This window comes from Salvelinus sp. IW2-2015, linkage group LG31 (genome assembly GCF_002910315.2).
Source record: "Salvelinus sp. IW2-2015 linkage group LG31, ASM291031v2, whole genome shotgun sequence".
Classification (NCBI taxonomy): domain Eukaryota; kingdom Metazoa; phylum Chordata; class Actinopteri; order Salmoniformes; family Salmonidae; genus Salvelinus; species Salvelinus sp. IW2-2015.
In genome coordinates, this window is record NC_036870.1 from 14,606,672 (window position 1) to 14,750,850 (window position 144,179).

Here is a 144,179-nt window from a genome sequence, read left to right on the forward strand (position 1 = left end):
TGACCAAACCAAAATAGAGACATAAAAAAGGAACTAAGGTCAGAACGTGACAGTCACGTTGTATAAATGATTGGAGACAGGCGCAGGAATTCGTAGTGGGGGGGTTAATACTCCACCCAAAATATATAACATGCCATGAAACAAACACGTATACAAAAATACAGAGATGTAACCCAAACAAAAGAGCGAGGTTAAACATCTAATAAATACATGGGATGAGCCCTGCAATTCACTACACGGGGCGAGACCCGTAATACCAAATGCACAACAATACACAGGACGAGAACCGTAATAACAAGAGCACAATACACGCAGCACGAAAGCTGAAATAACAACGCACAGGTACTCACAGACCAACAGACATGGGAACAATAACCTACAAACCAATGGTGAACAGAGGGCACATATATACAATTACTAATCAGGGGAAATGGGAACCGGGTGTGCGTAATGAAACAGTTCAGTGACGCCTAGAGGCCGGTGACACTGAATGAGCAGCAGTACCAGGGGAATCCGTGACACATTGAAAGTCTGTCAGAATGAATATGCCGGTCAAGAATGGAATAATTCTTATAGTTGGAGTGATACAGTCCACTGTTTGCAGCCTCCTTTTTTTCGAAGCCATATTATTGTTCCCCTTCACCTGAGTGGTGCTGGATCTTGGTTCTCTCCTTTCCAACGTTTTATTTTATTTATTTTTCATAGTTTTTTTTACAAACACAAAAAAAGACCACTATACAACACATTTCCCAAGATAATCAACGTTGGTTTCCAAATTTGGTCAAACACTTCCGTTTTTTGTTTAACTTTATAATATACACCAAGCCCCATATACTACCCACCACTGCGACCTGTATGCTCTCGTTGGCTGGCCCTCGCATCATATTCATCGCCAAACCAACTGGCACCAGGTCATCTATAAGTCTTTGGTAGGTAAAGCCCCGCCTCAACTCAATAATTAATTCATCATGCTGCTTTGATTATTTGAACCAGCTATAAAGGGCAAAAATCTAACCGTTTACCCCTTGGGGTCCCCAGGACCGAGTTTTGGAAACGCTAAGCTTGTCACGAAACCCGCTTCCTGAGTCTGTTTTTGCCTGTGTTCTGTCCTGGAGTGTTTTTACGGTGTCCTGGAACGTACGCTGTCTGGTTGCCGGGCGAATTAGCTCATTGGGAGATTGATTTCACCCGCACCTGTTTCCCGTCAGTAATCTGCACACCTGTCCTGATCATCATCTCTACCCTTCAAAAGCTCTGACCTGACTTCCATTCCCTGCCGGATCGTTAGCCATGAACAGTATGTTGTGCCTGAGTACCAGACTCCAGTTGGATAGAATTTGTTTTGTTGTTTTCATTTACGTATTGCTTGCCTTGAACTTACCTCCGTTTGTTCTGTCTACAGTCATTCACCCGGAACACTCATCCCATCCCTGCCTGGTCGTCGGTGGCTTCTGTTACTCCCTTGGATCTGCCTATTCACTCCCATCAACTCACCTCCGCTGCCCGCTCCGCCACCTGGAGCGGAGCAGCCTCTACGTTTAAACTTGTAAATAAATACTCACCTTCGTCCTACTCTCCTTGTCCTGGTCTGCTTCTGGGTTCTACTTTAGAAAATCGTGACAAAGCTAGATAATTCAGTCCTCCAGTTTATTGCATCACTTAAACCTAGATTACAAATTGTTCTCTGATATTGATCACCAATATTTACATTTCCAACAGACATAATTGTCAAAATGGATGGATATAAATTCCTAGACACAATGAAATTAAAGCACATACATTATCCCAAAATGGTGTAAGTTTATCACAGGAACACGGCACGTGTTATAAGGTTCCTTTGTGCTTTTTGCATCTCCAACAGAGATGTGACATTTCTGGGTGCATTACTGTACATGCATTCTGGCAGGAGTGTAGTAAGTCCTATGAATTCTTAAATTGCAGTAGTTTGTCTTAAGTTTAAGAAGCAGGTATGAAAATGTTCACGTGTCTGTGAAAAATGGTTCTTCTCAATTTCTTACTTTAGATCTGTTTCCCATTTTTTCCTTATAGGTTCTGAATCATCAGGCAGAGTTTCAATCAACCCTTGATATATCTTGGCAATCAAATTATTTGGCGTATCAGCTTCTTTGAGTATTTTTTCTATGCTACTTGCCTTAGGTTGATCCAGATTCTGTTGAAGTGAGTACATAATATTTCTGAGTTGTAAGAACGTAAAGAAATTGGCATTGGATAATACGAATCTTTCTTGTAATTGATAGAATGACAGAGATCCATCATAGTACTGTTGTGGAAATTCTTACACAGGGACACTCGAAGTCAATCTTAAATGAATCATTGTTTGTCAGCGCGCTGGAGAGGTTCCAACACACTTGATGCACCATAGTGAACGTTAGTCAGAAGCTCTACTGGGGTAGTTCCAGCATTTGTCTTATGTATGGTTATACACAACAAGTTATTTTTATATGATTTAGAAAATGAATTCATCATTACCGTTTTGTTTCAGTCATGTGACCAACCAATACTGGTTTATAACATGTGACATACCATTTCCTCACGAGGTTCTTCTCTCCAAGCTGAGACCTTGAAACTGAGATATCTGTCGTTCTCAAAACAAGGTCTGGGCATACTTCCAAATTGCAGCTACTGATAGTGAGGATTCATTCAGTCAGTCACTTTAATTTAAGACCCTCAACTTAGCACACACCCACACTGGCAGAATATACAGTTGAAGTCGGAAGTTTACATAAACAAGTTTTAATGACTCCAAATTAAGTGTTTCAACTACTCCACAAATGTCTTGTTAACAAACGAAAGTTTTGGCAAGTCGGTTAGGACATCTTCTTTGTGCATGACAAGTCATTTTTCAAAAAATAGTTTACAGACAAAGTTCACTGTATCACACTTCCAGTGGGTCAGACATTCACATACACTAAGTTGACTGTGCCTTTAAACAGCTTGAAAAATTCAAGAAAATTGTCATGGCTTTAGAAGCTTCTGATAGGCTAATTGACGTCATTTGAGTCAATTGGAGGTGTACCTGTGGCTGTATTTTAAGGCCTACTTTCAAACTCAGTGCCTCTTTGCTTGACATCATGGAAAGATCAAAAGAAATCAGCCAAGACCTCAGAAAAAACATTGTAGACCTTCACAAGTCTGGTTCATCCTTGGGAGAAATTTCCAAATGCCTGAAGGTACCACGTTCATCTTTACAAACAATAGTACGCAAGTATAAACACCATGGGACCACGCAGTCGGCATACTGCTCAGGAAGGAGATGTGTTCTGTCTCCTAGAGATGAACGTACTTTGGTGAGAAAAGTGCAAATCAATCCCAGAACAACAGCAAAGGACCTTGTGAAGATGCTGGAGGAAACAGGTACAAAATTATCTATATCCACAGTAAAACGAGTCCTATATCAACATAACCTGAAGGTCGCTCAGCAAGGAAGAAGCCACTGCTCCAAAACCGCCATAAAAAAGCCAGACTACGGTTTGCAACTGCACATGGGGACAAAGATCGTACTTTTTAGAGAAACGTCCTCTGGTCTGATGAAACAAAAATCGAACTGTTTGGCCTCCCGGGCGGCGCAGTGGTCTAAGGCACTGCATCGCAGTGTTAGCTGTGCCACCAGAGACTCTGGGTTCGAGCCAGGCTCTGTCGCAGCCGGCCGCGACCGGGAGGCCCATGGGGTGGCGCACAATTGGCCCAGCGTCGTCCGAGTTAGGGAGGGTTTGGCCGGCAGGGATATCCTAGTCTCATCGTGCACTAGCGACTCCTGTGGCGTGCCGGGCGCAGTGCACGCTAACCAGGTCACTAGGTGTACGGTGTTTCCTCCGACACATTGGTGCGGCTGGCTTCCGGGTTGGATGCGCGCTGTGTTAAGAAGCAATGCTGCTTGGTTGGGTTGTGTTTCGGAGGACGCATGGCTCTCGACCTTCCCCTCTCCTTTGTCCGTGCGGGAGTTGTAGCGATGAGACAAGACAGTAACTACTAACAATTGGATACCACGAAATTGGGGGGTAAAATTATAATTTTTGTTTTTATTTAAATAAATAGAACTGTTTGGCCATAATGACCATCGTTGTGTTAGGAGGAAAAAGAGGGAGGCTTGTAAGCCGAAGAACACCATCCCAACCGTGAAGGACACAGGGGTGGCAGCATCATGTTGTGGGGGTGCTTTGCTGCGGGAGGGACTGGTGCACTTCACAAAATAGATGGCATCATGAGGCAGGAAAATTAAGTGGATATATTCTCAAGACATCAGTCAGGAAGTTAAAGCTTGGTCGCAAATGGGTCTTCCAAATGGACAATGACCCCAAGCATACTTCCAAAATTGTGGCAGAATGGCTTAAGAACAACAAAGTCAAGGTATTGGAGTGGCCATCACAAAGCCCTGACGTCAATCCTATATAGAATTTGTGGGCAGAACTGAAAAAGCTTGTGCGAGCAAGGAGGCCTACAAACCTGACTCAGTTACACCAGCTCTGTCAGGAGGAATGGGCCAAAATTCACCCAACTTATTGTGGGAAGCTTGTGGAAGGCTACCCAAAACATTTGACCCAAGTTAAACAATTTAAAGGCAATGCTACCAAATACTAATTGAGTGTATGTATACTTCTGACCCACTGGGAATGTGATGGGAAAAAAAAGCTGAAATAAATCATTCTCTCTACTATTATTCTGACATTTCACATTCTTCAAATAAAGTGGTGATCCTAACTGACCAAAGACAGGGAATTTTTACTAGAGATAAATGTCAGGAATTGTGAAAAACTGGGTTTAAATGTATTTGGCTAAGGTGTATGTAAATTTCCGACTTCAAATGTACTAGCAAAAGTAGGTAAAACAAAGGCTGGCCAAAAGAAAGTAGTGTTTAGGAATAACAGAACTAGAATATGAGAATGTGAGTCTTGTTGCCACTAGGTGGAGCTATTAGGATATGGGAATGTGAGGCTTTATGCCATACTTATAGAAATGGATCCCAAATCTGGAAATCAATGAAAAACCGTGACTGAATAAAAAAAACATCTGTAAAGGGGCAATCTGCAGTTGCGACATCCACTTTTGGACTTATAAATTAATGATATGTACCCATTGATTCTTGAAGAATATAACTTACAAATGCATCATGAGCTTAGTTCAACTGTTGTACCCCATCTTAACGCCAAATTTAAACTGTATCTACAAAGTAGCTAAACAAACAGTATATAGCCTCAAAACATGGTTAAAGCTATAATTTTAATATAATGGGTGGTCAAATCAAATCAGAAAATCAAATCAAATATATTTATATAGCCCTTCTTACATCAGCTGATATATCAAAGTGCTGTACAGAAACCCAGCCTAAACCCCCAAACAGCAAACAATGCAGGTGTAGAAGCACGGTGGCTAGGAAAAACTCCCTAGAAAGGCTGCTTGTCCTAGGAAGAAGGAAGAAACCTAGAGAGGAACCAGGCTATAAGGGGTGGCCAGTCCTCTTCTGGCTGTGCCGGGTGGAGATTATAACAGAACATGGCCAAGATGTTCAAATGTTCATAAATGACCAGCATGGTCTAATAATAATAATCACAGTAGTTGTCGAGGGTGCAACAGGTCAGCACCTCAGGAGTAAATGTCAGTTGGCTTTTCATAGCCGATCATTAAGAGCATCTTTACCGCTCCTGCTTTCTCTAGAGAGTTGAAAACAGCAGGTCTGGGACAGGTAGCACGTCCAGTGAACAGGTCAGGGATCCATAGCCGCAGCCAGAACAGTTGAAACTGGAGCAGCAGCACAGCCAGGTGGACTGGGGACAGCAAGGAGTCATCATGCCAGGTAGTCCTGAGGCATGGTCCTAATTCTCAGGTCCACCGAGAGAGAGAGAGAGAAAGAAAAAAAGAGAGAATTAGAGAGAGTTTACTTAAATTCACACAGGACACCGGATAAGACAGGAGAAGTACTCCAGATATAACAGACTGACCCTAGCCCCCCGACACATAGCCTCCAGTATTTATGCTGCAGTAGTTTGAGACTGGAGGGGTCAGGAGACACTGTGGCCCCATCCGATGATACCCCCGGACAGGTCCAAACAGGCAGGATATAACCCCACCCACTTTGAAGAACTCAATGACTTTCAACATGTCACGGTCATAGGTTGCCACCTTTCCAAAAAGTCCGTTCGTCAAAATTCTGTCCTGCTCAAGCTGCTCTGTTTATCTGTAAGTGCTGTTACCGTGAAGTGGAAACGTCTAGGAGCAACAACGGCTCAGCCTCGAAGTGGTAGACCAAACAAGCTCACAGAATGGGACTGACTAGTGCTGAAGCGCGTAGTGTCTAAAAATGTTCTGTCCTCTGTTGCAACACTCACTACCAAGGTCCAAACTGCCTCTGGAAGCAATGTCAGCACAATAACTGTTAGTTGGGAGCTTCATGAAATGGGTTTCCATAGCCGAGCAGCCGCACAAGCCTAAGATCACCATGTACAATGCCAAGCATCAGCTGGAGTGGTGTAAAGCTCACCGCCATTCGACTCTGGAGCAGTGGAAATGCATTATCTGGAGTGATGAATCATGCTTCACCATCTGGCAGGCCATCTGACGAATTTGGGTTTGGCGGATGCCAGGAAAACGCTACCTGTCCCAATGCATAGTGCCAACTGTAAAGTTTCGCCCTACATCAGTGCTCGACCTCACTAATGCTCTTTTGGCTGAATGGAAGCAAGTCCCCGCAGCAATGTTCCAACATCTTGTGGGAAGCCTTCCCAGAGAGTGGAGGCTGTTATAGCAGCAAAGTAGAGACCAACTCCATTTTAATTCCCATAATTTTGGAATGATATGTTTGACGAGCAGGTGTCCACATACATTTGGTAATGTAGTGTAGGTGTACAATAGATAAAAAATGGGTGAGACAAAATGCGTCACTCATTTTGTATACAATATTATATAGGGAAAATTGAAAAAGCATCCATTTGTGAGAAGAACACATTTTATAGACAAGGTTTAATGTGTAGTTCCTTGCTTATGCCTCTTGGAGACAGTGTTGAGGAAATGTATCCAAAAGGACTTGTCTCAGTAGGAAACTGCTTCCCATGGCTATGGTAGGAAATTGTCAATATCGCCCCCTCTACGGGGCATTTTCACATGTTCACTTCCCAGGTAGTGGAGAGAGGACAAGTTGTGCTTTCCCCGTGAAAAGTGCACAGCAAGGGGACTTTTGATATCGTTATTCATTATGCAACTCCTGCATTTCGTGATTTCTCCCACGCACGCTAATCCGCATGGACACTTGATCAAATAAATGACGTTTGTGGTGTTGCAGAACATTTTGCCTTTGATTTGTATCTCTTTGCTGGTTTCTGAGTGATAAGAAACCTGCCATTTGTGAGTGAAGTTGTCCTGTGCAATGCCCACGTACATAATTCCCATCGGAAATATCACTGAGAAAGTGTCTAGCTGTGGGCGGGGGTGGGAGGTCCGCATTCATTAACATGTCTCTGAGATTTTGTGACCTCTTATTAAACACCTATCTTGGTGGTCCTTTAAAGATAGTGGAGCATCTGGGGTCTGAACTGATAATATGCCAATGTTTTTTAATTGAGTCTTGTATTACATTTCCCATATGAGAATATTCCACAATACATTGTATTGTATCACTCTTTTTGCGCACTGAGGGTTTCAAGCTATGCAACTGGCTAGTGTCCATGACGCACTCCACAGCTGATTGTAGGCACTCCTCAGAATAACCTCTCTCCCGGAATCTATTCATCAAAACGGTACTTTGTTAGGAGAAAGCAGCATCAGTGCCACAGATTCTATGGACAGGTTTAAACGGACTGATCGGGTGGCTTTACTTTAGAGGAATGGAGTGGAAACTATCGCTTCTTAAAAGTGTTTTATTTAATTAATTTTTTAACCCCTTTTCTCCCCAATTTTCGTGGTATCCAATCGCTAGTAATTACTATCTTGTCTCATCCTACAACTCCCGTACGGGCTCGGGAGAGACGAAGGTCGAAAGCCATGCGTCCTCCGAAGCACAACCCAACCAAGCCGCACTGCTTCTTAACACAGCGCGCCTCCAACCCGGAAGCCAGCCGCACCAATGTTTTGGAGGAAACACCGTGCAACCGGCCCCCTTGGTTAGCACGCACTGTAGAAAATTGTATAAATGTACAAACTGCCTGCATAACTCCCTACTAACCGGAGGACCCGTGGTTGGTAGGCTAGTGTTTGGCGAGTTCACCTTGTTTAAAACTTCTTCCTACCTGACACTTGCAAGTACGTGTCGCCTTGCGCACTGGCACAGACCTTGCGCACTGGCACAGACCTAATTCTGCATTCATTACAAGTAGGAAACTCAAAATTAGTACTTGCAATGAGTTGTGTGCATTCACGTGCTTTGACCTCGTTGAGAATGCCGACTGGTTTTTTATTATTTTAACCCCCTTTTTCGTGGTATCCAATTGTTAGTAGTTACTATCTTGTCTCATCGCTACAGCTCAGGAGAGATGAAGGTCGAAAGCCATGCGTCCTCCGAAACACAACCCAACCAAGCCGCACTGCTTCTTAACACAGCGTGCATCCAACCCGGAAGCCAGCCGCACCAATGTGTCGGAGGAAACACCGTGCGACCTTGGTTAGCGCGCACTGCACCCGGCCCGCCACAGGAGTCGCTGGTACGCGATGAGACAAGGATATCCCTACCGGCCAAACCCTCCCTAACCCGGACGACGCTAGGCCAATTGTGCATCGCACCACGGACCTCCCGGTCGCGGCCGGCTATCGGCTGCGACAGAGCCTGGGCGCGAACCCAGAGTCTCTGGTGGCACAGCTAGCGCTGCGATGCAGTGCCCTAGACCACTGCGCCACCCGGGAGGCCCGAGAATGCCGACTGGTTAATGGCAAACAAACTGCGTCGACCATAAACTAAAAGTAGAGCTATCATTATCTTAAACAAATTATGTTAAAAAACGATTATATATATTTTCTGATATAAATAATGTTATATTGTTGCGTCTACATGCCAAAAATGCTGTTATCGAGGTCATTTATCTTAGTATGTGACCACACAGTTCAGCATGTGGGAGAAGTCTGAGCTCAGAGATGAGAGACGAGTATCCAACTAGTAATTACCAGTGGGAGGGGCGTCCAAGTGATTTATGCTGGTATGCTGGTATTTACAAATTTACGAGAAGGGGGGGTGGGCCGGTTTTGACACCTTAACACTCAGGCATAAATTAGACATGAGGGGAATCTCTCCCTTTGCTCCTCCGTATTGGGAAAGGAATGTCTTTGTTACAGAGACATTTTGCCGCCCAAAAACTATAACACCCAAAGAGTGAACTTTGGAACAATATTTATAAGATAGGAATGTTAAGAATGGTCCGTGATTCATTTTATCGCTATTTCTGACTTTTGTAATTCCTTTACCTGGTTGTATGCTTTTGTAAGCGGGGCGCTATCCTCAGATAATTGCATGGTATGTTTTCGCCGTAAAGCCTTTTTGAAATCTGACAAAGCGGCTGGATTAACAAGAAGTTATTCTTTAAGCCGATGTATAACACTTGTATAACACTTTTTTATGAATGTTTATTAATGAATGACTATTTCTGTATTTTGAATTTGGCGCTCTGCAATTTCACTGGATGTTGTCGTGGTGGGTCGCTAGTGGAACGCCTGCGCCAGAAAGGTTCAAATCAATTTTCAAATGTTCCGAGCCACTGTATCCCTCCTGATGTTGTTGACCCCACATGGACTATGACAGTGTCAGCTCCCGGAATCTGTGGTAGAACAGTCGGAAGCAGCCTTGTTATGTCCTGTACTCGTGTTCCTGGGTAGCACAGGGTTTTTGCCTTGTGGACCGAGACGTTTCTCACCATAGAGCTGCCTATGATGACAGCTGGTGATGTTGAAAGGGCCGGTCTCTCAGAGCTCCGAGGATCTGAACCCGAGGTAGAAGCCACCGGAGAGGGAGACAGAACCGAGGATGAAGACGCAGGTACCTCTGGATCCGATCTTGATTGGGAAGCCACCAAGGCAGGATCTAGGGAGACAAAGCTGTTTCTGTGTCAGCTCCGGGCTCAACATCTCCATGGAGACCCCCGTTGCCAGAGGACGCCTTCTTCGACTCCACGGCGAGTAACGTACCTCCATGGCTGGTTGGTTGGGTCGAGAACAGCTCCGTTTTCCAGGGAAGAGGGAGACACCTTCGGGGATGGAACCCTACCGATCACCAGCCAGAAACGGCGTAACTTCCATCAGACCAGAGCGGCGTCGGCTACTGGTATGGCAACTGCTCGGCCTCCATCCGCAATGCACGACAAGATAGAATTGCCAAAGAGGGCGGAGTTGCAATCTGCTGCAGTTATAGCCTGCAGAGTTCTGTCTTACTATCCAGGTCAGTACCCAAACAATTCGAGCTTCTACTTTTAATAATCTACCTTTCCAGAAACAAGTCTCTCACCGTTGCCGCATGCTATAGACCACCCTCTGCCCCCAGCTGTGCCCTGGACACCATATGTGAATTGATTGCCCCCCATCTATCTTCAGAGCTCGTGCTGCTAGGTGACCTAAACTGGGACATGCTTAACACCCCGGCCGTCCTTCAATCTAAGCTTGATGCCCTCAATCTCACACAAATTATCAATGAACCTACCAGGTACAACCACAAATCCGTAAACACGGGCACCCTCTTAGATATCATCCTAACCAACTTGCCCTTCAAATACACCTCTGCTGTTTTCAACAAAGATCTCCGCAAACACTGCCTCATTGCCTGCGTCCGTAACGGGTCTGCAGTCAAATGACCACTCCTCATCGACCTGGCCCGGGTATCCTGGAAGGATATTGACCTCATCCGGTCAGTAGAGGATGCCTGTTAGTTCTATAAAAGTGCCTTTCTCACCATCTTCAATAAACATGCCCCATTCAAAAAAAAATTMAACCAGGAACAGATATAGCCCTTGGTTCACTCCAGACCTGACTGCCCTTGACCAGCACAAAAACATCCTGTGGCGTACTGCATTAGCATCGAATAGCCCCCGTGATATGTAACTTTTCAGGGAAGTTAGGAACCAATATACATGGGCAGTTAGGAAAGCGAAGGCTAGCTTTTTCAAACAGAAATTTGCATCCTGTAGCACAAACTCCAAAAAGTTCTGGGACACTATAAAGTCCATGGAGAATAAGAGCACCTCCTCCCAATTGCCCACTGCACTGAGGCTAGGAAACACTGTCACCACCGATAAATCCACGATAATTGAGAATTTCAATAAGCATTTTTCTACGGCTTGCCATGCTTTCTACCTGGCTACCCCGGTAAACCCTCCTGCCCCCACCGCCCCCTCCCCCCCCACCCCCCACCCCGGCAAACCGCCCTCCCCCCCCCCCCCCCCCCCCCCCACAGCAACTGAACCAAGCCTTCCCAATTTCTCCTTCACCCAAATCCAGACAGCTGATGCTCTGAAAGAGCTGCAAAATCTGGACCCCTACAAATCAGCCGGGCTAGACAATCTGGACCCTCTCTTTCTGAATTTATCAGCCGAAAATGTTGCAACCCCTATTACTAGCCTGTTCAACCTTTCTTTCATATCGTCTGAGATTCCCAAAGATTGGAACGCTGCCACGATCATCCCCCTCTTCAAAGGGGGAGACACTCTAGACCCAAACTGCTACAGACCTATATCTATCCTATCCTGCCTTTCTAAGGTCTTCGAAAGCCAAGTTAACAAACAGATTACCGACCATTTCGAATCCCACCGTACCTTCTCCACTATGCAATCTGGTTTCAGAGCTGGTCATGGGTGCACCTCAGCCAAGCTCAAGTTCCTATATGATATCATAACCGCCATCTATAAGAGACATTACTGTGCAGCCATCTTCATCGACCTGGCCAAGGCTTTCGACTCTGTCAATCACCACATTCTTATCGGCAGACTCAACAGCCTTGGTTTCTCAAATGACTACCTCGCCTGGTTCACCAACTACTTCTCTGATAGAGTTCAGTTTGTCAAATCGGAGGGCCTGTCGTCCGGATTTCTGGCAGTCTCTATGGGGGTGCCACAGGGTTAAATTCTTGGGCCGACTCTCTTCTCTGTATACATCAATGATGTCGCTCTTGCTGCTGGTGATTCTCTGATCCACCTCTACGCAGACGACACCATTCTGTATACTTCTGGCCCTTCTTTGGACAGTGTGTTAACTACCTCCAGACGAGCTTCAATACCAGACAACTCTCCTTCTGTGGCCTCCAACTGCTCTTAAATGCAAGTAACACTAAATGCATGCTCTTCAACCGATCGCTGCCCGCACCTGCCCGCCCATCCAGCATCACTACTCTGGACGGTTCTGACTTAGAATATGTGGACAACTACAAATATCTAGGTGTCTGGCTAGACTGTAAACTCTTCTTCCAGACTCACATTAAGCATCTCCATTCCAAAATAAAATCTAGAATTGGCTTCCTATTTCGCAACAAAGCATCTCTCACTCATGCTGCCAAACATACCCTCGACAAACTGACCATCCTACCGATACTTAACTTCGGCGATGTCATTTACAAAATAGCCTCCAACACTCTACTCAACAAATTGGATGCAGTCTATCACAGTGCCATCCGTTTTGTCACCAAAGCCCCATATACTAACCACCACTGCGACCTGTACGCTCTCGTTGGCTGGCCCTCGCTTCATACTCGTCGCCAAACCCACTGGCTCCAGGTCATCTACAAGTCTTTGCTAGGTAAAGCCCCACCTTATCTCAGCTCACTGGTCATCATAGCAGCACCCATCCGTAGCACGTGTTCCAGCAGGTATATTTCACTGGTCACCCCCAAAGCCAATTCCTCCTTTGGCCGCCTTTCCATCCAGTTCTCTGCTGCCAATGACTGGAACGAACTGCAAAAATCACTGAAGCTGGAGACACATATCTCCCTCACTAGCTTTAAGCACCAGCTGTCAGAGCAGCTCACAGATCACTGCACCTGTACATAGCCCATCTGTAAATAGCCCATCCAACTACCTCATCCCCATACTGTATTTATTTATTTATCTTGCTCCTTTGCACCCCAGTATCTTTATTTGCACATCCATTTTCTGCACATCTATCACGCCAGTTTTTAATTGGTATATTGTAATTACTTCGCCACCATGGCCTATTTATTGCCTATTCCCTTATCGTACCTCATTTGCACACACTGTATATAGACTTTTTCTACTGTATTATTGACTGTATGTTTGTTTATTCCATGTGTAACTCTGTGTTGTTGTATGTGTCCAACTGCTTTGCTTTATCTTGGCCAGGTAGCAGTTGTAAATGAGAACTTGTTCTCAACTAGCCTACCTGGTTAAATAAAGGTGAAATTAAAAAATATTAAATAAATCTACAGAGGGTAGTGCGTACGGCCCAGGACATCACTGGGGCAAAACTTCCTGCCATCCAAGACCTCTATACCAGGCGGTGTCAGAGGAAAGCCCTAAAAATTGTCAAAGACTCCAGCCACCCTTGTCATAGACTGTTCTCTCTGCTACCGCACGGCAAGCGGTACCGGAGCGCCAAGTCTAGGTCCTTTGCCCCCCCTCTTTTACGTTGCTGCTACTTTCTGTTATTATCTATGCATAAGTCACTTTAATAACTCTACCCACATGTATATATTACCTCAATTACCTCAACTAACCGGTGCCCCCGCACATTGACTCTGTACCCGCACCCCCTGTATATAGCCTCGCTATTGTTATTTTACTGCTGCTCTTTAGTTATTTGTTACTTTTATTTATTATTATTGTTTAGGTATTTTTCTTAAAACTGCATTGTTGGTTAAGGGCTTGTAAGTAAGCATTTCACTGTAAGGTCTACCTACACCTGTTGTATTCCGCGCATATGACAAATACAATTTGATTTGATGTGCTCAAACAAAGCTTCGGACATCATTGATCACATTATAAAGTTTCTTTGAAACGAGCATCAGTACATTTTGTCGGATCTGTAGTGCTTTGAAAACTACACCGGAACTTCAGAGCTCTGGTATCAATCGTCCCATCACAAGGTTTGGATGAAATGTAAGTCTCACTTTGTTAAATGATTAAATAAAACAATACATTGGTTTATTGTGAAGTTGTTCAAATATCTTGCAATGTTAATCGTTGTACAAACTATAGCCTGCATGCACTCATAAGCAAGTGCTACACAAAGTTGATAAATCTGTTGACAGACTGTTAGTTCCATTTGTGCTTGGTGCAATGGAGAAAGATTGGGTGCGCCCGATTCAACATGAGGATGTGCCACAGAGTTCACACCAAGGATCCCCAAACTTTTATACTCAGGCCTCCCTTCCAGCATTGGGAAACATCCATGCTACAAATATTGTCCTGAATGTACCTCTCAGTATAACTTTTTGATGAGTCAAAACAAAACAAGGAATATAACTTATAAATGTATAGCACTTTGTGACATCGCTGAATTTGATTGATTGATTGTGAGCTTAGTTCAACGTCATACCCCATCAGAACCCAAAATATGAGCTTGTTTTATAATGTAGTAAACAAGACAATATAGCCTCAAAACATGTTTAAAACTATACTTTTGATGTGCTGAAGTTTAATCCACAGCTCTGTCTCGAATTTGAGACTGGTTACATTTATCCAGCCCATCCATAAGCTTTTTACTGAAATAGGGCGGGATTCGCTTAGTTATTGTTTCAACTGCTGATTGCCGCTTGAAATTATCAAAGACTCAAAGAAAATATAGCGAAAAATATGATTATAGTCTATATTATAGTATCCTATAAATGGACACTATCCCGCCCACCTCTCGTGCACTATTTTTAAATGGTGGTAGTGTGTGTGTGTGCAACGTGTATGAGCGTGCGCCTACGAGAACGCGGAAAAGAGTTTCATTCAATGGGACTAAATTCAATGGGCATAGAATTTGACCTTATCATAATTGGGCAGACAACGATTAAGATAGCCTATACGTGCACTTGGTAGCCTAATACATTGCACACGCAAGCGCTCAAACGCTCCACCTCTTCTTGCCTCCCTCTCACACTCACTTCGGCTTGTGTGATATACCCATATTTCTATGTAGACAACAATTTACATGCATTTATYTTTATGTCCTTTACTCTATCGTCGAAAATGGCCTCCAACGGAGATGGACTGAGTCATTTTTATACATTGCCGTTGTATTTTCTCAGTTAACGGTTCCTAGGATTTGCCCAATCATTATGTAGCCGTTTTATTAATGGAATTTCTACTGACGAGATTGAAAGTGCTGAGAGCTTGCTCTGGGTGACTCCGATGTCTTTAGACCATGTCCTATGTCTCTTCGCAAGGTAAGATAGCCAGATATTTAACATCTCTAACCATCTCCCTCCCTCTGGTTGCCTCATCACCCACAAAGAGTGAGGAAGTGGCACAGTGCAGGTTGTGAGATTGTGTCGGCTGTATAATTTTGGAAGGTATGAAATCGTGTTGCTTTGTCAACTGGACTATTGGATTTGCTGTTAACAGTGGTGGCCAAATGTTGCGTGTTTATGCACTGTATATGAAGTGTTACTGTAGTATGTTTTTTTAAAGGACGTCTTCTTGACTATTTCAGTTGACGGAAACACTGAACGCGTGACTAGTTGGTCCTGAAATACTCTGAGATCATTATACAGCATTAAAAGTACTTGATGTTCTAATAGTGTGTATAGTTCAGTCACTATTCAATTATTGATACGACATTTATTTTTTATTATCAATGCACAACCTGACCCTTTCTACTTTCTACAGTGCACTTCTCATTTGTAGGGGGAGGTGTTAGCCTCAGGGTATCTTACTAAAGCCTACGCCAGCCACTGCACTGCACACACAGTGTATTTTTAGATTTCGAAATAGCCCAACGGTGAAGAGTTGTGGAATTGAGGTGAGAATATTTGGAGCAGAGGGTCATGGGAGTTGGAGTATTACACCAATGAGTTGAAGTCATGAGAGTTTGTGTTGTGCATAGCCCCAAAACATGAAATCATTTATTATTWCTTAAATATGGATATACACAGGATCAAGCTGAAAAAGGTTTGTGTTATAGCTTTGAKATTTGGAAGTCTCAATGTTGAACTGTTAATCGGAACTGTGTATCTGCCTTGGATTAATRTCCTGTTGTAAATATATTGAGATCTTATTGTCACTAGACTAATTGGTTAATSACCCTATTAAGCAAATATATAATTAACAGACCTTGTATATATAATGTTAAGGCTCATGCTAATACTGTGATGCGGTCAGGGACCGTGACCGTGAATATACACTGAGGGTACAAAACATTATGAACACCTGCTCTTTCCATGACATAGCCTGACCAGCTGAATCCAGATGAAAGCTATACGACCCCTTATTGATGTCACTTGTTAAATCCACTTCAATCAGAGTAGATGAAGGGGAGCAGACAGGTTAAAGAAGTATTTTTAAGCCTTGAGACAATTGAGACATGGATTGTGCATGTGTGCCATTCAGAGGGGGAATGGGCAAGACAAAATATTTATGTGCCTTTGAACGGGGCATGGTACTGTAGCAGGTGCCAGGTGCACCGGATTGATTGTGTCAAGAACTGCAAAGCTGTTTGGTTTCCCTTGTGTATCAAGAACGTTCCACCACCCAAAGGACATCCAGCCGACTTGACAAAACTGTGGGAAGCATTGGAGTCAACATGGGCAAGCATCCCTGTGGAACCCTTTCAACATCTTGTAGAGACAAATTGAGGCTGTTCTGAGGGCCAAAGGTGAGGGGGGGGGGGTACAAATCAATATTACAATGGTGTTCTTAATCTTTTCTACACTCAGTGTATGTTTGAAGCAACTTAGGCTGCCTTTACACTGGCAGCCCAATTCTGATTTGTTTCACTAATTGGTCTCTTGACCAATCAGATCCGATTTTTTGGTAACGTTTTTGCAAAATATCAGAATTGGGCTGCCTGTGTAAATACATTGTTAAGGCTTATGTTAAAAAAAAAACTTTCATTCATAACACAATAAGGAAATCAAAAGGCCTTGCTCAGTCAGAACTCATTTGTTTAGTTCATAACAAATATAACATTAATAATCTCAAAGTCCATCTCAATCTTAAAGTCTGAGTACTCCCCTCCACAAAATAAAGCACGAAACATTTACCAGCTTAGCTTTACTGAGAACGGAGAACATTTGTTATTTGTAAACTGAAAAATAATAGTTTTGTTTCCTTAACATTTCAAATAGCAAACATGCAACTTCACACACATGTTTTGACATTTTGTAGACATTCATCTGAATATATAATGATCTCAGTTTATCAACCGAATTGTCAAAAAAGCATTTTGATATTTTCTGGATTTATAGATGACTGGAGACATTAACATTACTGTATGTGCTGTAACTCAATCATTGAGCTTGTTGCTGTAATGCACAGGTACTTCCTTGCGAGTTTGCTAAGCTTTGAGAAGTTCCCTTCGACCCTTAGTGTCTCATAAAGTGTATCAGAAAATATCAGAATTATGGTATGTGTTTTTAGGGTTTTCGTCCTAAAACCACTCCTAACTCAGAGACGGGTGTTGAAATATGTTATGAAACTGTTTGACAGTTCATTAGGTGTTACATTTTGATTTTGGGTAAGACTTTATTTGAAGGGTACTTAATAATATAAGGACATCTTAAAGCAGTGGTATTCAAACTTTTTCAGCAGGGATGCCATTTTTTCAGCAAGAGTTTCTGGGGACCACATTTAGTCCCCAATAATTTCTTGTGACCCCACCCCAAATCTAATGTGCCAACCTTAAAATCGTTAACCTTCGATTTTTACCTTTTTACACTAACCTTATCAAAATGAAAAGAAACCAAAAAATACTCAATAAAATTGTATTTTTTTCTTTGAAGTCTCGGGCTGGCAGTCTGTGCCAATGTATCCTACAAACACCGCTTTGAGGGCATTTTCAATTTTATGCAACGGATTACCAACATATTCAAACAATGATAGACATATTTTCATTAAAAACGTTATTTGATGAATTTATTCATACTATTTAACCCTTCCACAAGATATAGCCCCAAAACAAATCTAGGGTTGCTACCCAAGCCAGCTGGTCGTTCCTTCTATCGGTTCGTTTGCCAGAGACACGACTCAGTCGTTCAGTCTTTTTGTTCTGAATCTATGGACGCGCCCCAGTCATTCGTGGCTGGCAACATTCTTATCCCTTGCTTGCTAGCTTGCCAACTACGGCTAACTTACAGTCATTTCAAAAAGTGCAGCCAGAATAACAGCAAAGTAGCTGCATTTGAATTTGTTTAAGCTGTTTTCTAGTGACATTTATTTGGATGCATCCATAACAATGAGCTAATGACATGCGTTTTTGCCTGGTGTAGAAAATGTGCTCACTCGTCAGGACACTGTTGTTCATAGGAGCTAGCCAACACAATCACTTCAAACTGAAGCTGGAAAGACTGCAAACTAGTTGCACTTTGTTTCAATTTAACTTTTTTCAATTGACATTTCTTTGTAATGTATATGTCCATAAAAATTATGCCAGCTAATTCATGATTTCGACTGGCTGTGAAACACTGCCTGTCTGTCTGTTTTGTCCCGACACATTCATTACTAAAGGACAGCTGGAGATCGAATTTGAATCTTGAAACAATGTTGCAAATGTTGGAGAGGCAGACAGCAAAGTTTATACAAATCTCTGCTGTTGAAAACTAAATGTTAGTCTATGAGAATGTGACATAATGTCTAGATGCTTTTTATAGTGGAGATCAAGTTTATAAATTGCTTGGCTGGGCTGGTGAGACAGTGGATTGTGCAGTCAGATGGAACAGAGTAAATAGGCATTTTAACGTCATAGATTCAGCCGTTGGTGACTTGTGGATTATAAACTGGTTGCTCGAGCCCTGAATGCTGATTGGCTGACAGCGGTGGTATATCAGACCGTATACCACAGGTATGACCCACATTTTTTTTACTGCTTTAATTACGTTGGTAACCAGATTTTAATAGCAATAAGGCACTTCGGGGGTTTGTGGTATATGGCCAATATACCACGGCTAAGGGCTGTATCCAGGCACTCTGTGTTGTGTCGTGTGTAAGAACAGCCCTTAGCTGTGGTATATTGGCCATATACCACACCCCTTTGTGCCTTATTGCTTAAATAGACACCAGCTGGAATGCGGTTTTAACCATTTAGCATTCAGGATTAGACCTACCTCTGGATAAGAGCGTCTGCTAAATGACTTAAATGTAAATGTAAATGTACCCGTTGTATAAAAATGAATAGAGGACGTGTACAGGAAGCCGCGTTGGTTGGCCATTTTTGGGAGGGAATTTTGACTGTGGACTCAGAGCCTCGTAGCTATGTCACAATGGGATACCGGACTATCAACTCTCAGCATCTGTGGACTCTGAATTATTCTAAGACAATTAGTTACTCACCCTGTGAAACAAACCCAGTGTGTTCCATTTCAACTAGAGAGAAATGGAAATGTAGTTTGGTCCTGTGAGTTGCAGAATATAGTAATCTGTCCTCGATTCATAGATCAATCAAGTTTATTTTATATAGCCCTTCGTACATCAGCTAATATCTCGAAGTGCTGTACAGAAACCCAGCCTAAAACCCCAAACAGATAGGCTGAAAGGAATGTAATAGCCCTGAGGAAATGCATCATCACTTCCCTGGCAAACAGCCCAACACACCCACCCTTTTACTGATACAGCAGCATGCACACAAAAAGAAACAGTTTCATGCATACACTCAGAGTAAGTAGAAGGTTGCCAGTGTAAATCCAGGGCTGACTGAAGGAATCTGGCAGGTGTGAGGCYGACGGTTACTAGTGTTACTGAGTGAGTTCAGACACGGGTACCCATCTAGGGTGACCACATTTAAAATACCCATCTGGAACAACAGTATGATTTTGTGGGACATTCGCAGGACAGTGTCGCCTACTCATACCAGTCATTTGATCTCAATCAMTTTCATGGGAATATGCATTTAMATCTTCTTGAATTACTGTTTASTGAACAAATTAGAGCAGGATGTTAACAAACTATACCCTAGCCTTCAGCCTTCCTGTATTTTGTTTCAATCCAAGTACATTTTGCCTAGTTGCCGCATGAGAAGAAAAACATCCTAAGATCTAATGAGAAATTAGGTGGTGGTGTTGATGTAACGTTATACTAAGCTATTATATTTGTTTATGTTATGTAGAATACCAATTCATCATTATGTGATCTTCCAAGACACTGATTCAGATTTGATCTAACTACTAAAAGAGCACCATTGAGAGAAGTGGCGGAGCGACACTCTGGTGTCCTCCAGCAGCCCTACAATCCCTGCTCCCACTGCACCAAACAAGCTAATTGAAGTGCACCTATCCTATTTCTTTGCCTCGCTCAAAATTTTGTGATGAAAATAAGACACCACGTGTGAATGTTTTCTCAAAATCTGGGAATATTTGGCAAAGGATTATTACTGGATGATAAAACATTTAGGAAGGGTGACTTTTTTTAAAAGGGGATTGAGAGAAGTAGCATTATGTTGAAAGAGCAACTATTGAGAATGGAGAGACCCACAAGTTTGACAGAATTACAATATTTCTTTCAGTCTAATACAGCTATTTACTTATGCCTACTTCTGTAGGTCTTCATCCAAAGCACGTTTTTTGTAAGTAGTTAGTTCTAACTGTCCTGTTGAAGTTTAACTGGAATTTAACCTAAACAGATTTGAGAAACGTGATTAGTTGACAATAGGCCTATGATATTGGCCGACCTCTCATCTTGCGCTGCACAGAATATCAAATTTCAACAACCCTCTGAGAAAGAAGTGTTTAACATAACCAGTACCACATCCTTAAGATATATACAGTATCTTGTCATAAGCCAACATGACTCCAAGAGACAGGTTGGAATGTCTGACTCAAATATGGGACAAATCCACTTTTTTTTTCTAAATTAGTGGTGTTTGATTTTGTTGATCAAATGTGGGACATGATTGTTTGGTTGAGGGAACAAAGGGACAAAATGCATGGGACTGTCCTGCACAAACTGGGACATGTGCTTACCCTAGCCACATGTGGTGTGTTTTGTTGTTGGTTGAGAGTGATATGTGGTATGCGTTGTAAATAAATAATTGTGCAATAAAACAAATAAAAAATAAGTTAGTTAATTATCATTCTTGATACAAAAAAAAGACATTAAAAAAAGAACCGGGTCCCCTGTTTTACCACAAGACTGTGAGTCAGCTGAACCAATGCCAAGGCATACACTTGTTGGGCTAATGCAAGTCTTTAAGTGCTAATGCAAGTCTTCTAAGAGCTCAGACACACCGGTAGGATTGTCAAACCTTTGCCTGCCGACAGTACTTAGCATCTTTGAACAGTGTCGGCAGTCAATCTCTTTTGTGTTCACATAGCAAAGACCTTGAAGTCGGCAGCCACTCAGCCTTGTTAAAATACTCCAAACCAGAAGGTGGAAGTAGCGTTGTTTGGCATTGCATGGCCGTGTGTGTTGCTTTATGGTCTAGTCAATTCTAGCTAGCTAACTAGCTCCGCTGATGTTGCTATAGTTCTAAAAATCCCTTGTTGATATTAGCCAAATAGCCACAGCTATATAACTAGCTAGCAAGATGACAAATAAACAATTTAATACAGCGCATGTTTAACTAGCTGGCTAACCTTAGTGTTGCCCAGGCCCTCTACTGCTACCAATTAATGCCAGGGAAGATGGCACAAACGGGGCAGTTGTCACGTTCCTGACCTGTTTTCTGTTATTTTTGTATGTGTTAGTCGGTCAGGGCGTGAGTTTGGGTGGGCAGTCTATGTTATGTGTTTCTATGTTGGTTTATGGGTGACCTGATATGGTTCTCAATTAGAGGCAGGTGGTTTACGTTTCCTCTGATTGAGAGCCATATTAAGGTAGGTGGTTTCACATTGTTTGTTGTGGGTGGTTGTCTCCTGTGTCTGTGTATGTTGCGCCACACGGGACTGTTTCGGTTTGTTTGTTTGTTTGTTTGTTTGTTTGTTTGTTTGTTTGTTTGTTTGTTTGTTTGTTTGTTCGTTTGTGTAGTCATTTTTCCTGTTCGTGCGTTCTTCGTTGTATTGTAAGTTCTTACGTCCAGGTCTGTCTACATCGTTTTGTTATTTTGTTTATTATCAAGTATAGTTCGTTTTTCGTCTTGTTTAAATAAATATCATGTCATTTCACAACGCTGCGTTTTGGTCAAATCCCTGCTCCTCCTCACACCCGTTACAGCAGTTACATTGGGCAGAGCAAGAGCTCATTCCGTTTCCACCAATAGCAAGCGCGATGGGACTGGTCTGGTTTTGAAGTTACAGCAGGCAACTGTGTGTTTCTGAGATTACTTTAATCCCCGGTGAATGGCGGACAGTTGCTGGACTGTAAATAACGAGTGTGTGTAGAGTATAAACTGTGTGAGTGGCTAAGAAGAGTTGATCATCAAGTGACGAGACCAGATAACGACATCTATACAAGCAATTCTAGAGTTACTGTGTGTTCAGAGTAGCTATTGAGACAGTTGTATTGTGTGTCAGAGTAGTTTTGGGCTCGTGACGAAACGTCATCTGGCTTGCGTCTGTTTCCTACCACTGCACTGATACGGACGCGTCTTGCATGCATTTGTTACTCCCGCTCCAGAACTCACACACACCCACCACACAGACACAGAGAAGCACAAGGACTGCACTTGCTCTTGTTCATCTAGTCCCGTTGAGGGACGAAGCCCTGCAACGTAGTAAGATAATTGTTACATTTCAGAGCTTTGAATAATAATGAGTGGTACTCCAGGTTTTTAAAGGTTGCAACCAGGTTATACTTTATTGAACGTTTATATTTTTTCTGATGTTGGATTACTGAGTTAACTATGAGTTAATGAATTCTAGTTCTCGTGCATGATGCCATACTGATTGGTTTTGTTTCTGAATTGTATTGCACCATACTATTTGTGTTTATTCTGAGTTATATGCCTTACATTTGATTCCAGTCTAAAGAGTTATATTTCTGTATATTACTGAATTAAGCCCAAAGGTAATTTGTACTGTAAAATATAAATACATTTTCCAATAACAAATATGACAATTGCCTTCCTTTGGTTATTTTTGAGTATTTTGGTCACCCCTTTTTTACATGCTACAAAGCTCAGTTACTGTAGGGACACAGTAGGGGGGTTACATTAGCTAAATGATTCGCATGATTCGCTAACTAGCTGTTGTGCTAGCTAAGTAAAGTAAAGACACTGCTTTGCTCTCGGCAGCCAGCTACAGGCAGCTGCTTCATGGGAAGCCATTGTGATTTAATTATAATGTTACTAGCTACAGTGGCCAGATAGCTGGCTTGGTAAAGCATTTAGTGGTGTGCATTGTGCTGCACTTACTACCACATCCGTTTTATATGAAGTCTGTGTGACTGTCTTGCTCAGTTAGCAAGCTAACGTTAGCCAGCTAGCTAGCTAACTAATACGTCAAGAAAACTTGCTCAAGAACAAAGATGTAGGCCCTATTATGCAGCTCTATTGTTTTAGTTAGAACAATTCTGATGAAAAGAAGGTGGATTTGACTGGAAAAAGTGCCCTATTTTTTCATTTTTCTTGTCACTCCTGTCGGTTCTCCACATGTAGGTTTGTGCCATCTGATTGGCTCAAAGTCAAGTTGTCGGCCACTGCCGACTATTGTGATTGTACAAGTAGAAACAACAAGTTCGTCGTTACCATGTCAGTGCACAGGAGGTACGTATTTTGTTCTAGTAAGAGAAGGAATGGCCTCCTACTGTGATCTATCGGCAGTCAAATTCTCGGTGTGTTTAATACTTAAGGAGCCATCATGACCTGCATTAAAATAGTTTGAAATCTTTCAAATATTTGAAAGAAAACAATTACTATTTGAATTCAAGTCTGGTGCCAGACATCCACTACTGCCATTGTGGCCTTGAGCAAGGCATTTAACCCCTAACTACTACAAGGGTAGTGCTCGGAGACTGATCCCAGCCTGTTGTGTGTTGTGTGTCAGGAGGTTGGATAGATTGACATTTTCCGTTGTAGAAAATATTCTACAAAACGTATATTTTGAAAACTGCTTTTCACTGATAAATGTGTTATGAATGTTGTTATGAAAGATACTGCAATACTCATAAAGGTATCATGCCTGGTCATGAAGGTGTTATGAATTCCTTATGTACAGTGCCTTCAGAAAGTATTCATACCCTTGACTTATTCCACATTTTGTTTTGTTACAGCCTGAATTTAAAATTGTTAATTTTTTTAACCTTTTTTTACAAATGTATTGAAAATGCCTTAGTCAATACATGTTAGAATCACCTTTAGCAGTGATTACAGTTTTGAGTCTTTATGGGTAAGTCTCTAAGAGCTTTGCACACCTGGATTATACAATATTTTCACATTATTCTTCAAGCTCTGTCAAGTATTTTGTGGATTGTTGCTATACATTTTGATGTCTTGCCATAGATTTTCAAGCCAATTTATGTAAAAACTGTAACTAAGCCACTCAGGAACATTCAATATCATCTTGGTAAGCAACTCCAGCAAATATTTGGCCTTGTGTTTTAGGTTATTGTCCTGCTGAAAGGTTAACGTGTCTCCCAGTGTCTGTTGGAAAGCAGACTGAACCAGATTTTCCTCTGGGATGCTTAGCTCTATTCTATGATGCTGAGCTCTATTCCATATGTGTTTCCATATATGTTTATTCTAGAAAACTCTCTAGTCCTTGAATATGACAAGCATACCCATAACATGATGCAGCCACCGCCATGCTTGAAAATATGAAGAGTGGTAGTCAGTGATGTATTGTGTTGGATTTGCCCCAAACCTAATGCTTTGTATTCAGGACTTAAAGTTAATTTCTTTGCCACATTTTGTGCAGTATTACTTTAGTGCCCTATTGAAAAACAATGTTTTATTCTGTACAGGCTTCCTTCTTTCACTCTGTCATTTAGGTTAGTATTGTGGAGTAACTACAGTACAATTTAGTTTTCTCCTATCACAGCCATTAAACTCTAACTATTTTAAAGTCACCATTTATCACGACTCAGGATATGACCCAGATGCAGACACAGGAGGCGGATAGTACAGTTCTCAATAATTTATTATAACACGGGACAAAGGGCAGGTCGAGGACAGGCAGGGGTTCGTAATCAGGTCAGAGTCAGGCAGGTACATGACGGCAGGCAGGCTCGGGGTCAGGGCAGGCAGAATGGTCAGAACCGGGAAAACTAGGAAACAAACACTTGAGAAACAGGAAAACAGGAACGCACACTGGTAAGACCTGACAAGACAAGACGAACTGGCAACAGACAAACAGAGAACACAGGTATAAATGCTCAGGGGATAATGGGGAAGATGGGCAACACCTGGAAGGGGGTGGAGACAAGCACAAAGACAGGTGAAACCGATCAGGGTGTGACACCATTGGCAACTTGCAGGGGCATGTATTCATGGATGCCAAGGGAAGCCAGGCTTGCCCCCAAAAATGACCAAGAAAAAAATGAATAAAACATACAAAATCTTTTTTCTTTTGTCTATCGGTCTTTCATAAATGTCCTTCAATTCGCAAGAGGCTGAATGTATCTCACCGGCGAAAGCATCCAAGCGAACAAACAGCGCCCCTCTGTCTCTGTATGTGTATGCCCATCTATGTTGTCTGGTCAAAAAGAGTATGACATTGTTGCCAAATGCTGCCCTTGGCGAGCATTTGGCCTCCCTTGATAAAAAATGAATTAAAATAATAGCCAAACAGCGTTGAGCTGGTACTGGCACACAAAAAATGACGTTTTAAGGGAAGACAGTTTGATTTGGCTTCAGACCAATCAAATCACATTAGAAGCCAAATGTCATTGACATAACTTGAATTGTTGCATCCTGTTGTGTCATTGTCTTCCGGTGGCTAGCTAGCTAAAATTGGGTGACTAGCTTTCCGAAATTAGCCATTGATGGAGATAGGGATTTGGACTTGTGGTTTTACTCAATTCTCCGTACATGCCAATGATTATAACGGCGATTCTGATCCAACCATGAATTCATACATTGTGCCCCTGGCCTGAGAGGATGGCAATTCAACATGTAGCTAGATGTAGTAATGTTAGGCTAATGTTAACTAGCTGGCCTGGCGCATTGTTGCCCATGAAAGGAATTTAGGCTAGCGAGCCAGCATTTTAGCCAGGAAGCCTAGGACAACAAAAACTAAACGTGTGTATGACAGAGCCATAGACCGTTTAGGCAACATGAGATGAAGATGGCATTGGTGTTCCTCTACAAGTAGGATGAGTCAACATGTTTTTTCTACTTACACACACACACACACACACACACATAAATCAGTACCATGGACAGCCATCATATTTAGATTACATTGATTGGACTAAATCGTTTTTGGTATCTTTTAGTTGTCACTGCATTAGACTAAGCATGCGGGATTAGATTATGTTGAAATATTGCTGGAATAGTGGAGGCATCGTCTGTTTTCTTTGCGACTTGCAGTAACTCCCTGTGGTTCTAAATCTATAGTGTTTAGTAGTCTGAAAATCTCAGAAACATTAACTATCTTGACCATGCTGTAGGTCATGTAACTGTTTGTTACATGCAATATGTTGGTCTCCGGTTTTGTGATGAAACAATGGTGTGGTTGAATTTATTCTGCCACTGTGTCTTCTTATTGTCTCTGCCTTTGACCTATATATCATGGTGTCAAGGCATATGAACTTACAAGTTATAGAGCAAATTACACAATTATCACAACACATAGGTTGTAATATGTATATATTTTTGGGTCTTGGCTTCCCTGGTGATTTTACCCACATACCGATACTGGCCTCATGGTGAAATCTCTGAGCGGTTTCCTCTCCGGCAACTGCGTTAGGAGAGACACATGTATCTTTGTAGTGAATGGGTGTATTGATACACCATCTACAAAATAGGTGCCCTTTTTTACGAGGCATTCAAATACCTCCCTATAATCTGTGTTTGAAATCCACTGCTCGAATGAGGGACCTTACAGATAATTGTCAGTATGGGGTACAGAGATGAGGTAGTTACTCTAAAATCATGTGAAACACTATTATTGCACATATATTGAGTCCATGCAACCTATTATGTGACTTGTTAAACAAATTTTTACTCCTGAACTAATTTAGGCTTGCCATAACAAAGGGCTTAAATGACTCAAGACATTTCAGATGTTCTTTTTTAATTAATTTGTAAACATTTCTAACAACATAATTCCACTTTGGCATTATGGGGTATTGTGTGTAGGCCAGTGACACACGTTTTTAAAATTCAGGCTGTAACACAACAAAATGTGTAAAAAGTCAAGTGGTTGAATACTTTCTGAAGGGCTGTATTTTTTTTTTCAGTTTGCGGAAGTTTATATCTGTAAATAATAACCATGTTAAACTATATAAAAACATCTTTACATTGTAAGGGCTGTCGCTCTCCTCATCCTCAGACGAGGAGAGGAGAGAAGGATCATCAGACCAAAATGCAGCTTCAGGGAAATAAGCCATCTTTTATTTTATAACAGGGAAATAAACTGATGATGATGGCGACACGAAAACAAACACTTTAACAAACTTACAAAATAACAAAACGACGTAGAACGAAACCTGAACATAAACTCACATACTAAAACGTAAACTCACGGACAGGAACGTTACATCAAAACACACGAACAGCCAAACAGTCCCGAATGTGAAAATACATCGACAACACGAAGACATCACAGGAGACAATCACCCACAAACAAACAGTGAGAACACCCTACCTAAATATGACTCTTAATTAGAGGAGAACGCAAAACACCTGCCTCTAATTAAGAGCCATACCAGGCAACCACAACCAACATAGAAACAGATAACATAGACTGCCCACCCAAAACACATGCCCTGACCTAAACACATACAAAAACAACATAAAACAGGTCAGGACCGTTACATACATTCGTACACTACCAACCCATTTTGACATGTTTAGTGTTGGAGTGATAGTTTACACTGGACCACATGACTATAATGTCACCTGTAGTTGTTTTTAATCATTTTTTATAACATATTTTTTTATTAATGCATTTTTAATTTTTAATATATTTCTTCAAGATTCTTCAAGGTAGCTACCCAAATTAGCCAGTTCTAATGTATCCACAATATTCGCAATCTCTTTAAGTGCTGAGGGTGATAGTTACCACCAAAGCTCACACAGTCATTCATCCCACATACAAACAGTATGCAGTAAAGGTCTTCACGGGTCCCTCAGAACCTGTATTCTGACCCTACCGGGGTTCCAAACAGGTCTGGGTCCAAAATTCAAACGTGTCCCTCCAGTCCAGGTTGGTTCCTGTTTGACTTTCTCTGGTCTATGTAACTACAGTTGATATACCCAACTGAACCTGACCATGGCTCTCCATAGCCTATATCCTATTTATTTTTTAAGGCAAAGTTTTTGACAACAGAAAAGACTAGTGTCTGCCAGAACTGATTTTAGGGAAATAATCTATATACATGCATCAGTTGACACTGCACCTGTTGGACACTTTGTATCATGGCATGTTGAGACTTGATGCCCCTCACACATACAGTACGGGTCAAAAGTTTGGACACACCTACTCATTCAATGTTTTTTCTTTATTTTTTACTATTTTCTATATTGTATAATAATAGTTAAGACATCAACACAATGAAATAACACATGGAATCATGAAGTAACCAAAAAAGTGTTAAACAAATTAAAGTATATTTATATTTGAGATTCTGCCTTGATGGCAGCTTTGCACACTCTTGGCATTCTCTCAACCAGCTTCACCTGGAATGCTTTTACAACAGTCTTGAAGGAGTTCCCACATATGCTGAGCACTTGTTGGCTGCTTTTCCTTCACTCTGCGGTCCAACTCATCCCAAACCATCTCAACTGAGTTGAGGTCGGGTGATTGTGGAGGCCAGGCCATCTGATGCAGCACTCTCACTCTTCTTCTTGGTCAAATAGCCCTTACATAGCCTGGAGGTGTGTTGTGTCATTGTCCTGTTGAAAAACAAATGTTTGTCCCACTAAGTGCAAACCAGATGGGATGGTGTATTGCTGCAGAATGCTGTGGTTTATTTGCAGCAATTCGAGCACGAAGGCCTGATTCACTCAGTGAACTTAGCTGTCATCAAGGCTGTCATCAAGGCAAAGGGTGGCTACTTTGATGAATCTCAAATATAAAATATATTTTGATTTGTTTAACACATTTTTGGTTCCTACATGATTCCATATGTGTTATTTCATAGTTTTGATGTCTTCACTATTATTCCACAATGTAGAAAATAGTAAAAATGGAAGAAAACCCCTTGAATGAGTAGGTGTGTCCAGACTTTTGACTGGTACTGTATATATAACTGGTAAATGTACCTCTGTTCCTTGACCCAGACCAGCCATGGTTCTTATAACCTCAGATCATCCCAACTACACAGTAAATCAAGGATAGTTGAAATGTTAATGTTAAAGAAATTTGGCTTAAATTTGGCTTAAATTGACTCTACTGGGAGTTATATTAACCCTCAAGAGACCCTGAAGTTAGTGTTGACCACTGGAGTTGATTGGGACAGAGTACTTTTAACTCCATTAAGAGTAACCAGAGACAGGGAGTTAAATCAGATGTGATTTTTTAAATTGTTTGTTTCATTATCTGTTTTTTGCATGTACTTTGATTGTTTTTGATTTTATGCTAAAAAAAAAATCTAAACTAATCCAATCTTTAAGTGGTTGGATTTATAGCAACATTTCCCCAAATTTGGGGAAATGTAAAAGGGCTGGATAACTTCCTGCAAGTTGGATTCCAATAGAGATTGGATATTACATTGCAAACCACTATAATGTTACAAATTAAGAAATATTTAAATATAGCTTTACACCCTTATAACTCAAAGGACGTCAACTGAAAGAGAAATGTACTCGGCTGGAGTTGATTGTTAATGCAAAAATTTTAAAAAATGTAAAAGATTAAAAATGACACTTAAAATAGAATTTGGAGTTCAATTTAAGCAACTCTCGGAGAGTTGGATAATTCCTCCAGTTATTGTCGTTTGAATACCAAAAATATCAACACCTTGACCAGAGTAGTTTTAATGCAAAATGCGGGTGGGACGCTATAAACTTCCCAATAGTGTTACATTTGACTCCATAAAGTTGAACGAACTCTTGCGATTTTACTGTGTAAGTTAAGTTGCTATACCAGGTGCCAAGGGCCAGACCACAGAACTTGGTACAACAGCTTTTAGTTTTCACATTTTCTTGGTCTTGGCATAATCTCCAGAATTTGTTTGATTTAGAGTACTTTATCCAGATAGAGGAGTTCAAGGCTAAAGCTACCCTTTTCAGGTCTGGATGACAAAGCCTTCATGTTTTACAATGATGGTGGGCATTTATTGATATTTCTGTTTTTATGCAGCACTGTAGTTGTTTTAAATGGATCAAATATGCCTCCCTTTGGAAAGAAGTATTCAAACATCAATGGAACATTCCGGTTAAATAAAATATATTCCATAGTAGTCCATTGTGTGCAGTGGCTTTTGTCTTGGCCTTGTATTGTTTTACACAAGCTCTTTCCTGTTGCTAATCTGGCCACTTTCTTATAACCTTTTGTGAGTATGTCAGATCGCTACTTTTAAACATTACTCTGTCCCAGTCTGTTCCACCCTAGCAGTCATGTAGTAGAGCAATGGATGTATTCAGATGTACGCAGGTCTTTTGAGGCTAATGTATTGACGAAAGTCTATACTTAGCTGCAGATGACCTCTTGATTTAAACTCCCTCAACTCATTAACAACTAAGTGAACACAATCAAGTGCTGTGGTTCCCAATGCTGCCAATAAAACCTGATTCATGTGGCCTGGCCATTGGTCTTGGTTACTATATAAAGACCATACAACTATTACCAGGTAGACTCCACTCACAGGTATGCTATCATTGTTCAGAATAAGAAGTGTGTGTGCACGAGGTGAAGTGGTGAAGTTTGTGAACAAACACATTAATATATATTGCTATGGGGGGGGGGGGGTTGATAGAATTCCAGCCTTGGACGGTTGATATGTTTTGGCACGATTTTCCATTAATGACTTCAATGGAGCATTTCTACTTCATACCCCGTTAGCGTTAGCATGGATTTGACCATGGTTGTGATGTGAATTAGATCAATTGTTTACAGGTGTGGGGGTGTGAGGCTGTGAGAGCAGTGTGGACAATGCTGTGGTGCTGAAATGGTTTGAACTCCCTAGACACTGGGGAGCACTTAAGGACAGCGGCATGGTGCTGAAGTGGGTCAATCCACTAGGCGGCATAGGTATACAGTACCAGTCAAAAATCTGGACACACCTACTCATTCAAGGTTTTTTCTTTATTTTCTGTATGTCGGACAGACACGACATACATGCATTCAAAAGTGTGAAGTGGAATCTGAATTCCTGATATCACTTTATATTAAGTTACTCTATAAACAATGCTGAAGCTACTACAGTAACAACATTGCACAACATAATAAAACAATTTACATAATTAAAAGAATCCCCATCAATCCACTGCATCCGGCCATAACGCACATCCACAGCTGCGCTGAAAGGTGGCAGAGCCAGAGCAGTGTTTATCAGACCATGAGCCTTCCCGAAAATCGGTCTTCTCACGAAAACGTCTGTAGCGTCCGAACAGTTTGGCCTAAACTATCATGGCCACTCCATTGAAAGATGAGACTAACAAACACGATGGTGTTCTCCGTTTTGCTCAAGGACATGCACAAGCCTTTCAAGCCTCGTCTGAAGGTCCCGGTACCAGTTTAAAAAATTTATGGAAGTATATATGGAGATAGTTTACTGCCTAAAATAATAGGATAATTACATGAAAAAAAAATCTGGGGAAAAAATGGATTCTTTCTTATATCTCTCAGATATAGGACAGACACGTCACAACAAACTTCTTTAGAATCTGTTATTCACTGTGTTTCTATTGGCTAATAGCAGTAATGCCAAATTCAATGTTTTATCCCCCCCCCAAAAAAATGTTTTTGATACCTTAAGGGGTCTTAAAATTCAAACTCAAATAGCTAAGTGATCCTTGTTATAACCAGCTGAAAACAAATCCATATGTTAGTTTAAAAAAATTGAGAGAGTGGGAGAGAGTGAAATGCAGGGAGTGAAGGGGAGGAAAGGGAAGGAAATAGGGACAGATGGGTAAAAAGAGAGGGGGAGGGGTAAGCCATAAGGAAAAAATATGATTGTTTCATAGTCACAGAATAATGTTCCCAGTGTGTAGTGGTCAAGGTTATCACAAGCCCACACAAAACTACAGTGGTGGAATATCTACTTTCTACTTTTGGAATCTGCAGGGCCTCCTACATACTACATGCGATATTGTACATTTAAAGACTATAGAGGGAGGAGACTAGTCACTTGTTCACGTTTATCAGGGTTGCCATGGAGACAGTGTGGGCTTCACTTAAAAAATAGTGCCCTTCTTTCCTTTAGTTCCTCCCCCTTCTACTGTCTCTCTCTTCCACCTTTTCCACTGTCAATGGTTCACAAACCTCAATTTCCCCTTTAGGTAGCTAGTTCTATCAGATGTTCTCTTCTCTTCCTCTCCTTTGGAACGCTAGCCCTATCCTCTCTCGAACCCATTTTCCTCTTTCCAGTTCTCTCTTCATCCTGCTTGGAATCTCTCGCTCTATCCTTTGCAGATCATCTTTACCTCCAGCAGTCCCTTACAGTCTATTCTTTTCTCAGTTGCCATGGCGACGGGCTGGGGGTGTGTGTGTGAGTGAGAACAAGCGAGCGCGCGAGTGAAGGAGTGGGTGTTGCGGAAGTGACATCGCCAGAGCAAAATTTTTGCTTCCTGTGCACTCCTTCTCTATTTCTGGATGTGCAACTTTAACAGTGCACAAAATATGACACACAGTCAAATTGTATATACAGTATTGCATTCTTGTATGAAAATCACCATACCTCCAAGTAGGTGGATAATAATTGTGTTGCTTGGCTATCCTCCCAGCACAATGAATGGGCAAATTACAGAAATGGTTCTCTATTATTATTTTTATCATTGTCATTGCACCAATGGAGAATTAACACAGAATTGAAATGTCACATACCTTTCCATAAACATCATTAGGTTTGCTATATTGCCAAATACAATACACAAGAGTATGTCCGTTTTATTAATGTCAATGTTGTAGTTTTTGTCGTGCATCCCTGTCTCCTAGATTTGAGCACACTGCTGTGGTACGTATAGTCTTATTGCGTAACATTAAAGGTGCACTATTCAGCCTTTTAAAAAATTATTTATCTGTAGTATTTGAAGAATGCTGCTTAGTCTACTACTTCTGTACTTTATTATAACACCCCAAAATAAATGGTGCAGGGATGCGTGGTGGTGTTCAATTGTTTGTTTTCATCTACTGAGAAAGACAACTAATCGTGAAAGAGGATTAGCTGTTTGTATCTCCAACTTGCCAGTAAACAAGCAACTTATTATATATAAAATGATATATTATGAGTAAGCCTTGTCCGAGCCAGAACAGCCCACTTGGTCAGGAGCCAGTTTCTGTATCATGAGGCAGCACAGATATATATCAGGTCTCTTACTTTTTTGTCAAAAGACACCGCTGTCTTTCTATCTCATGGAAGTTTCTGAATTGAGGACAGGTCTATTTTATTTTCAGGACAATCAGTAGACCTGATTGCCAACTCTATTTATAACAAGTAAAAAAATGGAAGCTCTGCTGCTACCTCCTGGAGAAAAAATAAAGTATTATTTTTCTGGCATTGTCAATTGTGCTATTGATCCTAGCTGCTGTGCTGTTCTTTTCCTATATAAAAAAGTTAATTCACTAATTCATATTTATCTCATTCTAAGATGGAAGGTGTGCCTCCCCGTTGTCCTCGCGGCCCCAGACCCCTTCCAATGGGCTGGCTTATGATTCCCCCGGTTGGAACCTACGCCGCTCGATGAGAACCGGGAGTCAGCGCTACATGTTTGACCAGGAGGAGGTAGGATGAATACCTACATCTTGTTCACCAGAGACAAACACATGCAGGACATGGCAGACAACCACAGTCCTGCTGATTTTCATTTCTCCCTAGCTCTTAATTGGTCAGTGAATGTATTTGATTGACTAGAGAGTCTACCTGATGGGTTGAGAGTCCACATTGATCACTGATTTATTTACCTACAGGTACAGTATATTTGGAAAGTATTCAGACCCCTTCAATATTTCCACATTTTGTTATTGTTACAGCCTTATTCTAAAATGGATAAAATAAATGTTTTTCCTCATAAATCTACACACAATACCCAATAATGACAAAGCGAAAACAGGATTTTAGAAACATTTTCAAATTTATAATTTTTTAATAACAAAAATACCTTATTTACATAAGTATTCAAATACTTTGCTATGATACTCGAAATTGAGCTCAGGTGCATCCTGTTACCATTGATCATCCTTGAGATGTTTCTAGAACTTGATTGGAGTTCACCTGTGTGGACATGATTTGGAAAGGTACACACCTGTCTATATAAGGTCCCACAGTTGACAGTGCATGTCATGAGGTCGAAGGAATTGTCTGTAGAGCTCCGAGATAGGATTGTATCGAGGCATAGATCTGGGAACCAAGACGGTCCCCAAGAACAAAGTGGCCTCCATCAATCTTAAATGGACAAAGTTTTGAACCACCAAGACTCTTCATAGAGCTGGTCGCCCAGCCAAACTGAGCAGTTTGGGGAGAAGGGCCTTGGTCAGGGAGGTGACCAAGAACCCGATGGTCACTCTGACAGGGCTCCAGAGTTGCTCTGTGGAGATGGGAGGAACTTTCCTGAAGGACAACCATCTCTGCAGCACTCCACCAATCAGGCCTTTATGGTAGAGTGGCCAGACGGAAGCCACTCCTCAGTAAAAGGGTCATGACAGCCCGCTTGGAGTTTGCCAAAAGGCACCTAAAGGACTCTCAGACCATGAGAAAAAAGATTCTCTGATCTGATGAAACCAAGATTGAACTCTTTGGCCTGAAGGCCAAGCGTCACATCTGGAGGAAACCGGGCACCATCCCTACGGTGAAGCGTGGTAGTAGCAGCATCATGCTGTGGGGATGTTTTTCAGCGGCAGGGACTGGGAGAATAGTCAGGGTCGAGGGAAAGATGAACAGAGTATAGTAAAGATAGATCCTTGATGAAAGCCTGCTCCAGAGCACTCAGGACCTCAGATGGGGGCAAAGGTTCACCTTCCAATAGGACAACGACAAAAAGCACACAGCCAAGACAACGCAGGAGTTGCTTCGGGACAAGTCTCTGAATGTCCTTGAGTGGCCCAGCCAGTGCCCGGACTTGAACCCAATCGAACATCTCTTGAGAGACCTGAAAATAGCTCTGCAGCAACGCTCCCCATGCAATCTGACAGAGATTGAGACGATCTGAAGAGAAGAATGGAAGAAACTCCCCAACGAGGTGTGCCGAGCTTGTAGCGTCATACCCAAGATGACTCAAGGCTGTAATCACTGCCAAAGGTGATTCAACAAAGTACTGGGTAAAGAGTCTGAATACTTATGTAAATGTGATATCAGTTTTTTTTGTAATAAATTTGCAAACATTTGTAAAAACCTGTTTTTGCTTTGTCATTATGGGGTATTGTGTGTTGATTGATGAGGAAAAACACGAATTCATCAATTTTAGAATAAGGAATAACAAAAGGTCAAAGGGTCTGAATACTTTCCGAATGCACTGTATATGGGTATGGTGCACTAGGTTAACACACCTAACCCCTGTTTGGATTGGAGTGTTGTCCCTAACCAATAAAGATACCATTTAGATCATTTGAGTAACCAGGCTAGGTCCTACTTTTTTCTGTTACTGAACTTTCAGGGCCAAACCGTATTAAAGGTGATGTGTTTAAACTTTATAACGCTACTAGAGAGTCCATACACCAGGCTACCTAGGTCTTTATCAGTCTCCGATTGAGAGACAGGGGCGAAAAACGAGGTTCCGCAGTGGGCAGCTAATACAGGTTGTATTGAATGTGGTGTCGAATGGGCAGCCAAATTCTGATATTTTTACAGCACTAATTGTCTTTCATCTTTTCACCTATCACARCAGAGCTCATGCAGAGCTGGTCTGATTGATCAAAATACKTTTGAGTGAAAAAAAGATCAGAATTGGCTGCCTGTGTAAACGCAGCCATAAGAGCTGTACATCCACATTATATCCCTAGCGCAATTATTTATTTTAAGTTCTGTGTTTCCATTAGGTCCAAGTGGGGGTATTGAATTATTTGGTTATTATGAGGTGTCTCATCAAGTGGGTAAGAGCAGATTTAAGGAATAGCTAGTATAAAGAACAGCAAGCATGTTATTGTTTGATACCATTTTGTTGTATTTTTTTCTTTATTTTCTTTACCCCACTTGAATACTCCTATTTTACAACCCTTATATGGACTGATGCTGGAAATTAGCYCAAGCTAATGCATTGATGATGCAATGCAATGTATCAGTGTTTTGTTAGTTCCGAGTAGGAAAGTAGAATTGGGCAGATTTGTGGAATACGTCACYGGCCCATCAATAACAGGGAAGCCCAGATGTGAGAGATGAAGTCCCAAAACTAGCCATTGGAGGGAGACATTATTCAACTTTACAATGTGGTATCCCAAAATAATCGTTCCTCTTCTTAATTGATATGGCAGGTACTCTTACAAAGACCCCCCAGTCAGGGAGACACTTTTTTATTGTAAATTGAACCTGATCGTAATCATACACAGGTGATTCATATGAATTGTTTGAGGGTTAGGGTTTTCTATGAAAATGAGAGGAATTCCTCTACGTATGTAACCTTTTCCTTTAGTGTGTATCTGGATGGGATATGGGATTACATTAATCTATTGATCTGAGAACATACTGTACAAGCATTTAATATAGTTCATTATTAATTATAGTCATACAAAACATCCCCAATATGTTTTTTACTCCCTGCACATACTGGGGTAGTGCACTTAAAAAGATGTGCAGTACTGTACCTCTGAATAAAGGAAAAAAGCTATTCAACTTACATTCAACTGAGTAGATCTTAAGTCAATTGGAATGGCAATTTGTCATTGCTAACGTTACCTGAGCTCAATTGTTTTGTGTTTTCTGCTATTTACTATGGTACAGTATCACAATGTGAATATCATTTCTCTCTCTAAACTTCAGCACTTTCTGGTGATGCAGTTACCAGTGCTGGCTCATGTCACCTGGCTGGGGAAATACCTGTGGGAGAAGCTATTTCAGACCACACACTCTTGTCGTTTCACTGTCCATTAGCCAAGGGCTCTTTGCCCCAGCTAACAGCAGAACCCACTAAACATAATGTACAGCAGCTCTCCAAGTTCATTGAGGTTGTGCTGAGACATCTACTTTTCTCTCTGTGGTATGTCAAACAACTGTATATAGTCAAATGAACTCAATGAAATATGTGGGATGGAATAATTTAATTCAGTGCAATATTTGGGAAAATGTTACAATTTCAACGAATAAGAGAAGCAACAAAGCTAGCATTTACAGAGAGCATAGGGGACATAAGAATGGCTCACAAATGATGTAATATGACACTTAATACAGTATGTGCGGCATGGTTTTGGAGGTCACAGTAACCTACAGTATATGATAAATTCATATTTTCAGAGACAAGGTCAACAAGCCTGATTTTGAAGAGATATTGGCAGCTCTGAAGTTTACATAGTTAAAGTGACTTGAGTTTCCTCCGGTCTCACGATTTCACAATTGGAAATGATACATCGCTGATGGTTAGTAATATGATGAAATACAACACAAACATTAAAGGTATAGTCTGGGATTTTGAAATCTTTACAATGGTAATTTAAATGAATGGATATTTATTTACCAATTGATTCCTAAAGAATATAACTTCTAAATGCATCATGAGCTTAGCACAACATCCGTTCTATATAATAATCCAAATAAGGTGACATTGTTTACAAGCAACACACATATAAACAATCAATGTATATTTTCTAAATGTGTAAAACGATAATGTGGATATCAGTCTGTGCTGTTTAAGAATTTGAGAGGGTTTACATTTCCCTATCCCCATCCCTCAGCTGTATACCAATGCAAGTGGCAGTTTATTGTTTTATTAAACACCAAAATGTAGCTGTAATGCCAACCTATTCACTTTGTTAACTATTTGTTTCACATAGAGACAAAGTGCTTCTGGGTAAGGCTTTGCGTGTTGAAAAGCAATTTGACCTCTCACCTCTGTAAACCACATTGGGACTGTGTTGTGCTAGCCTTTATTTTAAGTGTGGGTGGAAAATGCCCCTGGTCCTTGAGATGCTCAACTCTCAACGATCTGGATTTCAGTAGGGGAGGTTTTCAGTTTATTGCTTTATTATGTTAAATACACAAATATCAAGTAATATGAAGCTAACTCTGAAACATTTACACCAGTGAAATTGACGTAAATAAATACAAATAAAAAACATGTAGCTTTGTTACACAACTTGTCACGTTCCTGACCTTATTTTCCCTTATTTTGTATGTATTTAGTATGGTCAGGGCGTGAGTTGGGGTGGGTTGTCTATGTGTGTTTTCTATGTTGGGTTTTTTGTGTTCGGCCTGGTATGATTCTCAATCAGAGGTAGCTGTCTATCGTTGTCCCTGATTGAGAATCATACTTAGGCAGCCGGGGTTTCACGTGTGGTTTGTGGGTGTTTGTTCCTTGTTAGTGTTTCGCCACACGGGACTGTCATGGTAGTTTCATTTGTTATTTTGTATCGCATATTGTTTTCGTGTCTATTAAATTACCATGGAAACTAACCACTCTGCATATTGGTCTGATCCTTCTCGCCTCTCCTCGTCCGATGAGGAGGACGACATAGACTATCGTTACACAACTAACTTTTTCTTATACATGATATGCTCTGGTTTGATATGATCATTTAGCATAAATGAAATGATCCATAGTTTAAGATCCTGTGCAATCACTTTTTTCTTACAGGACAACAGCTAAACAAAGTGAGGCTTTAGTGCCCAACACAAGTGATTTATACAGTATGTAGGAAAAGTGCTAGGAGGAGCGATGGTCAGGCGTGGAGTGACCAAGGCACAATCTTTAGAGATGGGTTTTCAGCCGGACCTTGACCTATCTGACCTCCTGTTCTTACCTTAGGTTCACCCTTTACTGATGCATGAGCGTCGCTCAGGCTCTCAGCGCAGTGAGCGCACCAAGCTGCTCCGAAGGACAGTCAGTGTGCCGGTGGAGGGGAGAAATCAGCACCCCGAGATAGGTATGTAGAACCCATACCGAAAAGATTTGTACTGGATTGCAAAGTGCAAACTATGTAAGTGCATTGCAGTTCAATAGCACCAATTCAAATACATAGTTTTTTTTTTTTCTGGATATCTGCAAGCTCTGGTTTGGTACATGCATCCTTGCATTTCCCAAGCCATTGTATTTGTTGGAGACAAATGAAATACAGCGCTATGAAAGCATACTGTTGGTTACCATTCTTTTTTGCACTCCTTCTCTGTGCCTTTTTATGTGTCAGTGAAATCAAATTATATATTATAAACCCTCAGTAGCACACATTCAAGGTCACATCTCGAATACAGTAAATAAGAAGTGCCCACTTGCAGTTTAAGTACTGTAGTCTTTTGTTTTGTAAGTGATGCATTGATGTGATGCGCTATGTCAAACAACACTTTGACGGTATTGGTATTTGTCAGCTTCAAAATATTATACTATTATAAATATTATACTTCAAAGTATTTTTCATTATACTACTATACTACTACCACAAAACACCAGAAAACTGCCAAAAAAGAGTAGAACCAGCTCACCTGCTTTTACGCTATGATTTACCTATGAGATGTTCAATATTTCTGTTGAAAAAAATAATTCAAAAGGAATAGTTTCACCATATTAAAATGAGAGTTCAGTTCACATAACAGGGTTGACCTTAAAATGAGGGACAGACGTAAATGAATCACTAATCACATGAAATAAATAATAATCTTCAGAAATTACTTGGTCAAAGCAATAAAATAAGTAGGGCTTTACAATGATGGTGAAAACTTGGAGAAATGTCAGGATTAAGCATGTTAAATCTTCCTGGCAGTCACAGAGGGTGCATGGAGGCACATTTCAAAATGCTAAACTTTTGCACTTAAGCAAATCTGATTTATTGAATTATCCATGTGGTCTATATTAAAAGGGCACTTCATTGAATATAAAGGCTTTTAAAATGCAATATTGGTGCACAATTTCTACTTAAAATATCAAAGGGACACAAAAGGCACTCATTTCATGGAACGACACTGGTACATTTGGATATTCTGAATTGGAGATATTTGTAAAAAAGTTTTCAGATTTGTCTATAGTGCCCCATGGAATTGGCTGATGGTGTGTAATGTGCAATTATGATCATTAACACTTTTTCTAATTCAACAGTACTTTCGAGTGGATTTCACAGTGGGACTGCAATATGTAATCATATAATTACTGATGAAGGGAATAAGTCATTTTCCCACATCAACATTTAATGCTGGCTACTTAATTAGTGGTTCACAAATTGGTTCACAAATTCTTCACTTTTAATTGTCCTATTATTCTATGTCGATGAAATGTGTACATTTTGCATTATGATGTTGACAGTGAGAGGACGTTTCTTTTTATGATGTTGTGACACCATGGTCAGGTGGTACAGTATGTTACCTTTTAAGTTTTGTAAATGCCAATTTAGCAATACATGTATTTATCTGGTTGTAATTTGGTTAAATAATCTGGTTAATAATAATAATAATAATCAATAATAATCTGACCAGATAACTGAAATAAGAAGTCTTTCCAAAGATGTCTTGATGTTATAAAGAAAAAAAAAATCTTTGTCTCCTGGGTGGCGCAGTGGTCTAGGGCACTGCATCGCAGTGCTAGCTGCGCCACCAGAGTCTCTGGGTTCGCGCCCAGGCTGGGCTGGGTTCGCGCCCAGGCTCTGTCGCAGCCGGCCGCAACCGGGAGATCCGTGGGGCGACGCACAATTGGCATAGCGTCGTACGGGTTAGGGAGGGTTTGGCCGGTAGGGAGGGTTTGGCCGGTAGGGATATCCTTGTCTCAGTATGTAAAAAAAAAAAAAAAAAAAAAAAAAAAAAAATGTATGCACTCTACTGTAAGTCGCTCTGGATAAGAGCATCTGCTAAATGACTAAAATGTAAAAATGTAAATGTTATGATCACCAGAATATAAGTTTACAACAATTATGACATCAAATGCCACATTTTGCCAACTGGGTACTGACTTCTAACTGCTAGCTTGATGCTGCAGGTATATAGTGGATGAAGCCATAACCACCCATTTAATATCAAGAGTGTGGTTATTATTTGAAGTTGTTGCTTCAGGCCTTTGAACATTTGGTCCCCTGATAAACTCAGCAAAAAAAGAAACGTCCTCTCACTGTCAACTGCGTTTTATTTTCAGAAAACTTAACATGTGTAATATTTGTATGAACATAACAAGATTCAACAACTGAGAAATAAACTGAACAAGTTCCACAGACATGTGACTAACAGAAGTGGAATAATGTGTCCCTGAACAAAGGGGGAACAAAAGTAACAGTCATTATCTGGTGTGGCCACCAGCTGCATTAAGTACTGCAGTGCATCTCCTCCTCATTGACTGCACCAGATTTGCCTGTTCTTGCTGTGAGATGTTACCCCACTCTTCCACCAAGGCAACTGCAAGTTCCCGGACATATCTGGGGGGAATGGCACTAGCCCTCACCCCCCGATTCTACAGGTCCCAGATCCAACAGGTCCCAGATGTGCTCAATGGGATTGAGATCCGGGCTCTTCGCTGGCCATGTCAGAACACTGACATTCCTGTCTTGCAGGAAATCACGCACAGAACGAGTAGTATGACTGGTGGCATTGTCATGCTGGAGGGTCATGTCAGGATGAGCCTGCAGGAAGGGTACCACATGAGGGAGGAGGATGTCTTCCCTGTAACGCACAGAAATGAGATTGCCTGCAATGACAACAAGCTCAGTCCGATGATGCTGTGACACACTGCCCCAGACCATGACGGACCCTCCACCTCCAAATCGATCCCGCTCCTGAGTACAGGCCTCGGTGTAACGCTCATTCCTTCGATGATAAACGCGAATCCGACCATCATCCCTGGTGAGACAAAACCGCGACTCATTAGTGAAGAGCACTTTTTGCCAGTTCTGTCTGGTCCAACGACGGTTTGTTTGTACCCGTAGGCAACGTTTTTGCCGGGGATGTCTGGTGAGGACCTGCCTTACAACAGGCCTACAAGCCCTCAGTCCAGCCTCTCTCAGCCTATTGAGGACAGTCTGAGCACTGGTGGAGTGATTTTGCATTCCTGGTGTAACTCGGGCAGTTGTTGTTGCCATCCTGTACCTGTCCCGCAGGTTTGATGTACAGATGTACCGATCATGTGCAGGTGTTTTTACACGTGGTCTGCCACTGCGAGGACGATCAGCTGTCCGTCCTGTCTCCCTGTAGCACTGTCTTAAACGTCTCACAGTACAGACATTGCAATTTATTGCCCGGACCACATTTTCAGTCCTCATGCCTCCTTGCAGCATGCCTAAGGCACATTCACGGAGATGAGCAGGGACCCTGGGCATCTTTCTTTTCGTGTTTTTCAGAGTCAGTAGAAAGGCCTCTTTTAGTGCCCTGAGTTTTCATAACTGTGACCTTAATTGCCTACTGTCTGTAAGCTGTTAGTGTCTTAACGACCGTTCCACAGGTGCATGTTCATTAATTGTTTATTGTTCATTGCACAAGCATGGGAAACAGTGTTTAAACCCTTTACAATGAAGATCTTTGAAGTTATTTTGGATTTTTAAAAATCCAAATAGAAAGACAGGTTCCTGAAAAAGGGACGTTTCTTTTTTTGCTGAGTGAAAGACCAAAAGGATAAACAATAAAGACATTGTCTTCACAGACAGTTTTGCTCATATTTAACAAGGGTGCCAATATTAGTGGAGGGCACTGTAAGGTCCCACAGTTGACAGCGCATGTCAGGAGCAAAAACCAAGCCATGATGTCGAAGGAATTGTCCGTAGAGCTCCGAGACAGGATTGTGTCGGCACAGATCTGGGGAAGGGTAACAAAACATTTCTGCAGCACTGAAGGTCCCCAAGACTACAGTGGCTGCCATAATTCTTAAATGGAAGAAGTTTGAATCACCAAGACTCTTACTAGAGCTGAACACCCAGCCAAACTGAGCAATCGGGGGAGAATGGCCTTGGTCAGGGAGGTGACCAATAACTTGATGGTCATTCTGACAGAGCTTCAGAGTTCCTCTGTGGAGATGGGAAAACCTTTCAGAAGGACAACCATCTCTGCAGCACTCCACCAACAACGCTTTTATGGTCGAGTGGCCAGACTGAAGCTACTTCTCAGTCAAAGCCCGCTTGGAGTTTGCCAAAAGGCACCTAAAGGACTCTCAGACCATGAGAAAAAGATTCTCTGGTCTGATGAAACCATGATTGGACTGGGAGACTAGTCAGGTTTGAGGGAAAGATGAATGGAGCAAAGTACAGAGAGATGAATGAAAACCTGCTCCAGAGCATTTAGGTCCTCTGACTGGGGAGAAGGTTCACCTTCCCATAGGACAACGACCCTAAGCACACAGCCAAGACAATGCAGGATTGGCTTTCGGACAAGTCTCAGAAGGTCCTTGAGTGCCCCAGCCAGAGCCCGGACTTAAACTCAAGCGTCGCTCCCCATCCAACCTGAAAGAGCTTGAGAGGATCTGCAGAGAAGAATGGGAGAGACTCCCCAAATACAGGTGTGCCAAGCTTGTAGCGTCATACCCAAGAACATTCAAGGCTGTAATCGCTGCCAAAGGTCTGAATACTTATACTGGCAGCTTCATTAAATATTACCCGCAAAACACCAGTCTCAACGTCAATAGTGAAGAGGCGACTCCGGGATGCTGGCCTTCTAGGCAGAGTTGCAATGAAATAGACATATCTCAGACTTGCCAATAAAAAGAAAAGATTAAGATGGGCAAAATATATAATATAATAATTTTAGCTGAAATGCACAAAGTCTTGAATCTTGCATTGTTTTATATATCAACTCATACACCCTGTACGATGGAATCGGTACATCAAAAATCTCTTCCCAACTATTTTGCGATCTGTATGGCACAGTTGTCAACATCCTGGTCCTCAAATGAAACTGGTATACTTTCCTATTTATGGTATTTTTATTCCTCCGCCAGTTTTGATCCTTTATATTGGGCAGACAGACCAGTTCCCTACCTCCTCCCGCTGCCACCCGCCTCCTCCATTTTTGGGGCAATGCTGTAATCAATTGGTTGTACTCTTGGATTGAGCAGACCTTCCCGTACAATTCTGATAACTCCATGAAGGACATAACTCTACCATTACAATTTACAATATCATTTAAGAACAAAATACCCTTTTCAAACATCTTTCCCATAAATACAGGTATTTTGTCAACCAGCACATTTGAGTTCAGCCATAATATTTGTTCTATCTTTTCAGGGCGATGAAATTGAAATTGTAGCCAGCTCTGCAATGCTTGTTTGAAAAAGACAGATACTCAGAAAAAAAGTATAATTTTCAAATAATCGAAAATGAGACATGGCAATCTGCACAAAGGCAAAAAGGCAATTTTTAAACAATGGATGAGGTTTTCTTATTAATCTACTGAACCTTTTAGGGTTCAAATAAAACTTTTGAATGAGTGAAGCTTTTAGAGATAGGTTTAGTGCTTTTATATTTAATCATCTCAACCCACCCAATTCATATTCATTATATAGATTGGCTCGTTTTATTTTGTCTGGTTTAGCGTCCCAGATAAAGCAAAATATTTTTTCTCATATGATTTCAAAAACAAATCATCAGGACTAGCAGCGCCATAAGTAAGTGAGTAAACTGAGATATGATAAGGAGTTAATCAGGGCAATTTTTCCATGAATAGATGGGTATTACCTCTCCATGGTGCAGAGTCTTGTCTATTTTTTTCAAGTTTCTATTGAAATTTCATTGTGGAGAGTTTATTTATATATTTGTGATATGAATATCTGAGTATGTTTACTTCACCATCAGCCCCATTTTATAGGTAAGCTGCAGGGTAATGTAAAAGTTGTATTCTTAAGGATCCAATACGTAATATTGTACACTTATCATAATTCAGGTTTTAGTCCAGAGTATAGAAAAGTTATCTCGATCTTTAATGAGACATTGCAGGGATCTAGCTTGCGGACTTAACATAAAACTTGAGTCATCGGCATAAATGGACACCTTTGTTTGTAAGCCTTGGATCTGATTTTAATAGCTAGCATTTCGATGGCCATAATGAATAGATATGGTGACAGCGGACACCCTTGTTTAACTCCTCTTGACAATTCAAAACTCTGAGAAGTAGCCGTTATTTACTATTTTACACCTGGGGTTGCAATACATTATTTTTACCCATTTTATAAGAGAATTACCGAAATTTAAGAAATCCAGGCATTTATAAATATAATCCAGTCTTACTTTATTAAATGCCTTTTCAATATCCGCTATAAATACCATTCATGGCTTCTTATATGTTTCATGATGTTCTATTATTTCTAGTAGATTTCATATATTATCTCCAATGTATCGTCCATGTAAAAAACCTGTCTGATCAGGATGAACAATACCTGGTTAAAACCCTTTTAATTCTGAGTGCTATGCATTTTGCTAGTATTTTTGCATCACAACATTGAAGTGTAAGGGGCCTCCAGTTTTTTAGATAGACAGGGTCTTTATATTTGCCATCTAAGTTTTGTTTTAATAATAGAGAAATCAGACCTTCCTGCTGAGTACCTGACAGACTACCATTTCTATAGGAGTAGTTAAAACAATCAAACAATGGAGCTTTTAGTATATCAAAAAATACTTGATACACCTCTACCGGTATGCCATCAAGCCCTGGGGTTTTTCCAGACTGAAAGGACTTAATAGCCTCAAACAGTTATTCCTCTGTAATTTGGCCTTCGCAGTGGTCTTTCTGTACATTTGTTAATTTTCAATGTTTTATATTATTTGGAAATAATTCCTTACCGTAATCTTCATTCAGTGGGAGAGGATGAGACGGAAAAGAGAACATCAGGAAGAATTTTGTGCATTTTTCTCCATATTCCATCCAGTTTGCTTTATTTTTGTAATAGATTACATTAGATCGTTCTTGAATAAGTTCCTCAAGTTCTTTTTGTTTTTCCTCTAACTTATTTTGCATCTCTGTAGTATCGTTTTCATTGCTATCTACCTGTACTATTAGTTCATGGATTTCCCTTGTTAGTCTTGTTTCTTTAGCCAGAAACTGCTTTTTTATTATTGAGGAATATTGAATTGAATGACCCCTGAAGGTACATTTAAAGGTATCCCAAACAATAAGGGGATTTGCTGAACCTATATTATACTGGAAAAATTCTGTTATAAATTATTTTGTCTTAGTTAAAAATAAGTTGTCCTCCAGTAAACTTTGATTACATTTCCAATATCCCCATCCACATGGAAAATCTATAAGAGTTTTGTGAATGCCAATTAGATGATGATCCGATCGCATTCTGTCTCCTATTAAAACATTTTTAACCTTTGATGCAAAAGAGAAAGAGACAAGAAAGTAGTCAAGACGACTAGCTTGATTAAGTCTCCTCCATGTATATCGCACTAGGTCAGGGTTTTTTAGTCTCCAAATAGCCACTATTTCTAATGTGTCCATAATATTTGTGATTTCCTTAAGGGCACGGTGATGATAGTTTGTAGAGTGATTACCTTTATGGTCCATTGACACTGTGTTATAGTCCCCTACCATAATGATAGACCATTTGTTGCCTGTAAGTTCAATATATTGGTATAAATGTTTTCGAAGAAGTGTGGATGTGGATGTAAACTTCTGACCCACTGGAATTGTGATACAGTGAAATAATCTGTCTTTAAACAATTGTTGGAAAAATTACTTGTGTCATGCACAAAGTAGATGTCCTAACCGACTTGCCAAACTATAGTTTGTTAAAACTTCTTATGGCTGCAATCCCGTTAACAGGATGATATGACAACAGCCCGTGAAAGTGCAGGGCGCCAAATTCAAACAACAGAAATCTCATAATTAAAATTCCTCAAACATACATGTATCTTATACCATTTTAAAGGTAATCTTGTTGTTAATCCCACCAAGTGTCCGATTTCAAATAGGCTTTACAGCGAAAGTACCAGAAACGATTATGTTAGGTCACCGCAAAATCACAGAAAAACGCAGTCATTTTTCCAGCCAAAGACAGGAGTCACAAAAAGCAGAAATAGAGATAAAATGAATCACTGACCTTTGATGATCTTCATCAGATGACACTCATAGGACTTCATGTTACACAATACATATATGTTTTGTTCGATAAAGCTCATATTTATATCCAAAAACCTCAGTTTACATTGGCGCTATGTTAAGAAATGCCTCCAAAATATCCGGAGAAATTGCAGAGAGCCCGCGTCAAATAACATAAATACTCATCATAAACTTTGATGAAAGATACATGTTTTACATAGAATTAAAGATACACTTGTTCTTAATGCAACCACTGTGTCAGATTTTCAAAAAGCTTTACGGCAAAAGCACAATATTCAATAATCTGAGAACAGCATTCAGCCACAAAAGGAAGCCATACAGTTACCCGCCAAATTGTGCAGTCAACAAAACTCATAAAAAGCATTATAAATCTTCACTTACCTTTGCTGATCTTCATCGGAATGCACTCCCAGGACTCCCACTTCCACAATAKATWTTDGTTTTGTTCGGTAATGTCCATCATTTATGTCCAAATAGCTATTTTTGTTAGCGTGTTTGGTAAACAAATCCAAAGTCAGAAAGCGTGTTCACTAAAAGGTGACGAAATATCAAAAAGTTCCGTAACAGTCAGTAGAAATATCTCAAACGATGTATTGAATCAATCTTTAGAATGTTTTTAACATAAATCTTCATTAACGTTCCAACCGGAGAATTACATTGACTTCAGATGTGCGATGGAACAGAGCTCCCTCTCATGTGAACGCGCATGGTCAGAGCATGGCCAGGTCATGGTAGACCTGACTATTTCCTGTTTCCTTCGGCCCCACTTCGCAGTAGAGGCATCAGACAAGGCTCTACAGACTGTTGACATCTAGTGGATGCCGTAGGAAGTGCAAACTCATCCATATCCCACTGTGTGTTCAATAGGGGCTGTGTTGAAAATCGACCAACCTCAGAATTCCCACTTCCTGTTTGGATTTTTTCTCAGGTTTTTGCCTGCCATATGAGTTCTGTTATACTCACAGACATCATTCAAACAGTTTTAGAAACTTCAGAGTGTTTTCTATCCAATACGAATAATAATATGCATATATTAGCAACTGGGACTGAGGAGCAGGCAGTTTACTATGGGCGCCTCTGTGCACCTTTCATCCAACCTACTCAATACTGTCCCTGCAGCCATAAGAAGTTAACAAGAAATTTGTGGAGTGGTTGAAAATGTTGATTTAATGACTCCAACCTATGTGTATGTAAACTTCCGAATTCAACTGTATATACAGTACCAGTCAAAAGTTTGTACTCACCATTTCATTCAAGGGTTTTTCTTTATTTTTACAATTTTTTACATAGTAAAGTAATAGTGAAGACATCAAACTATGAAATAACACATGTGGAATCATGTAGTAAACAAAAAAGTGTTAAACAAATCAAAATATATTTTATATTTGAGATTTTTCAAAGTAGCCACCCTTTGCATTGATGACAGTTTTGCACACTCTAGGCATTCTCTCAACCACCTTCATGAGGTAGTCACCTGGAATGTATTTTAATTAACAGGTGTGCCTTGTTAAACATAAATTTGCAGAATTTCATTCCTTCTTAATGTGTTTGAGCCAATCAGTTGTGTTGTGACAAGGTAGGGGTGGTGTACAGAATATAGCCCTATTTGGTAAAAGACCAAGTCCATATTATGGCAAGAATAGCTCAAATAAGCAAAGAGAAAGGACAGTCTTCATTACTTTAAGACATGAAGGTCTGTGAATCCGAAAAATTTCAAGAACTTTTAAAGTTAAAGTATTGTCTCAAAAACCATCAAGCACTATGATGAAACTGGCTCTCAAGTAACAGACACATCTCAACATCAACTGTTCAGAGGACACTGCGTGAATCAGGCCTTCATGGTCGAATTGCTGCAAAGAACCACTACTAAAGGACACCAATAAGAAGAAGAGACTTGCTTGGGCCAAGAAACACAAGCAATGGACATTAGACCGGTGGAAATATGTCCTTTGGTCTGATGAGTCCAAATTTTAGATTTTTGGTTCCAACCGCCTTGTCTTTGTGAGACGCAGAATAGGTGAACTGATGATCTCCGCATGTGTGGTTCCCACCGTGAAGCATGGAGGAGGTGTGATGGTATGGAGGTGCTTTGCTGATGACACTTTCAGTGATTTATTTAGAATTTAAGGCACACTTAAGCAGCATGGCTATCACAGCATTCTGCAGCGATACTCCATCCCATCTGGTTTGTGCTTAGCGGGACTATCATCTGTTTTTCAACAGGACAATGACTCAACACACCTCCAGGCTGTGTAAGGACTATTTCAACAAGAAGGAGAGTGATGGAGTGCAGCATCAGATGACCTGGCCTCCACGATCACCCGACCTCAAACCAATTGAGATGGTTGGGATGAGTTGGACCGCAGAGTGAAGGAAAAGCAGCCAACAAGTTCTCAGCATATGTATGTGGGAACTCCTTGAAGACTGTTGGAAAAGCATTCCAGGTGATGCTGGTTGAGAGAATGCCAAGAGTTTGCAAAGCTGTCAAAAAGGCAAAGGGTGGCTACTTTGAATAATCCTTTTTGGGTTATTTCATAGTTTTGATGTCTTCACTATTATTCTACAATGTAGAAAATAGTAAAAATAAAGAAAAACCCTTGAATGAGTAGGTGTGTCCAAACTTTTGACTGGTACTGTATATATACAGTGCCCTCAAAGTATTCACTTACAAAACGTGGGTGATACAATTGGTGCTCTTGCAGTCGCAGCGCAACGAGGGAAGAACACCATCAGATGTTTTACACATCAGCAGTGTCCTGTGATTGGTTTGAATCTGTACTTTAACGATATCCTACAATACATTGGGCCCCATTTGGTCTATGTAAAAAAAGCAGCACTTGTGCCAAATGAGGTCCTACACTGCCCGTATGAAACTATAGGTTGTATGAAATTCATACAAATCAAACCTGAACTGTACATCAGTTCAAACATGTATCTTTCGTAATGCATGAATGCTTTTACACTGAACAATTTGATACTTTTCTAGATATTCCTAGTAACCAGTTTTGATGAAATAGGGTAATGCCCAATTCAAATGTGATTTTCTTTTTGTCTTGACATCAGCTGACAAGTGTCTTTTTGTGCCATTTTTTTAACATTTATTTGACCTTTATTTAACTAGACAAGAGTTTAGAACAAGTTCTTATTTTCAATGACAGCCTAGGAACAGTGGGTTAACCCTCCTTGATCAGGGGCAGAACAACAGAGTTTTACCTTGTCAGCTTGGGGATCGATCTTGCAACCTTTTGATTACAAGTCCAACGCTCTAACCAATAGGCTACTTTTCGCCCCAAACTAGCCAGTTTTAGTAGCAATTACGTATCAGGCATTTTAATAGTCCAGGAGCTGAGCACAGATAAACCTTGATATGATAATAGGCATTTTCCGTGTATGTTTAAAATAAAGGAATTATAATAATATAGTGGGGGGAAATAAACTGATACTGCAACATTACCGAGGTCAAAGTACATCTCTCTCCTAATGGTAACCATGGTAATAACCAGGCTGAAGTCTGTTAAATAGTAACCCGTTCAGTTTATTTTTACGCCACCATTGCTTTGACGTCTCTCTCTTCTCACTCCATGTTCCTCTATTTTCCTCCTCTTCAAGTAAAAATCTCCTTTTGTGCTGCCTGCAGTTAAAAGGAGAATATTCATAGTCATACAGTACAGTTGTCATGGAAACTGGGAATACTGATTTATCCCCCACATGTCTGGCTTGGTTGGATCCAGGAACCATGATTGGCTAACACCGTCCCATCTGGACTAAACTACTGTAGAACATGGAACAGGTTGTCAGAATACAATTTTTGCAGTTATGTGTTCATTCAAAGATGTGTGTAATAAGAATCCTTCAGTTTAGTGAGGGTGTTTTGTTTAACAAAAGCCATCTGCATCAGTGGTTGAATTAAGTGTTATACGTTTAGACCTACTCTATCCATTGTTGATCAACAACAAACTAGAATGGTCCAAACACACCAAGACAGTCGTGAAGAGGACACGACAAAGCCTATTCCCCCCCAGGAAACTAAAAAGATTTGGCATGGGTCCTGAGATCCTCAAAAGGTTCTACAGCTGCAACATCGAGAGCATTCTGACTGGTTGCATCACTGCCTGGTAAGGCAACTGCTCGGCTTCTGACCGCAAGGCACTACATAGGGTAGTGCGTACGGCCCAGTACATCACTGGGGGTAAGCTGCCTGCCATCCAGGACCTCTACACCAGGCGGTGTCAGAGGAAGGCCCAAAAAAGAGTCAAAGACCCCAGCCACCCCAGTCATAGACTTGGCCACTCAGGAACATTCACTGTCTTCTTGGTAAGCAACTCCAGTGTAGATTTGACCTTGTGTTGTAGGTTATTGTCCTACTGAAAGGTGAATTCATCTCCCAATGTGTGGTGGAAAGCAGACTGAACTAGGATTTCCTCTGGGATTTTGCCTGTTCTTAACGCCATTCTGTTTCTTTTTTATCCTGAAAAACTGAGTCCATAACGATTGCAAGCATACCCATAACATGATCAAATCAAATCAATGCTTGAAAATATGGAGAGTGGTACTCAGTAATGTGTTGTATTGAATTTGCCCAAAACATAATACTTTGTATTCAGGAGAAAAATAGAATTGCTTTGCCAAATTTTTTACAGTATTACTTTAGTGCCTTGCTGCAAACAGGATGCATGTTTTGGAAGATTGTATTCTGTACAGACTTCCTTCTTTTCACTCTGTCAATTAGGTTAGTGTTGTGGAGTAACTACAATGTTGTTGATCCATCCTCAGTTTTCTCCTATCATGGCCATTAAACTCTGTATCTACTTTAAAGTCACCATTGGCCTCATGGTGAAATCCTTGAGCGGTTTCCTTCCTTTCCGGCAACTGAGCTAGGAACGACGCCTGTATCTTTGTAGTGACTGGGTGTATTGATACACCATTCAAAGTGTAATTAATAACTTCACCATGCTCAAATGGATAGCCAATGTCTGTTTTTTAACTTCCAATGCCCTTCTTTGTGAGGCATTGGCAAACCTCACTGGTCTTTGTGGTTAAATCTGTGTTTGAAATTCATTGCTCGACTGAGGAACCTTACAGATAATTGCATGTATGGGGTACAGAGATGAGGTAGTCATTCAAAAATCATGTTAAACACTATTATTGCACAGTGAGTCCATGCAACTTAATATGTGACTTAAGCAATTCTTTAGGCTTGAATATATTTAGGCTTGCCATAACAGAGGTCGAATACTTATTGACTCAAGACATTTCAGCTTTTCATATTTAATTAATTTGGAAACATTTGGAAAAACATAATTCAACTTTGACATTATGGGGTAAAGGTCAGTGATAAAAAATCTAAATTTAAAATCCATTTTAAAATCAGGCTGTAACACATCAAAATGTGAAAAAAAGTCAAGGGGTGTGAATACTACACTAATTATTTTGAGTGCTGTGCTAACAAAGCAGAGGGAAACCATCAGATGGATTCCAGATGTTAGACAGACCATCACAAAATATCATGCATGAAATAACATAACTTGGTTTTAAATTGATTTATCCAGGGAACAAGGACATGGCTATTATTAAATAATATAATTACAGTGCATTCAGAAAGTATTCAGACCGCTTCCCGTTTTCCACATTTTGTTACGTTATAGCCTTGTTCTAAAATTGATGAACACATTTTTTCCCTCATCATTCGACACACAATATCCCATAATGACAAAGGGAAAACAGGTTTTTAGAAATGTTGGCAAATTTGTAAAATGTTTTAAACAGAAATACCTTATTTACATAAGCTCAAGTGCATCCTGTTTCCACTGATCATCATTGACATGTTCCTACAGCTCGATTGGAGTCCACCTGTGGTAAATTCAATTGATTGGACATGATTTTGAAAGGCACACACCTTTCTACATAAGGTCCCACAGTTGACAGTGCAAAAACCAAGCCATGATGTCAAAGGAATAAACATGTTGCATAAACATTTGCAGCATTAAATGTCCCCAAGAACACAGTGGCCTCCATTAATCTTAAATGGAAGAAGTGTGTAACCACCAAGACTCTTCCTAGAACTGGCCACCCGGCCAAACTAAGCAATCGGGGAGAACAGCTTTGGTCAGGGAGGTGACCAAAAACCCGATGGTCACTCTGACAGAGCTCCAGAGTTCCTCTGTGGAGATTGGAGAACCTTCCAGAAGGACAACCATCTCTGCAGCAGGGAACATGACAGCCGCTTGGAGTTTGCCAAAAGGCACCTAAAGTATTCTCAGACCATAATGAAACCAAGACTGAACTCTTTGGCCTGAATGCCAAGTGTCATGTCTGGAGGAAACGTGGCACCATCCCTACGGTGAAGCATGATGGTGGCAGCATCATGCTGTGGGGATGTTTTTCAGTTGCAGGGACTGGGAGACTAGTCAGGATCGAGGGAAAGATGTACGGAGAAAAGTACAGAGAGATCCTTGATGAAACCTGCTCCAGAGCGCTCAGGACCTCAGGCTGGGGTAAAGGTTCACGTTACAAAAGAACAACGACCATAAGCACACAGCCATGAAAATGCAGGAGTGGGTTCGGGACAAGTCTCTGAATGTCCTTGAGTGGCCCAGACAGAGGCTGGACTTGAACCCGATCGAACATCTCTGAAGAGACCTGAAAATGGCTGTACAGCGACGTTCCCCATCGAGCCTAACAGCACTTGAGAGGATCTGGAGAGAAGAATGTGTGACACTCCCCAAATACAGGTGTGCCAAGCTTATAGCCTTATAACCAAGAAGACTCGAGGCCGCAATCGCTGCCAAAGGTGCTTAGACAAAGTACTGAGAAAAGGGTCTGAATACTTATGTAATTGTGATATTTTTTAAATAAATTTGTAAAGAATTTAAAAAACTGTTTTTGCTTCGTCATGATGGGGTATTGTGTGTAGATTGATGAGGGGGGAAAACAAGGTGATCAATTTTAGAATAAGGCTGTAACATAACAAAATGTGGAAGAAGTCAAGGGGTCTGAATATAGCCAACTGTTATATGCTACACTATGGATTGTAGCCTTATAATAATACCAGCAATGAGGTGCATAATTGTTTTTCTCTCAGATGTGGGCACTTTTCAGACACAATTGAATGTTTTAGTCTTGGGAGAGCTGTTTTCTTTACCCAAAAATGAATGTGTAGTTGGTTGGCTGTTGTCTGATTCGTTTGTGACCATTTAGTCTACCGTGCATCCTGTAAACCTATACCGTTATTGAGCACAACCTTCCCACACACTTTCCCCTCTCTCGTAACCTCATCTTGTTACGCTGCGTGTTTGTGTGTGCGCGAGAGCGAGAGAGATAATCGAGAGAGATTTCACCAATCACTTTACAACACCCCCTTCGCCTCTTTCTGACTATTTGCGTCTCAATCATCTCGTTGCAAGTGACGGAGCTAGGGGAACAGCGACAAGAGAGATGGGCGACAATGTATACAAGATCACCATCCTGTGCGACGCCATCGATCAATCCATCTTTCCAAGCTACCGATAAAGTCTGACGCAGCACCATTGGGAAATATATTTGACGATAGAACAGAGGGAGCATCAAAGCTACAACTCTTTTGAATTAATTAGCCAGTTACTTTGGAATGTGATGCATTTACAATACATGTCGGTTTATTTTACTTCAATGAAGGATGGCAGACTACGGACGCGTCCTCATCTTCCCCGCTGCTATCAGCAAACAGAATGTAGTCTACGAATTGTAAAATAGTCAATTTTTTACGTATCTTCTGGATTTTGGGCATATGCGCGCATTGGAAAGGTATACGTCTATGGGCTATATTTTCTTTATTGATGGACAGACGTGGTGTGTAAGTGCAGATAACCTAGCTGTTGGCGTACACCCTAAATCTCTACACACGTTTCTTTATGTATGATAACCCCGACCTTGTCATATCGATGAAAGTAGGGGTGATTTATGTTACGCATTTCACCTATTTCAATACTGACACATCGTTCTGTGAATTTCAAACACATTTCTGATGGCTTGCAATAATCAGCAGTTTATTTCACAGAAATACTGAATGCATTTGACAAACAATTGACAGATTAGCCTACTTGTTTATTGATCATTATATTGATCATTAGGCTATCAGAGAGTGTTTTTAAAAAGAACGCCAGTTACGGTATTGAAAGAGTAATACGCTGCAAAAATAAACACAACAAAAAGATGAAAAAGATCAGCCTCAGAAGAGATTCTGTAGGTTACCGAGAAAACGGCAAAGGGGTCACATTTCAGCGTTGGGGTTGTGAGACAGTCGGAAGAGAAGGAACCGGGGTAAGAGACCAAGGAGACGCTGCGGCCAAGGAGCCTTCTGTGGGACTGCACGACAAGGAGCTACCGCTGCCAGCGTTGAAAAGCATGGCTTGGGGTTGGTGGAAGAAAGAATCGAATAATCTTGAGACATCATAACGATCATTATAACAATATACATCACGATATCTTTTGAGTAATAGGCCAACCACATTCTTGATTGTGTTAGAGGTGTGGCAAGTAGCCATTTAATACATATATATATTGGTCATTATTAGCATATTTTAACAAAGGCTATTTATAATGTGTAGTATTTACTAATATGTATAATCTAAAGTCTGTGTGCAAGTATATTTGAATAATAGCCTACTTGTATTCTTAGTTGCACTGACCATATAGCATTGTAATAATGGGATGTTTAGAAAGACATTAACACAGACACAAGCTAAATCCATGTCACAAGCGACACAAACTCATTTGAAAACAGTATCCTGTTAATGTGTTTCTCCAAAATCTGCACACTGATGAGAACTGCCAGCAAGATGAACAGCCTTATCACTCATTGTCCTCAAAAATGCACAACACTTTGGCAAAGGACATGTGCTTACTTCACGGAGAGCTATCTTCATTTATTGAATGTGTATTATCATAAATGCAATTGCACACACTTAAAGAACATCTACAGTAAAGGTGAACATTTTCAGATGCATACTAATTTAGCTTAAACTAATGAGATGCACACACTCCTATTCCTGTCCATTGTGATGTGAAGAGTACCAATTTGGTAGTGATAAAGGGGTATGGATATCAGGCAACTTTAAGTGTCTCAAATGTGGTCACAGAGAATACTGTTAAGCACAAGCTAATTTAAAAAGGAGAGGACCCTATACCCTATTACTGGACACATCTCAGCCTACACATCTCAGCCTGTGTTGTGGACAAACAAAACCTGGAACCTTTCTACTAACCCCCCTGCTTAAGCAACTTGGAAACCAACCTTGACTCTGTTGACTCCCTGATATAACTCAGTTGTCGAGCTGCAGTACTTGGAAATCAACAACTCACAACCTGACTTTTGGGTAAGGCCTGTAAATCTATCAGCGTCTTTGATGATTTGTCCATGTAATCCTCTCCAATGTTGAATGTTAGAAGTGTCTAACTGAGACTGAATTGTAACTTTAAACTGCAATTACACTGAAGTTCCAATATATAGCCGCCTCGACAAGGGCCCTGTCCAGAAACAACCCCTATGGCCATGTGAATCTGAATTAATGTCATAGGTATAAGTGATATGGTAGTAGCTCTTTCGCCCTCTGTTATGCTAGATGGAGCTGCTACCATATGGTTGTAACCTGTCCAAATCATGAAGTGCCCAGGGACTTCAACATGAAGTGCCCAGGGATTGTTTTTGGACCGGGCCGTGGGCTGTTGTGGAAAGAGAAGGATACAGAATTGAAATGTGGATAAACACAAGCCAATAAGGGGCAAGGGATGGGACTGGTCGGCTTGTATGTTACTGATTGCTCAAAAGTGTTATTGTAACATTAGTTTTGGCCTTGGCCATGCATGCCATGTACTGTTCAGAGGCTACCTGAACAGTCACATCACATCTTGATTTGTTGATGGAGGACCTGAGGCTCACAGTGTTGTTTTAACCAGTATTTCTTCCTGGTTAATGTATTGTAACCAATAATGTAGTGGAGTCTTTTTATATTTGGTGACTACCCTTATGCACCTATTATTCTAAATTAGCATTGTTAGTGTTAGCATTAGTGTTAGCGTTTGGTACTCTGCACCCTTTATATACCCCAACGTCTATGTCCGCCTTTTTACCCCTACATCCCTGCTTGTAACACTACAGTATACTTAGGTCCTTAGTTTGTTCCTGTTAAAACACTAGTCTTCCCATTTCCACATTTTAGCCAGAATTAAATAATTACAGATGGTGGATTCTCCACAACTGGTTTTCAGAAGTTATTGACGTGCACATTCTTGGTGTGTCCCGGATTGGAGAGAGTCGACACTTGATTTAGCAATAAGCAGTCTCATTCCATGAGCTGGATGATATTCCATCCAGGTTTGACACCTGCACTAAATGGGTCACACCATCGGACAGACAATTTCTAAACTCACTAGACCCAGGATGTGCTGCTATGCAAATCCAAGGCACTGCTGATAGCATAGTTGTGGAAAAAACTCCATACTCAATGATAGCGTTCCAGCCCTTGTTCTGTGCTCAGTCTACCTGGCAAATACATGAGTTCCACATCTTATTGGATGCTTGTCAAAAAACAGCTCTGAACTTTTGCCATCAAGATGTCTATTGATGACGTGCTTCCAAATGTAAAGCTCCTGTTTTCTGACTCAGTTTAGTACGGTGCCCTTATATAGCATTAGCTTTGTACTGTACCTAACAGATTGGAAACTGAAGTTAGTGTGTGCAGTGAGAACTTCAAATGGATAGTTGTCATGGTAACAATAGATAAAGGGGAGCATTGGGAAAAGCATTGAAGCAGATATTAACCTACAGTAGATGCTGTGGCAAACTCTTGCAATATCATTCCTGTTGTTCACACACATCAAATTGTTCAGCCAACACTAATCAAGTGTGTTTGAGTGTAGTTAGCTACAGATTATGTTAATTAATCCCAGAGTGTAATCCTCTGGCGATATCTATTAAACTACTAATATTTAGCATTTTTTAAGATGGTCATAAGATGGACCATTGCTATTTGATTTGGAATTGTAGGACACTTGTAGTTATTCAAAATAAATATTTAAAAAAATATTTGATAAAACATTGAATTTGGCTTTACTGCTATTAGCCCATAGAAACACATTGAATAATACATTCTATACAGGGCAAAAAAATGGTACAAAAATTAATTAAAAGGAAGTATGATTTTAAATGTCTGAAATGCATCTAAGAGATATCAGAAAGCATCCGGGACGGAAAAAAAGGTTACATGTGCAACCCTGGTTTCAAAATAAGCCTATTCACCTGTGAAGTTTGTGGGCGTCGTAGAGCAAAACGGACGACGCGTTCGTTCCAAATAATGGGCTCAAACCCTTGAGACTTTACAGACGTTTTCATGAGAAGACCTGTGCTGAGTTGGCAAGTCGACGGGACCGACTTTAGATGAGTCCTGTAACTCTTGTGGGCGTCGTTGAACAGAATGGACGACATGTTCCTATTCGTTCTGACTTTACAGATGTTTTCATATAACATTTTTCTTTTATTAAAATATGTTTTATTGTCACAGGCCGGATAGGTGCAGTGAAATGTGTTGTTTTACAGGGTCAGCCATAGTAGTACGGTGCCCCTGTAGCATATTAGGGTCAAGAGCACAGTGACAGATTTTTCACCTTGTAGGCTCGGGTATTCAAACCAGCAACCTTTCAGTTACTGGCCCTCCGCTGGTCAACAAAGCCGGAACTATTTTTGAATAGGCCATGTATTACTATTACTTCTTAAAAATGTAGATATGTAGGCCGATGAAGTTTTAGTCCACAAAAATATCTCAAACTCATGAACAAAGAAACATGTGGTAAGCTTAGGGCTAATGTGTACTTCTCAAACACCCACTCTCAATCTTCCTTGCTCTCCCTATCTCTCTTTTTCTCTGTCTGTCTGTCTCTGTATCAGTTATCTGGAAGCTGTTACCACCCACACACACTCTGGCCTGATATCAAATTTACATTTAGAATATAAACACACACACACAAATAGAGATTTTCACAACGATTTCATCACACACAGACAATAATGTTATTTCAATGTTTAAATATTTTGTGGTGTGAAATGTAATAATGTCACAGCAAGAGACATAAGGCATGTGTTTGCAATAGGATACCAGTTGTGCGTCTTATTACTGTTCCATGCCTCTGGTACCAGGCCCTATGCAAAATGATTTGATTTGTTCCTCACACATGATTGTGAAAAATTCACTCTGATTTGCACATTGTGTGGGTGGTGTGTGTGTGTGTGTGTGTGTGTGTGTGTGTGTGTGTGTGTGTGTGTGTGTGTGTGTGTGTGTGTGGTACTGTATGTTGGTGTGAATTGACTGGTTTTGGCTTGGATGATTAACTCTCAAGTCTCTTGCTGCAAATTATTAGTTGTGCCAATATCTTATGGTTCAAGTGGAAGCTTTTAGAGTTGTTACCATGGATGCAATACAATGAGCTAGAATCCAGAATAGAACATAGAGAGAGAGATAGAGAAAGAATGAGAGAGAGAACGTGACTCACTGCTCAACGTCAGAATGCCTCACCATCCCATTCTGACATGTGAACACTTATACGATAATGTACACCTTGATCAGGACAGTGTCATAACCTTTGCTAAGGACCTAAAGGATGCAACACTTAGCAGGGACCCACACACCCATCACCCCAGCAGCAGCGGCCCCCCGCTCCACTATCTGAAACAACAGCACCCTCACCATCCCCAGGACAGAAGAGCCAGACACGGCTTGTTACAGCACAGCTCTACAAGACCCGGCCCACCACAAGACAGCTCTACTAGAGCCAGCCCATCATAACACAGCTCCAATAGACCCAGCCCATCACAACACAGCTCTACTAGACCCGGCCCATCACAACACAGCTCTATTAGACCCGACCCACCACAACACAGCTCTACTAGACCCGGCCCACCACAACACAGCACTGACAACTACTGTAAGGTTGGGCAGAGTACTTTCCTTCAGAGAAGTGGACCACATGATACAGTCTACACCATGTGTAATTTGCCAGCAGCATACCACCCTGAATCCCACTGCTGGCTTGTTTCTAAAGCTAAGCAGGGTTGGTCCTGGATGGGAGACCAGATGCTGCTGGAAGTGGTTTTGGAGGGCCAGTAGGAGGCACCTTTTCTGTGGTCTAAAATAAAAAGACCCCAGGGCAGTGATTCGGGACATTGCCCTGTGTAGGGTGCCGTCTTTTGGATGGGACGTTAAACGGGTGTCCTGACTCTGTGGTCACTAAAGATCCCATGGCACTTATCGTAAAAGTAGGGGTGTTAACCCCGGCGTCCTGGCTAAATTCCCAATCTGTCCCTCATACCATCATGGCCACCTAATCATCCCCAGTTTACAATTGGCTCATTCATCCCCCCTCCTCTCCCCTGTAACTATTCCCCAGATTGTTGCTGTAAATTTGGATGTGTTCTCAGACAGATTTCTTACCTGGTAAAATAAGGGTTAAATAAAAAATAAATAATAATAACATCATTCTGATCATCAGCCGACATATAGTGAGGTAACCTCTGACAAAAGACACCTAGAACTATCAGATTGGAGAGGTGCGCCAACTACTGCATTTATTATGCAGACTACTGGACTAGACAGACCTTTTAATTCACTCACACACACACTCACACTCTCACACACACACAAGAAACACATACGTACAAAGGGTTGCAGATTGCATGGCATTGTACCAATTTTTTGTGCATTCTTCTTCCATTCTTATTGATTTGTTTATACAGTTGAAGTCGGAAGTTTACATACACCTTAGCCAAGTACATTTAAACTCAGTTTGTCACAATTCCTGACATTTAATCCTTGTAAAAATGTCCTGTCTTAGGTCAGTTAGGATCCCCACTTTATTTTAAGAATGCGAAATCTCAGAATAATAGTATAATTATTTATTTCAGCTTTTATTTTTTTCAGCACATTCCTAGTAGGTCAGAAGTTTACATACACTCAATTAGTATTTGGTAGCATTGCCTTTAAATTGTTTAACTTGGGTCAAATGTTTTGGGTAGCCTTCCACAAGCTTCCCACAATAAGTTGGGTGAATTTTGGCCCCCAATTTTGGCCCAGTTACACCAGCTCCTTACAGAGCTGGTGTAACTGAGTCAGGTTTGTAGGCCTCCTTGCTCGCACACGCTTTGTGATGGCCACTCCAATACCTTGACGTTGTTGTCCTTAAGCCATTTGCCACAACTTTGGAAGTATGCTTGGGGTCATTGTCCATTTGGAAGACCCATTTGCGACCAAGCTTTAACTTCCTGACTGATGTCTTGAGATGTTGCTTCAATATATCCACATAATTCCCCTCCTCATGATGCCAAGTGCACCAGTCCCTCCTGCAGAAAAGCACCCCCACAACGTGATGCTGCCACCCCCGTGCTTCACGGTTGCGATGGTGTTCTTCGGCTTGCAAGTGTCCCCCTCTTTCCTCCAAGCATAATGATGGTCATTATGGCCAAACAGTTACATTTTTGTTTCATCAGACCAGAGGACATTTCTCCAATCTTTGTCCCCATGTGCAGTTGCAAACTATAGTCTGGCTTTTTTATGGTGGTTTTGGAGCAGTGGCTTCTTCCTTGCTGAGTGGCTTTTCAGGTTATGTCGATATAAGACTCGTTTTACTGTGGATATAGATACTTTTGTACCTGTTTCCTCCAGCATCTTCACAAGGTCCTTTGCTGTTGTTCTGGGATTGATTTGCAATTTTTGCACCAAAGTACATTCATATCTAGGAGACAGAACGCATCTCCTTCCTGAGCGGTATGACGGCTGCATTGTCCCATGGTATTTATACTTGCGTACTATTGTTTGTACAGATGAATGAGGTACCTTCAGGCATTTGGAAATTGTTCCCAAGGATGAACCAGACTTCCACAATTAGGTCTACAATTATTTTTCAGAGGTCTTGGGTGATTTCTTTTGATTTTCCCATGATGTTAAGCAAAGAGGCACTGAGATTGAAGGTAGGCCTTTAAATACATCCACAGGTAGACCTCCAATTGACTCAAATGATGTCAATTAGCCTATCAGAAGACGTAATTTTCTGGAATTTTCCAAGCTGTTTAAAGGCACAGTCAACTTAGTGTATGTAAACTTCTGACCCACTGGAATTGTGATACAGTGAATGATAAGTGAAATAATCTGTCTGTAAACAATTGTTGGAAAAATTACTTGTGTCATGCACAAAGTAGATGTCCGAACCGACTTGCCAAAACTATAGTTTGTTAACAAGAAACTGAGCTCAGGTGCATCCTGTTTCCATTGATCATCCTTGAGATTTTTCTACAATATGATTGGAGTCCACCTGTGGTAAGTTCAATTGATTAGAAATGATTTGGAAAGGTACACACCTGTCTATATAAGGTTGACAGTGCATGTCAGAGAAAAACCAAGCCATGAGGTCGAAGGAATTGTCTGTAGTGCTCAGAGTCAGGATTGTGTCGAGGCATAGATCTGGGGAAGGGTGCCAAAACATTTCCTGGAGCTGGCCGCCCGGCCAAACTGAGTATTCAGGGGAGAAGGGTCTTGGTCAGGGAGGTGACCAAGAACCCGATGGTCACTCTGACAGAGCTCTAGAGTTCCTCTGTGGAGATGGGAGAATTTTCCAGAAGTACAACCATCTCTGCAGCACTCCACCAATCAGGCCTTTGTGGTACAGTGACCTGACAGAAAACACTCCTAAGTAAAGGGTCATGACAGCCTACTTGGAGTTTGCCAAAAGGCACCTAAAGACTCTCAGACCATCAGAAACAAGATTCTCTGGTCTGAAGAAACCATGATTGAACTCTTTGGCCTGAACGCCAAACGTAACGTCTGGAGGAAACCTGGCACCATCCCTATGGTGAAACATGGTGGTGGCAGCATCATGCTGTGGGGATGTTTTTCAGCGGCAAGGACTGGGAAACTAGTCAGTATCGAGGAAAAGATTAATGGAGCAAAGTACAGAGAGATCCTTGATGAAAACCTTCTCCAGAGCGCTCAGGCTGGGGTGAAGATTCACCTTCCAACAGGACCATGACCCTAAGCACACAGCCAAGACAACGCAGGAGTGGCTTCGGGACAATTCTCTGAATGTCCCTGAGGGACTCAGCCAGAGTCCTTACTTGAACCCGATCGAACATCTCTGGAGAGACCTGAAAATAGCTGTGCAGCAATTCTCCCTATGCAATCTGACAGAGCTTGAGAGGATCTGCAGAGAAGAACAGGAGAAACTCCCCAAATACAGGTGTGCCAAGCTTGTAGAGTCATACACAAGAAGACTCGAGGCTGTAATCGCTGCCAAAGGTGCTTCAACAAAGTACTGAGTAAAAGGTCTGAATACTTATTTAAATATAATATTCCTGTTTTTTCTACATTTCTAAAAACCTGTTTTTGCTTTGTCATTATGGGGTGTTGTGTATTGATTGATGAGTGTAAAAAAGAATAAGGCTGTAACCTAACAAATTTTGGAAAAAGTGTAAAGGCACTGTATATGTGTCTATACAGTCCCAGTCAAAAGTTTGGACACACCTACTCGTTGTTTATTTTTACTATTTTCTATATTGTATAATAATAGTTAAGACATCAAACCTATGAAATAACACATATGGAATCATGTAGTAACCAAAAAAGTGTTAAAGAAATCAAAATATATTTTAGATTCTTCAAAATATCCACCCTTTGCCTTGATGACATCTTTGCACACTCTTGGCATTCCCTCAACCAGCTTCACCTGGCATGCTTTTCCAACAGTATTGTAGGAGTTCCCACGTATGCTGAGCACTTGTTGGTTGTTTTTCCTTCACTCTGCGGTCCGACTCATCCCAAACCATCTCAATTGGGTTGAGGTCGGGTGATTGTGGAGGCCAGGTCATCTGATGCAGCACTCCTTCACTATCCTTCACTATCCTTCACTATCCACTATCCCTTACACAGCCCGGAGATGGGTTAGGTCATTGTCCTGTTGATAAACAAATGATAGTACCACTAAGCTCAAACCATGTGGGATGGCGTATCGCTGCCGAATGCTGTTGTAGCCATGCTGGTTAAGTGTGCCTTGAATCGTAAATAAATCACTGACAGTGTCACCAACAAAGCACCCCCACACATCACACCTCCTCCTCCATATTTCGAAGTAGGAACCACACATGCAGAGATCATCAGTTCAACTACTCTGCATCTCACAAAGACACGGCGGTTGGACCCAAAAATCTCAAATTTGGACTCATCAGACCAAAGGACAGATTTCCACCGGTCTAATGTCCATTGCTCGTGTTTCTTGGCCCAAACTTCTTCTTATTGGTGTCCTTTAGTAGTGGTTTATTTGCCGCAATTCGACAATGAAGGCCTGATTCACGCGGTCTCCTCTGAGCAGTTGATGTTGAGATTTGAACTCTGTGAAGCATTTCTTTGGGCTTCAATTTCTGAGGATGGTAACTGTAATGAACTTATCCTCTGCTGCAGAGGTAACTGTGTCTTTCTTTCCTCCGGCGATCCTCATGAGAGACAGTTTCATCATAGCTCTTGTTGGTTTTTGCAACTGCACTTGAAGAAACGTTCAAAGTTCTTGAAATTTTCCGCATTGATTGACCTTCATGTCTTAAAGTAATGATGGACTGTTGTTTCTCTTTGCTTATTTGAGCTGTTCTTGCCATAATATGGACTTGGTCTTTTACCAAATAGGGCTATCTTCTGTATACCGCCCCTACCTTGTCACAACACAACTGATTGGCTCAAACGCATTAAGAAGAAAATAAATTCCACACATTAACTTTTAACAAGACACACCTGTTAATTTAAATGCATTCCAGGTGACTACCTCATGAAGCTGGTTGAGAGAATGCCAAGAGTGTACAACGCTGTCAAGGCAAAGGGTGGCTTCTTTGAAGAATCTAAAATATATTTTGTGTTGTTTAACTCTTTTTTTGATTCCATACGTGTTATTTCATAGTTTTGACGTCTTCACTATTATTCTACAATGTAGAAGAAAAAAATAAAGAAAAACCCTTGAATGAGTAGCTGTGTCCAGGTACTGTATGTTTATACACTGCTCAAAAAAATAAAGGGAACACTTAAACAACACAATGTAACTCCTGTCTCTTATACACATCTAGATGTGTATAAGAGACAGCTATTATTCTACAATGTAGAAGAAAAAAATAAAGAAAAACCCTTGAATGAGTAGCTGTGTCCAGGTACTGTATGTTTATACACTGCTCAAAAAAATAAAGGGAACACTTAAACAACACAATGTAACTCCAAGTCAATCACACTTCTGTGAAATCAAACTGTCCACTTAGGAAGCAACACTGATTGACAATAAATTTCACATGCTGTTGTGCAAATGGAATAGACAAAAGGTGGAAATTATAGGCAATTAGCAAGACACCCCCAATAAAGGAGTGGTTTTGCAGGTGGTGACCACAGACCACTTCTCAGTTCCTATGCTTCCTGGCTGATGTTTTGGTCACTTTTGAATGCTGGCGGTGCTTTCACTCTAGTGGTAGCATGAGACGGAGTCTACAACCCACACAAGTGGCTCAGGTAGTGCAGCTCATCCAGGATGGCACATCAATGCGAGCTGTGGCAAGAAGGTTTGCTGTGTCTGTCAGCGTAGTGTCCAGAGCATGGAGGCGCTACCAGGAGACAGGCCAGTACATCAGGAGACGTGGAGGAGGCCGTAGGAGGGCAACAACCCAGCAGCAGGACCGCTACCTCCGCCTTTGTGCAAGAAGGAGCACTGCCAGCGTCCTGCAAAATGACCTCCAGCAGGCCACAAATGAACAATACAATACAATACAAGCACAGAAATGTGCAACTCAGATGTACTGTTTTTCAGAATATAATTTCTGATGTTATCTAGACAACAGGCCTTCTTTGGTTTTATATATTTTATCTTTTCATTTCGTTTTTGTTGGGTTATTGGGTAATCTAATGATTTTTGGTTGTTTTTAATGACTGATTCAAGCATGTTAAATGTTACTTGAATGTCTAATTGGCTATGTTGTAAGTCTTTTTGTGGGATGTTTCTGTGTAGATGACCAAAATAAGTTTTCATAATTCCTTCATCTTGTATGGCTAAGCTGTCATCAAGGCAAAGGGTGTCTAATTTGAAGAGTCTCAACTATAAAATATATTTTTATTTGTTTGACACTTTTTTGGTTACTCTTCAACTGTAAAACATCCCCACAGCATGATGCTGCCACCACCATACTTCGCTGTAGGGATGGTATTGGCCGGGTAATAAGCGGTGTCTGGTTTCACCAGACCAGAGAATCTTGTTTCTCATGATCTAAGAGTCCTTTGGGTGCTTTTGGCAAACTCCAAGTGGGTTGTCATGTGCCTTTCACCGAGGAGTGGCTTCCGTCTGGCCGCTCTACCATCAGGGCCTGATTGGTGGAGTGCTGCAGAGATGTTTGTCCTTGTAGAAGGTTCTCCCATCTCTACAGAGGAACTCTGGTGCTCTGTCAGAGTGACTATCAGGTTCTTGGTCACCTCCATGACCAAGGCCCTTCTCCCCGATTGCTCAGTTTGGCCGGACGGCCAGCTCTAGGAAGATTCTTGGTGGTTCCAAAATTCTTCCATTTAAGAATTATGGAGGCCACTGTGTTCTTGAGGACCTGTGCTGCAGACATTTTTTGGTACCCTTCCCCAGATCTGTACCTCGACACAATCCTGTCTCAGAGATCTATGGACAATTACTTTGACTTCATGGCTTGGTTTTTGCTCTGACATGCACTGTCAACTGTGGGACCTTATATAGACAGCTGTGTGCCTTTCCAAATCTTGTCCAATCAATTTACCACAGGTGGACTCCAATCAATTTGTAGAAACATCTCAAGGATGATCGAAACAGGATGCATCTGAGCTCAATTTTGAGTCTCATAGAAAAGGGTCTGAATAATTATGTAAATAAGGTATTTCATTTTTTTATTATATAAATTTGCTATCATTTCTAAAAACCTGTTTTTATTTGTCATTATGTGGTTGATTGAGGGAAACAATTAATTCAATACATTTTAGAGATAAGGCTGTAACGTAACAAAATGTGGAAAAAGTGAAGGCGTCTGAATACTTTCTCAATGCACTGTATAATCAACTTTTAAGATCTTGTAAGAACCTAAAGCTTGAAATAATAGGTTGTTCTGAATGCCACATGTGGCCTTCTTTTGGAAAGATGCTATTTTTGTCAAGATATGCTACTCAGGACAATGTTGCATTTAGGAGAGCCAAGTGACACTAAATAAATATAAAATGTTACTCTGAAATAACTGATATTATCCAATATAAATCCGTATGTGAATCGACTGTATGTGACTCAGTCCTTTCCTATGTGAGTCATTAGGACACATATAGACATAAAGAATGTGTTATGAAATAGAGGGTATTCTATCCAGGACATTTCTGACACTAGGTGAGGGAGTTTACAAAGAATCTTCACTGTATAAATATGTTCACCTAAAGACTTGGCTGTTAGAAAATATAATTTCCACCATTTCAGCTGTATGAATGAGATTGAGGAAAAAGCCCAGCATTTTTAGATACAAGTTTATAGGAAACAAGGTGGATCTTTGGTGATACTGGTTTTATCTGATATAAATATGGAAATCATGGTCTATGGTTGTCAGGCTGTTGTCTGCTTTGATTCACACTGTGGCAGGGATGTTCAAGGTTATTCTAAATGGGGCCTGTGCAGTTTGATGCATTCTCACCAATGTACTCAGTAGCACGACCTTGGATTGCTTTAAAGTTGACCTCATCTTTTTTCATACATAGTTTTTCAACATTGCCACAAAAACCTGCAAACCAATGTGAACGTTCTAGTTTAACCCTTTTCTAGGATGATGTCGTGATTTTATTTTCTGCTCCCTCATAGAATGTGCTCATGAATGCATTTTGTATTACCAACTCATATTGAAGTACACAAGTCCATATAATTGTTTATTATTTTAGGCACTTATTTCAGGGTTTTCACAGTTCACGACATCTGATTGCCCCCAGCAAGATTAATTATGCATGTTCAATGAGAGTGAGCAAACTAACTTTCTTAATGCCATCGCATTGATCAAAGCTTGCATTCCATTGGGACATATTTCACTCTTGTTCCATCTTTCAAAATCAAATGTGATTTCCTTGTGTATCAGCATATTTAAGCTGGAAAAGGCTGGCTGAATATTGATGTTGAGAGCCGAATCCAGTAAAACATTGCCAGCACATAGATTAATAAAAATCTATGTTGATTCCCTTTTCAGGTCCATGGTAGATCAGTACTGTTTTAAAGCTGTTTACACATCAATGACTGGGGCAGTTATATTTTGGTGATAATCTACGGTACCTCAGATTGTACATCTTTCCAATGAGCCTGGAATAATGGAATAATATACATTAAACTCTTCCTATTTGTTCTATCTGGAGAACCCACATTACTTATTACCTCATGATGTAAAATACATGGAATCTATTGAATTCTATCATCCATTACATACAATACAGCATAGGTCTAAGACGAAATGCACTTCAACAGCTATTCTAAACGGCTTTTTTTTTAATGAAAATTAGTCAAGACTTTCATAAAGATTTGTGTGGGTGGTTGTGTGCATGCCTGTTGTCACACCCTGGCCTTAGTTATCTTTGTTTTCATTAGTATTTTAGTTAGGTCAGGGTGTGACATGGGTTAGTATGTGTTTTTGTATTGTCTAGTGTGGTTTGTATGGTTGAGGGGGTTTCATAGAGTAGATMGGGTTGTGTTCAGTGTAGGTGTTTAGAATTGTCTATGGTTGAGTGTAGTTGTTTAGGAAAGTCTATGGTTGCCTGATTTGGTTCTCAATCAGAGACAGCTGGTTATTGTTGTCTCTGATTGGGAGCCATATTTAAGGTAGCCATAGGCTTTAGGTGTTTGTGGGTAATTGTCTATGTCAATGTTCTATGTTGCATGTTGCATGTGTGCACTAGTTCATTATAGCTTCATGATCTTTTGTTGTTTTTGTTAGTTTGTTAAAGTGTTTCGTGTCGTGTTCTTTCATCTTCTTTAATAAAGAGAAGATGTATCATTATCACGCTGCGCCTTGGTCCGTCTCTCCACACGATCGTGACACCTGTACTGTATGTATGTATGTATGTATGTATGTATGTATGTATGTATACAACCTAAATAAGGGTCAGCTTTTAGGGTCTGTTATTTTTTACTTCACTAATTGATATGTATCAACTCACATTAAAATATGTTGCCCTTCTAAGAGAAATGACTAGGAGGGGAAATTTGTTAGACAGCAGGATAGAATGAAAAACGAGAGAGAAGATAGGGTGCAGAGGAGAGGGGAGGATGACAGATAGAAAGAGACGAGAGGGGGAGTACACCACTGGAATTATGTAAAAGAGTGCGTGGGAGAGAAGAACAGATAGAAAGAAGGAGAGTGAGTATTTATGGTGCCTTAAGTATCCACTGGGAAACTGAGGAAAATGTAGCCAGGAGTGTCAGATATTTAGGGAAAAATAAAAGGGGTTTGGGTCAATGTTCCCTCATTTGTTTTGGCACTAAGCAAATTTCAGGTCTGCTGAGCGCAAACTTGAAAGTTGTGAAAATTCTGTGCAACTTCCAACATGTGTTCACTGTACCCGCTTTAAGTTATAGTTTAAACATTGGCCATGTAGACTACTGTGGCTATTTGTTAATAATGTAAGTCTACCAGAGTGGCCTACCATCAAAAACAATGCAGAAAATGCATCCTATAACATTTGAACATGGAAATAGCTCATATATCATTAGCCTACAGTAGCAGCCAATGTGTGTTGTTCAATGTAGGCCTACATTCCATGAGACTTTTGAGAAGAAAAAAAATGCAAAAAGAAAACATGCAGGGCTTGACATTAGCCTGTTTATCCACCTCAGACAAGGAGATGACTGAAAATGTTGTGTTGTTTGATGCAAGAAACCACTTTACAAAATAAAATGAATTATTATTCCCATACCATTATTAAAGAGAATCAGACATATTATGCTACCCTCTGCCTATTGGCTACTTAGGTTATTCAAGCCTGTCTCAAAATACTACTCCTTTAAGACAAAAAAAGCGATTTACCTGACTTTTCTAAGATGTCTAGAAATGTACACATTTTGTGCTCTTGTATGAAGCAATCACTCCCATATTGCTGACTACAAATGATCTATAACTGGTCTAATAACTCAACTAGCAAAGGATATGAACAAAATGTGCACAAGTGGCTACATGCAGTTCTCGCTTTGATCTCAAAACAAGTGAATCTACTCATGACCGCTCATGCTGTACAGACAGTCCAGTTGAATGTAAATGACACAGATCCATATATGGCAATGGTCTATTTGCATATAGGACTACTGCAACTCTGATTGTTTATGCTGCATGGGTCTGGGTAGACTACGGGCTGAGTAGTGCGTGTCAAAGCAATAGAATTCTACTCCGATGTGTTCTGCCTACAACAAAATATCTTGCATAGTTTGTTTTGTTTTGGTATGTTGCATACCGAAACAAGTGGATAATATTGAAAGTGGATAATATTGTGTTGATTCGATCACAGTTGCCACTAAAGGAAAAGGTTGATAGTGTTAACAGGGAAAACTCTACAACAGTGGTCACCAACCTTTTCTGAGTCAAGATCACTGAGTCAAAATGCAAGCCGAGATCTACCGGTCCAATTTTTTTAACATGACTTTAAAAAAATGTAAGCCTATGTAACATTAATTAATTCAAAACAGTACTGTAGCAGTGAGGTTTATACAGTAAGCTACAATATAGGCCCAGTACATTATCACTGCATATTGACTTTCTTGAATTGCCCAGCCAATGTATTGTTGTTTGGGCCATTTTTTTAACATTATATTTCTACATGATCACACCGCTGATAGATCCGTTGTTGTATTACTTGTGAAGCACAGCTGAGTGAGCATACATTTAAATCATTTGCTTTTCATTTGTATTTTACTGTGCTGATGGTCAGTCTCAGTGGAGGGACTGAGGGTCTGCCTCAACCCTCTGCTCTCCCTTTCCTCCGCTGACACTGACTGATGGTGAAACTCGAGTCGCACCGCATTATTTCTGCCTCATGCACAAATTCATGTTAAATATTCCTCGCTATTAAAAAATACCTAAACTGCTAATAACGCAAACCTATAGATACACTTTACTACTCATTTATTACTGCTGCAGTGCTTGTTGTAGCGCTGAGAGGAAATAGGAAGAACGCGCATTTTACAGTTTAAATAAGTGTTGAACACAAAGTGTTGACAGTGCTGAGTAAGAACTTGAACTCACTCCTAAAAACAGCATATATTTGCTGTATTCGTTGACAGTCTCTCTCTGGTCATGGTTTTAAACGTTTTGAAATCTCACAGTATCAACTGTGCTGTGCCTTATCTTATTCCTTCTACGTTACTGCAGACACGGTCATCTGAGCCATCGCTTGGCCAGCGGTAAGTTTATAGTGCACATGGTTTGCTTTCTGGGCCCGCCGGGAAGGAAGAGTTTGTACCTTCAGGCACATGAAATGGTACATGGCAAAAGTTAGCCTACCCGGAGCGCAGGGCAGCTGAATCACGTGCATCTACCGGCAACAGCCCAATACTTATAAAAACAACAATAGAAACACAAGGCTTTATCGTTGGGGGTTTTACAGAAATTAATGCCTTGGAGATCGACCAGTGGATCGCGATCAACTGTTGGTGACCACCGTTCTAGAAAGTTTTGTGAAATTCAGTCTCGTTCTCTCTGTTGGCTTCCGGGGGGAGCTGCGCAGCAGTCTCTGGGCTACGCACGCATGCAGCTTAGTGAACATTGGTGTAACCATAGAAATAGAATTTGTAGAAAATAGCTGAACATAAGAGCAGCTCTTGTTTACAGTCTGGCAACCATCTTGGTGTTGTGGTTTAAGATATTCAAGTTACCATTACTTTAACGAACAAAGTCGATGACCTTGTGTTATAGGTTGTGTAAAAGTAGAGTAGAGGCAGTCCCATTCTTATACAATTGGCTAGCCAACTGAAGCTCCCTCAGCCACTTGGCGAGATGTCGGAGGAACAGAAGTGTTGACGCAGATTCTAATTCTCATCTGCCCTTATTCTAAGGACTATTTTAATTTAGTCTGTGTTACGCACGCCTCTAGGAAGAGGGAACGCAACACCCTGCTACAATTTAACTCCCTGTGAAGTGGGAGGTATGGAACTGTAGGTGCGAGTAAGGATGACAAAGGCAGAGAGTGTGGTACCGTTTACAATAAATGTATTCCGTCACACGGTAATTTTGGGGAAAAGGGGCGAACCAAAGGAAAGAAAGTAAATATCAGAGCCCCCTCTCCTACCTTACCTGCCTACCCACTACTTACCTAATTTAGCACCACCTGGTGCCCTAACCAAAATACAGGGGTGGTCCGCCCAGGTCTTACCTAGTGTGCCTAGACAGTGAATATACTACGGGTATATGTATGCCCGCAGGCGTCTTGCCTAAGCACTCCCTAGGTGCCTTCCCATTCCCCCTGGGAACAAACAAAACATAATTTTACAAACAATTTCAATAATCAAAACACTGCATCCTATTGACACACAGACATAACCAATCAGCTCTCTCACTCAACCAATACAGGACACACTAATCATCTCCCTCTGAGAACAACCAACACAGTATATCACCCTCACAGTCATCAGCCTCCTCTCTCAGCAATCATCTCTCAGTTATGATCTCTTTTTCTGAGCAACAGAACACTGGTTTTTATAGCTGGAGAAGGAGTCTAATGGGATACAGCTGTAACTTGACGAGGGGGCGGAGTCAGCTCCAATCATCAATGGGGCTGACTAATCAGCTGCTTGACCGATTTCAGGAAGCCATCTCCTGAAACACACACTCAAATACAAACTACAACACAGAAACTGGGGAACGTAACAGTCTGCCTGCCAGTTGGTGGTTATTTTCCATGGTCACGTAATTTTGCTGGTGGCCTACTTTTTGATCTGCTTCTGAATGTACACACACATGACGTGGACATATGGCTGACATTTATTTATTGTATAGCTGACAAACTGTACTTGTGATTTCTTCATCCTTTATCTCGACTTCGTCTCGGGCCTAACAAAACCCGTGCCAAAACATGCTCCAAACAGCGGCTTCTCTGGCATTATCACTTAAATAGAACAAACACGCCTCTCTGACATTTAGAACTTCTCAGAACAAAAGTTTAGCTTGTGTTTATATTTTTTTGTTAGAATTTGGACTAATCTTGTACTCTTTCCCATGGTTACAGTTTCAGGTTGCACTTCTTAAGGTTCTAGTGTTCCTTATCTCTTTTCTCTCTTTGACCCTCTCTCTGCCCCCCCCCCCCTCTTTCTCTCAATTTCAATTTAAGGGGCTTTAGAGGCATGGGAAACATATCTTTACATTGCCAAAGCAAGTGAAATAGATAATAAACAAAAGTGAAATAAACAATAACAAATTAACAGTAAACATTACACTCACAAAAATTCCCAATGTCACATTCCTGACCTGTTTTCTGTTAGTTTTTGTATGTGTTAGTTGGTCAGGACGTGAGTTTGGGTGGGCAGTCTATGTTTTCTGTTTCTATGTTGGTTAATGGGTACCTAATATGGTTCTCAATTAGAGGCAGGTGGTTTTCATCTCCTCTGATTGAGAATCATATTAAGGTAGGTGTTGTCACATTGTTTGTCGTGGGTGGTTGTCTCCTGTGTCTGTGTCTATGTTGCACCATACGGGACTGTTTCGTTCGTTTGTCATTTTGTGTAGTCATTTTCCTGTTTGTGAGTTCTTCGTGTTTCATGTAAGTTCGTCGTCCAGGTCTGTCTACTCCGTTGTTTTGTTAGTTTCAAGTGAAGTTCGTGTTTTCTTTAATAAATATGTCATATCAAGACGCTGCATTTTGGTTCAATCCCTGCTCCTCCTCTTCGGATGAAGAGGAGGAGGAACGCCGTTACACCCAAAGAATAAAGATATTTCAAATGTCATATTACATCTATATACAGTGTTGTAATTGTGTGCAAATAGTTAAATTACAAAAGGGAAAATAAATAAACATAAATATAGGTTGTATTTACAATGGTGTTTGTTCTTCACTGGTTGCCCCTTTTCAATGTTCATACATTGGGCAGGAGGTTAGGAAGTGCAGCTCAGTTTCCACCTCATTTTGTGGGCAGTGTGCACATAGCCTGTCTTCTCTTGAGAGCCAGGTCTGCCTTCGGCGGCCTTTCTCAATAGCAAGGCTTTGCTTGCTGAGTCTGTACATGGTCAAAGATTTCCTTAATTTTGGGTCAGTCACAGTGGTCAGGTATTCTGCCACCGTGTACTCTTTGTTTGGGGCCAAATAGCATTCTAGTTTGCTCTGTTTTTATGTAAATTCTTTCCAACGTCTCAAGTAATTATCTTTTTGTTTTCTCATGATTTGGTTGGGTCTAACTGTGTTGCTGTCCTGTGGCTCTGTAGGGTCTGTTTGTGTTTGTGAACAGAGCCCCAGGACCAGCTTGCTTAGGGGGCCCTTCTCCAGGTTAATTTCTCTGTAGGTGATGGGTTTGGGAATCGCTTCCTTTTAGGTGGTTGTAGAACTTAACGTCTCTTTTCTGGATGTTGATCATTAGCGGTATCGGCCTAATTCTGCTCTGCATGCATTATTTTGTGTTTTACGTTGTACATGGAGGATATTTTTGCAGAATTCTGCATTAAGAGTCTCAATTTGGGCTTTGTCCCATTTTGTGAATTCTTTGGATGGTGAGCGGACCTCAGAACTCACAATCATAAAGGGCAATGGGTTCTATAACTGATTCAAGTATTTTTAGCCAGATCCTAAATGGTATGTCGAATTTTACATACAGTTGAAGTCGGAAGTTTACATACACTTAGGTTGGAGTCATTAAAACGTGTTTTTCAGCCACTCCACAAATTACTTGTTAACAAACTATAGTTTTGGCAAGTCGGTTCGGACATCGACTTTGTGCATGACACAAGTCATTTTTCCAAAAATTGTTTAGAGACAAATTATTTCACTTATAACTTACTGTATCACAATTCCAGTGGGTCAGAAGTTTACATACACTAAGTTGACTGTTCCTTTAAACAGCTTGAAAAATTGCATTAAAAGATGTCATGGCTTTAGAAGCTTCTGGTAGGCTAATTGACATAATTTGAGACAATTGGAGGTGTACCTGTGGATGTATTTCAAGGCCTACCTTCAAACTCCTTTTTGCTTGACATCATGGGAAAATCTAAAGAAATCAGCCAAGACCTCCACAAGTCTGGTTCATCCTTGGGAGCAATTTCCAAATGCTTGAAGGTACCACGTTCATCTGTAGAAACAATAGTACGCAAGTATAAACACCATGGGACCACGCAGCCGTCATACCGCTCAGGAAGGAGATGCATTCTGTCTCCTAGAGATGAACGTACTTTAGTGCGAAAAGTGCAAATCAATCCCTAAACAGCAAAGGACCTTGTGAAGATGCTGGAGGAAACAGGTACAAAAGTATCTATATCCACAGTAAAACGAGTCCTATATCGACATGACCTGAAAGGCCACTCAGCAAGGAAGAAGCCACTGCTCCAAAACCGCCATAAAAAGGCCAGACTACGGTTTGCAACTGCACATGGGGACAAAGATCGTACTTTTTGGAGAAATGTCCTATGGTCTTATGAAACAAAAATTGAACTGTTTGGCCATAATGACCATCGTTATGTTTTGAGGAAAAAGGGGGAGGCTTGCAAGCCCAAAAACACCATCCCAACCATGAAGCACGTGGATGGCTGCATCATGTTGTGTGCTTTGCTACAGGAGGGACTGGTGCACTTCACAAAATCGATGGCATCATGAGGAGGGGAATTATGTGGATATATTGAAGGAACATCTCAAGACATCAGTCAGGAAGTCAAAGCTTGGTCGCAAATGGGTCTTCCAAATGGACAATGACCCCAAGCATACTTCCAAAGTTGTGGCAAATGGCTAAAGGACAACAAAGTCAAGGTATTAGAGTGGCCATCACAAAGCCCTAACCTCAATCCTATAGAAAATGTGTGGGTAGAACTGAAAAAGTGTGTGCGAGCAAGGAGGACTACAAACCTGACTCAGTTACACCAGCTCTGTCAGGAGGAATGGGCCAAAATTCACCCAATTTATTGTGGGAAGGTTGTGGAAGGCTACCTGAAACATTTGACCCAAGTTAAACAATTTAAAGGCAATGCTACCAAATACTATTTGAGTGTATGTAAACTTCTGACCCACTGGGAATGTGATGAAAGAAATAAAAGCTGAAATAAATCATTATCTGCTATTATTCTAACCCTAACCCATTCTTCAAATAAAGTGGTGATCCGAACTGACCTAAGACTATAATTTTTACTAGGATTAAATGTCACGAATTGTGAAAAACTGAGTTTAAATGTATTTGGCTAAGATGTATGTAAACTTCTGACTTCAACTGTATATTCCTTTTGATGGCATAGAAGGCCCTTCTTGCCTTGTCTCTCAGATCATTCACATCTTTGTGAAAGTTACCTGTGGCGCTGATGTTTAGGCCGAGGTATGTATCGTTTTTTGTGTGCTCTATGGCAACGGTGTCTAGATGGAATTTGTATTCGTGGTCCTGGCAACTGGACCTTTTTTGGAACACCATCATTTTTGTCTTACTGAGATTTACTCTCTCTCACAGAGCACGCTCGCGCTCGCAGGAAGAGCATTGCCACTGCGAGACAGCCAAGCATGGAAATCCCTCCCACTGCCCCCCAACAACCCTTCAGACAACAAGTAAGTACTCGAAAATGCTATATTACCTCTTTCCATTATTATCGTGTCATTTCCACTTATTCTGGGCCATACAGTAAAGTGCTACCCACTATTAGCTTCACTTCCTGCTCTCTATCATTATTCTCCCTCATCACCCAGTTCTCTTTTGTCCAGAGCAGAGTTGATAATAGTCATTATTTTATTTTTTATTTAACCTTTATTTAACTAGGGAAGTCAGTTAAGAACAAATTCTTATTTACAATGACGGCCTACCCCCCCAGGCCAAACACACCCCTAACCCGGACAACGCTGTGCCAATTGTGCACCGCCCTATGGGACTCCCGATCACTGCCGGTTGTGACACAGCCTGGGAACAAACCAGGGTCTGTAGTGATGCCTCTAGCCTTGCAATGCAGTGCCTTAGACTGCTGCGCCACTCAGGAGGCTAGTAATAGATAGTAGGCTAACTGTAATGCTACTAATTTACAGATTCCAAATTAAAAGTATATTATAGCAGTATGGGATACACCTGTACATTTCACCAGCTCAACCTCAGAAGAGTACTCATGCCAGTTGAGTTTAAGTCTTCAAATAGGCTTACACCATCCATCTTAGTGACTGAATTCGCATAGCCCACTGAAAGAACATTATTGAATTAGCCATTGTTGCTTCATCTGTAGCCCAATAGCCTCCTCCAGTGGTCATCTGAAGGAAGCAAAACACAAACACTTCAAAAGTGGGTTCCTCTCCTCAACCTCCATCAGTACCACAACCATCACCACCACCAATAACATGGATTCATGCTAACACTGATTTCGAAGATAGCGTCTATTTTGAAAGAAGGGTTTAATGCACTGATTGTAAGTCGGTCTGGAGCGTCTTACAAGAGCTTCTGCTAAATTACAGATTTTTTTATGAAATGGACATCCCCACCTGTGTGATGGTCTCCTCTCTTGTCCCCAACAGAGCTTCCTCAGTCGAAAGTTGAAGGGCTCCATCAAAAGGGCAAAGAGCCAGCCCAAGCTGGATCGAACCAGCAGCTTCCGCCACATGATTCTACCCCGTTTCCGTAGTGCTGATCAGGAGAGGTAGGTAACGCTTTCCCAAACGATTGCATGTGTGGCGTACACTTGTGTTTCCTGTTATACACTCTATAAAGCTTTATTTTACACTCCTTTTTTTGTGTATTTACCTGGTGTTTTCCAATATGTACAGTTTGTTAACAATGGTTACTTTTTGGTACTTATTGCAAGAATTTAACACAATTTTTAACACTACCTGGTACCAGATTATGTTTAGTAGTGCTTGTTTCAATGCACTGTTTCCCTTAACATTGTAATGGGACCACAGAGTATCTTAACCACTCTCTCTCTCTCTCTCTCTCTCTCTCTCTCTCTCTCTCTCTCTCTGTCTCTCTCTCTCTCAAGGACACGTCTAATGCAGAGCTTCAAGGAGTCCCACTCTCATGAGTCCCTGCTTTCCCCTAGCAGTGCAGCGGAGGCTCTGGACCTCACGCTGGATGAAGATGCTGTCATCAAACCTGTCCACTCCAGCATATTGGGCCAGGAGTACTGCTTTGAGGTGAGTGCCCTGCTGCCAGAAGAATACTGTATAGTATCTCTCCTAATATTACATCTAAAACAGTTATTACAGCTCAGTCTTCCAAGTTGATGTGTCATGGTGATAGTAATTGATCAACTGTTACACACTAACAAGCAACAAACTATTGATTGAATTCACTTCTGTGTCTGTTTGACTGTAGGTGACCACCATTTCAGGGACAAAATGCTTTGCCTGCCGCTCGGCTGCAGAGAGAGACAAATGGATTGAGAATCTACAGAGAGCTGTCAAGCCCAACAAGGTGAAAAAATAGAGAGGAACAAGGACCCTGCTTGCAGTCCACACTCAAAATGCCTTTCATCTCCATTAGTTTCAGCAATCTTCACCTCTCTCTCCAATGCTCCCATTTTAGGACAATAGTCGAAGGGTGGACAATGTGCTTAAGCTATGGATCATTGAGGCCAGGGACCTTCCTCCTAAGAAGCGGTACTATTGTGAGCTGTGTCTGGATGACATGCTGTATGCGCGCACCACCAGCAAGCCCCGCACGGACACTGTCTTCTGGGGCGAGCACTTTGAGTTCAACAACTTGCCTGCCATTCGTAGCCTACGCCTGCACCTTTACAAGGAGACAGACAAAAAGCGACGCAAGGTGTGTGTCTGTCTATGGTGGTTGTATTTTTCCTTGTGTATCTTTTGTGTTTGCAGAGTTACTCAAATATTTACTTCTATTCTATTCTCCATTCTGTTCTCTAACCTAGGAGAAGAGCACGTACCTCGGCCTGGTCACTATCCCCATATCGAGCATCACAGGCAGGCAGTTTGTGGAGCAGTGGTACCCGGTGATCCAGCCCAGTGCTTTGGCTAAGGGTGGCGGTGTAGGCGGTGGCAAGGTCATCAATGCCTCAATCCGCCTCAAGTCCCGCTACCAGACCATGAGTATCCTGCCCATGGAGCTGTACAAGGAGTTCGCTGAGTACATCACCAATAACTACCGTACGCTGTGTGCCGTGCTGGAGCCTCTGCTCAGTGTCAAAAGCAAAGAGGAGGTGGCGTTCGCGCTGGTGCACATTCTCCAGAGCACGGGCAAGGCCAAGGTAGGAAGGAAGGCACTAAAGCAGGGGTGGCCAAGCACTCCTGTTGGAGAGTAACATTTTTTACATTTACATTTTAGTCAGCTATGCCAATTGTCCGTCGCCCCACGGACCTCTTTCTGAGGTTATTGTAAATGAGGCCTGTAGCATCTTTCCTGGCCCCTGTGTCTGCTGTACAATGTGTTTGTGGTGTTTGTTTGAGGAGCATGTTCTTTTTTCAGGACTTCCTGTCAGACATGGCAATGTGCGAGGTGGATAGATTCATGGAACGAGAGCATCTGATCTTTCGAGAGAACACCCTTGCTACTAAAGCCATAGAGGAGTACCTCAAATTGATAGGGCACCGGTACCTCAAGGATGCCATAGGTAAAACTCCAAATTATTTTATTTTAATCCAATACCAGTGTAAAATGACCAAATCCAGACCTGGGTTCAAATACTATTTGAAATCGGTCAAATACTTTGAGTGTTTGCTTTAGCCTGCCTGGAATGCCAGCTGAGCGAGCTTCTCACTTCTAGGACTTTTTTATTAAACAGGCAAGCTCAATCAAGCACAGCTAAAGTATTTGAAATGATGAGTGACAAGGATGTTGATGAGAAGACTATGATGGTGATGATACTGATGAGGATTAATTGGACGGTTGTGTCGTTGACAGGAGAGTTCATTCGAGCTTTATACGAGTCAGAGGAGAATTGTGAAGTGGATCCCATGCGTACTCCACCGTCTGTCCTGGCCGACCACCAAGCCAATCTTCGCATGTGCTGCGAACTGGCACTCTGCAAGATTGTCAACTCTCATTGGTCAGAAATTATTCCACATGACTACGCCATTGTACAAATGTGTCAGTAACACAGTGTCCTTTCTAGTATGATGGGCTGTTTGCCCCCCCCCCCAAAAAAAGAAGTTTGCAATGAAAAATAAAGTACTATTCTATCCTTCTGTCCTACCCTTTTATTCTAGTGTGTTTCCGCGGGAGCTGAAGGATGTCTTTGCCTCCTGGAGGGTCCGGTGTGCCGAGCGGGGAAGGGAGGACATCGCAGACCGCCTCATCAGCTCCTCCCTCTTTCTACGCTTCCTGTGTCCCGCCATCATGTCGCCCTCTCTCTTCAACCTCACCCAGGAGTACCCCGGAGAGCGGACATCCCGCACACTTACCCTCATCGCCAAGGTGGTGCAGAACCTGGCCAGCTTCTCCAAGTCAGTCACTACCTTCCCTCTCATGTAGCCTTCCCTTTCTTTTACCATTAACTTTCTTTTTAGCCTTTCCTCCTATGTACCATTTCCTCCCATGTAGCCTTCCCTTTCTTTTACCATTAACTTTTCTTTTAGCCTTTCCTCCTATGTACCATTTCTCCCATGTAGCCTTCCTTTCTTTTACCATTAACTTTCTTTTTAGCCTTTCCTCCTATGTAGATTTCCTCCCATGTAGCCTTCCCTTTCTTTTACCATTAACTTTCTTTTTAGCCTTTCTCCTATGTACCATTTCTCCCTGTAGCCTTCCCTTTCTTTTACCATTAACTTTTCTTTTTAGCCTTCTCCTCCTATGTACCATTTCCTCCCATGTAGCCTTCCCTTTCTTTTACCATTAACTTTCTTTTTAGCCTTTCCTCCTATGTACCATTTCCTCCCATGCAGCCTTCCCTTTTTTTAGCATGACCTTTCTTTTAGACTTCCCTCACATTTAGCCTCCCCTCACCTGTCCTGTAACAATTAACCTGCCTTTCCCAAACTTATTCAGTATGTCCACTACCAACCAAGCCTTGTTAAGTCATTATCTATGTCCTCAACCAGTTCCTCTTTCAGCAACCAATAATTATTTCCACGACATTGCGATTGGGTCATACATGCGTAAGACTTGCTTTAGTCTAACTATGCATTATAACTGTATCATAATACATTATCAGTCAGCGTGAAGTAAACTATTCCTCAATAAGTTTGTCCTTTGGTGACAGTGAATGAAGAATTCATCCAACATGATTGTCCACAAACAAGATGATTGTGCACAAAAGTGACCGTAACAGGTCTCAATGGCACAAATGTTCAGAGGGTGGAGAAGTCTGTGTGCACAGAAACTATTTGCTTTAGCGATGTTCTTGTCACATTGCAGACAAGGTTACAGTACGAATAATTCAATCCTCCCCCTCACCATCACCTGTTTTTCATACTGTATCCTTCCATCTTCCTCACCTGCTCTTTCATTCTTTGCATTCTCACACTGTCTGTCTCCCCTCTTGTTTTCTCTCCGTACGCCCTTATCACTATTTCTCTGTACTTCTCCATGCTATGTATCTTGTACCTTTCTCCCTCAATATTTCACTGTCTGTGGGAACTTCTTTCTCTCTTTCCTCCCACTCTCTATGCTCCCCCCACACTGCTGTCTTTTCTGCCCTCAGGTTTAGTGGCAAAGAGGACCACATGTGTTTCATGAACGAGTTTTTGGAGATGGAGTGGGGCTCCATGCAGCAGTTCCTGTACGAGATCTCCAACATGGACACGGGGAGCAACGCCGGGGGCTTTGAGGGCTACATCGACCTGGGCAGGGAGCTGTCAGTGCTCCACAGCCTGCTGTGGGAAGTCATGGCCCAACTGAGCAAGGTAATGAGGAATGTAACCTCTCCAGGCTGTTGTGCACAGTGCATATAAGCTTAGGACATCAACGATTCAAAGTTGGCCTTTTTGGGAGTGACCATAGAATTCTATGGGAGTGAACTTACTGAGTAAAATATTTGTCATTTAATTTGAGCAAATCACACGACTGAGGCGAGGCTCCAAATGGAGGCAGGACCAGGCACAAGACACCACAAGACACCCAGGCACAAGACACCTACACCTTTCTGTATAATTGGCTAACAAAGGCCAAGTTTGACATGTTGGTCCACCAGACTCTTCGGGCATTTGGGCGGAATTGTCTGGGAACGAGATTATGAGAATTGTGACCGTCTAGGTTCAAACCCTGGTCTTCTGAACACCACACACATGCGTAAACCCGCAGAATCTAAAGCCTGGTCATAGTCTTCAGGTCTCAGGTAAGGTTAGTCATCACCCATGAAGAAAATACTGTCGCTCCCTCACTTTTCATGAACCGAAAAGCAAATCTTGGAGGACAAAGGAAGTTAAAAATACTTATTTATTATTAAAACCAACATGTTTTTGCATATACTGTACCCTTCCTTGAGATATCGCATCCTAAATGCCTTAGTTTTGATAATAAGAGTCTTTGAGGACAAATTCCATTGTCCTCCAAGAGTTGCTGAATATTTTGCCATCTCCAGCTGAGCAAGGTAACAGCAATGCTACACCTGCCGCATTTTTCTTCACGGCTTGAGCCATGACTGATTACACTCCTGCTGTTGTCAATGCTGCCCGCAACACTGGCCGCATGAGGAGGAGCATGTTAGTGAAGCAGCCAGGCATTAGACATGCCTTTTATCGTACTAAATTAACGTTTTCTATATGCTACGTTTGCATGCGTGTCTTTGAAGTGTAACAAGAAATCTAAAGTGACTGTAATACAGGTGTAATACACTTTTCTTCTGCTGATATACCTCCTGCTACTGGTTATCCTCCCCCACCCCTTTATGCCTCTTCTCTCACCACCTCTTGGCTAAAATCCATTTGTATTTTCACTCCCTCCACTCCCGCTGTTCACTTGGCTGAATTCCATTTCTATTTTGGCTCCCTCCACTCTGTTCACTTTAAAATGACAAAATCCATTTTATAAGGGAGCATGCAAATGTTTTGGAGGACTGGTAAATATCAGTTAAGTGAAACTGAAAGGGGAGTGAACAAGGGGAAGGGAAATCACTTTTTATTGTCTGAGATCAAAATAGGCAAGCCTTTTCTAAATTCATAACAATAGGGTAAAATGACACAACATCTGCAAAATCTACACCTCAACTGAAATATTGGACACCTCCAACTCTAGGGATTCCCCATGTAATCAATGAGTGGAGTGAGCGACTGAACACGTTTGTTTTAATTGAGCCCGTGGCTACATCTCAATAGTCTAGAGTGGCTTCCTCTCTTCGTCTCCCTTCCTCCATGTGCACTGTTCGTGAGAACACAAAACAGGTGATAACAATATGGTTGACATCTGCTTTCACCTGCTCCTTCACCTCAGTGTAGATGAATGAGAGGAAAAGAAGCCACTCTAGACTATTGATCCAAAGTCTCTCCATGATCCCTGTATCCCAATTCCCTGTCCTTTCTCCAGAAGTGTACACTTATGCACTCCTCCCCACTCATTTATAAGCATGGAGGCATGGGAGTGATCAGGGGTGTTCAAGTCCGGTTTTGAAGGGCCGAAACACTTCTCGTTTCGGTTTTTAACTGGTAGTTAATTTCACTCATCTCCTATCCCAGGTCTGATTCAGTCACTGGTTAGAAGGAAAGGATGAAAACCAGAAGTGTTTTGGCACTCCAGGACCGGAAATGAACAGCCCTGCGCTAAATATAGGTTCCAACACATTTCTTATAACAGTATTTTCCTTTTGAATCCATGAATGGAAGTGAACGAGTGCACACTTTGGGAGAAAGGACAGAATTTGGGATAAACAGTCACATCTTTTCATTACGCCTTGTCTCCCAGGACGCTATTCTGAAGCTTGGTCCCTTGCCACGTCTGCTGAATGACATCAGTGTAGCCTTGAGGAACCCCCAGCTCCACCGGCAGGCCAGCCACCAGCCAGACAGGCAGCAGGACAGGCTCATCACACGGCCCTCCTTCAACCGCCTGGTATCATCCGATTTCCAGAGCCTCATGATGCGGGACCTCAACAGGTAACTGCTCCGGGCTTAAACGCACCATCTGTGTAAGATTTCTTGAGGTTCAATAGTCATTTAAATTGATATGCATTGATTATTGAAGAGCATAAGTTATAAATGCCTTGTTTCACCTTTAACATAATCCAACAGCTAGGGTTGTACAATTTCATTGTTGATGCTTTTGGTTGTCGTTTAAGTCTTTGTAAACAAATAATGTTGATGCAAAGAGGGGTGAGGTGTAAGCCTTGAGGGTCACCTACAATATATACTGTAGTATAGCTTTAAAATACGGCCCCTGACAATGGTAATAATGATAGATAATGATGATGATCATCTCCAGCTCAATAGACATCTCCCGTCTCCCTTCCCCAACCGCGGGATTATCTGGGGGTGGTGTCCTCTCGTCTCATGTAAGCATGGGAAGCTTTGCGGAACGAGACCCCCACGGCTCAAAGGACGTTTTCTACGTGACCCGCCCCCCCCTGGCTCGGTCCAGCCCTGCATACTGCACCAGCAGTTCTGATATCACTGACCCAGACCCAAAGGTAAACTTTGATGCATCGATTTATCGCCGCTAGCAGACATCAGTGAATTGACTAACGAAAACTTTGAGTTGGACACATACACTGAGTATACAAAACATTAAGAACACCATGACAAACTGACCAGGTGAATCCAGGTGAAAGCTATAATCCCTTATTGATGTCACCTGTTAAATCTACTTCAATCAGTGTAGATGAAGGGAGGCGACAGGTTAAAGAAGAAGCTTTAAGCCTTGAGACAATTGACATGTGGATTGTGTATGTGTGCCATTCAGAGGGTGAATGGGCAAGGCAAAACATGTAAGTGCCTTTGAACGGGGTATGGTAGTAGGTGCCAGGTGCATCGGTTTGTGTTAAGAACTGCAATGCTGCTTGGTTTTTCATGCTGAACAGTTTTCCGTGTGTATCAAGAATGGTCGACCACCCAAAAGACATCCAGCCAACTTGACACAACTGTGGGAAGCATTGGAGTCAACATGGGCCGGCATCCCTGTGGAAGGCTTACCCTGTGGAAGTCCATGCCCCGACGGATTGAAGCTCTTCTGAAGGCAAAAGGGGGAGGGGAGGGTGCAACTCAAAATTAGGAAGATGTTCCTAATGTTTGGTATACTCAGTGTATATTACAACTTGAAGTATACCTCAAAATGTAGTTATGAATTTCCCTAATAACTAAATAGTGAACATTATTATTTGTGACATAATAGGTTATTCCAGTTGACAGGTTATGTTCTGTCTCTCTCCTAGGTCCTCAGTGTTAACAAAAGCGTGTCCATGATGGACCTGCAGGACTCACGCATGAATAGCATCTCCAACCTCCATTCAGTGGGCGATATGCTCAACTCCTCCCAGGCCTCTATAGCAGGCTTGGGCCACAGTTTCGGGAACCTGGGCGGCCCGCTTCGCATGGGAGGCCATATGTCCGCCGGGGGCTCTGGGAGCTCCGGCTTGAGGCTAAGCCAGATGGGGGGACCCCTTCACCACATGGGGGGTCCCACTGACTCTCTCTCCCAGCAGCAGCAACATGCGGCAGCCGCCATGCACTTCCCCCTCTCCTTCCAGAATCCCCTCTTCCATCTGGCTGCCGACGGCCCTCGGGGTCAGCCCCACAGTCGTCCTCAGGCCCAGCCACCTCCCCCTCCACTCTTGTTGGCCCCAGAGCTTGACAATGCCCACCACCAACAGGGCTACATGCGGGCATTCGGCCACGGCGGCTTCTCGCGTAGCGAGGACCTTTCGGCCCTGCGGCCACAGAGCAGTCTGGTGCAGCCCAGTGTTGTCCACTCACACAGCTACAGTGACGACTACACACGGCAAAACCAGAACGCTGAATACGCCCGGCGCCAGCTTTCGCTGCAAGTGCAGGTAGGTATTCTAGGAAAATATCACTAATTAAATTTCAATTAAATTCAACTTTATTCATTCCGGTAGCAGCATTTAAGATGACATTGACAGAGCCTAAGTACACGTTAACAAGAATACATCTCTTCATACTAAACATACACCACACAGTGCATGTAACACCTTATGTAGACATTACATTTAGCAATCAGGCTGTTGCAGACTGTTGTTGCGGTCTGTTGCATTGATAAACCCCATCATAGATTTAGATAGATATTTCATATCATTTTAAAATAAATTTACAAGAATTAATTCACCCAGCAGTCACTTTTTAGAAGCATTGATAGTGAAATGTACAGTATCTGCATATTGTTTGTATGACTACTGTAGATGCTTGAAAAACAAGTTAGACAGGGATTGTCCAATTAAATTGACTTCACAACCATTCTTCATCTCCTTCCTTGTCTCTCCTCTTACACTCTCTCCCTCTCTCTCCCTCTCCTATAGTATTTGATCTCAAATACTGTATCTTCTTTTTCTAAATATTTCCTGCCCCCCCTCCCTCCGTCTCCCTCTCTTCCTTTTCCCACCCACCCTCTCTCAGGAGAATCTTCAGCAGCAGATTCTTATGGGCATGACCCCTCAGACGGCCACAGGCACGGGCACTCCCACCTCCTTGGCCACTCCCCCCTCCACCGTGCACCCTGTCCGTCATGGCTCCATAGCACCGCCTCCCCCGCAGCGCCTCAAATCCCAGCTGTCCATCAGCCCCGGGGCCACCTCCACCCCTCCCAAGGCCCGCCCCCAGAGCAGGAACCTCCTTCTCCAGTCGCCCGACTCCAGCTTTGGCGGCAGGCAGCCCTCACAACAGCAACAACAGCAGCAGTTGTCCGTCAAACAGTCTGACAGCCCAGCCCCTGGGCTCCCGCACCAGTCAAGCTCTGCCAGAGACGGCCAGGGGGCGCCACAAGGGGGGAACGGAGAGACCACAGACACCCCGACTAAGAGCACAAAGCAGCCTCAGACCACAGACACCCCAACTAAGAGCACCAAGCAGCCTCAGCCGCAGTCCCAGCAGCAGCATCCACAGCAGCACCTGCTCAAGCCTACAGTCAATAAACAGGTCTATTGCTCGAACGCCATGGGCTCTGTGTTGGAATGCCTGGGTATCCAGCTGGAGCAATCCAGGAGACTTGAGATCGTGTTAGTCCACTGAGCTAAAGCCTTGGCATTAGCTCTGGGAGCTAAAACGAGTCTAAAGTTCTCAGGCAAGGTTACTTGTCACAAACCACCTCGGCTACATGTACAATCAAACCTGTTAATAACCAGTGCCAATATTAATCACACTTCTGTGATTCTCAGAATCTCAGCTGATTTAGGAGGGATGGATTACTGAGATAGCTTAGCCTGTGTCACAACTTCAGTGTTATGAACATGTAATTTCTGTTCGATTTTAAACAAATGTATATATGTTTCCCATAATGTAAAAATTATGTATTGTAAATGTAACATCAAAGAAAATCGATTATGTATTGAAGGCTATTGTTTGAACATTACAGGCATATTGTAAAAATCGAAGTACTTGTAAGTCCAAAGAGATACATGTAGAAGATGGATAGCCAACCAAAAAGCACAGAAAGGTGTTGCTGGTTTAGCTAGTAATTTAAGGCATCTGTCTTAACAGTTTAGACAACATCACAAGCTTTCCTAAATACTTTCTGAGATAGGAGTACCTTTTAGTCTTAATAATCTTGATAGCATGATCATGCGATTTCTGAGCCTCTTCCTGTATCATCTTGCCTCTTTGCTTTCAGGGTTCTCAGTCCCCCTCCACCCTGACCCCCAACGAGCGCACTGTGGCTTGGGTGTCCAACATGCCACACCTCTCTGCTGACATCGAAATATTGCGTAGCTCATCAAACCTTGAGGACCTCAAGCTGAAGGAGTACTCTAAGAGCATGGACGAGTCACACATGGATAGGGTGAGTCTATTTTGGTGGTGATGACAGCCTCTCTGGTAAATTAAAGAAGGTTCCTAGATTATAAGGGAATGTCTTTATCTGATTTCCATTTTGTTGTATAGCAACATTTGACCTCCAGCATGATATTCCAAGAAGGTTATGGCAGGGTCAAAGGAAAACCTTCACTCTGTCATAATTTGATGTACCAGGATTGGGACCTGAGAATATTGCTAGACTGTTCCTTGAATTAACAACTGTTCCTTGAAGAAAGGAATGCTTTAATTAATGTCATTCCTCACCTACCAGATGGTACATAAATTTTTTCATACATGTTTTTCACACTGTGAAAAAGTCGGGAATACAGTGCTACAGGTGTGGAATAAAGTGTAGTGTAGAAGCTCTGAAACATTGGGGTCAGCCCTAATACCGTACCCATCTCCAAGAGTGGGCTAGCTTTAGTTTTATGACCTTAAATAAAAAATATAAAAAAAGTTCAAATGATTGAGATAGCTACGAATAATTTACATAATGCAAAATATTAGTTTTAGGTAATTTTTGCCTGTTAAACTATCCGGTTAGATACATTTACGATTCTCATATCTAGCTGATAATTATGAAGTAAATGTTTGCTTTATGAACGTTTGCTTTGTGAACAATTGAGGATTTTCTGAGGGTTCAACTCAATATCAGGAAGGTGTTCTTAATGTTTTGTTAACTCAGTGAATTTGTAAATATCACCATCATCTTTGAAACACCAGCYCTTAATGGTTATTGTGGTATATAAAATAAAAAATTAAATAAACTTGATTGTATAGCGTGATATAAGCAGAATTCAATATAATTCCCCCCGATTTCAACTGCCCCCTTAGTCACTTTATCCTGGCGCCGGGTATGTCTAATGCATTTGAAGTCAGAAGTTTACATACACCTTAGCCAAATACATTTAAACTCAGTTTGTCACAATTTATGACATTTAATCCTAGTAAAAATTCCCTGTCTTAGGTCAGTTAGGATCACCACTTTATTTAAGAATGTGAAATGTCAGAATAATAGTAGAGAGAATTATTTCTTTCAGCTTTTATTTCTTTCATCACATTCCCAGTGGGTCAGAAGTTTACATACACTCAATTAGTATTTGGTAGCATTGCCTTTAAATTGTTTAACTTGGGTCAAATGTTTCGGTTAGCCTTACACAAGCTTCTCACAATAAGTTGGGTGAATTTTGGCCCATTCCTCCTGACAGAGCTGGTGTAACTGAGTCAGGTTTGTAGGCCTCCTTGCTCGCACACGCTTTTTCAGTTCTGCCCACACATTTTCTATAGGATTGAGGTCAGGGCTTTGTGATGGCCACTCCAATACTTTGACTTTGTTGTCCTTTAGCCATTTGCCACAACCTTGGAAGTATGCTTGGGGTCATTGTCCCTTTGGAAGACCCATTTGCGACCAAGCTTTGACTTCCTGATTGATGTCTTGAGATGTTGCTTCAATATATCCACATAATTCCCCTCCTCATGAAGCCATCTATTTTGTGAAGTGCACCAGTCCCTCCTGCAGCAAAGCACCCCCACAACATGATGCTACAACCCCCGTGCTTCATGGTTGGGATGGTGTTCTTCGGCGTGCAAGCCTCCTCCCTTTTCCTCAAAACATAACGATGGTCATTATGGCCAAACAGTTCTATTTTTGTTTCATCAGACCAGAGGACATTTCTCCAAAAAGTACGATCTTTGTCCCCATGTGCAGTTGCAAACCATAGTCTGTCTTTTTTATGGCTGTTTTGGAGCAGTGGCTTCTTCCTTGCTGAGTGGCCTTTCAGGTTATGTCGATATAGGACTCGTTTTACTGTGGATATAGATACTTTTGTACCTGTTTCCTCCAGCATCTTCACAAGGTCCTTTGCTGTTGTTCTGGGATTGATTTTCACTTTTCGCACCAAAGTACGTTCATCTCTAGGAGACAGAATGGGTCTCCTTCCTGAGCGGTATGACGGCTGCGTGGTCCCATGGTGTTTATACTTCCCCACTATTGTTTGTACAGATGAACATGGTACCTTCAGGCATTTGGAAATTGCTCCCAAGGATGAACCAGACTTGTGGAGGTCTACAATTTATTTTCTGAGATCTTGGCTGATTTCTTTTGATGTTCCCATGATGTCAAGCAAAGAGGCACTGAGTTTGAAGGTAGGCCTTGAAATACATCCACAGGTACACCTCCAATTGACTCAAATGATGTCAATTATCCTATCAGAAGCTTGTAAAGCCATGACATCATTTTTTGGAATTATCCAAGCTGTTTAAAGGCACAGTCAACTGTATGTAAACTTCTGACCCACTGGAATTGTGATACAGTTAATTCTAAGGGAAATATTCTGTCTGTTAACAATTGTTGGAAAAATTACTTGCACAAAGTAGTTGTCCTAACCGACTTGCCAAAACTATAGTTTGTTAACAAGACATTTTTGGAGTGGTTGAAAAACGAGTTTTAATGACTCCAACCTAAGTTTATGTAAACTTCCGACTTCAACTGTATATGATAATGCATTCAGAATTCCAGAGCATTGATCTTCCTCTCCTGTGGTCTCTCTGCCAGGTAAAGGAATATGAGGAGGAGATCCATTCCCTGAAGGAGCGTCTGATAATGTCCCATCGGAAGCTGGAGGAGTATGAGCGCAGAATGCTTTCACAGGAGCAGCAGACCAGCAAGATCCTATCACAGTACCAGAGCCGGCTGGACGACAGCGAGCGCATGCTGAGGCAGCAGCAGCTGGAGAAGGACAGTCAAATCAAAGGCATTATCAACAGGTGAGCGCAACCAAAACAAGACAAGAAAGAAGGTTCATGTCTGCTTGCTCACTTGCCTAGATAGCATTTACTTTTAATGCATTTACTTTAGAGAGAATTTCAATTCCCTGAACATCATATCTGTTTAAAAAAACGGAAAGGCTAATGTTGGGAGACAAAATAGTAGAAATAAACGAAATCATGGCTCTGTAGCTTTCTCTAAAATAAACATTGTCTCCTTCTTTTCCAGGCTCATGGCTGTGGAGGATGAGTTGAGAGTGAGTGCCATTCCTGAAATCAAGCCCAGAATGTTCAGAGAGCAGGTCTGTCCGTTTGTCTGTATGGCTGAGAGTGTCTTCTTGTCTCTGAGTCTATGGCGTGTACGTCGACATGGTTTATTATGGATTCACTGGTCTGTCATACGTGCCATTTTTACATTAGTAGTGGCAGCATTTAGCTAGTGGATTGCTTTTGGAAACCTTCTACTCTGCAACATGCTTACCCAGAAATGACTGGGTTACCCAGATATGCCGTAACTGTGGCAAAAAAGACTGTAACATACACTACCGTTCAAAAGTTTGGGGTCACTTATTAATGTCCTTGTTTTTGAAAGAAAAGCAACTTTTGTCAATTAAAATGACATCAAATTGACCAGAAATAAAGTGTAGACATTGTTAGTGTTGTAAATTACTATTGTAGCTGGAAACGGCTGATTTTTTAAATGGAATATCTACATAGGCGTACAGAGGCCCATTATCAGCAACCATCACTCCTATGTTCCAATGGCAAGTTGTGTTGGCTAATCCACGATTATCATTTTAAAAAGGCTAATTGATCGTTAGAAAACTATTTTGCAATTATGTTAGCACAGCTGAAAACTGTTGTGCTGATTAAAGAAGCAATAAAACTGGCCTTCTTTAGAATCGTTGAGTATCTGGAGCATCAGCATTTGTGGGTTCGATTACAGGCTCAAAATGGCCAGAAACAAAGTACTTTCTTCTAAAACTCGTCAGTCTATTCTTGTTCTGAGAAATGAAGGCTATTCCAATGCAAGAAATTGGAAAGAAACTGAAGATCTCGTACAACGCTGTGTACTACTCCCTTCACAGAAAAGCGCAAACTGGCTCTAACCAGAATAGAAAGAGGAGTGGGAGGCACCGGTGCGCAACTGAGCAAGAGGACAAGTACATTAGAGTGTCTAGTTTGAGAAACAGATGCCTCACAAGTCCTCAACTGGCAGCTTCATGAAATAGTACCCGCAAAACACCAGTTTCAACGTCGACAGTGAAGAGGCAGCTCCGGGATGCTGGCCTTCTAGGCAGGGTTCCTATGTATGTGTCTGTGTTCTTTTGCCCATCTTAATCTTTTCTTTTTATTGGCCAGTCTGAGATGTCTTTTTCTTTGCAACTCTGCCTTTCTAAGTGCCCCAAACTTGTGAACGGCCGTGTCCTTAACCCCATAAAGGGCCTTGATAACTCATGGACCCAATTCAGTTTCTCAACATCAGTTTCCCTTGAAAAAACCCATGCCGAAACATCTACAATGGTGTTCACTTTACATTGATGAATTACTTTACTTGACAACATACTATATATAAATATATATATGTGCACCATGTCTGTTCCGTTGTATGTAAGCTGTTGAATGTCTGTCTAGGCACAATGTCACTACATTCTTCCATTTTTACCACCACTGAGAAAAGACAAAAGTTTCATATTGAGGCATGTCTAACTCAAAGTTGGTGTGAATGGCATCTACTGTATGATGGAGTAGACCGGATTATTTTTTTTATTTTTTATTTCACCTTTATTTAACCAGGTAGGAAGGTTGAGAACAAGTTCTCATTTACAAATGCGACCTGGCCAAGATAAAGCAAAGCAGTGCGACAAAAACAACAACACAGAGTTACACATAAACAAACGTACAGTCAATAACACAATAGAAAAATCTATGTACAGTGTGTGCAAATGTAGAAGAATAGGGAGGTAGGCAAATAATAGGCCATAGAGGTGAAATAATTACAATTTAGCATTAACACTGGAGTGAAAGATGTGCAGATGATGATGTGCAAGTAGAGATACTGGGGTGCAAAAGAGCAAGAGGGTAAGTGATGATATGGGGATGTTGGGTGTGCTATTTACAGATTTGCTGTGTACAGGTACAGTGATCGGTAAGCTGCTCTGACAGCTGATGCTTAAAGTTAGAGGGAGATATAAGACTCCAGCTTCAGTGATTTTTGCAATTCGTTCCAGTCATTAGCAGCAGAGAACTGGAAGGAAAGGCGGCCAAAGGAAGTGTTGGCATTGGGGATGACCAGTGAAATATACCTGCTGGAGCGCGTGCTACGGGTGGGTGTTGCTATGATGACCAGTGAGCTGAGATAAGGCTGGGCTTTACCTAGCGAAGACTTGACCTGGAGCCAGTGGGTTTGGCGACGAATATGTAGTGAGGGCCAGGAAACGAGAGCATACAGGTCTCAGTGGTGGGTAGCATATGGGGCTTTGGTGACTAAATGGATGGCACTGTGATGGACTACATCCAGTTTTCTGAGTAGAGTGTTGGAGGCTATTTTGTAAATGACAAAGCCAAAGTCAAGGATGGGTAGGATAGTCAGTTTTACGAGGGTATGTTTGGCAGCATGAGTGAAGGAGGCTTTGTTGCGAAATAGGAAGCCGGTTTTAGATTTAATTTTAGATTGGAGATGCTTGATGTGAGTCTGGAAGGAGAGTTTACAGTCAAACCAGACACCTAGGTATTTGTAGTTGTCCACATAATCTAGGTCAGAACCGTCCAGAGTAGTGATGCTAGTCAGGCGGGAGGGTGCGGACAGCAATCAGTTGAAGAGAATGCACTCTATCTAAGAAGTAGTTGGTGAAGCAGGCGAGGCAGTCATTTGAGAAGCCAGGGCCAATGAGTCTGCCAATAAGAATGCGGTGATTGACAGAGTCGAAAGCCTTGGCCAGGTCGATGAAGACGGCTGCACAGTACTGTCTTTTATCGATGGCGGTTATGATATCGTTTAGGACCTTGAGCGTGGCTGAGGTGCACCCATGACCATCTCGGAAACCAGATTGCATAGTGGAGAAGGTACGGTGGGATTCGAAATGGTCAGTGATCTGTTTGTTAACTTGGCTTTCAAAGATTTTAGAAAGACAGGGCAGGACGCATATAGGTCTATAACAGTTTGGGTCTAGAGTGTCTCCCCCTTTGAAGAGGGGGATGACCGCGGCAGCTTTCCAATCTTTGGGGATCTCAGACGATACAAAAGAGAGGTTGAATAGGCTAGTAATAGGGGTTGCAACAATTTCTGCGGATAATTTCAGAAAGAGAGGGTCCGGATTGTCTAGCCCAGCTGATTTGTAGGGATCCAGATTTTGCAGCTCTTTCAGAACATCAGCTGTCTGGATTTGGGTGAAGGAGAAGCGGGGGGAGGCTTGGGCAAGTTGGTGCTGAGATGTTGGCCGGGGTAGGGGTAGCCAGGTGGAAAGCATGGCCAGCCGTAGAGAAATGCATATTGAAATGATCGATTATCGTAGATTTATCGGTGGTGACAGTGTTTCCTATCGTCAGTGCAGTGGGTAGGTGGGAGGAGGTGCTCTTATTCTCCTTGGACTTTACAGTGTCCCAAAACTTTTTGGAATTAGTGCTACAGGAAACAAATTTCTGTTTGAAAAAGCTAACCTTAGCTTTCCTAACTGACTGAGTATATTGGTTCCTGAAAAGTTGCATATCGCGGGGGCTATTCGATGCTAATGCAGAACACCACAGGATGTTTTTGTGGGTCCAGTGAGTAGCTAGGCAAGCTGGAGACACAGCGATTCAGATGGATTGGCGGAGCTCCGTGTCGGCAGCAAAGGGTCCAGGCCAATTGGCAAAATAGGTATTGAAGCCCAGGAATTGTCTGATGGATCTCTTTGGCTACCCGGGAGATGGGCCTAGCTCGAGGCTAGCTCCAGGCTAACTGGTGCTTGCTTCGGGACAGAGACGTTAGCCAGGAGTAGCCACTCGGATAACAGGTAACAAGCTGCGATGGTCCAGTGTAAAGGTTCAGAGCTTGCGGTAGGAATCCGGAGATGTGGTAGAGAAAAAGCAGTCCGATATGCTCTGGGTTGATATCACGCTGTGCAGACTGTCAGAAATTGACCGGGCTGATGCTGGCTGATGTCCTAGTTAACGGTGATTACCGCTAGCAGTGGCTAACTGACTTCTAGCTAGTAGCTAGTTAGCTGGCTAGCTCCTCATGGGGGTTCCGGTTCTAAAGTATAAAAAATAGCAGATCCATACCACATTGGGTGAGGCGGGTTGCAGGAGAGTATGTTGAAATTGAGATTAAAAATATATATACGAAATTTATACGAAGAAAACAATATATACACGGGACAAGACAAGACAGGACAAAGACGTCTGACTGCTACGCCATCTTGGTATAAGGTTGAATGGTGTAGTAAATATTTGGGGTGTTGCTATGCATTGCAGTATATTCTACTGAATCCTAGAGAATGGAGTTTTATCAACTGGACAACATTTGATTGGTTGAAGGCGATCCAATCACTGACCAATTTGTTTTGCAAAATTCCCTCATTACAGATGTAGGCACAAACAGTTTACTCCCTATATTTCTGAAAACAAAATGCCTTAAGTAGCTTACCATGGTACAACTGTATTAACTTCTATTTAATAATTTGAAATATTCGTGTAAAAAAAAAAAGTAGATTTCGGTAAAAAATATAAATAAAGAAATCATTTAAATAAGGGGATTTAGAAATGATGCAAACAATGACATTGATAAAACTCACAATATCTGCTATATTAATTAAAGCTTCAAACAGCAATGGTTCTATGTAGCACTTTTTGTACTCAAACAACCCTTTTCTTTGAGAGGGTACTTCACTAGATTCTTCGCTGTCTGAATAGTTGCAAAGAGGGTTTTCTTCTTGCTAGAGGGTTGTGGGTAATATGAATTTCTGTTTTCATGTAGCATGATTTCACATACCGTGGTACCTGTGATTTTGGTTGTTGGTTTATTCAAACTGTGTTGCCTCTGTGTTTATGTTCATCAGTTATTTTGGGGTGGTTTTTGATGATCCGAACAGAGGTTAAACATGAGACTTTTCTTTTATTATTTGAGAAAGGAGCAGAAGCAGGGAGACAGTATAAATGGAGTACAAATGTGTAGGGCTCATGATCGAACCGGGATCCCCGCCATGGGGGAACTTATATGGATCCAAAGGCGAGAGCATTACCCACTCAACCATTTTTTGTAACTTGGCCATATCTAGCTTTACTTGTTCATTGTGTGTATAAGGCCACAGTCTGCAGTGAATTAAGGCAGCCAACACTGTTAGGGTGTCACTGATATGAAGCCCATTGACAACTACATTTTCTCAAATTTTTATGACAAACACTGACTTTTATCAATCCCATTACGTGAAGGGAAAGGTTTCTACTGCCAGCTAGGCATACAACAACAACAAAAATGTTTTGCAACGCAAAATGAAAAATTGCTTTTCTTATTGGATAAGTCCAGGTATATCAGTCCGTCTTCTTCTTTTGGGTTCCTAATGAAGCCTAAACCGACCCCSMGCCCCCCCCCCCCCCCGTCTCCCCCCCCCGTCTCTGTCCTGTGCTTTCTTGTGGGGTCTTTCTTTCTTTTCTTTCTTTCTTTTCTTTCATCTCTGTTGGAATTTATCATTCCTCTACTTTATAACCCATTTTTCTTCTCTCCCTCTCTGCAAAACTCCCCCCATCCCCCTCCTCTATCCCCTCCTGTGTGACGTTCTCTCCCCATGCGTTCTCTTCTGATTCCTTCCCACCCACCATTCCGCCTTTTCTCCTCCCTCCCTCCCTCTATCTTGCTATCGATAGGAAGAGGACTCTTCCTCTCTGGGTTCAGCAGACCCCCATGGTCTCCCCGGAGGGGGGGGGGGGACAGCCACCACCACTGCCAGGCCCGGGGTCTCCTTTTCGGGTGTTTCCTGTGCCAACTCCCCTTGGAAAGGAGCCCTCCCTCCCCTCCCACCTCCCCGCCTACACGTCAGCCACAATGGGGAACTCCATGGCAACCGAGCCTACCCCTCGACTACTACCATGGRTACGCCAGCCAGGAGCACGGCATCTTGGACCTCGGCAACAGCAGCATCAGATCTGAGTTTAACCGGGGGGAGAGCAGTCTAATAACAAAATGTGATTACTGAAACGAGTCAAGTGGAGAGACGAGTTTTCACTCCCAGAACATCCTCTTGGCTATGTTTCACCTTTTGGTCTTTTTTCAAAATAATAGTAGATTTACTTGATAGGGACAGATTTAATGACATTGACACATTGATTTACCAGATGGCAGATGCATTGCACCGTCTTGCTTTAGTTTGCGCTAATTTCCAGCATCAGTCACTAGATGGGCTTTGAAATAATGAGAATTGGTTCTCAGTTAACAAACCTTGTTGAATAAAGGAATAATAATAAAATGACATATTAGTTTTAAAGACTAAAGGAGCCATGCTCTGATATTTGACGGCTGATCCAATAATGGTGGTTATGTCGTTTTTAATCCAATGGTCAAATGGGCTTCTATCAGTTTTGAGTTTGACAATTAGTAAATCATAGTTAATAACGTGTGGATTGGGAAGGCTTTTTGTACCTTTTTATTTGCCTCTTTTTTTATTTCCCTACTAGGGGTTTCATGCTGTGTGTGTGTGTGTGTGTGTGTGTGTGTGTGTGTGTGTGTGGTGTGTGTGTGTGTGTGTGTGTGTGTGTGTGTGTGTGTGTGTGTGTGTGTGTGTGTGTGTGTGTGTGTGTGTGTGTGTGTGTGTGTGTGTGTGTTGAGAGAGACAGATGGAGAGGGTATTTTGTTTTACCACATAGTTCTATTGCAGTGGTTGCTAAATGTTTAACTGTATTGCAGTCTAGAATAAATTGCAGTCTAGAATAACTCAAAGATTCGTATTGTTATTTCATCCATTGCCCTTTCACCATTTTCTTCTTTCCCTCCCTCCCTTCCTGCAGCCAATCCAACCGTTTTACGGAGGACACCCTGGAACCTGACTGGCAGAGCTGATATTGGTCCCGGCATAATCCTATTGGCTGGCAAAACATGGAAGAGGTCTGCAGTACATGGCTGCTCCAGATCTGTTGATTTCCCACAACAAGTTGAACTTTGGAAAATTCAAGGGGGGGGGGGTTGGGGGTCTTCACATGCTACACACACACACACACACACTCCTTCATGTGTTTGCTCTTTCTCTCCCTCTCTCTGCAATACCACTGTAAGTTTTGACCCTGGTGACAATCAGCTCAATATGAGTGGTGATGTTTACATTGTTTGTGTGTTGCAGTGGCCCATTCACGAGTGATGAAACATGGCAATATGAACCTGTTGTTTCTGTTTTAATAGGTATGACAAAGCACAATACTGAGAAAGAGAGAGAAAGAGACTTTGGGGTACCCCAAGATTCCTCCCCCTACCTCAAATATTCACTTCACTTTATTAATTCCCCTGTGACAAACCTACTACACCCAGGCCTTCGCGAAAGCAGTAGGTTTTTTAACTGCTATGCTGACCGCGTAACCCGGGGCCAGCGGGTAGAATTCTTGAAAACAGAACCAGCACCCGGGGGCCTGTCGGAGAAACACGCTGCTTACGCTCATGTTTCATTAAAAACAATGGGAGCATCTGATACCCAGTAAAAGTAACTCGTCCAGTTATGCTGTCAACCACTATGGCTCTAATTTATGTTTTTATATGTTCTTAGTATTAAACTGAGTAGTTTAATACTTAGTATTACAGACGGTGAATGAAATGAAAGCCTAATGCTTGTTCTCAGACTATATATCTCTGTAATGCCGTGAACATATCTATCTTTCCGGCCTAATTGTTTCCTCCTTTTCTTTTGTATTGCTCTTCTCTATCTCTACCCGAGAGTAAACAAACTAAATATGCACAGCCCTATGTTTCACAACAGAAGGACAAAAGGTTTCGATTTCTATGTCACCTGGATACAATTTCAACCTAAGGAGCTGGGACATATGGACAATGTTTTACATTTCCTGCATATGTGTTTTAATTATATGAATTACTCACCTGGACATGTCTGGTGTTTGTTTCTTTAAATTGATATCCCAGTAAGGTTTCTTTACATTGTGGACGATTCCTCTGGACCACTTCGCTTTTGTATGTATGGGTTCTCTTTGAGATGGAAAAGAGGTGGATTTGACCTGCTCTGCCTCCATCAAAGTCTGGGACACACTGCCCTCTTGTGACCAGAGTATCAATCTGCACTAGATAGCGGAGGAAGGACGCTTCCTCAAGTGGTGCTCAGCTACGGAGCTCGTGTTTGGCTGGGGATCAGGGATGCTACAATTGTCACGAGTGCCCTGCCCCAGTTGAATTGACGCCACTCTTTCACCTTGGACTCGTGCAGATGCCTGGACTCCAACCTTCAGGTCGTACTCACCTCCCCTTATCATCACAGAGGGGTGTGGCAAAACAATCATCAGATGGAATTACTTAATGTCTCAACCTTTGAATGGGTGTAACTGTTCCTTGCATATATATATATATATATATATATATATATATATATATACACACACAAGTACCAGTCAAAAGTTTGGACACACCTACTCATTCAAGTGTTTTTCTTTATTTTTACAATTTTATACATTGTAGAATAATAGTGAAGACATCAAAACTATGAAATAACACATATGGGATCATGTAGTAACCAAAACTGTGTTAAACAAATCAAAATTTATTTTATATTTCCAACAGTCTTGAAGGAGTTCCCACATATGCTGAGCACTTGTTGGCTGCTTTTTCTTCACTCTGCGGTCCAACTCATCCCAAACCATCTTAATTGGGTTGAGGTCGGGGGATTGTGGAGGCCAGGTCATCTGATGCAGCACTCCATCACTCTCCTTCATGGTCAAATAGCCCTTACACAGCCTGGAGGTGTGTTGGGTCATTGTCCTGTTGAAAAACAAGTGATATTCCCACTAAGCGCAATGGGATGTGGGATGGCGTATCGCTGCAGAATGCTGTGGTAGCCATGGTGGTTAAGTGTGCCTTGAATTGTAAATAAATCACTGACAGTGTCACCAGCAAAGCACCCCCACACCATCACCCCTCCTCCATGCTTCTCAGTGGGAACCACACATGCGGAGATCATCCATTCAACTACTCTGCGTCTCACAAAGACACAGCAGTTGGAACCTAAGATCTCAAATTTGAACTAATCAGACCAAAGGACAGATTTCCACCGGTCTAATGTCCATTGCTCGTGTTTCTTGGCCCAAGCAAGTCTCTTCATCTTATTGGTGTCCTTTAGTAGTGGTTTCTTTGCAGCAATTCGACAATGGAGGCCAGATTCACGCAGTCTCCTCTGAACAGTTAATGTTGATGTGTCTGTTACTTGAACTCTGAAGCATTTTTTTGGGCTGCAATTTCTGGTAAGTCTAATGAGCTTATCCTCTGCTGCAGAGGTATCTCTGGGTCTTCCTTTCCTGTGGCGGTCCTCATGAGAGCCAGTTTCATCATAGCGCTTGATGGTTTTTGTGACTGCACTTGGCAGAACATGTCTTAAAGTAATGATGGACTTTCGTTTCTTTTTGCTTATTTGAGCTGTTCTTGCCATAATATGGCCTTGGTCTTATACCAAATAGGGCTATCTTCTGTATACCACCCCTACCTTGTCACAAGGCAAAGGGTTGCTACTTTGAAGAATCTCAATTATAAAATATATTTTGATTTGCTTAAAACCTTTTTGTCTACAACATGATTCCAACATGATGATGATTGATTGACAACATGATTGTGTTATTTCATAGTTTTGATGTCTTCCCTATTATTCTACAATGTAGAAAAAATAAAGAATGAGAAGGTGTGTCCAAACTTTGACTGGTACATATATATATATGAGTTGAATATACAAGAAAAAGGTTCCATGTACACTGAGTATACCAAAAAATAGGAACACCTTCCTGATATTGAGTTGCCCCCCTGCTTTTTGCCTTCAGAACAGCCTCAATTCATCGGGGCACAGGGATGCTGCCCCGTGTTGACTCCAATGCTTCCCACAGTTGTGTCAAATTGGCTGGATGTCCTTTGGGTGGTGGACCATTCTTGATACACACAGGAAACTGTTGTGCATGAAAAATCAACAGTGTTGCAGTTTTTGACACAAACCAGTGCACCTGGCATCTACTACCATTCCCCGTTCAAAGCTGTTCAAATATTTGGTCACCCTCTGAATGGCCCGCATACACAATCCATGTCTCAATTGTCTCAAGGCTTAAAAATCCTTATTTAACCTGTCTCCTCCCTTTCATCTATGCTGATTGAGGTGGATTTAACAAGTGACATCAATACGGGATCAAAGCTTTTACCTGGATTCAGCTGGTCAGTCTATGTCATGGAAAGACCAGGTGTCCTTAATGTTTTGTACACTCAGTGTATATGGTTGGTTTGTACAGTATGTGTGAATATGCAGTGTGTGTGTGAAGAATTGTTCCCTACGACAAAAAATCTATAACAATACACCACAAGCATGGCTACACACAGGAGCAGATCCCATGTCTTCTCATTTGAGTTGTGTATTGTTCTCTCTTGGTTCTCCCCACTCGAGTAAAAACAAAACATCAATATTTTGTTTTCCACCCATGCATATACACACCACCCTGTTCTGCACACGCATACTCAAAAATAACCATTTCAATCCTCACACACACAAAAGAACACCCTTTCACACAGACTCACATACCAACTCTAACAAAATGAATCCCACAGAGATTTATGTAAATGTTTTATCTTTCCCTTCTAGTCAAACTGTATGGAACTTTGACATTATTTTATGTGTTCGTAATTTCTGTATATAAATTGGGGCAGTGGATATTACAAATTCCTGCTTGAAACTATTTCATTCATTTGATCACTTTTCTTTTTAATATTTTATTTTCTCATAGTTCTATTAAGGTATATATATTTACATACAGATCTTTGTTGGTTTTATGAGTAGACCTTATGGTAAGTTGATTTTGTAGTGTTTGAGATAGTTAAGGATTTAGATATACTTAAGCTCATGCTTTTCATAGATACAGGTGCACTATATTTAAATGATATACTGTGCCTCTGTTCAAATATCAGTTTTTTTTAAACAATGCCACAACCCCTTTGGGGTCATTTTTCTTTTCATCTACAAAGGCCTCAGATCAACATCTTCTCACGTCAATAACCGACTGGCCAAAATACAAGTGAATAACATAGAAATGTTTGCTGTAGCCACAAGGAATGAATTGCCATATATTGATTTAGCCAATATAGGCATTTTTTCAAGTTTCAAATGTAAATCATTCTCAGCTGCTTTGCTATAACATTTCATGCATATTACTCCTAGACACATGAGTAGATTGTCATACAAATCAACTGAACCCTTAATCTATCATATTGAAACGACCTATTTAGTCATTACATTGAGTGACGTGATATAATGCCTTTTCTCTTAGCCTTCCCTTTGATGCTACCCTTATGATGTGGCCTTCCCTTAAAGTTAGCTATGCCCCTTGACAAGCCATAACCCCTGAACACCCCCTCCTATTGTCAAACTTTTAACGGACATTAGGGAATGTCACAGACATTTGTATGCAGACATTGTTTTGTGTGTATACTGTAGATCAATGAAAAACATATTTAACGAAATGTTATGGAGATTTCATATGAATGTTAATAGTCTCATGGTGGTAATGGTTATTGTAATTAATATGATGATTATTGTAATTATTATTGCTATTACAATGATTTTATTGATATTTACTTAATTATTCAACAGAAATTGCTTTTATGTGAATAAGGGTGAAGTTTATATTTCTGGAGATTTAAATAAGCAAACAAATGAATAAATCGATATATCCCTATCCTCCCACATGCTTTGTGTGCTCTGTCAATTACGGTGCTCTATCTAATCTAACTACAGTGTTGTGCTTTTGCCATTGAGGGCTTCCACTATTTCAAATTAATCAACAGGATGGGGATTCCTATTGGTTGGGAGTGATCAGCCAACAATCAGAGAATTGTATTCAAATTGGGTTGAGTATAATTTGTAAATGGCTTTAAGCTATATTACCGCCCTCTAGTGACCATAACAAATGAATGATACGATTTGGTTCAGGACTGTCTGTAAATCACCAATATTAGCTTTACGTTTTATTCAAACACAAAATAAGAAAATTCACTACTTTAAAATGGTGATAGCCTCAATGGCACTGCCTGTCAGAGATGCCATAATGGCACAGATGCAAAGATGAGTCCTCTATCTATCTCTATGGGAAACACATATGTACATGTATAATTAGCATGAACTATCCCTTTAAAATAGGTCTGGAAGAGAATCCTGGGTATAATAAATGAATGGGGAATAATTGTTGCTGACACAAGCACACTAACTACCCTTTTTGTAAGCAATGAAAATTGTTTAACTGATATTTCAGCTATTGTGAAATATCAAAGACATTAAACAGATAAAATCTCCTGAAGACAAAATGGCAAACACCTAAATCTGCCCCTACACCCTACCCAAATTACGTGTCTAATTATTGTCTTTAGGGCCAATACTGGCTTGGTAGGTTATGTCAGTGAACAATTTCGAAATGTGAGTTGGTCCATACTGGAAGCAAAACATGTTGACTGGAACTTGCATTTGGCCCCATTTTAATTATTGTTTATTGAGATATGTTAAATACATCACAAAAACATTTAGTTGTTTCTAAGTCTAATTTCCTGCAATTCTACATAGTGTAACATGACTCATTACCTCTTTCGGATAGGCTATTTCATAAAAATATGGATAGGGGGGAAAAAGAAGTCTTGAACCAATTTTACCAAATGTTATTCAGCTAAGAAAAATATTATTTATGTAAAGGGGGGGACATGTCCCCCCCATTCTGAAATTGCATTTTTGTCCCCCACAGTTTTGTCATTGGAATGTGATACAAAAGGGCAACGGTGTGCTTCAGGACAATGCGGACACCTCCGGGCGGTTGGGTAGGCTGTTTGGAGTGTTTATCCGACTGGATTTAAAAAAAATTGTCCCCTTCACTTCTAAAACCAAAGTTGTGTCCCTTATTTGACCCATCAAGTATCACTTTAATTGAAATTGAATCCTGTAGCTCAATTGATGGCAACAGAGTCACACATTCTGTTAGATTACTTCCCAAGCAAAGTCCAAGTTTGTTTGTCCTCAACTTTAGAGAGTTGTAGCTCAGCCACTGAATGTCATAGAAATTAACCAAAGATACCATTAAGTGTATGAGAGCCAAGATTATTTTTCACCTTCAAAAAACAGCCAGCAAATCAGAAAATGTTTATCTCTTTAATGCAACACACTTTGAAAGGCGGTGACCGACGATGGTTGCAACTAAGCAAAACCAATCTGCTAGAAAACGCCCTAGTATTATGGCTAAACCCACTGGGCAAAAAAAAAATCGATGTGATGCTGTTGAATCATCTTGGAAAACTGATTGGGTTTGCAAAAAGTCATCAACGTAAGGGCATTTCATATCCAATGACATGGTGACCTTTTTTGTTGATTTCACGTTGAATTCACGTTAGATAAAAACTCAACCAAATGTAATTCAAAACTAGAAGTTTAACTGCTGTCTGTGCCGAGGGGAAGTCAACCGCATTGAAATAGCCGAAAGACAATCTATTAGCCGGACATATCAATGCATGCCACAACATCAATAACAAGTGCCTCTTGGGTATGCTTATTTAACAAGTGGCTCTTCAGTAATCAACTTAATGCCTCTGGCTTGAAAAATAAATAAATGAACATATGGGTGTGTAGGTCATCCCTTCATCCCTTCATTTAAATAATTAAATAATTTATTTCATTTAAATTCAAACAGTTGTTTATTTGATATGTAAGTAAATCTGGGTTCTAAATCGTGCGGAACTTCTTTTGGGAACTTCTGTCCACTATGCTGTTTTTTGTTTGTAGGGTCTCAAAGTCGGGATGTTCTAATAGAGATATTGTTTGCTTCAGAAACTCCATGTCGGGATGTTCTAATAGAGATATTGTTTGGTTCAGAAACTCCATGTCGGGATTTCTAATAGAGATATTGGTTGGTTAGAAACTCCCATGTCGGGATGTTCTAATAGAGATATTGTTTGGTTCAGAAACTCCATGTCGGGATGTTCTAATAGAGATATTGTTTGGTTCAGAAACTCCATGTCGGGATGTTTGTCCACAATATCTTTATGTTTCAGGATCTCGACGTCAGGACATTTGCCCTTGATATTGTTTTGTTGACTGCATGCAACTCCAGTATGTTACTGGTGGGAACATGGAGATAGGCATGTGCTTCCATGCTGGTTGAGCTTCCATTAAAGAAGCCCACGCTCATCCCGGCCTTCTGACCTATTAGCAAGATATAGCTTGCTGAGATTAGATTGACTTTATGTCATTCACAATTTTCCGAAAGGTGGCTTGTATGGCCTTGTGTAGCCAGAATTTAATAAACTGTCATTTGAATTTACTCTACCGGTTGTCCACTTGGTTGGTCCTTTTAGATACATTTTAGATAAAATATCCAATATCCAAAATGATGGTACTGCCGTTGAGATTTCTATCACCTGGTACATGTGCAAAACCACGTAAGCATGGGCTTGGATAGTATGCATGCATCGCGTGCATGTACTGTACAGTGAGGTCCAAAAGTATTTGGACAGTGACACATTTTTGGTGGGATGTTTTTTTTTAACCCTTATTTTACCAGGTAAGAGAATATATTAATATTACAGCATCAACCTGGGGTATAGTTACAGGGGAGAGGAATTGTCACGACTTCCGCCGGAGTCGGTCCCTCTCCTTGTTTGAGCGCCGTTCGGCGGTCGACGTCACTGGCCTTCTAGCCATCACCGATCCACTTTTCATTTTCCATTTGTTTTGTCTTAGTTTTTTACACACCTGGTTTCAATTCCCCCATTACATGTTCATTATTTAACCCTCTGGTTTCCCCCATGTTTGTGTGCGTGTTTGTTTTATTGTAAGGCTGTATCTGACGGCTGGTTTATTGTTACCGGGTTTTGTTATTATGCCCGTTTATTTTGTGGTACCGGTATTTTTCCAGCACCATAGTATTGTGTTTATACTGGTGTTTTTCTTGAATTAAATACCTTGTCCACGCATCTCAGCTCTCCTGCGCCTGACTCCGTTCACCAGTTACCCACAGCCTTGACAGGAATGAGCCAATTGGAAGTTAGGGATGATTAGGTGGCCATGATAGTATGAAGGCCAGACTGGAGATTTTGCCAGGACACCAGGGTTAACACCCCTACTCTTATGATAAGTGCCATGGAATCTTTAGGGACCACAGAGAGGTATGACACCTGTTTAACGTCCCATCTGAAAGACAATGTCCTCTAGCAGTCTCTCCAGGCTAGGAGAGCGCGCTAGTGTAGAGAAGCCTATAGTGCGTCTTCATCCCACAGAGATTGTAGGCTAATAAAGAAGAAGCCTTTGGACCTAGACTTGGCGCTCCGGTACCGCTTGCCGTGCTGTAGCAGAGAGAACAGTCTATGACTAGGGTGGCTGGAGTCTTTGACAAGTTTTAGGGCCTTTCTCTGACACTGCCTGCTATAGAGGTCCTGGATGGCAGGAAGCTTGGCCCCAGTGATGTATTGGCCGTACGCACTACCCTCTGTAGTGCCTTGCAGTCGTAGGCCGAGCAGTTCCCATAGCAGGCAGTGATGCAACCAGTCAGGTTGCTCTCGATGGTGTAGCTGTATACATTTTTGAGGATCTGAGGGTGAATAGGCTTTGTCGTGCCCTCTTCACGACTGTCTTGGTGTGTTTGGACCATGATAGTTTGTTGGTGATGTGGACACCAAGGAACTTGAAGCTCTCAACCTGCTCCACTACAGCCCATTTGATGGAAATGAGGGGGTGCTCAGTCCTCCTTTTCCTGTAGTCCACAATCATCTCATGGATGCCAAGGGAAGCCAAACTTCCCACCAAAAATGTACCCCCACGCCCCCTAAAAAAACATAGAAAATAATGAATCTTTCGTCTCTCTGTTTCATAAATGTCCTACAATTCGCAGGAGGCTGAATGTATCTCACCGGAGAAAGCATCTGAGCGAACGAAACAGTGGCACTCTGTCTCAGTATGTGAAGCGAATCTATCTGATGCAGTCTGGTCAGAAAGAGTATGACATTGTTGCCGCACATAGCATTGAATGCAAGGGAAGCCAGCGAGCATTTGGCCTCCCTTGATAAAAAATAAATAAAATGCGCTAAACTGAGTCAGCTCAGCTGTGAATAGTCCTGGCGTACCAAAAAAAAAGTGTAAAGGGAATATCGTTGTGTTGTTGTCATCAGGTGGGTAGCTAGCTAATAGCGTCCCTTTCCTAAATTAGCCATGCATGGAAATAGGGATTTGGAATTGTGGTTTTACCTAATTCTCAGTACTGGCCAATGATTATAACTGCGATTCTGACCCAATCATAAATTCATACATTGTGCCCCCTGGCCTGAGAGGATAGAAGTCCAACATGTAGCTAGATGTAGTATGCTAACGTTAACTACCTGGCCTAGCATCAGTGGAGGCTGCTGAGGGGAGGACGGCTAATAATAATGTCTGGAACGGAGCAAATGGATTGGATCAAACCATGTGTTTGATGTGTTTGATACCATTCAACCTATTCCGCCCCAGCCCGTCCTCCCCAATTAAGGTGCCACCAACCTCCTGTGCCTGGCGTATCATTGCCCATTAAAGGAAGTTAGGCTATTGAGCAAGTATTTTAGCCAGGTAGCCTAGGACAACACAAATTTAAACTGTGTACTGTATGACAGAGTCATAGACTGTTTAGGCAAAGGCAACATGAAAGAGGAGGATGGCATTGCCATTTCTCTCCAAGTAGGTTTAGTCAACATGTTTTTTCTACTTGCACACTCAAACAAACACACACACACACACACACACACAGAGCGAGAGAGAGAAATCAGTGCCATGGACAGCCACATCATATTTAGCTTACGTTGATTGGACTAACTCGTTTTTGGTATATTTTAGACCTAGTATAGGTGATTAGATGATGTTGAAATGACGCTGGAATAGTGGAGGCAACTTCTGTTTTTTTGGGGACTTGCGGTAACTCTCTGTGGTTCTAAATCAACAGTAATTTAGTAGTGCGAAAATGTCGGAAACATTAGCTTTTTTCACCATGCCTTAGGTCATGTAGCTGTTTGTTACATGCAATATGTTTTGTGGACTTCACCAGACAGATGTTGCTCTTCGGTTTTGTAATTAAACAAATATGTGGTTGAATTTATTCTTATTGTCTCTGCCTTAAATCGGAAAGTATTCAGACACCTTGTTCTTTTCCTAATTTGATAGGAAAAAAAAAAAATCCAAGAAGGGCCTTGGTCAGGGAGGTGACCAATAACCCAATGGTCAATTTGACAGAGCTCAAGCGTTTCTGTGTGGAGATGGGAGAAACTTCCAGAAGGACCAGAAGGACCAATCTAAAACAAAAATCCAGAAAATCACATTGTATGATTTTTAAGTAATTAATTTGCATTTTATTGCATGACATAAGTATTTGATAACCTACCACCCAGTAAGAATTCCGGCTCTCACAGACCTGTTAGTTTTTCTTTAAGAAGCCCTCCTGTTCTCCACTCATTACCTGTATTAACTGCACCTGTTTAAACTCGTTACCTGTATAAAAGACACCTGTCCACACACTCAATCAAACAGACTCCAACCTCTCCACAATGGCCAAGACCAGAGAGCTGTGTAAGGACATTCAGGGATAAAATTGTAGACCTGCACAAGGCTGGGATGGGCTACAGGACAATAGGCAAGCAGCTGGTGAAAAGGCAACAACTGTTGGCGCAATTATTAGAAAATGGAAGAAGTTCAAGATGACGGACAATCACCCTCGGTCTGGGGCTCCATGCAAGATCTCACCTCGTGGGGCATCAATGATCATGAGGAAGTGGAGGGATCAGCCCAGAACTACACGGCAGGACCTGGTCAATGACCTGAGAAGAGCTGGGACCACAGTCTCAAAGAACTATTAGTAACACACTACGCCGTCATGGATTAAAATCCTGCAGCGTACGCAAGGTCCCCCTACTCAAGCCAGCGCATGTCCAGGCCCGTCTGAAGTTTGCCAATGACCATCTGGATGATCCAGAGGAGGAATGGGAGAAGGTCATGTGGTCTGATGAGACAAAAATAGAGCTTTTTGGTCTAAACTCCACTCGCCGTGTTTGGAGGAAGAAGAAGGATGAGTACAACTCAAAGAACACCATCCCAACCGTGAAGCAGGAGGTGGAAACATCATTCTTTGGGATGCTTTTCTGCAAAGGGGACAGACGACTGCACCGTATTGAGGGGAGGATGGATGGGGCCATGTATCTGTAGATCTTGGCCAACAACCTCCTTCCTCAGTAAGGCATTGAAGATGGGTCGTGGCTGAGTCTTCCAGCATGACAACGACCCAAAACACCACAGCCAGGGCAACTAAGGAGTGGCTCCGTAAGAAGCATCTCAAGGTCCTGGAGTGGCCTAGCCAGTCTCCAGACCTGAACCCAATAGAAAATCTTTGGAGGGAGCTGAAAGTCCGTATTGCCCAGCGACAGCCCCGAAACCTGAAGGATCTGGAGAAGGTCTGTATGGAGAGTGGGCCAAAATCCCTGCTGCAGTGTGTGCAAACCTGGTCAAAGACTACAGGAAACGTTGATCTCTGTAATTGCAAACAAAGGTTTCTGTACCAAATATTAAGTTCTGCTTTTCTGATATATCAAATACTTATGTCATGCAATAAAATGCAAATTAATTTCTTAAAAATCATAGAATGTGATTTTCTGGATTTTTGGTTTAGATTCCATCTCTCACAGTTGAAGTCTACCTATGATAAAAAATTACAGACCTCTACATGCTTTGTAAGTAGGAAAACCTGAAAAATTGGCAGTGTATCAAATACTATATATATATATAGTGCATATATTCACGGTGTCAAGGCATATGAACTAACAGGTTAAAGAGCAAGCAACACAATTATCACAACACACAGGTTGTATTATGGCATTTGTTCTGTATTGGCTTCCCCATTGATTTTACACACGCACAGCTACTGTATATTAAATACTTTATTGTAGGGATATGCAGGCTATGCCTACATTCAAGGAAGATGGTGACTGTTTATTCTACATGACAGGAATCTGAACTCTGGTCAAGTCTGTAGGGTCAACACACGTAACGTGTTCATCGGTAGGCCTAATCGACTGGTAAACATGCAGAGAAAATGTTTGTTTTGTTCTGCTACCTAAAGACAGGGAGAGATGGCGTAAAGGTCCAATGCAGCTGTTTTTATCTCATTATCAAATCATTTCTGGATAACATTTCATTCCCTAATTGTATTGTTTTAAATTAAAACATAAAAAAATTTACTGAAATAGCTGCTTAGATAAGAGCAATTTCTCAAACAATAATTTTGCTACTGTAGGACTGTCTGGGAGTGGTTTGGGTGGGGAGGGGGAAAATGAAGATTTTCTTTTATTGGCAAAGAGATTTGGAACTATTTTTCTTATTGGTCTATTAACAAATTTACCGCATGGTGATGTCACCACAGAAGGCCAAAACTCCCTTCCAACAAAGAGTCTGAAAGGATTTCAGTTGGTCTTTTCAAACAGCTCTTACACTGGAAGGGCATTATAGTCATTTTCACAATTTCACAGTATTATTACAAACTCAATGTGTGGGAATATATATAAAACATTGGAAATCACGTTTTTGACAGCACTGGGCCTTTAATGCAGAGAGATAAGATAATCAGTGTTAGTCCCTCTGTATCATCCTGCCTTTTCCACAGCTAATCTAATCAACTCATTCATTGCTGATGACCTTTCCAATATCAACAGTGGACTCCGCAATAAAGAGCCCATTCTTGAAAAATCTAATTTAGAGAACATCATTACCAATTAGAAAAAAAAGATGAAAACAGATAACCTAGTGCCTATTTATAACGTGTCATATACCTTGATCAATATCGATATCTAAGTACACATAGATTTATGAGTAGCCTACATAGCCTAATTTAACCTCCCCACTGGGCATACAATGAATGGTTGAATCAACGTTGTTTCCATGTCACATCAATGATGTTGAATCAACTTGGAAAAGAAGTTGAATTGACGTCCCTACGTCTATGGCTTGATTATTTCTCAAATCTGTAGGCCTATGGGAAATGTAGAAGAAAACAGGCAGTTAGTTTCTAGGCTATATGTATAATATTTAAAACAATTAATGTGCTAATCTCCTCCAGACATAGTATATACAGTTAGCTCAAAGTATTGGAACAGTGACATTTTTTGTTGTCATTTTGGCTCTGTAGTCCAATACTTTGGATTTTAAATGATACAAAGACTATGAGGTTAAAGTGCAGACTGTTTGCTTTAATTTCAGGGTATTTTCATCCATATCGGGTGAACCGTTGAGCAATTACAGCACAATTTGTTAGATGCATTTGTGTTTGTTTTGGTTGTGTTTCAGATCATTTTGTGTCCATTAGAAATTAATGGTAAATAATGTATTGTGTCATTTTACAGTCACTTTTATTGTAAATAAGAATAGAATATGTTTCTAAACACTTCTAAATTAATGTGGATGCTACCATGATTAAGGATCATCCTGAATGAATCGTGAATAATGATGATCCTATGTCTAGAGGAGATCTTTTTTTTTAATGGTAGAGTATAGAGAAAGAAACAACAACAAATGTCACTGTTCAAATACTTTTGTAGCTCACTGTAGACCTCGCCTTGATTTGAAAAATTGCTTTTCACTGCAACTGGGCAACATGCATGAATTAAAAGGTAGACCTCTTATTTAGTGTAAATCCGATATTGTTGGAGGCAATTCAGGCTACATGTTCTGGACCTTTTTTTCGTTTAAGATTCTCTAGTCCTAGGCTACTATGCCATCACACCTTTCACTTTCCCAAGCCTATCCCGTTCATTTGAACTGTGTAAAACTATGACTTCGTTGATATCGTGGAACTTTTGAAAAGTGCAACAGGGCGTATGTTTTCATTTGATTTGGCTCTTGGGTAAATTTAAGAACGATAATTTGTTGCCTTAATTCCAGTCCATTTATTAATACGTGTAGCTGCTATATTAAACGCGCAACGTTAGTGGATTCCAGGCAAATTGCATCGGGTTATATAACCCTTTCGATGCGTAATGCATTCACTTCTCAAACGTCATTCACATAGGTTATTTGTAGTTTACAAAACGAGCGTCCCCACCAGTGAACTTTTCCGAAGTGTTTCGTACCAGCAGGACAGTGTGAATTTAGAAACTGCAACGGGGAGGGACAGATGCAACGTTGCAGTCCAGTCTGCATTATGTTCATCTGTTCATAACTGTTACACTGCTCCATTCTACACTGCTGAGGCAGGTGGTCTTTTCGGATGGTGCGTGGTCTCCACAAGCGGACCTGTGGAACATTAGCATCGGATGCAACTGAAGCCCACTGAACTGATTACCGTCCATTCAAGTCAGGTGAGAGCTCATCTGTAATATTAGGCAGACTTTTACATTCACGTCCGATATGTATTTACTGTCATTGTTAGTTGGATAACTTTCCATTGCACATAGATCAAATTCATTTTTATGACATGCGCATTTGTCTGTTTCAATTCTGAAAAGGGATACGTGTCACCCGAATCACCTAGGCTACTTGATTTGCTGATTTTGTTAAATTGCTCGCTTGACCATAAACCATCTGGTCTAATATTAGCTGTCTCGTTTGAATAACTAAAGCAGGCGGCAGGTAGCCTAGCGGTTATACGGTTGGCCCAGGAACAGAAAGGTCGCTGGTTCGTTATACCCGAGGCGATGTGCGCTTAAGCAAGGCACTTAGCACTCATTTGCTCAATGGGCGCTGTGCTACTATGGCTGAACCTGTAAAATAACACATTTCACTGCACCTATCCTGTGTATGTGACAATAAAACATATATGTTTTCCCAATGATATTTTGTTGATAACACTTCGGAGAATATGATATGATTTGAAAGAATATCTGAGTAAATAAGATGTATTTTATCCATCCAAAACATGCATAGCCTAATCTTCTAATATATTTTCTGTTTGCTGAAATGTAATTAATTGTATTTCGCCTACAGTGCAAGTAGGCTATACTAAGTTTACAATGTTTCAGCCTCAGGCTACTTATTTCTGTCCATTGATACAAATTATAAAAATTGAATATGATAGGCTAGATAGATGAATCGATTGCGCATCATTCTCAATTTTAAATCATAACGTTACCCAATTGTCCTTGTCATTGTGTTATAATGGATGGTGTTTAAAAACATGAATTTGTATCTACAATGTACATTGTGTAATTAGTTAATAAATCCCCTTACTGCATGATGTTTCCATATGGCCCATACTATCACTTCATTGCTAATCCTTCCTACACAATACATGATTCTGATAAAAACGTGTACATTTCTCCTTAAATGAAAGATTGGCAATCGTTACAAGGGTTAGTTAAGAATGGTTAGTCTTCATTTTAAACAATTTTCATAAATCATTATCATAATAAAGTTAACATTTTTTTATAATGAGACCATATGGCAACACTGTGTGATAATGGTAGTAGACCTCCAAAATCAGTACAGTGCCTTCAGAAAGTATTCAGACCCCTTTACTTTTTCCACATTTTGTTGTGTTACAGCCTGAATTAAAAATGTATTAAATATAGATGTTTTTATCACTGGCCGACACACAATATCCCATAATGTCAAAGTGGAATGATATTTTTAGACATTTTTACAAATGAAAGCTCACATATATTCAGTCAATGTATTCAACCCCTTTGTTATGGCAAGCCTAAATATGTTCAGGAGTAAAAATGTGCTTAACAAGTCACATGAAGTCACATGGACTCACTCTGCATGCAATAACAGTGTTAACATTCTTGTTGAATGACTACCTCATCTCTGTACCCAACACATACAATTACTTGTAAGGTCCCTCAGTCGAGCAGTGCATTTCAAACACAGATTGGCTGTGGTTGAACTACAAAGACCAGCAAGGTTTTCCAATGCCTCGTAAAGAAGGGCACCTATTGGTAGATGGGTAAAAAAAAGCAGACATTGATTATACATCCCTTTTGAGCATGGTCAAATTATTCATTACACTTTAGATGGTGTATCAATACACCCAGTCACTACAAAGATATAGGCGTCCTTCCTAACTCAGTTTTCAGAGAGAAAGGAAAACGCTCAGGGATTTCACCATGAGGCCAATGGTGACATTAAAACAGTAACAGAGTTTAATGGCTGTGATAGGAGAAAACTGAGGATGGATCAACAACATTGTAGTTACTCCACAATACTAACCTAAATGACAGAGTGAAAAGAAGTAAGCCTTTACAGAATAAAAATATTCCAAAACAAGCATCCTGTTTGCGACAAGGCACTAAAGTAATACTGCAAAAAAAATGTGGCAAAGCAATTAACTTTTTGTCCTGAATACAAAGAGTTATGTTTGGGGGAAATCCAATACAACACATTACTGAGTACCAGTTTCCATATTTGCAAGCATAGGGGTGGCTGCGTCATGTTATCTGTATGCTTGTAATCGTTAAGGACTGGGAGATGAATTCTCCTTTCAGCATGGCAATAACCGGTCCCGTGTGGCTCAGTTGGTAGAGCATGGCGCTTGCAACGCCAGGGTTGTGGGTTCATTCCCCACGGGGGGACCAGGATGAATATGTATGAACTTTCCAATTTGTAAGTCGCTCTGGATAAGAGCGTCTGCTAAATGACTTAAATGTAAATGTAAACCTAAATCACAAGGCCACATCTACACTGGAGTTGCTTACCAAGAAGACAATGAAAGATCCTGAGTGGCGGAGTTATAGTTGTGACTTACACTAGTGAGTGCATACATTTTCAGACTGGTCCCACATGTGAATCAAACCCACAACCCTGGTGCTGCAAGCACCATGTTCTACCAACTGACCTGCATGGGACCTCACAGCTGTAATCACTGTCAAAGGTGCTTCAACAAAGTATTGACTCAGGGGTGTGAATACTTATGTAAATGAGATATTTCTGAATTTGAAAACATTAAAAAAAAAACAGTTTTTGCTTTGTCATTATGGGGTACTGTGTGTAGATTAATGAGGATAAACATGTATTTAATCAATTTTAGAATAAGGCTGTAATGTAATAAAATGTGGGAAAAGTCAAGAGGTCTGAATACTTTCAGAATTTTGTAGAATACCAATTATAAATACCTTAAGAGCTTAGTTCAACTATAACCCATCATAACCTAAAACATAAGGTTGTATTAATTCATAGTTTGTTGATAACCATGTATAGCTTAAATATTGCCCTTGCTTCTTGCCACACGCAGATAATACTGTTGCGCCATCTATAAATATGAGAGTTATATTTCTCAAGCCCCATCCCTCAGCTTTATGGCAAACCCAGTGGTGAGGCTGCCTTTTTGTTGTTTATCAAATACATTTTGAAATTAATCTTATGATGGATATTTTCATAACAATACATCCCTCGAAATGATCAAACAAGTCTGGCTTTGATATGTGACACCCTTTCATTTAATCAGATGAGCAATGTCCCTTTAGGCATGAAAAATAATATGCATATCTCCTTTTCTTGCAGGAAATGGAGGACAATCAATAAATGTACATGTACATTAACTTCTCATCGGACCAACCAGGAATGACCTGACCTTTTACCATTGTAAACGCTTCTTCTTGACAGCTTCTTCTACACAGCCATAATTCAGAATTTTCTCAACTGTTCTTTTGGGTGGGTTTTCTCCTGGCCACATCCAAAATGTCTGAGGCTGACTTCCAGAGAATTGAGCGGTTTTACCAGATCCTGAACAAGGACCCGTCCTGCAACCATTCCCACCTGACCTTCCATAACACCAGCATGGTATACGATCTGGACTTCCCTGGCGATGGCTCCCACTGGCTGCGCGCCATCATCTCCGTGGTGTACTGTGCCGTGGCCACCGGCGGACTGCTGGGCAATCTCCTCGTGCTGTACCTTCTCTGCTCCACCCGGACCATCGTCAAGAGTGCCATCAACTTCTTTGTGTTCAACCTGGCCCTGGCTGACTTGCTACTCTCCCTGGCTCTGCCGTTCTGGGCAGTAGACATCACCCTGGACTACAACTGGCCTTTTGGTTTGGCCATGTGCAAGGCCGTGTCCCTCCTGACGGGCCTCAACGTCTACGCCAGTTGCTTCTTCCTGATGGCCATGAGCTTGACCCGCTACTGTTCAGTGGCTACTGCACTCAAGCCCGCTGCACCACTCGGTCACAAGCTTTGTGATTCCCGGGTAACTACCGCACTTATATGGGCCGGGGCACTGGTGGCTGCTGCACCGCGTGCCGTGTTCGCCGATCTCAACAGAGTAGGCATGGCCAATGACACTGCATGTCTGCTCCGCTTCCCTAAAGGTACAAATTGGCTGGCTGTCAACCAACTCCTGAGGCTTCTGTTTGGCTTCCTGTTGCCCTACTTCATCATGATCCTCTCCTACCTGCTCCTGCTGCGCTTCCTCTGCCGGCACAAGCTGAATGGTGTCAACCCACGGCGACAGGCACATGTCTCCAAGTCCGTGGCAGTTGTGGTGCTCTCCTTCTGCACCTGCTGGTTCCCGTATAACGTGCTAACTCTCTGGAGCGCGCTGATCCAACTGGATCTAACAGAAATCAGTCCCTCCTACTACTTTGTCCAGACCTACCTCTTCCCCTTGGCCAACTGTCTGGCCTTCACCAGTAGCTGCCTCAACCCTGTCATCTACTGCCTCATTCGCAGGGAGTACCGCAAGGCCCTGCGCACCCTGGTCTTGAAGTCAAGTCTAGCAATCGCTTCCAAAGCCTGCCTCTCGGCAGTCAACTCCAATGAGGGCCAGAACCGCGAAGGGCAGCTGGGCATCCCGCTCAACAATATGGAAAGCCACACGGCCCAGTCTTACACCAAGAGGTCAGCACTGCCCTCTACCACTCTATCGCTGGGTCCCAGTCCCAAGGGCCTCTGTCCGCTCAATGTCCTCACCTGAGGAGGATATCGCTGAACCTCAGATATAGATTAATTAAAGCTTCAATTCAATTTTGTTGGGGTTTTCGCATGGGTATGACAAACCTTTTTTTCCTTTACCAAAAACACAAAGTTGTATCTATATTATGAGACTAATGCCTTGTTGCCTTTTGCATGAACACGACAAGGGTGTGAATTTTTGTGAACATCATCAGGACATTCCTTCTTATTGGCATTAAAATTATGCATTGTGTTTTTTTCTGTAGTTTCTGGGATAATTTCTTAAATTAAACGTAATTATTGCAAGGTAAAGCAAATCAAATTTCAGTTAATTAACAACATGTTATTGCATCTTATTTTGAGATTTAATTATTGAGACAAATTCTTTAGGTATTCTTCAGCCCCAAAAAACTGAAACTACACTATATACACTGCTCAAAAAAATAAAGGGAACACTAAAATAACACATCCTAGATCTGAATGAATGAAATATTCTTATTAAATACTTTTTTCTTTACATAGTTGAATGTGCTGACAACAAAATCACACAAAAATGATCAATGGAAATCAAATGTATCATCCCATGGAGGTCTGGATTTGGAGTCACACTCAAAATTAAAGTGGAAAACCACACTACAGGCTGATCCAAACTTTGATGTAATGTCCTTAAAACAAGTCAAAATGAGGCTCAGTAGTGTGTGTGGCCTCCACGTGCCTGTATGACCTCCCTACAACGCCTGGGCATGCTCCTTGATGAGGTGGCGGATGGTCTCCTGAGGGATCTCCTCCCAGACCTGGACTAAAGCATCCGCCAACTCCTGGACAGTCTGTGGTGCAACTTGGCGTTGGGATGGAGCGAGACATGATGTCCCAGATGTGCTCAATTGTATTCAGGTCTGGGGAATGGGCGGGCCAGTCCATAGCATCAATGCCTTCCTCGCAGGAACTGCTGACACACTCCAGCCACATGAGGTCTAGAATTGTCTTGCATTAGGAGAACCCAGGGCCAACCGCACCAGCATATGGTCTCACAAGGGGTCTGAGGATCTCATCTCGGGTACCTAATGGCAGTCAGGCTACCTCTGGCGAGCACATGGAGGGCTGTGCGGCCCCCCAAAAAATGCCACCCCACACCATGACTGACACACACCGCCAAAACGGTCATGCTGGAGGATGTTGCAGGCAGCAGAACGTTCTCCACGGCGTCTCCAGACTCTGTCACGTCTGTCACGTGTCGCTCAGTGGGAACCTGCCTTCATCTGTGAAGAGCACAGTGCGCGAATTTGCCAATCTTGGTGTTCTCTGGCAAATGCCAAACGTCCTGCACGGTGTTGGGCTGTAAGCACAACCCCCACCTGTGGACGTCGGCCTCATACCACCCTCATGGAGTCTGTTCTGACCTTTGAGCAGACACATGCACATTTGTGGCCTGCTGGAGGTCATTTGCAGGGCTCTTGGCAGTGCTCCCCCTGCTCCTCTTTGCAAAAGGCGGAGGTAGCGGTCCTGCTGCTGGGTTGTTGCCCTCCTACGGCCTCCTCCACGTCTCCTGATGTACTGGCCTGTCTCCTGGTAGCGCCTCCATGCTCTGGACACTACGCTGACAGACACAGCAAACCTTCTTGCCACAGCTCGCATTGATGTGCCTTCCTGGATGAGCTGCACTACCTGAGCCACTTGTGTGGGTTTTGTAGACTCCGTCTCATGCTACCACTAGAGTGAAAGCACTGCCAGCATTTCAAAAGTGACCAAAACATCAGCCAAGGAAGCATAGGAAATGAGAAGTGGTCTGTGGTCACCACCTGCAGAACCACTCCTTATTGGGGTGTCTTGCTAATGCCTATAATTTCCACCTGTTGTCTATTCCATTGCACAACAGCAGTGAAATTTATTGTCAATCAGTGTTGCTTCCTAAGTGGACAGTTTGATTTCACAGAAGTGTGATTGACTTGGAGTTACATTGTGTTGTTTAAGTGTTCCCTTTATTCTTTTGAGCAGTGTATATAAAAGTATGTGAACACCCCTTCAAATTAGTGTATTCGGCTATTTCAGCCACACCTGTTACGGACAGCTGTATAAAAATCGAGCACCCAGCCATGCAATCTCCATAGACAAACATTGGCTGTAGAATGGCCTTACTGAAGAGCTCAGTGACTTTTAACGTGGCACCGTCATAGGATGCCACCTTTCCAACAAGTCAGTTTGTCAAATTTCTGCCCTGCTAGAGCTGCCCCGGTCAACTGTAAGTGATATTATTGTGAAGTGGAAACGTCTAGGAGCAACACCGGCTCAGCCGCAAAGTGGTTGGCCACACAAGCTCACAGAATGGAACAGCCAAGTGCTGAAGCGCATAGCGTGTACAAATTGTCTAACCTCAGTTGCAACACTCACTACAGAGTTCCAAACTGCCTCTGGAAGCAACATCAGTACAATAACTGTTCGTCATGAGCTTCATGAAATGGGTTTCCATGGCCGAGCAGCCGCACCAAAGCCTAAGATCACCATGTGCAATGCCAAGCGTCAGCACCATTCGACTCTGGAGCAGTGGAAATGCGTTCTCTAGCGATGAATCACACTTCACCATTTGGCAATCCGACCGACGAATCTGGGTTTGGTGGATGCCAGGAGAACGCTACCTGACCGAATGCTTAGTGCCAACTGTAAAGTTTGGTGGAGGAGGAATAATAGTCTCGGGCTGTTTTTCATGGTTCGGGCTAGGCCCCTTACTTCCAGTGAAGGTAAATCTTAACACTACAGCGTACAATGATAACTTTGTGGCACCAGTTCGGGGGAAGGCCCTTTCCTGTTCCAGCATGACAAAGCCCCTGTGCAGAAAGCGAGGTCCATACAGAAGTGGTTTGTCGAGATTGATGTGGAAGAACTTGACTGGCTTGCACAGAGCCCTGACCTCAAACCCATCGAGGACCTTTGGGATGAATTGGAACACTGACTACGAGCCAGGCCTAATCGCCCAACATCAGTGCTCGACCTCACTAATACTCTTGTGACTGAATGGAAGCAAGTCCCCTCAGCAATGTTCTAACATCTAGTGGAAAGCCTTCCTAGAAGAGTGGAGGCTGTCATAGCAGCAAAGTGGGCACCAACTTCATATTAATGCCCATGATTTTGGAATGCGATGTTCGATGAGCAGGTGTACTCATACAATGTTTTTGATGATCTTTATTGCAAATGACCCATGTCTCTCAGCCCAAGAGGTGCAAGCTCTTTGTCCTGTTAGAGGAGCATGGTCAGGCAATCGAAGGGTTGGCAGTTAAAACCATGTGTGGGCCACTTCCTTTAATGCTGTATATTGATATTGTTGGGGTACCGTTTTTTGTTGCATTTTTAAGACTTCTTTGCTAGATCTATATGACTGGTATTTTGAGTCAACAGTTGATTGCTCCTTAGGAATTAGCAAAGACTTTGATTTCTGGTTAAAAAGATGGGAAAAGGGTCATAGACTACATTTACAAGAAAAAGTGGGACAAGAAACACAATAATGTTGAAGTAAAAACCCCTGCCAACTAATATTAACACTTATATTTGGTTTTGGATAAATTATTTACCTTCTTTAAGTTTAAGAAACATTGCCTTGTGCCTTGTAATTCCTTTACCAAAATCCCACATCTCTTTAAGATATTTTCTAATTTCTCTCCCTCATGAGGAGGGAGGATAATGAACGTTCACAGAGGTAACAAGTAAAGGTAGACCTACCAATTTGTTATACTGTTTTTACTGATATCAAGTTTGTTTATGAATTATTAAGTGATTCAAATTCGTAATTCAGGCACCAAATCAGTAACAGAATTACAGAAAAATCAGTAATGGAATTACTGCAATTGAATTACCTACAATGGGAAATCATAGTACTCACAAACCACAGTTGGGTCACCTGCTACTGTCCACCCTTCCACTGGCATAATTTTATGTTCAGCTCATAACTGTTTTTTCTCTCTTTCTGTTGTCTGGTGGTCAATGCAAGACTGTGAAAACAGTCTGGGCAACCCCTCCCTCTAACTCTAACTCTCCCTCTCTATCTCTCTTCCACTCTCTCTTTCTCTTCTATCTCCACTTAATGTCACCTCTCTCTGTCACGCCCTGATCTGTTTCACCTGTTCCTGTGATTGTCTCCACCCCCTCCAGGTGTCGCTTATTTTCCTCAGTGTATGTATCCCTGTGTTTCCTGTCTCTCTGTGCCAGTTCGTCTTGTATGTTTAGTCAAGTCAAGCAGTGTGTCTATCCCGTACTCCTTTTCTATTCTCTTTTTATAGTCCTCCCGGTTCTGACCCCTGCTTGACTCTGGACTACTTTCCTGCCTGCCTGTTCATCCTGCCTGCCCTGACCTTGATTCTGCCTGCCCTTCGGTACCTATTGGACTCTGATCTGGTTTTGACCTTTTTGCCTGTCCACGACCATTCTCTTGCCTACCCCTTTGGATTAATAAACATTGTAAGACTCCAACCATCTGCCTCCTGTGTCTGCATCTGGGTCTCGCCTTGTGCCTTGATACTCTCGGCACTTATTGACACCTGCCATGACACCTACCACCTACCCTCTTTCCACTTACTGTAAGAAGCATCCTCACCCACTGAGCACCGACCGACACCGGATGTCCATGGACGTTGAAAGCGAGTTGAAATTTGATCAGTCCGCCCTGGCCGGACCAAATCTTAACCAATCATAGGCATCTATGTTTCACAAGTTTGGACATCACAGTGCAGTACAGTAGAGCATATTAGAGCCCAGTACAGTAAAGAAAATTAGAGTAGAATAGAGTAGAGTTTACTGCAGTACAGTACAGTACAGTAGAGCACACCAGAGTAGAGTACAGTATAATGTACTGTATTGTACTGTACTCTACTATGCTCTACTGTGCTGTACTGTGATGTCCAAATTTGTGAAACATAGACTTCTTTGAATGTTTCGGATTTGGTCTGGTCCGGACAAACCAAATGTGGTCTTGTTTGGGGGCGGAGCTCTTTACAATAATAGCCAGTGTGTAGAACAATACCCAAATATGCAAAATAAGAATATGCATATTTCTACCTTTGTGTACCTATTCAGGATACATCATCATGAAGAGAATGATATTCATCTCCATAATTATGCATTTATATACCGAACAAAAATATAAATGCAACATGTGGAGTGTTGGTCCCATGTTTCATGAGTTGAAATAAGAGCTAGATTAGGGCCTAATCCATAGATTAGGGCCTAATTTATTTATTTCAATTGACTGATTTCCTTCTATAAACTGTAAGTAAGTAAAATCTTTGAAATTGTTGCATGTTGCGTATTTATGTTCAGTATAGTACAGATCAGGGACACAGGATGTAATTCCATTACCGTAATTGTGTTACCGGATGTAAATCCACTTCACTTACTGTAGTTAAATAACCGAAATATATAGATTTTTAACTCAAAGTGTCATGCCATAGCTGACACCGCATTCTTTCTGCAGACATCTTTGAATCTTAATTTGGTGCAGATATTTAACAAAGTTTTTGGAAAACGTGGTCGCATAAGTAAATGTAAATGTGTTTTTGTGAAATGTTCTTTGTAAATTGTTCAAAGGAGACCTTCTGCATAGAGTTTTAAGGTTTGTTAAACTTTAACATCAATGGTTTTTGTTTGGCATATATTTTAAAGCATAAGTCCATTACCGTTGCATTGCCCTCTAGCATTATTTCTAATCATCCTAATGTGTATGTCCTCATCATGGACAAGTGTATTAAAATTATCCTGCATCTGGTGGTCTCCACAAGAGGTAAAAATAAATAACAGGGACAAACATTGTTGGCAAGAAACTGTTTTTAGTGACATATTTCAAATATACTCAAAGATGATTGAGATATAACTTACAAATAAAACTGTTGGGAACCAGTTGTACAACAGAATGTACTCAATGAACCACTTCAGATGAGCTGAATTAACCAGTGGCATGTCTCCAAGTTACAGATGCAAGATACAATTATGTTGTACAAATGCCTGTGTTGTCTGTTTGCTATTCCTAATAGAAGAAATATAACCTATGTTTTGGTTGTGAAGGCTATGCAACCCACCAGGTGCAGACGTCAATTCAACGTCTATTCCACGTTGGTTCAATGTAATTTCATTGAAATTACGTGGAAACAACATTGATTCAACCAGTGTGTGACCAGTGAGCTTCAAATGATTGTTTTGCTTTAGCAAGTTTAACGTCATTGTATTGGGATATCTTCTCACATTTCAAGTAGTTGTTGATAATTATACAATGGGTGGGTCTTATCCTGAATGCTGATTGGTTAAAACTGCATTCCAGCTGGTGTCTCTTCCACAAGTTGATGCTAAATCTATGACGATAAAATGCCTATTTACTATTTTCCATCTGACTGCGCAATCCACTGTCTCATCAGCCCAGCCAGGCAATGTATACACTTTATCTCCACTATAAAAAGCATTTAGACATTATCTCACATTTCTTTTAAACTAACATTTAGTTTTAAACTAAATTGTAATAACCTTGTCTGTTCCGACATTTGTAAAATTGTTTCAATATTCAATATATCCAGCTGTCCCATAGTAATGAATGTGTCAGGAGTCGGGATGAGACAGACAGACAGGCAACTTTTCTCAGCCAGTTGAAATCATGACTAGGATTTTTTTTTATGGATATATACAAAGAACTATCAATAGAAAACAGGTAAAATTAACTGTAGCTATTTTGCAGTCTTTCCAGCTTCAGTTTGAAATTATTGTGTTAGCTGTGTTGTTGGCTAGCTCTCGAAAAACAGTTTCTTGATGAGAGAGCACATATTTTATGCCAGGTGGAATTGCGCATGATTAGTTAATTGTTATGGACGTACCAAATAAATGTCACTAGAAAACAGCTTAAACAAATGCAAATACAGCTACTCTGTTGTTATTCTGGCTGCACTGTTGGACGTGACTGTAAATTAGCCGTAGTTTGCTAGCTAGCAAGCAAAGGATAAGAACGTTGCCAGCCAGTATGGCAATGGTATATTTAGAACGAACGACTGGGTCACGTCCGTAGATACAGAACAAAAAGACTGAACGACTGTGTCGCATTTCTGGCAACCGAACCCATAGAACAGACGACCAGCCAGCTTGGCTAGCAGCCCTATATTTGTGTCGGGACTACATCTTGTGGAAGGATGAAATAGTATCAATAAATTCATCAAATATGTCAATCATTATTTGAATTTGTTGGTATCCCGTTGAATAAAAGCAATAATGCCCTCGAAGTCGATGTTTGGAGGATATATTGGCACGGTTTGCCGGACCTCGACGAACAATACCCAGGCGAATATATCCTCCAAATTCCGGCTTCTCGAGCATTATAACTTAAATGAAGCCGAATTTGATGATTGTTGTCAGTTTTTGGGTGAAACGCTATTGTTACATCTGATAAAGATTGTTACATTTTGCATATTTGTTCATTGAAAGTACTGTATGTGCTTTCTCAAGGTAGTCTTTCATCTGTAAAGTTTTTTTCTGTCAATAAACATGATATTATATTCTTTGGATTGGAACTTTTCTTTAAAGTTGGCACTGATTTTACTGATGTGAAACTTGAAGTTTCTGCACAAAAAAAAGATTTAGGCAGCCCAGAAATGACATCTTGTCGATATTCACATCATGCCTACAGTTGAAGACACATGTCTTCCCTATAAACCAAGAACATTCCCAGGACATAAGATAACATTCCCAGTATGGCAGGCACGGGAAGACCCCAACTTGATTTTCGTTGGCTGATCTCTCAGTCCATCACCATCTCTAGCATAACACTTAAGCATTGTTCATACCGCAGGCCTTACTGCTCAAATCAATCTGTTGTGGAATACTGACTGTCCAAACAGCAAGTTACAAGTGACCAAATTGGATTTGTGTGTGGTCAGACAGCTGTCATTTGCTGACATGGCTATGCTAGTTGTCATAGGAACTACGTGTGCTGTGGGGTAGGTTTATTGGTGGTGGTGCTCATGCTTCCTATCACTCAGAAGTTATGTAGCAAGCTAAGGTAGAAACAATGACTGCCATTGATGTTTCCCAGTTGCTTTGAATGTTCAAAATCATAGTGTAAGAACACTTTTAAAGCCTCAAAGGATAAGATGATCTTTCAAAATGACACCTTTTTGGCTAGCCACATCAGTCACCTAGCAAGCTAGGTAGCTGATTAGCTTTCTAGCACATTCACTCATTTGTTTGTAAAAAATTTACAAGCTACCACATGTTCTTGTCAAATTGTCAACAGAGGAGCTAGCAAGCAACAAGGTATTCCAAATAACAGTCTAAAAACCGGTAGATGGCAAATATATCAGATTTGACTGTGCCGCATGGCCGGGAATTAGATTTGTATCTGACTTTAAACCGCCTACTGCCAATGTGAACAAGGCTTTAAAACCTGTGGATTTCAATGTGCGAGCAGCACAAGTGACTTAATCCTAAAGCAGATTCTCAATTGGGAATAAAGTCTGTCCTCTCCTTGACTCCTCTGTCCTCCGTGACCCGGAAACCGATAAGTGGTCACCATACTGACATTCTTGAACTGCATTGTTGGTTAAGGTCTTGTAATGTCCACACCTGTTGTACTCGGCGCATGTGACAAATACAATTTGATTTGATATGTAGGAGAGTATCAATTTGTTAATAGGCAAACAGAGGAGTATGCTTCTCTCCTCATTAACCCCCTTCATTCAAATCAAATCAATCAAATTTTATTGGTCACATACACATATTTACCAGATATTATTGTGGGTGTAGTGAAATGCTTGTGTTCCTAGCCCCAACAGTGCATTAGTAACAATTCACAACAATACATACAGAAATTGCTGTACAATATGATCTTGTTGCCATCTAATGCACATGCAAATGTTATAAATTAACACTGCAGAGCTCTCCCTGTCCTCTGCCGTGCCCTGATGGTATTACTGCTGATTATATCTGGAAATGTGCATGTACATCATGGCATATCTACTGTTGCTAGCCCCAATTCTGATTTGTGCTCTGATATCTGCTTCACTGATTTCTGCTCTCGTAAAAACCTGGGTTTTCTGTACATTAACACTAGAAGCTTATTACCTAAAATGTATAAATTGAAAGTGTGGGTTCACAACTCCAATCCAGATGTGTTGGTCATTACTGAGATGTGGTTAAGAAAGAGTGTTTGGAACACTGATGTTAACCTTTCTGGTTATAACCTTTTTCGGCAAGACAGATCTTCCAAAGGTGGGGGAGTGGCAATCTTTACCAAGGATCACCTTCAGTGCTCGGTTGTCTCCACCAAGTCTGTCCCCAAACAATTTGATTTGCTGCTTTTACGTATTAAACTTTCCAATAACTCTTTGTTGACTGTTGCTGGGTGCTATCGGCCACCATAAGCACCGCCCTGTACCCTAAATACCCTAACTCTCTCCTGGCTCCTTATACTAAGTCTGAATTTGTCCTGCTACGTGACCTAAACTGGGACATGCTTAAACCACCTGACCAAGTCCTAAAGCAATGGGACTCCCTAAATCTTTCTCAGATTATAACCAATCCCACAAGGTATGACTCCAAACACCCAGAAAAGGCTACTTTCCTTGGTGTTATCTTTACAAATAATCCTGATAGGTATCAGTCTGGTGTTTTCTGTAATGACCTTAGTGATCACTGTTTTGAATCACCGAGCTGACAAGGTACAAATCTGTCGTTCTGCCCCTGAACAAGGCAGTTAACCCACTGTTCCTAGGCCGTCATTGAAAATAAGAATTTGTTCTTAACTGACTTGCCTAGTCAAATAAAGGTGAAAAAATGAAAATCACTGTTTTACAGCCTGTGTTCGTAATGGCTGCTCAGTGAAACGACCTTTCCTGACTTGTCATAGACTCTTGGTAAAAAAATTTAATGAGCAAGCCTTCATGATCTGGCCTCTGTAAATGTTCCTCTGGAGTGACCGAGTAGTGAGTAACCCCAGACTGGACAGCACTTGGACAGATACGGGTATGGCATGAATACAGCATGTCTTCCTTTCCAGATTAGGGGCTAAATCCACGCAAAGATCTGACAGACCACTTCCTGGGAGACCATAGCGACTTAAAAGCCATGGATCATCATGCGCAAAAAAGTCATTCCGGTCTCTGAAAACTCTCTCCCTTCTAAAAGCACAGTTTTCAATGTCTTCCAATAACTCAAGAACAGCCATGGGTACCTTTTCTAATTTGACACACTATTTATAGAACATCGCATCCTGTTTTTAATTCAAAACACCTTGCGTCTGGCAATTAATTCCTCACATCTTTAATGGATAATTCCTAACAACTTGTTCATAAAGCTAATGTAAAGTTCACCACAGGCGTGGACGCGTATGGGTCCCAAACGGCAATGCCCCTACAAAAACCAGCAGGAAAATCACTTACGTCAAGTCTAGACTTTGCGTAGAGATAAGCTCATTTCCAAGTCAAAGTAAGGTTTTATAAATAACTACTTATATGTGGTTTTCTGCGGAAGTTATACTTAAGATCAAAATTGAGCGTAAGTCCGTTTTGTAAATTAGACCCTTTCTTCTTTAAGGTTGCTGCCTCTATCATCGCCAAGCCCATCTCTGACCTTTTTAACCTGTCTCTCCTCTCTTGGGAGGTCTCCATTGCTTGGAAGGCAGCCATGGCGCATCCTTTATTTAAAGGAGGAGATAAAGCTGATCCTAGCTGATCCAATTTCTATTTTGCCCTGTTTATCAAAAGTGTTGGAAAAACTTGTCAATAATCAACTGAGTGACTTTCTTGATGTCTATAGTATTCTCTCAGGTATGCAATCTGGTTTCAGCTCAGATTATGGATGTGTCACTGCAACCTTAAAGGTCCTACCTGATGTCACCATTGCCCTTGATTTTAAGCAATGTTGTGCAGCTATTTTTATTGTCTTGGCCAAAGCTTTTGATACGGTAGACCATTCCATTCTTGTGGGCCGGCTAAGGAGTATTAGTGTCTCTGAGGGGTCTTTGGCCTGGTTTGCTAACTACCTTTCTCAAAGAGTGCAGGGTATAAAGTCAGAAAATCTGCTGTCTCAGCCACTGCCTGTCACCAAGGGAGTACCCCAAGGCTCGATCCTAGGCCCCACACTCTTCTCAATTTACATCAACAACATAGGTCAAGCAGTAGGAAGCTCTCTAATCCATGTATATGCAGATTATACCGTTTTATACTCAGTTGGCCCCTCACCAGATTTTGTGTTATACACTCTACAACAAAGCTTTCTTAGTGTTCCAATATGTTTTCTCTGCCCTTAACCTTGTTTTGAACACCTCTAAAACAAAGGTCATGTGGTTTGGTAAGAAGAATGCCCCTCTCCCCACCGGTGTGATTACTACCTCTGAGGGTTTAGAGCTTGAGGTAGTCACCTCATACACATACTTGGGAGTATGGCTAGACGGTACACTGTCCTTCTCTCAGCACAAATCAAAGCTGCAAGCTAAGGTTAAATCTAGACTTGGTTTCCTCTACCGTAATCACTCCTCTTTCACCACAGCTGCCAAACTACCTCTGATATAGATGACCATCCTACCCATGCTAGATTACGGAGACGTAATTTATAGATCGGCAGGTAAGGGTGCTCTCGAGCGGCTAGATGTACTTTACTATTCGGCCATCAGATTTGCCACCAATGCTCCTTATAGGACACATCACTGCACTCTCTGTTTACACGTCGCAAGACCCACTGGTTGATACTTATTTATAAAACCCTCTTAGGCCTCACTCCCCCCTATCTGAGATACCTACTGCAGCCCTCATCCTCCACATATAACACCTGTTCTGCCAGTCACATTCTGATAAAGGTCCCCAAAGCACACACATCCCTGTGTCGCTCCTCTTTTCAGTTCGCTGCAGCCAGCGACTGGAACGAGCTGCAAAAAACACTCAAACTGGACAGTTTTATCTCCATCTCTTCATTCTAAGACTCAATCATGGACACTCTTACTGACAGTTGTGGCTGCTTCGCGTGATGTCTCTACCTTCCTGCCCTTTGTGCTGTTGTCTGTGCCCAATAATGTTTGTACCATGTTTTGTGCTGCTACCATGTTGTACTGATGCCAAGTCGTTTTGATACCATGTTGTTGTCATGTTGTGATGCTACCATGTTGTATTGTCATGTGTTGCTGCCATGCTATGTTGTTGTCTTAGGTCTCTCTTTATGTTGTTTTATGGTGTCTCTCTTGTTGTGATGTGTGTTTTGTCCTATATTTTTATTTCGTTTTTTATTTTTAATCCCAGCCCCCGTCCCCGCAGGAGGCTTTCTGCCTTCTGGTAGGCCGTCATTGTAAATAATCATTTGTTCTTAACTGGCTTGCCTAGTTAAATAAAGGTTAAATAAAAAATATGAAATGTTGCTCCTTCTTCACCACACTGTCTGTATGGGTGGATCATTTCAGATTGTCAGTGATGTGTACGGCGAGGATCTTGAAGCTTTTCACCTTCTCTACTGCGGTCTCGTCGATGTGGATAGGGTTGTGCTCCTTCTGCTGTTTCCTGAAGTCCATGATTAGCTCCTTTGTTGTGTTGACATATTTTCCTGCACCACTCCACCAGGGCCCTCACCTCCTCCCTGAAAGCTGTCTTGTCATTGCTGTTAATCAGGCCTACTACTGTTGTGTCATCTGCAAACTTGATGATTGAGTTGGAGGCATGCTTGGCCACGCAGTCATGGGTGAACAGGGAGTACAGGAGGGGGCTGAGCACGCACCCTTATGGGGCCCCTGCGTTGAGGATCAGCAAAGTGGAGGTGTTGTTTCCTACCTTCACCACCTGGGGGTCGGCCCATCAGGAAGTTCAGGACCCAGTTGCACAGGGCAGTGTTCAGACCCAGGGTCCCCGAGCTTAATGATGAGCTTGGAGGATACTGTGGTGTTGAAGGCTGAGCTATAGTCAATGAACAGCATTCTTACATAGGTATTCCTCTTGTCCAGATGGGATTGTGCAGTGCGATGGGGATTGCATCGTCTGTGGATCTATTGAGGCGGTATGCAAATTGAAGTGGGTCTCAGTTGTCAGGTAACCGTAGAGTTGATATGATCCTTAACTAGCCTCTCAAAGAAACTTTGCCTTCTTGGGTACAGGAACAATGGTGGCCATCTTGAAGCATGTGGGGACAGCATACTGGGATAGGTAGAGATTGAATATGTCCGTAAACACACCAGCCAGATGGTGTGCGCATGGTCTGAGGACACAGCTAGGGATGCCGTCTGGGCCGGCAGCCTTGCGAGGGTTAACACTTTAAATGTCTTACTCACGTTGGCCAAGGAGAAAGGGGGGAGCCCACAGTCCTTGGTAGCGGGCCCTGTCGGTGGCACTGTATTATCCTCAAAGCGGTCAAAGGAGTTGTTTTAGTTTGTCTGGAAGAAAGACGTCGGTGTCCGTGACGTGGCTGGTTTTCTTTTTGTAGTCCGTAATTGCCTGTAGACCCTGCCACATAAGTCTTGTGTCTGAGCTGTTGAATTGCGACACATACAGTACTTGCTTGTTGTTTTGCTTTACAACGCTAACAAGCCTCACAAGACTCATCTGAAGGTAAACCAGTACCAGTTTCAAAAAGGAAAGGAGGTATAGAAGTACTTTAGCGCCTATAAAAAATGGTCAAATATGGGTAACAAAATAATTATATAACTTCCGGAGATTTCTTATATAGTATCTCTCAGATATAGGACAGACACTCCAAAACATATATTTTTTTACTATCTGTTTCACTATGTAGGAATATGTTATTCAATGCTTTATCTATGGGCTGATTGTCACGGCCATTGCTGGAAGAAGACCAAGGTGCAGCGTGGTGAGCGTACATTTTCTTTTATTTGTTAAAATGTCACCAACAAAACAATAAATAACAAAAACGACCATGAAGCTTACAGGGCATAAGTGCTACTAACAAACGAAAGGAGGGAAAAAGGGCTACCTAAGTATGGTTCCCAATCAGAGACAACGATAGACAGCTGTCCCTGATTGAGAACCATACCCGGCCAAAACATAGAAACACTAAATCATAGAAAACAAAACATAGAATGCCCACCCCAAATCACACCCTGACCAAACCAAATAGAGACATAAAAAGGCTCTCTAAGGTCAGGGATAGACACTGATAGCAGTAAATTAAATGTTTGTTTATTTTATTTGTTTAATACCTACAGGGATCTTAAAATTCTAACTCAAATAGCTGAAATATGATCATCCTAAAACAATTCCATTTTATAGCTTAGTAGAAACCCAGCCACGGGCCCTTAGACTCAATGGTTAATCAACCCAAACCTTAATCTAATTTATTTGTCAATTTCCTGCCTACACGAGACCTGGAAGGGAGAAGGGTGAAACTCAGTGGCATAAAATGGCAATTAGAGCTCTGCTTTGAGCACATATTGTGAGATAAGGCCAATTTATACTTTTCGGGTGCACGTGGTTCCCACAGAGAACCACTAACATCCCTGAAAAAGTGTCTATGCGGACAATTTTGAAAATTTCTCAATGCGGCCATTTTCTTTTTTCTTTTTTCGTTACTGTTTACTACACTGCATTGCTTTCAGCCAGCTACACCAGAAGCAGTAAACTGAAGCAGCAATCAACAGCATGTGACACTCAATTAGAAGGCTTCAGAAGGACAAGTGAAATGCTTGAAATAGACTTGCAATACACGTGCACTTCACTTATGTTATGTATCTGGTTATGTTTGGTCATAATAAAAACAGAGAATACAGAGTTGAGATGACCAGTGAGGCTGTGATTCGAGAAGGGACCATACATACAAGACCAACACAATGTAGTGCTAAGTAGGGATATTTGTTTGTCCCTGTAGTGGACCCTTTGGAGGATTTTTTTTAATGGTTCAATATAGAATCATCCACAAATTATTCTACCTTTATAAGAGGGTTCTAAGTAGCAAAATTAAGGTGCTATGTAGAAGCCATTTTTGAAGAACCTCTTTTGCTGAAGGAGATTTATGTGACGTTGACAAGAATCTGGTTGCTAGGTTGCAAGAAAAAGTCCCTTGTCTGTTCTAGTAATTGACACAAACAGGTTGCCTTCTCTCCTTGCCCTTGTCAAATGAACTCCTTATCAATCTGGATTTATGACAGTTTCAACGTGTTTCTTCATAATTCTTATCAAGGTCCGGACCTGTTCCTGTCAGACATAAGCTTCAATGTTTACTGACAATAAACCCTTACAGGCAAGCAACAATATAACATTGGATTTGGACCCCTCATACTCACAGAAAGTTCTCTGTGTATCCTCCACGTGCTTTATATATGATAGATATAACAGTGCAAATGTGAATTATTTGTCAAATTGTATTTGAACTATAAAGCTGATTTAGAAATGTTTTAATTTACAACAACAATGGAAGGAAGTTGCTGTACATAAGTTCTCAAACAGACACGTGGATATCACACAAATTCACACACCCACAATGGATGATATAAAATATATAAACTCAGCACAAAAAGAAACGTCCTCTCACTGTCAACTGCGTTTATTTTCAGCAAACTTAACATGTGTAAATATGTGTGTGAACATAACAAGATTCAACAACTGAGACATAAACTGAACAAGTTCCACAGGCATGTGACTAACAGAAATGGAATTATGTGTCCCTGAACAAAGAGGGGGTCAAATTCAAAAGTAACAGTTAGTATCTGGTGGGGCCACCAGCTGCATTAAGTACTGCAGTGCATCTCCTCCTCATGGACTGCACCAGACTTGCCAGTTCTTGCTGTGAGATGTTACCCCACTCTTCCACCAAGGCACCTGCGAGTTCCCGGACATTTCTGGGGGGATTGGCCCTAGTCCTCACCCTCCGATCCAGCAGGTCCCAGAAGTGCTCAATGGGATTGAGATCCGGGCTCTTTGCTGGCCATGGCAGAACACTGACATTCCTGTCTTGCAGGAAATCACGCACATAACGAGCAGTATGGCTGGTGGCATTGTCATGCTGGCGGGTCATGTCAGGATAAGCCTGCAGGAAGGGTACCACATGAGGGAGGAGGATGTCTTCCCTGTATCGCACAGTGTTGAGATTACCTGCAATGACAACAAGCTCAGTCTGATGATGCTGTGACACACCGCCCCAGACCATGACGGACCCTCCACCTCTAAATCGATCCTGCTCCTTCGTCGATAAACGCGAATCAGACCATCACCCGTGGTGAGACAAAACCGCGACTTGTCAGTGAAGAGCACTTTTTGCCAGTCCTGTCTGGTCCAGCGACAGTGGGTTTGTGTCTATAGGCGACGTTGTTGCCGGTGATGTCTGGTGAGGACCTGCCTTACAACAGGCCTACAAGCCCTCAGTCCAGCCTCTTTCAACCTATTGCGGACAGTCTGAGCACTGATGGAGGGATTGTGCGTTCCTGGTGTAACTCGGGCAGTTGTTGTAGCCATCCTGTATCTGTCCCGCAGGTGTGATGTTCGGATGTACCGATCGTGTGCAGGTGTTGTTACACGTGGTCTGCCACTGCGAAGACGATCAGCTGTTCTTCCTGTCTCCCTGTAGCGCTGTCTTAGGCGTCTCACAGTATGGACATTGCAATTTATTGCCCTGGCCACATCTGCAGTCCTCATGTCAGATGAGCAGGGACCCTGGACATCTTTATTTTGGTGTTTTTCAGAGTCAGTAGAAAGGCCTCTTTAGTGTCCTAAGTTTTCATAACTGTGACCTTAATTGCCTACCGTCTGTAAGCTGTTAGTGTCTTAACGACCGTTCCACAGGTGCATGTTAATTAATTGTTTATGGTTCATTGAACAAGCATGGGAAACAATGAAGATCTGTGAAGTTATTTGGATTTTTACAAATTAGCTTTGAAAGACAGGGTCCTGAAAAAGGGACGTTTCTTTTCTTGCTGAGTTTATGTATGTAAGTAATGTATGTAATCAATAGGTAGAATGTATAAGCATATATAATCTGTCATTGGTTTTCATGATGGCTGGAAATTATCTTTGCAAACATTTTACCTTCTGTATAACACAATGTCAATTGTTCCAACCTGGTCTCAGAACATTTCATATTATTCTGTACGTAAATCAGAGACACCCCGTTTAAATCAAATCAAATCAAATGTATTTATATAGCCCTTCGTACATCAGCTAATATCTCGAAGTGCTGTACAGAAACCCAGCCTAAAACCCCAAACAGCAAGCAATGCAGGTGTAGAAGCACGGTGGCTTGGAAAAACTCCCATGAAAGGCCAAAACCTAGGAAGAAACCTAGAGAGGAACCAGGCTATTAGGGGTGGCCAGTCCTCTTATGGCTGTGCCGGGTGGAGATTATAATAGAACATGGCCAAGATGTTCAAATGTTCATAAAATGCCAGCATGGTCAAATAATAATAATCACAGTAGCTGTCGAGGGTGCAACAAGTCAGCACCTCAGGAGTAAATGTCAGTTGGCTTTTCATAGCCGATCATTAAGAGTATCTCTACCGCTCCTGCTGTCTCTAGAGATTTGAAAACAGCAGGTCTGGGACAGGTAGCACGTCCGGTGAACAGGTCAGGGTTCCATAGCCGCAGGCAGAACAGTTGAAACTGGAGCAGCAGCACGGCCAGGTGGACTGGGACAGCAAGGAGTCATCATGCCAGGTAGTCCTGAGGCATGGTCCTAGGGCTCAGGCTTCCGAGAAAGAGATAGAAAGAAAGAGAGAAAGAGAGAATTAGAGAGAGCATACTTAAATTCACACGGACACCGGATAAGACAGGAGAAGTACTCCAGATATAACAGACTGACACTAGCCCCCCGACAACATAACTACTGCAGCATAAATACTGGAGGCTGAGACAGGAGGGGTCAGGAGACAATGTGGCCCCATCCGATGATACCCCCGGACAGGGCCAAACAGGCAGAATATAACCCCACCCACTTTGCCAAAGCACAGCCCCCACACCACTATAGGGATATCTTCAACCACCAACCTACCATCCTGAGACAAGGCCGAGTATAGCCCAGAAAGATCTCTGCCACAGCACAACCCAAGGGGGGGGGCGCCAACCCAGACAGGAAGATCACGTCAGTGACTCAACCCACTCAAGTAACGCACCCCTCCTAGGGACTGCATGGAAGAGCACCAGTAAGCCAGTGACTCAGCCCCTGTAATAGGGTTAGAGGCAGAGAATCCCAGTGGAGAGAGAGGAAATGGCCAGGCAGAGACAGCAAGGGCGGTTCGTTGCTCCAGAGCCTTTCCGTTCACCTTCACACTCCTGGGCCAGACTACACTCAATCATATGACCTACTGAAGAGATGAGTCTTCAGTAAAGACTTAAAGGTTGAGACCGAGTCTGCGTCTCTCACATGGGTAGGCAGAACATTCCATAAAAATTTAGCTCTATAGGAGAAAGCCCTGCCTCCAGCTGTTTGCTTAGAAATTCTAGGGACAATAAGGAGGCCTGCGTCTTGTGACTGTAGCATACGTGTAGGTATGTACGTTAGGACCAAATCGGAAAGATAAGTAGGAGCATGCCCATGTAATGCTTTGTAGGTTAGCAGTAAAACCTTGAAATCAGCCCTTGCCTTAACAGGAAGCCAGTGTAGGGAGGCTAGCACTGGAGTAATATGATCCAATTTTTTGGTTCTAGTCAGGATTCTAGCAGCCGTATTTAGCACTAACTGAAGTTTATTTAGTGCTTTATCCGGGTATCCGGAAAGTAGAGCATTGCAGTAATCTAACCTAGAAGTAACAAAAGCATGGTTCAATTTTTCTGCATCATTTTTTAACAGAAAGTTTCTGATTTTTGCAATGTTACGTAGATGGAAAAAATCTGTCCTTGAAACAGTCTTGATATGTTCGTCAAAATAGAGATCAGGGTCCAGAGTAATGCCGAGGTCCTTCACAGTTTTATTTGAGACGACTGTACAACCATCAAGATTAATTGTCAGATTCAACAGAAGATCTCTTTGTTTCTTGGGACCTAGAACAAGCATCTCTGTTTTGTCCGAGTTTAAAAGTAGAAAGTTTGCAGCCATCCACTTCCTTATGTCTGAAACACAGGCTTCTAGCGAGGGCAATTTTGGGGCTTCACCATGTTTCATTGAAATGTACAGCTGTGTGTCATCCGCATAGCAGTGAAAGTTAACATTATGTTTTCGAATGACATCCGAAAACAATAGTGGTCCTAAAACAGAACCTTGAGGAACACCGACATTTACAGTTGATTTGTCAGAGGACAAACCATTCACAGAGACAAACTGATATCTTTCCGACAGATAAGATCTAAACCAGGCCAGAACTTGTCCGTGTAGACCAATTTGGGTTTCCAATCTCTCACATTTTACATTTTAGTCATTTAGCAGACGCTCTTATCCAGAGCGACTTACAGTAGAGTGCATACATTTTTATTACATTTTTACATACTGAGACAAGGATATCCCTACCGGCCAAGAGCAGACGCTCTTATCCAGAGCGACTTACAGTAGAGTGCATACATTTTATTACATACTGAGACAAGGATATCCTTACCGGCCAAACCCTCCCTACCGGCCAAACCCTCCCTAACCCGGACGACGCTATGCCAATTGTGCGTCGCCCCACGGATCTCCCGGTTGCGGCCGGCTGCGACAGAGCCTGGGCGCGAACCCAGCCCAGCCTGGGAACGAACCCAGAGACTCTGGTGGCGCAGCTAGCACTGCGATGCAGTGCCCTAGACCACTGCGCCACCCGGGAGATGGGAGATTCACCCGGGAGATTCTCCAAAAGAATGTGGTGATCGATGGTCTCAAAAGCAGTACTAAGGTCTAGGAGCACGAGGACAGATGCAGAGCCTCGGTCTGACAACATTAAAAGGTAATTTACCACCTTCACAAGTGCAGTCTCAGTGCTATGATGGGGTCTAAAACCAGACTGAAGCATTTCGTAAACATTGTTTGTCTTCAGGAAGGCAGTGAGTTGCTGCGCAACAGCTTTTTCTACAATTTTTGAGAGGAATGGAAGATTCGATATAGGCCGATAGTTTCTTATATTTTCTGGGTCAAGGTTTGGATTTTTCAAGAGAGGCTTTATTARTGCCACTTTTAGTGAGTTTGGTACACATCCGGTGGATAGAGAGCCGTTTATTATGTTCAACATAGGAGGGCCAAGCACAGGAAGCAGCTCTTTCAGTAGTTTAGTTGGAATAGGGTCCAGTACGCAGCTTGAAGGTTTAGAGGCCATGATTATTTTCATCATTGTGTCCAGAGATATAGTACTAAAACACTTGAGTGTCTCTCTTGATCCTAGGTCGTGGCAGAGTTGTGCAGACTCAGGACAACTGAGCTTTGGAGGAATAAGCAGATTTAAAGAGGAGTCCGTAATTTGCTTTCGAATGATCATGATCTTTTTCTCAAAGAAGTTCATCATTTATTACTGCTGAAGTGAAAGCCATCCTCTCTTGGGGAATGCTGCTTTTTAGTTAGCTTTGCGACAGTATCATAAAGAAATTCCGGATTGTTCTTATTTTCCTCAATTAAGTTGGAAAAATAGGATGTTCGAGCAGCGGTGAGGGCTCTTCGATACTGCACGGTACTGTCTTTCCAAGCTAGTCGGATGACTTCCAGTTTGGTGTGGCGCAATTTCCGTTCCAATTTTCTGGAAGCTTGCTTCAGAGCTCCGGTATTTTCTGTATACCAGGGAGCTAGTTTCTTATGACAAATGTTTTCAGTTTTTAGGGGTGCAACTGCATCTAGGGTATTGCAGTTAACTGATTTTTGTCCTCTGACGTCCTTGGGTAAGCAGAGATCCTTTTTTTGAGATCAACATAGGCTCAACGGTAAAGATTTCCACAGTATGGGAAAACTCTAAAGCATATATTAGACTTAGAGGGAAAATTATAGCACATGCATTCAAAAGAAGAGGGAAGGGGCTGAAGTAGCAAAAAGATTAGACATTTTTTATACTCAAAAGAGGTGTGGAAAACAGTACAAAAGATATGTGGAATTTCACTTCTAAAACAAGGATCATTGTGGCACAATCCTAGGCTACGGATAGGAAAGAAGTCTGTGTACTGGAAACAATGGCCAATGAAAGGAATTCATACTATAGGTGATCTGTACAATGAAGATGTTTTAATGTCATACTCAGATTTGGTGCAAAAATATGATGTGGGAGACAAGGGACATTTCTGGAAATATTTACAATTGACAAAATTGACAAAATCCAGGAAAGAACCCAATAGCGAAGTATTTGGTATTACCTAAACATAAATCAGCCATTTTCTACTCAATATTTAGTCCTCGGCCAAGTAAAGGCTGTAAAAACCTCAGAACAATATGGCAAATTGACCTTAAGTGTGAAATTGAGGATTATACCTGCTTGAAGATCTTGTCCAACTCAGGGAGGAAATATATATGAAGCCAGGGGGAAACTTACTCAATATAAGATACTACATAGGTTTTATTGGACCCCAACAAGACTTTATCGGCTATGAAAAGCCAACTGAAAATTATTCATGATTATTATTTGACCATGCTTGTCACTTATGAACATTTTAAACATCTTGGCATAGTTCTGTTATAATCTCCACCCGGCACAGCCAGAAGAGGACTGGCCACCCCTCATAGCCTGGTTCCTCTCTAGGTTTCTTCCTAGGTTTTGGCCTTTCTAGGGCCTTTCTAGGGCCAAAATCTATTTACACGCAATATGGAAATGTACATTAGTGCTACCTTTCTGGGAGGATGTTTTGAAATATCTGGAGGAACGGTTGGGGTTAACAATTCCAGTTTCACCTAGAATATGTCTCTTGGGCGATAGAACAGAGTTCCCTAATGTAACAAAAGAGGAATTTGCACTGATCACTGTTGGTATCATTACAGCAGCTAGAGTAATCCTTAGAATTTTAAAGAGTGATGCCACTCCTACTCTGAAACAGTGGATATAATCAATATTGGAGGTAGCATCTTATGAAAAAATGCTTGCTAGGATCACTGGTAGAAATGACAATTCTAGAAGCTGGACACATTTTATTTGACTGGGAGGTGATGACTTATGCTTGTGAACCCATTTAGTTCTGTATTGTTTGTTTATCATAAATAAATACAACTTTAGTAACAAAAAAGTTAGGGTTAAGTTTAGGAGTTAGGTTAAAGGGTTAGGTTTAGGGTTAGGAGAAGGGTTAGCTAACATGCTAAGTAGTTGCAAAGTATCTAAAAAGTAGTAAGTAGTTGGTAGTTAGTTAAAATTGTCTCTGATGACCTTTTGGGTTGCTAGACATTCACATTACATACCCACCCGTCCAACAACCCTACTTTCAATTTTGCATTAAGTAACCTGTCTTATGCACCCATACCAAACGTAACATTTCATACTAATTTAAGTGTACTGGATTTACTTTTACTACGGTATGTTACGTCTAGTCTATGAGAGACTGATTGTTAATCTTTTCTGCATATGAAATTATGTTTGACAATCTATTTTCCAAGCTACTTTGTAGGCTACGTGATCATATATATGATTACATAGGCTATGACTGTCTGGAGAGACAGCTATTCCAGCACCATTTCAACTTAAACATTTAAACATCATCAAATCAACAAGACTTTATATGCATAGTTTAATACACTGAAAACAAACCTAAAGATACCAAAAACTATTTAGTCCAATCAATGTTGCCAAATATTATGTGGCCATGGTACTGATCTCTGTCTGTGTGTGTTTGTGCGTGCACAAGTAAAACAAAAATGTTGACTGACTATTTTGTAGACTAGTTGAACGCCAATGCCATCCTCCTCTCTTTGCGACATGGGGCTGTGCATTATCATGCTGAAACATGAGGGGATGGCGGCGGATAAATGGCACGACAATGGGCCTCAGGATCTCGTTACGGTATCTCTGTGTATTCAAATTGCCATCGATAAAATGCAATTGTGTTCATTGTCTGTAGCTTATGCCTGCCCATACCATAAACCCACCATCACCAAGGGGCACTCTGTTCACAACGTTGACGTCAGCAAACCGCTCTCCCACATGACGCCATACACCATCGTTTCCCAAACTCGGTCGTCTGGTCCCCAAGGGGCGCACGTTTTGGTTTTTGCCCTAACTCTACACAGCTGATCCAAATTATCAAAGCTTGATGATTAGTTGATTATTTGAATCATCTGTGTAGTGCTAGGGCAAAAACCAAACTGTGCACCACCTGTGGTCCCGAGGACCGAGTTTTCTGCGCAACGTGCATCTGCGTGTGCGGGGGTCGCACATTTTGTAACACTCCTTTCTGGGGGTCAATGATCAAAAAGTTTGAAAACCACTGGGATAAATGGAGTTGGGTTGGATATAGTAATGGTAGGCTCCAGTATTTTTTTTACAATCTTCTATTTTGACAGGAATTGTGTGGTCATTGTAAATAAGTGGAGCATTACTAATCCTAGCATCAAAATAAGTCTCATGGTTGCAGGATTTATTTTGCGGGGTGACATTTTTTTTTGTTCAGCACATGCCCCCGAAAAGGTCTGTGCACAGCCCTATATTACTCAATGACTACCTCATTTGCAGTTGAATTAGCCATCCTAAAAAATCGTCCACAGGCAGGCATAAATCTTTATGGTGACTTCAACTGAAACCCATTCAATGTCTGCCTCTATAAAACAACTGTTAACTATCACACCAGGGCAGAATATTGACCTTGAGTGAATGATCACGTGATCACACTTGTGTGATGTTGGTGACAAAACACCTGAAAGCCACGTCCAAAGAGGAGGAAGTGTACACCGGGGCAGGAGTCCTATCACAAAGGCGGCATTAGGCGGCCACACACACATGTTCACACTGCATTTAGCCCAGGTCTAAGATAATTCTTAAGAACAGTTTTCAGGCTTGCCAATCAGAGAGTTCCGTTGTCACCTAAATTGAATATACTTAGCCCTGGGCTAAGAACATGCAAAGTGAAACCTTGGTGGTCGAATCAAATGAAACCTTTTAAGCTCTTTAGTTTTTAGATTGCTGTAAAGTACATGATTTTAGTTTGTTTGTTTCATATGGTTTTGAAATGTGATTTTAAAAAATTTGAATTTAGAAAGACAGCTGCACATTCACTACATCCTGGTCATTAGCAGTCAGCCACTGAGTCATGGTTGATGCATACTAGTCCCTCTTTTGACCCAAGTCATGTAAAACTGTGGATCTCATTGGCGCCATCCTAATTTAATAATAGGCTCATCCACTGCCTCGTTTATCAAAAACAGACTTCTACCACAGCTAATAAACATGGGCCGAAAACAAGACACATTTGCTTAATTGTGTTAGAACCAATGATAATTAAATACTGTTTTTCCGTAAGCTAGTAGTCCTACTCATCAAAACAGTAAGGAGAGTCAGAGATGAGTTACTTCACAAGCAGCCTATTTCTCAGATCTAGCGAAACTAATAATATAATTTATTATACAACAGGTACAGTTTAAAATAAGAAATAATTCATATTGTGGTACACAATGCAAGCCTCTTCAGGCCGCCAACTAATCACTGAGCGGGAGATGATATATTAACTGTCCACTGCATGACCCCACTAACCGGTCCATTTGGATAATATCACCCATTGTACACACATCTCAATCACCAAACAACCTTATTTGGCTGTATTAACCTTGTGTAACCTTTTTTAGATGAATGAACATTAAATTACATTACATGTCCCAAGCTTGAGATCTTCCACCCTTACAGTTATTGCCCTCAGGTCATTCAAAAGTCTCTGGGCTCTATTTTCGGCTGGCGTTAGGCAAGCACAATTTTAAAATGCAAGCTTGTTTGCAATTTCGACCTGTTAAAGCCGGAGCTCTTCCCTTTTCAAACCCTAGAGCAGTGGTTCTTAACCTGGGTTCGATCGAACCCCAGGGGTTCGGTGAGTCAGTCTCAGGGGTTCGGCGGAGGTCAAGACACACATCCGACTCATATGATTCGTGATGACACGCCCCGCTTGGCCATCATTGGCTGCAGGTGATCACGCTACATCGCTTGGCCTATCTGTGCTGCAGGGAATTTGGTGCGCTCAGTAGTCGACTTGTGACTGTCGTGATGGTACGTCTTGTGATTTCTTTCTTAATATTTTAATCCCTTCATACTTACTATGTCGAGCAAAAAAATAAAGTGGTCGGACGAATATGTACAATATGGATTCACATGTATAACGGAACGTGATGGGAGTCAGCGTCTTAACTGCATGATTTGCAATGCCAAGTTGAGCAATTCTAGTCTAGCACCGGCAAAACTAAGAGAACACTTCCTTAAGCTGCATGGAGATGGAAAATACAAGAACACAACGCTCCCTGAATTCAAGGTGAAGAGAGCCAGATTCGATGAAAAGGCTACTCTGCCTGTTCTCGGCTTTGTACCCATCAACAAACCGATCCTCACAGCATCGTACGAAGTTTCTTACCTGATCGCAAAGCAGGGCAAACCACACACCATTGGTGAAACACTCATAAAACCAGCTGTGTTGAAGATGGCGAATATCATGTTGGGAAAAGAGGCTGAAGTTAAGTTATCCCAAATTCCTCTTTCAAATGACACCATCAGCGACAGAATAGAGGACATGAGCAAAGACATCTTGGCTCAAGTAGTTGCAGTTCTGATTTCAAGCCCGGCAAAATTCAGCCTTCAACTCGACGAGACCACAGACGTTTCCAATCTAAGCCAGCTTGCTGTATTCGTGCGCTATGTGAAAGATGACGTGATAAAGGAAGATTTTTTATTTTGTAAGCCTCTTACAACAACAACTAAGGCAGCCGATGTGAAGAAACTTGTGGATGACTTCTTCAAAGATAACAATCTTTCGTGGGATATGGTTTCTGCAGTTTGTTCGGACGGAGCTCCAGTCATGCTGGGAAGAAAGTCTGGTTTTGGTGCGCTAGTGAAAGCCGATGCACCACACATCATTGTTACGCATTGTATTCTGCACAGGCATGCGTTGGCAACAAAAACCTTGCCTCCAAAACTGGCAGAAGTATTAAAAATTGTAGTGGAATGCGTGAACTATGTGCGAACTAGTGCTCTGAGGCACCGCATCTTCAGTGAGCTGTGTAAAGAAATGGGCTCTGAATTCGAGGTACTTCTGTACCATTCTAACGTTCGGTGGTTATCCCGGGGACAGGTGCTGAATCGTGTTTTTGCCGTGCGTGTGGAATTAGCCCTGTTTTTGCAAGAGCACCAACATTGTCATGCAGATTGCTTCAAAAATTCTGAGTTCATTCTCATTTTAGCGTACATGGCTGATATCTTCGCAGCTCTCAATCATCTCAATCAAAAGATGCAGGGCGGTGGAGTCAACATCATCGAAGCGGAGGAAAACCTGAAGACTTTTCAAAAAAAGCTACCGTTATGGAAACGACGAACAGAGAATGATAACTTCGCAAACTTTCCCCTGCTGGACGACTGTGTAAGTAAGATCGAAGATGTATCTGGAATCGGAGACATTTCTGTACCCGCGGAACTGAAGCAAGCAATTGCCACGCACTTAGATGAGCTTGCAAAGTCTCTCGACGGATACTTCCCTACAAGAGAGTCWTATCCAGCATGGGTGAGACAGCCGTTCATGTTTAGTGTTGAGACAACAGATGTCAATGATGAATACCTATATGAAATCATTGAAATTCAGCAGAGCCAGGTTCAACAGCAACTCTTCAGAACAACAACGCTTTCAACATTTTGGTGTCAACAAATGGTAACGTACCCTGTTATTGCTAAGAAAGCTCTGGAGATTTTCATACCGTTTGTTACAGCATATCTTTGCGAGCAATCCTTTTCGAGGATGCTGGACATAAAAACTAAGAAAAGGAACAGACTTTGTTGCGAAAATGACATGAGAGTGGCACTTGCCAAGGTGAAGCCGCGCATTTCTGAACTGGTCTCTGAAAGGCAACAGCAGAAGTCACACTGATTTMCAGTAAATATTKATTATTATGTTTTTGTTTTTSTGTGAAAATCATGTTTTGATGATTTTGTTCTTTGAACACACGGTGTTGATGTTGATGCACGGTTCATTT

The 144,179-nt window shown here is 41.7% G+C and overlaps 3 protein-coding genes across 6 annotated transcripts in view; all 3 read left to right on the top strand.

Annotated features, from left to right (window-relative positions):
• The first annotated feature begins 33,843 nt into the window (after positions 1-33,843).
• Positions 33,844-98,322, top strand: LOC111956221 (ras/Rap GTPase-activating protein SynGAP-like). Of its 4 annotated transcripts, none has more exons than XM_023976674.2 (20): positions 33,844-33,986; positions 39,151-39,268; positions 77,031-77,125; positions 78,071-78,192; positions 78,532-78,685; positions 78,867-78,965; positions 79,077-79,316; positions 79,426-79,761; positions 79,980-80,124; positions 80,415-80,559; positions 80,720-80,956; positions 82,153-82,354; positions 84,348-84,538; positions 84,864-85,068; positions 85,810-86,427; positions 87,008-87,526; positions 88,218-88,385; positions 90,954-91,165; positions 91,395-91,467; positions 98,147-98,322. In XM_023976674.2, the coding sequence occupies exons 1-20, from the start codon at positions 33,945-33,947 to the stop codon at positions 98,183-98,185; spliced, it is 3,960 nt and encodes a 1,319-aa protein (XP_023832442.1). In that variant the 5' UTR covers positions 33,844-33,944; the 3' UTR covers positions 98,186-98,322. The 4 variants fall into 4 exon arrangements, with proteins under 4 accessions (XP_023832442.1, XP_023832443.1, XP_023832445.1 ...); XM_023976675.2 differs by having other exon boundaries at positions 33,861-33,986; positions 91,395-91,422; XM_023976676.2 differs by lacking the exons at positions 33,844-33,986; positions 39,151-39,268 and adding an exon at positions 54,687-56,707.
• A 17,534-nt stretch (positions 98,323-115,856) lies between these two features.
• On the top strand, positions 115,857-117,401 carry LOC111956217 (relaxin-3 receptor 1-like). The gene has a single exon (XM_023976670.2). The coding sequence runs from the start codon at positions 116,020-116,022 to the stop codon at positions 117,253-117,255; it is 1,236 nt and encodes a 411-aa protein (XP_023832438.1). The 5' UTR covers positions 115,857-116,019; the 3' UTR covers positions 117,256-117,401.
• Positions 117,402-143,401: 26,000 nt separating this feature from the next.
• The window catches only part of LOC111955506 (CMP-N-acetylneuraminate-beta-galactosamide-alpha-2,3-sialyltransferase 1-like), a 51,093-nt gene continuing 50,315 nt past the window's right edge, over positions 143,402-144,179 (top strand). Inside the window, exon 1 of the mRNA XM_070436243.1 lies at positions 143,402-143,713. Within this exon, the coding sequence (XP_070292344.1) occupies positions 143,402-143,713 (312 nt within the window). The remainder of the gene's footprint in view (positions 143,714-144,179) is intronic.

Coding starts and splice junctions, on each gene's coding strand:
- LOC111956221 (XM_023976674.2), top strand. CDS start 33,945: ATGAGAACCGGGAGTCAGCGCTACATGTTTGACCAGGAGGAG. Junction 33,987..39,150: donor ACATGTTTGACCAGGAGGAG/GTAGGATGAATA, acceptor TTCTTACCTTAG/GTTCACCCTTTACTGATGCA. Junction 91,166..91,394: donor ATCAAAGGCATTATCAACAG/GTGAGCGCAACC, acceptor CTTCTTTTCCAG/GCTCATGGCTGTGGAGGATG.
- LOC111956217 (XM_023976670.2), top strand. CDS start 116,020: ATGTCTGAGGCTGACTTCCAGAGAATTGAGCGGTTTTACCAGATCCTG.